We start from the raw sequence: 144,179 nt of genomic DNA, 5'->3' as shown, positions 1-144,179 counted from the left end.
AAAGAAACAATCCTTTTGTGTGAATGAGTGTAAATGGGGGAGGGAGGTTTTTTTGGGTTGGTGCACTAATTGTAAGTGTATCTTGTGTTTTTTATGTTGATTTAATAAAAAAATTAAAAATAAATAAATACAATTAAAAAAAAACATACCGATAATAAAAAAAATGACACCGAAAATTTCCGATATCACATTCTAACGCATTTATCGGCCGATAATATCGGCAGGCCGATATTATCGGACATCCCTAATTGTGATACATTTTTTTTGCTTTATCGCCCAGCCCTACCTGATTTGGCAGTAAAATACTCCATTGTTGTAGTATCATTGTCAAATTTGACATGGGATTAAGTAAGGACTTAAACCAGGGGTCCCCAAACTTTTTGACTCGGGGGCCGCATTGGGTTAAAAAAAATTGGCCGGGGGCCAGGCTGTATATGTGTGTGTGTATATATATATATATATACATATATTTGTATATACATATATACATATATATTTGTATATATATATATATATATATATATATATATATATATATATATATATATATATATATATATATATATATATATATATATATATATATATATATATTTGTATATACATATATACACATATATACATTTGTATATACATATATACACATTTGTATATACATATTGTATATACATATATACACACATATATATATATATATATATATATATATATATATATATATATATATATATATATATATACATATACATATACATGTACATATACATATATACATTGTCTTTATAATCCGTTTTGTCATTTAACATCAATTAACATTGATGTTCATCAACATTTAACATTGTCACGTTATCGATGGGAAAATTCATTTTTAGACAATATGATTTGCCTGAGCGGCTAGGAGACACCAAGAGTAACAAGCGGTAGAAAATGGATTAGAAAGGAAGGATTAAAGAAATAAACTTTTTTTTTTTTTTTTAAAACAAACTTTTTTTTTAACTTGGGACTTCCTGTGGGCCGGATTTTGGATGCTGGGGGGCCGGATTCGGCCCGCTGGCCATAGTTTGGGGACCCCTGACTTAAACTATGGCTCCATTATGTTTTACAGTTCACACCTCCGATCCACACCATCCATCCATCCATTTCTACCGCTTGTCCCGTTCGGGGTCGCTGGATTATAAAGGCAAATTAAAACATTTTAAAAAATCTACAAGAAAATAAATTTGTGTATTCTAACTGCTATTTGTCATTGTCAGTAGCAACAATACATATTCTGACTGTTGGAGAAACATTCATCTTGTTTCAAAAGAGTCCAGGCCTCTACTCCAAATGGTTCGAAAACAACTTCACATTTACTTTGAGTTTATTTTAAACATGCATACATACATCCAGATACAGCACACTTTCCAGTTCCTCTGTTCAACATGTTAGAAAAGGAGTAGGAAGAAACAGAGCTTATTTAATCCTACCCCTTTTCCTTTACATAGAAGTTGCTAACACTTTTGTCCACTTCTTGTTCACAATATACTCCATAAGTATTAACATAAAAAATAAATAAATAAATAATAATTACTGCCATGAGGTGGCGACTTGTCCAGGGTGTACCCCGCCTTCCGCCCGATTGTAGCTGAGATAGGCTCCAGCGCACCCCGCGACCCTGAAGGGACTAAGCGGTAGAAAATGGATGGATGGAATAATAATTATTGAAGTAAGGTATATTTCATATGGTGAGATAAATAATATTATCTAGAAAATGAACGGATGGATGGAATAAATTCAGAATGTTTTATTCTGAATACTTTGGGTATGTCTTTTTTCAGATAGAACTGGAAGAGCACAAGTCCAACTGCAAAACCAGTGACAATACCTAAAGACACTATCTTTGTAAAAGAAGCTGATATATTATATTGCATATTATTCCACATTTTCGCCATCCAATCCATGGAAAAGACGAGGGAAGACGCTTATAAACAACTTCTTAAGTCCCCAAATGATGCTCAATATCCTCTTTGAGGAAGATCTTATATAACATCTGCCGTGTAGTCTGACAAGCTCAGTAGCACACAACAAACTGCAACATAAAGTTTGTGTGTCATAACTTTAACACGGTATCGAAGACACAAATGTTCTTTTTTAGGTCTTGCCAACGTTGTCCCAATTTCCCTCCATCCTCTTCCCTCTCTGCTTTTGATAAAGTATAGCGTGAGATAGAGGGGAAAAGTAGCAGTAGCTGCTCTAGCATCCCTCCTACCAATACAACACTTTCTTAAGACATGCACTGCAAATATACAAGTACTGCCATACCTCGCTTTTTGTACCAGTCTGTGCTCGACGAAAATCCCTGCCCCGGTTTTTAGTAGACCATCTTGGTTATTGTATGACCAAACATTACACGTTACAAACTATTCAGTTTGTCTGCGTATCATTTCGCCGAATCGAGTGCTCAAACACAGAATCCCACGCGTAGGTGACTCAAAGTCTTTGCTTTTTTTTTTTAAATTGAGTACAACTACAAAATTATGGGACCTTTGGGGTCGGATTTAGGGCTGCAACAATAATCAATTAAATTGATAAGAACATTTTAAGTTATTTTGCTTTTATTAGATGTTTAATTAGCGTAACTAATAAAAATGTAAAAAATTTGGATCGCATTGACTGTCCAGAACTTTAAATACACGGACATACCAGTAGTTTACGTTTTCAGCAAATTTTGGGATAAATTAACATATTTTTTACAATACAGTATATTACCAGATTATATGACACATTTACTTTTAAACCCGCCAACATTTAGGCAAAAAAAAAAAGTTGAAACCATTACTTACAAACCTGTTTCCATATGAGTTGGGAAATTGTGTTAGATGTAAATATAAACGGAATACAATGATTTGCAAATCCTTTTCAACCCATATTCAGTTAAATATGCTACAAAGACAACATATTTGATGTTCAAACTGATAAACTTTTTTTTTTTTGCAAATAATTATTAACTTTAGAATTTAATGCAGCAACACGTGACAAAGAAGTTGGGAAAGGTGGCAATAAATACTGATAAAGTTGAGGAATGCTCATCAAACACTTATTTGGAACATCCCACAGGTGTGCAGGCTAATTGGGAACAGGTGGGTGCCATGATTGGGTATAAAAACAGCTTCCAAAAAAATGCTCAGTCTCTCACAAGAAAGAATGGGGCGAGCTACACCCCTTTGTCCACAACTGTGTGAGCAAATAGTCAAACAGTTTAAGAACAACGTTTCTCAAAGTGCAATTGCAAGAAATTTAGGGATTTCAACATCTACGCTCCATATAATCAGCAAAAGGTTCAGAGAATCTGGAGAAATCACTCCACGTAAGCGGCATGGTCCGAAACCAACATTGAATGACCGTGACCTTCGATCCCTCAGACGGCACTGTATCAAAAACCGACATCAATCTCTAAAGGATATCACCACATGGGCTCAGGAACACTTCAGAAAACCACTGTCACTAAATACAGTTGGTCGCTACATCTGTAAGTGCAAGTTAAAGCTCTACTATGCAAAGCGAAAGCCATTTATCAACATCAAGAAACGCCGCTGGCTTCTCTGGGCCCGAGATCATCTAAGATGGACTGATGCAAAGTGGAAAAGTGTTCTGTGGTCTGACGAGTACACATTTCAAATTGTTTTTGGAAATATTCGACATTGTGTCATCCGGACCAAAGGGGAAGCGAACCATCCAGACTGTTATCGACGCAAAGTTCAAAAATCAGCATCTGTGATGGTATGGGGGTGCATTAGTGCCCAAGGCATGGGTAACTTACACATCTGTGAAGGCACCATTAATGCTGAAAGGTACATACAGGTTTTGGAACAACATATGCTGCCATCTAAGCGCCGTCTTTTTCATGGACGCCCCTGCTTATTTCAGCAAGACAATGCCAAGCCACATTCAGCACGTGTTACAACAGCGTGGCTTCGTAAAAAAAAGAGTGCGGGTACTTTCCTGGCCCGCCTGCAGTCCAGACCTGTCTCCCATCGAAAATGTGTGGCGCATTATGAAGCGTAAAATACGACAGCGGAGACCCCGGACTGTTGAACGACTGAAGCTCTACATAAAACAAGAATGGGAAAGAATTCCACTTTCAAAGCTTCAACAATTAGTTTCCTCAGTTCCCAATTGTTTATTGAGTGTTGTTAAAAGAAAAGGTGATGTAACACAGTGGTGAACATGCCTTTTCCCAACTACTTTGGCACGTGTTGCAGCCATGAAATTCTAAGTTAATTATTATTTGCAAAAAAAAATACAGTTTATGAGTTTGAACATCAAATACAGTATATTGTCTTTGTAGTGCATTCAATTGAATATGGGTTGAAAAGGATTTGCAAATCATTGTATTCCGTTTATATTTACATCTAACACAATTTCCCAACTCATATGGAAACAGGGTTTGTACATTGATAGGGGAGAAAAAAAGGTTGTAGTCTAAAAATGTACCCATTTTGTGTTTGAATTCATGTTACCCAATATGACATACTGCATCATTACATATGTTGCTGCTCGATGTTTGCCTTTACAAAATGATTCCAATGTGAAGCTTCACATAAAGTATGTTACAAAAACACAATTAAATAAAGGTTATGATTCTTAAATAAACCAACATTAACATATTGCAAATGAGCCCTAAAGGGGACTATTGATGGAAATACAAAAGTGGCTGCCAATGTTTAATTTTAATGCAATAGGTCAAAATGACCTCGTTACCCAGAATACATTTCTGCGAAAGCATTACCTTTTTTTTATTTTTTATTTCAGACTAAACAAATGTGTTTTTTTTACTTGTGGGACGGCGTGGCGAAGTTGGTAGAGTGGCCGTGCCAGCAATCGGAGGGTTGCTGGTCACTGGGGTTCAATCCCCACCATCCTAGTCACGTCCGTTGTGTCCTTGGGCAAGACACTTCACCCCTTGCTCCTGATGGCTGCTGGTTAGCGCCTTGCATGGCAGCTCCCGCCATCAGTGTGTGAATGTGTGTGTGAATAGGTGAATGTGGAAATAGTGTCAAAGCGCTTTGAGTACCTTGAAGGTAGAAAAGCGCTATACAAGTATAACCCATTTATCATTTATTTATTTACTTCAACAAATATTTTTTTACAATAGTGTTGAACATTTACTTGCATTCAAGGGTATTTTCAGGGAGAGAAAAAAGGCAACCGTACGTGAAAATGGTGGGATAAGTACCAATTGTATTGTCCAATATTTTGGAATATCATGAATACTGTAAAAACTTAGAATTTTTTGGGTTAAAAAAATACTGCAAATACTGCACTGTAATACATATAAGACATATTTAAGTCTAAATTTAGGGCTGCTGCAATCGATTATTTTAGTATTTGAGTGGTCTATCAATTAGTTTGTTCAATTAGTCCAAGAGTGTCTAAACTTTTTGACTTGGGGGCCGCATTGGTATAAAAAAATGTGGCCGGGGGCCGAAAGCTGACTGCATGTAAAGTAGCATGTACATATTATATTAATATCATGGACATATAGTTAATATAACTGGATATTAACACTATGTGAAAGTTTGATTCCTACCTTGTTTACTTCCGTGATGAACTCCTCAAAAGTTGTGTAATCAATCCGAAATATTAAGCAGCTAAAATGCGGCAAACATGGATAAGTGTGAAGAGTCTTCTAATGGATTTAAATGGGTGTAATTTAGATTTTTTTTTATGTTGCTTGGACGTTTTTAATGATATCCACAAAGTTCAGTGAGCAGGTAACCACCTTTATGTGTTGGTTGCATTTTATTCATTTTTTTTGCGGAATGACTAGGAAAAGTTGTTTGGATTACGTCATTAAAGTTAATGCTGTGCTGCATTCATTTAAAAAGGACCATACATGGGCATTGACCTGAATTACTCAAATTAGTCCACAAGATGGCAAAAAGTTGCAGAGATTAGATTGCCAGACATATCAACTTAATTTGAAAACACCCTGCAGGCCAGATTCTTTATAAAGCTCTTGATGTCTCGCGGGCCGTATTAAAAACGCCGGCAAGCCACATTTGGCCCGTGGGCCATTGTTTGAACACCCCTGGATCAGTCAATTAATAATTAAATAAAGACACTTCATAGCCTCAATGCGTATTTTAGGGAAAATCGTTGAAATAAAAATAAAAAATAAAAAAGGGATTAAAAAATAAAAAATATTTATACACAGACCGCAGCACCCACACGCCACCGCTCTATTGCAGCTTCTGTGCGGACATGTCAGCATATTTAAAGTTTAAGGGCACTCAATGTGGTCTGGATCTAACAATTGTTATTAGCTACACTCATTGAACGATTAACCGGAGAAACAAAATAGAAATTGAATCTTTTTTTCTAATCAAACTAATCAATTTAATCGATCAGTCTTTGCAGCCCGACTTAATTTACGTAACATTTAATGTAGGGCAAAAATATGTAAAATATTCTTAAACATCCATCCATCCATTTTCTACCGCTTGTCCCTAAACATAAAAACGTTGCACTGTGGTGAAATGGCAATATTTTAAGTGTGATGTGGTGAGGGACAACTATGTAGGTGAAAAAGGGTATTAATATTAGTATCAAAATGTCTGCTTTTTCTCATTACATTTAGAGCCTGATTTACTAACATCCAAATAGCACGCACTAAACAGCGTGTGCAAAAAAATAAATAAAAGTGTGTACTATAAGTGGGCGAGTTGCGTGTGATCTACTAAGACTGCATGTGCAATTGAAAAGTGGTAGAGACCGCCCTATTTAAATGAGGATTCTGCGTGCATATAGGGAATTTACCACCGAGACAATTATTTTCTGCACATTCATGTTATCTTGCTCCTACCTGTGTGCGATGTGTTGAACCAGCCGCACACATCTATAATCTGTAACACCTTTTCTGAATCGCAATCTAGACAATCGCAATCTATGCACAATAAGGCTGGGCGATATGGACCAAAAATTATATCCCGGTATTTTTAGGTTGTATCGCGGTAAACATAACGATATTTTAAACAAAGTGTTTAGTTTAAACTCAACACTACATTACTGTTACTACCAGTGTTCTCAAATTACTTTTAAAAAGTAATTTATAGTTACGTGTTACTTACCCAAAAAAGTAATTTAATTACTAATATAATTACTTTTTAAAACATGTAATGAATTGCAAGGCAAAGTAATTAATGCATTATTTTAGAAACACTTTAATAATGTCATATGCAGTTTCTATGAGAGCATAGTGTGTGTGCATGTGTGTACCTTTAAAAGGCAACGTCTGTTTCCAAGCAAAGTGTGACGTTAGCGAGGATTCCACAGAATTTGTTTGCTTTAGCAATTAGCACTGCAGCGGCAATTTGGCTCTGGTGGCTGTTTTGTTGAAACTTTTCACCGACTTGTGTTACCTCTAGTTAATAAAGAGGAGCTGTTGCCCCCCTCTGCCAGCCCCTGAAGCTACGGTGCGGGCACATCAGCTGTGCGCGAACACGAATGTGGCGGGGGGTTGGTGTTGGCAGTGCACAGTAGACCCTTCCCGCAGCACCGGCCGCTAACGACCGTAACAAAGCACATCAAAAGATAACGGTATGGCACTATTTCCTCAAATATATACACCGCTTTCTAAAATATACAGGTATTAACTATAACAGCGGTATACCGCTCAGCCCTAATGCACGCTAGTTATGTGCACATGGACACATTTAATCGGATTAAAAGCCTAACCGTAATAAAAATGCTTCATGTAAACACGCCATTTGGAATATTCTGACCCGATCATACACGTTCGGATCAAAATTGAATTCCGATCGAAACGGGTGGTTTGTGCCGAAAGGCATTCGGATTGTAGCGCATGAAAACACATCTTCCGAAATCCAGGTAAGAATTATCCTTATTGCGCATGTATTTAATGTCAGCTATACTTTGGTGGTAGAGGTGGGACTAAAATAAATAGTCTCGAAATTAAGCAATTGTCTTGCTGCTGTCTCCCCCCATTCAACATGTACAGAGGTAGTGTTATATGCTGTTGAGTTGGTTGCTTTAAAACAAAACAGTAAAAACAAAAGTATGGTGTGGAGTGTCATGTGTCGATGTAACAACTAAAGAAGAGATCCAGTTGTCGTCGTAACGAGCTGTTTCATTTACGCCATTACAGCTACTCCAGTGCTAACTGCTATCCTCAGGCACATACACAGAATGTCGTAACATAAAGACGCACCGCAACCCGTACATAACCACAACATAAAAAGCACAGAACAGCTCCATTTCAAAAAGAGAGGTAAAACAAAAGTAGTGAATAGAAAGAAAAAATAATACCGTGACAAGCAGAAATGCACAAAGTAGGGATGTCCCGATCCAGGTTTTTGCACTTCCGATCCGATACCGATATTGTTTTTGCATTTCCGATCCGATACCGATACTGACCGATACCGATACTGACCGATACTGGCCTATCCGAGCATGTAATAAAGTTTAAAGTTATTTAGCCTACTTAGTTGTCAGAATCATGTTGAAAAGGGTTCTAGTACTCTTGATAACAACTAGCCAGCTGAATTAGGGGAGTTTGAATAATACACAATGGTTGGTAACAAGAAACGGACCTGTTTATTCAAGGATAAACACAAAATAGACAAAATTATACATGACAAACAGAAATGGCATCATTGAACTAGGGCTGGGCGATATGGCCTTTTTTTAATATTGCGATATTTTAAGGCCATATTGCGATACACAATATATATCTCGATATTTTGCCTTAGCCTTGAATGAACACTTGATGCATATAATCACAGCAGTATGATGATTCTATGTGTTTTGATTGATTGATTGAGACTTTTATTAGTAGATTGCACAGTGAAGTATATATTCCGTACAATTGACCACTAAATGGTAACACCCGAATAAGTTTTTCAACTTGTTTAAGTCGGGGTCCACTTAAATTGATTCATGATACAGATATATACTATCAGATATATACTATCATCATAATACAGTCATCACACAAGATAATCACATTGAATTATTTACATTATTTATAATCCAGGGTGTGGAGGGGGGCGCCGGATGTAAGTGTCAAAAAGACAGCCAAAAGAGTTTGATATGAGAATAAATCTAAAGTTAAAATATAGGGTAGAAATGCACCCATTTGCAGGAAATGTAGTCTTGATTTTCAAAATGTTCTTTCAAGGCTTGCATGTCTACATTAAAACATTCTTCTTCATACTGCATTAATATATGCTACTTTTAAACTTTCATGCAGAGAAGGAAATCACAACTAAAAAAATCACTAATTTTTTCATACGGTGTTGATGTGGAAATTTTTGCCTCGGCATTTTGATGGTGTGGACGTGTGGCACCGAATGGAGATAAGCGTCTCGACAGACGTCACAATATTTGAACAATGATGACGAAAACTGTTTTCTCTGTCGTGTCCGTGTGTCGAAAATTGTTATGCGCTTATTTTTTTATTTGATTTTGTGCGTGGCATAGATTTGCTAGGCGCAGAGGACACTTAAACAGTGCGCAATTGCACAGGCGAGCACCTTAGAGTGGGCGTTGCTCGCACGGCTGCGCTCTCATCACAGCTAACGTTAGCCATGCTGCTACCTCTCTGCTCGGGGAGGACGTATACGTATGTGGTGTATGACGTGACAGTATGTGACGTGTGTAAGAAGGTGCACTTGCTGTCTGTGAGAGGGAGACACAAGAAAGAGTGAGAGGAGCCTGTCGTGTAATGCCAGCAGCTAAAAGCAACTGCGTGAGAATCCACAGACCTGTGGCTGTGTTGAAGGTGTGCTGGAAAATGCGGAACTGAAATTACGGAGCAGCAGAAAAGTGGAATGTATTATTTAAATCTGTGCGTTGGAAAACACGGACCGGAGTTTTTTTTAAACTGGATCTGGATCGGCATTTTCCCATGCCTTGCCGATACGCAATTTTTGGCAAATATCGGCAGCCGATCCGATCCAAATATCTGATCGGGACATCCCTAGCACAAAGCCATGTTTGGTAACAGTGGAAGTCTAATGCTTCTTCAGCACCTGCAGTGAGTGAACTAGTACAAAGCACAAATAATAACACATCTTTCTGTTGATATTAGGTTCCGCGCATATCAAAGTAAAGTATTCCGATTTAAGGTGTGATGCATGAAAATGTTATAATCAGATCATTTTTTTCAGGGTTCATGTCCACAGTAACATTGTAATCCGAATGATGATCAGATTAAATACATGTTGTCTATGTACACGTGGCTACTGACACTAAATTCTGTGCGCGAGGTTGGGGATGGCATCACCAGCGTATTCGTGCGTCTGGAATGACTCAAAAGCAAGAAAATACATAAAGACGTCTTTTCATATGGGCGATATAATATAGTAAAAAAAATCCTCAATAAAAAAACTAACAACATTAAAAAACGGCAACATGCAGACATGAATTCATTTTAATCAGCCCGTTAAAGGGAAGTGCACTTTTTTAAAATGATGCCTATAGTTTGATTATTATAAGAGACATGAAGACAGATGTGATTTTTATGTTTTAAATGCATTCTAAATATTAAATATATCGATTAAAAGTCATCTTACAATGGAACCTAGAGGAGCCACGCAATTTTGCCTATAAAGCCCTTAAAAAAATATCCAAACACCTCCATTAAGGTTTTAAATTCATGGACCTGATGTACAAACCCTGTTTCCATATGAGTTGGGAAATTGTGTTAGATGTAAATATAAACGGAATACAATGATTTGCAAATCATTTTCAACCCATATTCAGTTGAATATGCTACAAAGACAACATATTTGATGTTCAAACTTATAAACATTTTTTTTTTTTGCAAATAATCATTAACTTTAGAATTTGATGCCAGCAACACGTGACAAAGAAGTTGGGAAAGGTGGCAATAAATAATGATAAAGTTGAGGAATGCTCATCAAACACTTATTTGGAACATCCCACAGGTGTGCAGGCTAATTGGGAACAGGTGGGTGCCATGATTGGGTATAAAAGTAGATTCCATGAAATGCTCAGTCATTCACAAACAAGGATGGGGCGAGGAATTTAGGGATTTCACCATCTACGCTCCGTAATATCATCAAAGGGTTCAGAGAATCTGGAGAAATCACTGCACGTAAGCAGCTAAGCCCGTGACCTTTGATCCCTCAGGCTGTACTGCATCAACAAGCAACATCAGTGTGTAAAGGATATCACCACATGGGCTCAAGAACACTTCAGAAACCCACTGTCAGTAACTACAGTTGGTCGCTACATATGTAAGTGCAAGTTAAAACTCTCCTATGCAAGGTGAAAACCGTTTATCAACAACACCCAGAAACGCCGTCGTCTTTGCTGGGCCTGAGCTTATTTAAGATGGACTGATACAAAGTGGAAAAGTGTTCTGTGGTCTGACGAGTCCACATTTCAAATTGTTTTTGGAAACTGTGGACGTCGTGTCCTCCGGACCAAAGAGGAAAAGAACCATCCGGATTGTTATAGGCGCAAAGTTGAAAAGCCAGCATGTGTGATGGTATGGGGGTGTATTAGTGCCCAAGACATGGGTAACTTACACATCTGTGAAGGCACCATTAATGCTGAAAGGTACATACAGGTTTTGGAGCAACATATGTTGCCATCCAAGCAACGTTACCATGGACGCCCCTGCTTATTTCAGCAAGACAATGCCAAGCCACGTGTTACATCAACGTGGCTTCATAGTAAAAGAGTGCGGGTACTAGACTGGCCTGCCTGTAGTCCAGACCTGTCTCCCATTGAAAATGTGTAGCGCATTATGAAGCCTAAAATACTACAATGGAGACTGCTGCTGTTTATGTTTCATTTTAAGAGTCATTAAAGCTGTTTAGACACACGCTAAGCTAGTTTTGTGCAGTACACTTTGTTCCCTTTCTGAACCCAAAATGAACCAAACCTGACCTTATTAACCTTGGTATCATTTTACACATGTAGTTGCCCTGAGGAGGTACATGACAAACGCTTGAAATGATATACACAGAAAAACTTGTGATGACTTCATGAAAAAACATACACTAGCATTGCTATATCTGGTGGACAAAGCTGGTAAGAATTGATTATCATTATTTTGCACACACCAGTAGTACAGCTGGTAGAATATGATCATATTTCCTTAGTGTTTTTTTTTTTTTTTCATTTTGTGTTTTTTGCAGAATCCTTGAGTGAAGGTAGTAGTGTGCTGTACCTACACACAGGTGATGACACATAATGAACAACTTGGTGTTCTACGACATGGCCTTTTAAACAACCATAAAATGACAGTTAAAATAAGAAGATAGTTTAAAAAAAAAAATAAATAAAAAATAAGCCATGCAAAGGTTAAAGTTGAAAGCTGCTGTGCTTGGACTCACCTTGAGCGGCCGTTCCTCGGCTGCAGAAAACACTTGCTATCAAAGTAGCCACATACCAAATCATAGTACTATTCCCCACCGGAAGTTAACCTCATCCTAGCTCAAAGTGCCCCTTTTCGGTGAAGTGCTCATTGTCGAGAGTCCCAGCGCGGGTGGAAGGTGACCGGTATCCTTTTTTTTATTATTTCAAACCAAGCCCTGGACACTTCTCCATCAGAACGCTCCCTCAACCTTCTCCTCCGCGCTTCACTCGCATCCCGACACCGATCACCTGCGCCAATGGGACCACAGAAACCAGCTCTTAGAGACATACAGACAAGCGTGTGTCTCCGAGAGCCCGCCTTTACTCTTCTCTCATTGGTTCATTTGAGGGTATTCCTTCCGCTGGTTGGTCACCTGGGTTGGCAAAGTCGTGCCGGTATGATGCATTCTAACACTTCACAATACCTCGGAATTTCTGGTTTCCGACCTGAGGAAATTACGTCAACGATGAGAAAGAAGCAAAACGAAGTGTTGCCTTTTTACGTTGAAGGCGTTTTTAGTGTCCATTGACGCACATTAACGCTGGCATTATGTTGTAAATCATTATGTACAGCTTAAATTATTGAATTGTTTTTTTTTTGTGTGAAGCACCGAATATTAACTCAGTGGGGCAATCAGCTCGCTAGAAAGAGAGGATTTCAGATTTCCTGGAGAGTGTTAACGCAGCACGACAGGAAGCAATTTCAAGGTGGGTTGGCTTTAGAGGCCCAAGAGGAGCTGCAGTATCATCCTGCGCAATAATACTACTACTAATAATATAAATAATACTGTATAAATATTGCAGCAGTGCATTATAAACCTTTATGATAATAATATAACATGATAATAGAAATATTTCCCGCCTTGTGTTATTTTTGTTTATTTTCTCAAATATTCAATGTGTGTAAATTAAATGTTTGGTTTTGTACTGAACACTGACCCTGACTTTGCAGTACTCACAGCAACTAACAATTATCCTGCGATTCATGCAGACTAATGCAGTGATTTTCAACCTCTGTGCCGCGGCACACTAGTGTGCCCTGAGATATTGTCTGGTGTGCCGTTGGAAATTATGCCACTTTGCCGTGGGAAATTATGCCACTTCACCTAATTGGTCCAAAAAATATTTTTTGCAAATCAATAATCATAATAATGTGCCGTTGTCTAGTGCCTGCGCTGTGTAGAGCTTGGCAATCTCAATATGCAGAGCACAGCGGGAGACAGCGTGCAGGTAAAAAGGTTTGTAACGCTTAAACCAAAAATGTATACAAAAGGCAAGTCCCGCTAGGAAAAGGCACTGAAGCATAGGGATGGCTATGTAAAACAAAATTAAAACTGAACTGGCTACAAAGTCAACAAAAACAGAATGCTAGACGACAGCAAAAACTTACAGCGTGTGGAGCAAAGACGGCGTCCACAAAGCACATCCGTACATGACATGACAATCAACAATGTCCCCACAAAGAAGGATAGCGTATGCACAACTTAAATAGTCTTGATTGCGAAAACAAAGCAAGTGCGGGCAAAAGCACTCAAAGGAAGGCGTGAAGCTGCTACAGGAGAACAACAACAAAACAGGACGGGTCACCAAAATAACAGCGCAAGACAGGAACTAAAGCACTACACACAGGAAACAACAACATAATCAAAATAAGGCACGACAACCTGGCGGAGTTTCATTTTTTAACCTTTTCTGCTGGTGGTGTGCCTCCGTAATTTTTTTATGAAAAAAAATGTGCCTTGGCTCAAAAAAGGTTGAAAAACACTGGATTAATGTATTTTAAACCAGTGGTCCCAACCACCGGACCGATTGGTACCGAGCCGCACAAGAAATATATATATATATATATATATATATATATATATTTTTTTTAATGAAATCAACATAAAAAACACAATATATACATTATATATCAATATAGATAAATACAGTCTGCATGGATACAGTCCGTAAGCACACATGATTGTATTTCTTTATGAAAAAAAAAAAAAAAAAAAAAAAAAAAAAAAAATGTGTCCCACAGACGACCCCCACCCCCACCCCCCCGGTCCGTGGGACACATTTTCAAGCGTTGACCGGTCCACAGCTACAAAAAGGTTGGGGACCACTGCTTTAAACGATGAGTCAGCTATAAATTGCTCATGCGTCTAAATACGGACACTTTGAAATTTAACGGACTCAAGCGTCAAGTTTTTTTTTTTTCTAACTGTTAAACCTTTCATCTGGTGGCGAGCAATATAAAAGTACAATAAAAATATGTATAATGATATAATGTATTAATTGTTAAAATTATTTTTTTGTTGACATGGTCTAATCCAGGTTATTACCGCCATAAACACACCTCAATCACCAGCCATGATCCATTCTGACTCACAATTCGCTCATTGTTGTTGAATTTAGTTACATTTTTAAGTAATTGTGTGGTAATTAACTACCTCCCAATAAACCAAAGATGTGACGCCCGTCAACGTTACCTTTACAGGGCGTCCATCCAACACACATATCCTGACCCGATGAGCCAATAACTTATGTGCTGAGAACAAATAAATATATATATATTTTTCCCCTACATCCTTGTGGCGCCCCCTAGCAAAAGATGCCCAGGTGGCCCATAGTTAAAACCGCCACTGCCTCTGTACAAAAAGTTTTTGGACACCCCTTGAAAAAATATTTACACTGATTTTGCTCGTGCGTGTAATTTAGTAAACCTTACATCCCCTGCACTGACTCACAGCCAGCATGAAACCGACCGTGTGGGCTTCAACTATGAATAATCATGACTAATCTCACTGACCTTTTAGGTCCTACCTACTTCATGCAGGGTGAGCTGGTCGTGTTGTCTCAGCCCTCTGACGTCATTTGTCCTGCAGCCCACCTGCATGGTCAGATGCTTCTGTGTGATAAACACACACACACACACACACACACACACACACACACACACACACACACACACACACACACACACACACAAATAAATGCTTTCTCAATCACTTGTGACTTTGTGTAACTGGACTATGAAGCAACCCAGTAAGCCAAAAACTTATTCATGAGTAGGTGGATATTCGATTCAGATTCTTTAAAGAGGCAAGGTCAAACATTTACTATGAATTTCTTTATTCTTTCAACAAGTATATAAATATCAATAATTTGAACTTGAATATAAATATAGGATATGATAGGCAGTGTTGGGTTAGTTACTGAAAACCAGTAACTAGTTACAGTTACTAGTTACTTTATTTCAAAAGTAATTCAGTTACTAACTCAGTTACTTACACCAAAAAGTAATGTGTTACTGTGAAAAGTAATTCAGCAGATTTGAATTGCTAGGATAGGATCTTTGATCCAAGACATAACTTACATTTAACTAAAATGTTATTTTCTTTGTGGTCGACAAAAGAAAAGTAGCGAGAATATCTCTATGTTAAGAAACTCGGCTTCGGGCTTCGCCCTGTCTTGTTAGTAAAAACAGACACGCCCCCTCCCACACACACACATACACACAGACAGCGGGCGGCGCACCTCTTCCTTGTCGCCTCTTCCGCAGCGCTCCAATAAAACACACTCAGATCTTCTCAGTTTCTAGCCGATACTACATAAAAAATAACGTAAAATAACTCAGTAACGCATCATGGAGTAACGGTAGCTGAGTTACTGAATATAAAAAATAACGCGTTAGATTACTAGTTACCGCCGAAAGTAACGGCGTTACAGTAACGCGTTACAAAGTAACACGTTAGGCCCAACACTGCTGATGGGATAGGACAGCGCTTTATTGTCATTGCACTTACAGAGTACAACGAAATTACATTTTCAAGAGCAGACATGCATTGTACAGGCCGCGCATAAAAGGTGGGAAAAAGTGGACCAGGGGATGAGTAAAATAAAAAGTTGATCACAGACTAGACTTCTACGTGGACGGGAGGGCCTCAGTCTGGGGCCAGGAAAAAAAAACTTGATGGCTACGATATAAGCACATATACAAATAGACCCCACAAGACTTTCAACAGAAGGGAGTTGGGGGTGTATCCGGTGTTGAATATCACGGAAATCATGTTGAAAATATTATTTAACAACATTAGTATTGAATAAAAACAATTATACTAAAAATTTAGTATTTTAAACTATGTAGCCAGACTTTGTGGACACCCTGTAGTTTATTTGCCGCAATGAAAGATTATCGATTTAGGGGAGCGGCTCCACAGGGTGAACCAACCCGCAGAGGTGGAAAGTTTGGCTTCACTTTCATTGCGGTTATTCCACATAATATTGGTTATGTTATTTGTTTTAGAATGAGTTTTTGATGTTTGATGTAATAATGTTCCGCAATCAGTCAGTAGACAGCACAGAGCTGCAGATCAGCCCAGTAAGCCATAGTACAAAATCAGTAATTATACCTTAACTTCCACAGAGTTTGAGAAATATGTTACTGTAGGTAGTTATGCACATGCTGTTTTAAGTCCATTTTCTTCCCTGAAAATCTCATAAATCAAACATTTCTAACAATTTAAAAGGTCTGTGATCGCAAAGCCATTTTTCGTTCGCCTGTCAATGGGATTTTCCATTGCATGCTAGCATCAAGCTAGTGGCATAAGTGCCAACTTATTTACTGTATGGTTTCATTGATTTCATTCCTTGTTTCAGTTCATACCAGGCTGCGTTGTTGATTGAACACGCTTCTTACATGATTTTGCACTTCATGTGTATATTAATTTACCTTTTTTGAATGCTTAATTCTATAGTAAGTTCAATTGGAGGCAATCAATAAATGATCAACTTGGAATTTTATAGTCTCTACATTAAAGTACTGTTTACCTAACTGCCAAACTAATGGTGCGTTCCATTAACCTCGGAAGTTGGAAATCGTAGCTGTGAATGATGTCATAGTGAACTTAAGAGTATTCAGGTTACGAGGTCGGAAATCAAATTGTTCACATCCATAACAGCTATTCTTGCGCTTGCCTTATCTGAATAAAAACTTATGGAAAAATATGCACTCCTTCTGCAACCTTCAAACATGGTGGATTAAAGAGAAAACATATGCTATTGCTAGAAAAGTAGAACATATAAAACACAAGAAAAAATTTGATTTGCACTGCAGTATCATTACCATATTCAAACGATGCAGACGGAAACTCCGGAGGCAAGGTGCAGGTGCAGGTGAGACAATGATTTATTCTCCGAAATCATACAGGATACAAAACAAACAAAACGAGTGTGCCTATAGCACGGGAAGCTAATGGAATAACTAACAAGAAAAGCTTAGCAAAGGCAAAGCTTAGCTCAGGAATCAAGAAGTAACACGCGTAACTGTTGCATAGAGCAAATAAGACAGCCAGACTGAGTGTGGTGAAAAACGGGAATAAATAGCTCTCTGATTAGTGACCAGGAGCAGGTGAGCGTCCCGAACACTAATCAGAGGCAGGTGAAACTAATCAGCACCCATGGTAACCAAAAACACACAAACCCAAGGGTGCTGAAAACAGAACAGAGGGAGTCAAAAACTAAACAAAACATGATCCGGGCAACAGACATATACATCTGTAATCTATTAGACATTTTCTGAATAGCAAGTGTGCCGTCAGATAAAGTCTGGTGTGCCGTGGGAGATTATCTAATTTCACCTATTTGGGGTAAAAAATATTTTTTGCAAACCAGTAATTATAGTCTGCAAATTATGTGTTGCTGTTGTTGAGTGTCGGTGCTGTCTAGAGCTCGGCAGAGTAACCGTGTAATACTCTTCCATATCAGTAGGTGTCGGAAACAGCGGGAGGCAGCGTGAAGGTAAAAAGGTGTCTAATGCTTAAACGAAAAGTAAACAAAATGTGAGCGCCCCTAAGAAAAGGCATTGAAGCTTAGGGAAGGCTATGCAGAACGAAACTAAAACTGAACTGGCTACAAAGTAAACAGAATGCTGGACGACAGCAAAGACTTACTGTGGAGCAAAGATGGCGTCCACAATGTACATCCGAACATGACATGACAATCGACAATGTCCCCACGAAGAAGGATAAAAACAAAGTAGTTGCGGGAAATATTGCTCAAAGGAAGACATGAAACTGCTACAGGAAATTACCAAAAAAATAGAAAAAGCCACCAAAATAGGAGCGCAAAACAAGAACTAAAACACTACACACAGGAAAACAGCAAAAGACTCGAAATGAGTCAGGGCGTGATGTGACAGGTCGTGACAGCGTTGAAAAAAATCCAAAGGCACCAGCAGAAATCATTAAAAAAAGAAACTCAGTTGATGGTAAAAAGTCGTTGGATATGAATTCAAACCATAACCAAGCATGCATCACTATAGCTCTTGTCTCAAAGTAGGTGAAAAAATGTGCCTTGGCTCAAAAAAGGTTGAAAAAATATTCCGATATTGTCAATTACCGATTCCGATATCAACCGATAATGATATATACAGTCGTGGAATTAACACATTATTATGCCTAATTTTGTTGTGATGCCCCGCTGGATGCATTAAACAATGTAACAAGGTTTTCCAAAATAAATCAAGTCAAGTTATGTTAAAAAATGCCAAAATGGCACTGCCATATTTATTATTGAAGTCACAAAGTGCATTACTTTTTTTAACATGCCTCAAAACAGCAGCTTGGCATTTGGGACATTTAGGAGGTTGAGGTGGGCGGGGTTGAGGTAGGGTGGTAGGGGGGTAGGGGGTTAGGGGGGCAGCGGGTGGTGTATATTGTAGCGTCCCGGAAGAGTTAGTGCTGCAAGGGGTGCTGGGTATTTGTTCTTTTATGTTTATGTTGTGTTATGGTGCGGATGTTCTCCCGAAATGTGTTTGTCATTCTTGTTTGGTGTGGGTTCACAGTGTGGCGCATATTTGTAACAATGTTGAAGTTGTTAATACAGCCACCCTCAGTGTGACCTGTATGGCTGTTGACCAAGTATGACTTGCATTCAATTGTGTGTGTGAAAAGCCGTATATATTATGTGACTGGACAGGCACGCAAAGGCAGTGCCTTTAAGGTTTATTGGCGCTCTGTACTTCTCCCTACGTCCATGTACCACTACGTACAGTGGCGTTTGAAAAAGTCATTAATGTAACTTTTTGAAACCGATGCCGATAATTTCCGAACCGATAACGATCATTTCCAATATTACATTTTAAAGCATTTCTCGGCCGATAATATCGGCAGCCCGATATTATCGGACATCTCTAGTCTATTTTCATAAAAAAGGCGCACCGGATAATAGGGCGCATTAAAGGAGTCATATTTTTTTTTTTTTTCTAAATGTAAAACACTTCCTTGTGGTCTACATAACATGTAATGGTGGTTCTTTGGTCCAAATGTTGCATTGATGATGTTTTACAGATCATCTTCAAGCCGCTTTCTGACAGTCGCTTCAGGGTGCGCCGTTTTGTGGGTGGTCTTATTTATGTGGCTTACCTTCGGCAGCGTCTTTTCTCCGTCATCTTTGTTGTAGCGGTGTAGCGTGCAAGGACGGGAGTGGAAGAAGTATCAAAAGATGGCGCTAACTGTTTTAATGACATTCAGACTTTTCTTAAAACAATAACGGAGCAGCTTCTTCTCATCCGTGGCTCACTAGTGCAACAACAAGTTGGAAATGTGTCCCGTGAAAAAACGTCCAACCAGAACTCTCTAATAACTAAACTTCCTTGGGTGAATAATATAAACTCACTACACGGGTATGTTTTCGCGCTTTCATGGCGTAGTTTACTGACAGATATAGGTAAGAACTTTACACTACTTTATATTAGAAATGGCAACAGCGGAGGATGAATGTCCCATAACAAGAAGATAGAGAAAAAGAAGAAGCTTACCGACTACGGTGTCGTCACGGACTACATAGGCGGATGCGTGCAAATTTTCAGGACTTATGCATATCCCAAATACAGATCAGCAGGTACCAGAAGATAAGGAAAGTCGCTTTTGCATACTGTTGCGAAACAAAACGCCAGATAATATGCCTTACCTTATGCACACACCATAATAATACTCGTATGTTGAAGCACAGTACAATCCATCAAGCGGTGCAGCTTCAAAGCTTACCAAAGTCGTACTAAAACATTTTGATGGATTTTTGAGCGTCGTGTGTAATGTTCTATATTTTCAATGGAGTATATCAAATTTTGGTGTTGTTTACTTGAGTCATAATGCAGTCTAGATATATCTCTTATGTGTGACTGCCATCAGATTGCAGTCTCCATGTATCTCTTACGTGTGACTGCCATCTACCGGTCACACTTATCATTTCTCCATGTACCAAATAAAAAAAGGTCAGTAAGCACAACCAGAATTATTTCGTACATTAGGCGCACCGGGTTATAAGGCGCATTGTCGAGTTTTGAGAAAATGAAAGGATTTTAAGTGCGGTACACTGTTATAATTCAGACATTCAGGACTTAAGTACAATTATACAGTATTCTGATTGAAGTGTACAGGTGCATTCCTGACTGTGTTCCAGATCGTGCACTTCTTTGCTTACAGTGCACCAAGCATTCTAATTGCAAAAGTGCATTTCTGTTGAGAGGTAGTGTTAGGATAGTAGCGGTATATGCCTGTTATACACTCACCCGTCACGTAACCTGCGTAAGCGACGCCATCTTGCTCCTCCCCCTGCGTAGTTTCCCACAGACCTATCCTAGCTTTCACGTCAGCGGCGACACGGGCCGCGAAGCTGTGATTGGTCAGCTTTTGCCAAGGAGGGTCCCTGAGCACAGGAAAGCAGACTTGTGCTTGAAATGCACAAATTATTTGTTGAGATAAAGAAAGAGTAATTCAACATTTGCATGCAAACGTGTACTTAATATCTCGGTGAGCTCTAAAATCCTTACTTAATTGATCATTTTTCTGTTTATTGTGTTGTTGTTGCGTCCAGAAGAAGTCACACAAAGTACGCCGCTCTTTTGAACTTTTATTGCCAAATCCTGTGCTAACAACAAGTTCAATTCCGACCCATATTCTTTCTCGTGCACACACCTTTTTTTCTTTCACACACAACACTTTCTCATTCTCTGTCTATCACCTTTCAGGCACGTTATGTTCACCAACATAGGGAACGCTGAACATCAATAACACATAAATCTAAACATTAGAGTCGTTACAATAGTTATTAAACAGTTTTGTTTATTTTAAATTACATAGCTCTTGGGTGGGCCATGTCCCGAACGGTCGAATAGCGTTGCAAATTTTCCCGTCCTCTGCTGTGACTCGTTGTTACATTCTACATAGTGGTGGTTTGTTTGTGTTACTTCCCCTATTGTTTCTACAGGTCACACTCATTCACTGCCTTTGCTGCTCCAGCGATCCAGCTTTCTGGCAGAAAGAGCAAAGTGGAGTCTCGGCTCAGCCCCAGCGGAAGAGATTGGACGGGCTTGGGAGTACATCATACACCGACTGTATAAGGAACTTGATCCGGTGTGGCTCAGATCTCCATAGCTCTGTCCACAAGATCTACCGGTAGGCTGCCTCTTCCCATCGGATCCATGCGCCCTGCTGCCGCATCCCTACTGTCCTGTTGCAGCGGGCTTCCTCCACCTCTGCTCGGACCTCCTCCTGGATCAGCTGTCGCCTTTCCTTTCCCTCGGACTTGCTGTAATGAGGTCTTGGATTACTCCCGAGACCTGCCCGTCCGGATGCCACTGTTCCCCCCAGCTCAATGTGTCGTAACCGTGCCTCAGCCTGGTTGACTGCCTTGTGAGCCTTCCGCTTCCTGCGGGTTCTCACTACTGTGCCTGCCGAGGGGACCTTGTTGTCGCTGGAGTGACTATACAGCAGCACCTCTCTAGCTCGGGTAACCATAAAGTCCTCCGTCAGACTACTGAAGGGCAGTTTTAGCTTGTTGTTCTTCCCGTACAAGGCAGTGTTGTTGAGGCTTTGCGGTAGGCCCAACCACTTCCGGATGAAACAGCTGACCTTCCTCTCGAAGCACTCGACGGTGGTCATTGGCACTTCATAGACTATCAGTGGCCAGAGGAGTCGTGGCAAGATGCCGTGTTGGTAGATCCAGGTTTTAAATTTGCCTGGAAGCCCCGACTTATCCACCGCTGTCAGCCAGGTTCCCAACTCCTCCGTTGTTGATCGGAGTGCTGCGGTGTCCTTCAAGGTGCAGTCGTAAATCTTGCCCAGGCTTTTTATTGGATTTTCTCCCACAGATGGGATCCTTACATCTCCTACTGAGAAGTGGAACTGGTCCGTAACCTTCCCCCTCCTCACCACCAGGGACCTGGACTTGGCTGGCTTGATATCTATTCCTTCCCCAGCTGATATGACCATACTTGCCAACCTTGAGATCTCCAAATTCGGGAGATGGGGGGATTTGGTGGTAGCGGGGGTGTATATTATAGCCCGGAAGAGTTAGGGATGCAAAGGATTCTGGGTATTTGTTCTGTTGTGTTTATGTTGTGTTACGGTGCGGATGTTCTCCCGAAATGTGTTTGTCATTCTGTTTGGTGTGAGTTCACAGTGTGGCGCATATTTGTAACAGTGTTAAAGTTGTTTATACGGCCACCCTCAGTGTGACCTGTATGGCTGTTGATCAAGTATGTCTTGTAGTCACTTGTGTCTGTAGTAGCCACATACAACATGTGGCTGGGCCGGCACGCTGTTTGTTTGGAGAAAAAGCGGACGCGACGATAGGTTGTAGAGGACGCTAAAGGCAGTGCCATCACGGCACGCCCTCAATATTGTTGTCCGGGTGAAAATCAGGAGAAATTCGGGAGATTGGTTGCCCCGGGAGATTTTCGGGAGGGGCACTGAAATTCGGGAGTCTACCGGAAAAATCGGGAGGGTTGGCAAGTATGGATATGACGCTCAAGGCCTTGCAGGATCCATGTACAGCCCAGGACTGATGTTGTAGTCACATTCAGATCATCCATAAATACTCTGATGGGGGGCTGCCGCATACCTGAGTTGGTGAGCGGGCCTCTTCACTCCACTTCTGCTGACTTTACCACCATATTTATGGCCAAGGCAAACAATATCACTGAAATAGTGCATCCGGTGATAATGCCCTTCTCAAGCCAATGAAATGTTCCGGAGGTGACTCTCAAACTGAAGAAGCTGATCTTGCCTGGAATGTGCTGTCAACATAACATTAACATTAACAGTAAATCATACTGACATCACTATTGTTGGTTTCACCTGAACAAAATAGATGTGAAACGCTGTCATTTTAATAACGTTGTCGTGTCAGTCAGGTGCCGCCCCGCCCTAAAATGCAGAACGTGGGGCGATAAATTATAAATTACATTAAAATGTAATTTATTGAATGACAAGGTGCTTTATATAACATTTTACCCCAACCATACTTGCCAACCCTCCCGGATTTTCCGGGAGACTCCCGAAATTCAGCGCCTCTCCCGAAAACCTCCCGGGACAAATTTTCTTCCGAAAATCTCCCGAAATTCAGGCGGACCTGAGTGACGTGTCGACAGCCTGTTTTCACGACCGCTTTCCCACAATATAAACAGCGTGCCTGCCCAATCACGTTATAACTGTAGAATGATCGAGGTTGAGTTCTTGGTTTCTTATGTGGGTTTATTGTTAGGCAGTTTCATTAACATCCTCCCAGCGCGGTAACAACACACAACAACGGCAGTCACGTTTTCGTCTACCGTAAAGCATATATATGTATATATATATATATATATATATATATATATATATATATATATATATATATATATATATATATATATATAAAATAAAATAAAAACATATAAAAAAAATATATATATATATATATATATATATATATATATATACTGTATATATAGCTAGAATTCACTGAAAGTCAAGTATTTCTTATATATATATATATATATATATATATATATATATATATATATATATATATATATATATATATATATATATATATATATATATACATACATATATATATATATATATATATATATATATATGAAATACTTGACTTGGTGAATTCTAGCTGTAAATATACTCCTCCCCTCTTAACCACGCCCCCAACCATGCCCCCCCAACAACGCCCCCCCCACCTCCCGAAATCGGAGGTCTCAAGGTTGGCAAGTATGGCCCCAAACTTATTCATGGCCACATCACGCTCTGTCACTGATTGGAATATGACCTAACGTTTTCTGCAAGTATTTCCGGTGGCTTAGTGGCAGGTATCATTAGTACTTGCTTTTCTAGGCAGGAGGTCTTGGGTTCGAATCCCGGTCGCGGTGAAAATGTTGGTACAGTTTTTTTTTTTTCTGTACAGTACAGTTTATTTTAATTATGTTAAAATTGTGTAATATATTTGATATATTATTATGTATTAATAATACAAGAGTTTGTTGAGGTAGAACTATCACATTATATTGTCTAACATATTTGACAGTGTGATTTTGTAACAGTCCACTTTTTTTATTTTTTTATTAATAATATGGTGCTGGGATACTCATGATTTCAGCTTTTCAAAGTTTCTCTTAGACCACCATTTTTTGACCTCGGTATTTGTCAAATCCTAGTTACGGTCCTGCAACCTGCAACGATATTCCTTCAAATTCTGCATGAAAATATGGTGATTCAGGTGACGTCAGCAGGCTGATGAAGGCCCGCATTTTTTTTGGAGCTAAAAGTGTTTGTTCCAAAATGTACTGTAACTCAATAAATAACAGGCCTAAAATCACTATGGTGTCTATTTTGGAGGGAATTTAACCATAGACATATTTTTTAGGTCCTAAACTATGAAATAAGTGGCAATATTGTCAGCATTAAAGAGGCCCTTGAAGGAATTTGGGGCAAAAGTAGTCCACCCAAGACGCTTTTCCATCGAGGAGTTTTTTTTGACAACCTCAGCAACCTCAGTCCTGCTGCGTTTGTGTTCTCAAGATTCTGCTTCCTCCACAAAAGCACTCCTTCCACCGACTGATTAATTGCTGAGTTGAGGTCAGCGAGCATCCATCTCCACTGCAAAAAGAGTAAAAGGGGCACTGCTTCCCCTATCTGAGGTGTCGGATGTATTGACAGAACCTCTTGACTTATTTGTTGTTGTTTTAAATAATACATTTTTTAAATTACATTTATTTTTATTTAAGTAAAACAAATTATCTTTCCATATTACATAACAGTGAATGACACTTTCTACACATATTTCTATTTGTATTTGTTTTTTATCTTTTAAGATACAGATTTATTTTAAACAACAATGGAACAATGTATGTACTATTTTCTTATATGCATTATATATATATTATTACAAACTTTTTATACCCATTTTTTAAAAGATGACAAAAAAAACAGTTATTTACAACAGTATAGGAGTAATACAATACTTGCAATACTTCAATAATGCTTAAATAATACGTGAAGATTGTTATTTTTGGATACAAGTAAATGATGTTGTCACACTTTTATACTGTATTTAAAATACGGGGTATTTCATATTGCAGCAATACTATGTTGTAATGTAGAGATTTGTCACCAGAGGGCGCTGTTGTTCAGCGTTTGTTGATCGATGCTTCATATTTGCCACAAACATCTTCTCGGCAAAGAATTATTCCTGGTTTTAAGACACGAAATCAGAAATATTTGAATTTATTTTTGTCGTTTTTAAACTGTCTATGTTAAATCTACTGTACATTTACATAAAATACATATATTGAGGTTGACTGAAGCTCGTGAGACATGTACAGTACAGTAGAAAAAGTAGCTAAAGCACAGAATGGTCATTTATGTGAGATTTATACTTAATAAAAAAATATAATTTGTAGTCGACATAAAAATAATAGTTTCTTTTTTGTATAGGTTTTAAATTAGAACTCAGTTATCCGCAAACCTCGTGCCTATCATGTGTGGGTCACGTGTTCTCCGTTACTAATCCAGGGTTATAGGCACACCGATCCAAATGTCGATAACACCATCGCCATGGGACAATGTCAGTATCCAACCGATACAATGAAATCGATATTTTTTGTATACTTTTTGTTACATTTCTGATGATGTTGACGTGAATATTATTGTGTTGTCTATAAACTCGTGCAATGAAGACTTGGACACAGGAAGGTTTGAGGTCAAATTGGCAACACGTTTTGTTTTTTTAATTGACGTATAAAAAGTCGTCACGTCCACATTTAGTGTGAAATAATGTTCTATCACATAATTGCAACTTACGTAAAATAATATAATGTTCTCAAACATAACATATTCTGTAAGTGTAACACAATATTGATAACATTGATATTCAGTAACATTACATCTTAGAACATTTTATAACATGAACATCAAATTCTATGATATTTTAAAACAGAACTAGTAAAATGTAACATGCATTCACATTTGCTATCATATAATTTTATAACATACCATTATATAACATTTTATAACTATTGTAACATTTTATACCATACATCCATCCATTTTTTACCGCTTGTCCTTCAACAGAGGGACAGACAAACAACATAACATTCTATACAATCGATATCCTTGTCCTTATCCTGTCAGATACAACAATTAAAAATAAATTACTTACATAAATTTACATAAAAACGTTGCACAACATACTACCATATAATATTATATATATCTCTTGTATACATACATCGTATATAAAAACACATTTGTATATTTAATAAAACTTATATAGCACACAGAGCTCAGAAGTAGTAAAACTGCAGATGACTATCATTGTAGTAAAGTTAGCAGAAAGTAAAGATAACAGGAAGTAAAGTTAAAAGGAAGTAAAGATAACAGGAAGTAAAGTTAACAGAAAGTAAAGATAACAGGTGGTAAATTTAAAAGGAAGTAAATATAACAGGAAGTAAAGTTAAAATGAAGTAAATATAACAGGAAGTAAAGTTAACAGAAAGTAAAGATAACAGGAAGTAGAGTTAGAATGAAGTAAAGATAACAGGAAGTAAAGTTAACAGAAAGTAAAGATAACAGGAAGTAATGTTAAAAGGAAGTAAAGATAACAGGAAGTAAAGTTAACAGAAAGTAAAGATAACAGGTGGTAAATTTAAAAGGAAGTAAAGATAACAGGAAGTAAAGTTAAAATGAAGTAAAGATAACAGGAAGTACAGATAACAGGAAGTAAAGTTAAAAGGAAGTGAAGATAACAGGAAGTAAAGTTAACAAAAAGTAAACATAACAGGAAGTAAAGTTAAAAGGGAGTGAAGATAACAGGAAGTAAAGTTAACAGAAAGTAAAGATAACAGGAAGTAAATTTAAAAGGAAGTATATATAACAGGAAGTAAAGTCAAAAGGAAGTAAAGATAACAGGAAGTAAAGTTAACAGAAAGTAAAGATAACAGGAAGTAAAGTTAAAAAAAGTAAAGATAACAGGAAGTTAGCAGAAAGTAAAGATAACAGGAAGTAAAGTTAACAGAAAGTAAAGATAACAGCAAGTAACGTTAAACGGAAGTAAAGATAATAGGAAGTAAAGATAACAGAAAGTTAACAGAAAGTAAAGATAACAGGAAGTAAAGTTAACAGAAAGTAAAGATAACAGGAAGTAAAGATAAAAGGAAGTAAAGATAACAGGAAGTAAAATTAAAAGGAAGTGAAGATAGCAGGAAGTAAAGTTAACAAAAAGTAAAGATAACAGGAAGTAAAGTTAAAAGGAAGTAAAGATAACAGGAAGTAAAGGTAACAGAAAGTAAAGATATCAGGAAGTAAAGTTGAAAGGAAGTAAAGATAACAGGAAGTTAACAGAAAGTACAGATAACGGGAAGTAAAGTTAACAGAAAGTAAAGATAATAGGAAGTAAAATTAAAAGGAAGTAAAGATAATAGGAAGTAAAGTTAACAGAAAGTAAAGATAACAGGAAGTAAAATTAAAAGGAAGTAAAGATAACAGAAAGTTAACAGAAAGTAAAGATAACAGGAAGTAAAGTTAACAGAAAGTAAAGATAACAGGAAGTTTGCAGAAAGTAAAGATAACAGTTAACAGAAGTAAAGGAAGTAAAGTTAACAGAAAGTAAAGTTAACAGGAAGTAAAGATAAAAGGAATTAAAGATAACAGGAAGTAAAGTTAAAAGAAAGTAAAGTCAAAAGGAAGTAAAGTTAAAAGGAAGTACAGATAACAGGAAGTAAAGTTAACAGAAAGTAAAGATAACAGGAAGTAAAGATAAAAGGAAGTAAAGATAACAGGAAGTAAAGTTAAAAGGAAGTATAGTTAAAAGGAAGTAAAGTTAAAAGGAAGTAAAGATAACAGGAAGTAAAGTTAAAAGGAAGTACAGATAACAGGAAGGAGATTCCTAGTCCAGTGATGTGTTGCATCATCATCATCATCATCATCATCATCATCATCATCATCATCATCATCATCATCTGATCATTCAGCAAAAGCAAAAGCTTGTATTTTCTCTGAGAGTTATGACAATAATACATGTTTTTCCCCCTCTGTGGCATTCAGGCAATGAGCGGCTGCAGGACACAGTGGATTAAAGGGAAGGTCACAACCTCGGCGGCGGGATTGTTCCGAAAATGTATTTGTGACTTGCAGTGTATTTCAAAGTACATAAATACCCTGCGCTTTGTACCAATATACTGTACTTCTTCATCATGCTCTCACTATTTCGTCAGAAATATTCATCTTTAAATATTTCACCTATTGTGTTGCCATAGTGTTCAGTAAATGGTAATATAATGTAATATAGTACAATATAATGTATTATAATATAATATAATGTAATACAATACAATACAGTATAATATAATATCTGAATGTATTGACCCCTCAAAGAAGACTGACATTATCTGGACAGTTATCAATATTATGATGAACAGAACTTTAAACAATAATTGCTTGATTGTTTTTTTTTTTTTGTTACGCTGAACAAAGTTACATTAAAACTTCACATCTATTACTGATAGTTTCGTTACTTCCTGTGTTTAAATCTTTAATAGAAAAAAATAAAAAAATACACTCAAGATCGAGGAATAAATAAATACATTGAGAAGTAAATAACTGACAAAAAATAGTGTAGAAATAATGCACTATGTAATACCTTAATAATAAATAAAGAAATTGTGTTTCTCAAATTTATTCATCCATTAATCTTATTGAAAACAATTTTTCAACGATTAGTAGTGAATTATTTGCTTAATCCGTTCCACAATTTCACTTCACATATTAACACTACAGGTTTTTAGTGCTGCAGAATTTTTTTGTTAATATAACAGATTAATGTATTCATTACTTCTAATATTTATTTGGATGTATTATCATTTTATGATGGGATTTTATGAACTGACTGGCCTCTCCAGCTTCTCGACTTTGGTCATGGGGATCTCGTAGACCAGGGCTATTCAATTACATAATAAAGAGGGCCACAGATTGAAGAGCCCAAGGGGCTCAGGGGCCGGACATTGAAATGTGGATGTTTCGTCAAAAAATACCTCCGCAAGTTATATTCCTTTGAGACTGCGTTTACGTAAAGGAAACACATCGGATTTCACACTGCACTGTCAATAAAATCATCATTCTGCCCTCACTACTCATTTCCAGCGTGTGCAGCTAGTTAACAGCATGAAGAAAAAAAGTTCCAGTTGTTATTGAGGATTGATATTGCTTCTTTTGAATTATTTTCCTTCCTTACACGTCTTCGTTCAGGATGCGTCGTTTTGACTGCGTCTTCTCCCCATCAGCCATGTTGTAGTTTTAAGTGCTTCCATAGTGAGTCTACTGACAGATATAAGTTCCAACTAAGCACTAATTCGTATTATAAAAGGCTGCAGCATAGGATGCATGTGCATGTACGAGCCATTCCGCCCACAAGAGAATAGAGACAAATAAGTAACTTATTGACTACAGCGTCGGACTATAATGACGGACTCAGGCAAAGCTCTTGGGTTAAAAGTTTATCACATATAAAGATATCCGCTGATGTCATAACTGGGGAAAATGTCAGAAACAGAGCCAACTCCGAACGGCGAGTTTGGAGGAATTATGAAGGAAGTCAAGATTGTTTTATTAATATCTCCTACATGCCTCCATGGTTTGATTTCACATTTCCGGGAGTTATGCAGATCCAAAATACACAAAAACATGTGCCGATAGGTAAGAAAAGTTGGTTTTGCATGACACGTCCCCTTTAAATTACCCTATATTTTATTTATTGATTTACTTAAAGAATTTAGAAATAAGAATAAATTACGAGTAGTGTAATTATTTTATAAAATACTGTAATTACAAAAATGGATTAAATCAAAAAGTATATTTTTAATATATGTAATTTAATCAGTATTGTAAAAAAAGAAACATTTTAAATTATTAGAATGATTACATTATTTTTTATCTAAAAAAAAATCTTAGATTAAATTGAAAAGACTAGGTTTTTATATCATACACTCTGCATTAAGGGGGGCATGGCGTAGTGGGTAGAGCAACCGTGCCAGAAACCTGAGGGTTGCAGGTTCGCTCCCCGCCTCTTACCATCCAAAAATCGCTGCCGTTGTGTCCTTGGGCGGGACACTTCACCCTTTGCCCCCGGTGCCACTCACACCGGTGAATTGAATGATGAATGATAGGTGGTGGTCGGAGGGGCCGTTGGCGCAAATTGCAGCCACGCTTCCGTCAGTCTACCCCAGGGCAGCTGTGGCTATGAAAGTAGCTTACCACCACCAGGTGTGAATGTTTGATGGGTTCTACATGTAAAGCGACTTTGGGTACTTAGAAAAGCGCTATATAAATCCCAGTTATTATTATTATTATTATTAAATTACACAGTATTTTTACTTAAATGTATGATTTAGAAATAAAAAAAGTTATTATATATATATATATATATATATGAATATATATATCATTATTATACATTAAATTACACAATATTTTATTTTGTATTATTGTATTAATAATCACTATTTTAATCAGATTATTTCAATAAAATACTGTAATTAAAAAATAATGGATTTAATTAAAGATTATATATTAATTATGTTTATTTAAACTATTAGTTAAAATATTAACATATTCAAAAAAATATTTAAACGATTCGTTAAGTAAATATATATATAACAAAAAGTAGATTAAAAAGAGAATTCACAGTATATTAAATAATAGGTTGATTGGCAACACTAAATTGGCCCTAGTGTGTGAATGTGAGTGTGAATGTTGTCTATCTGTGTTGGCCCTGCGATGAGGTGGCGACTTGTCCAGGGTGTACCCCGCCTTCCGCCCGAATGCAGCTGAGATAGGCTCCAGCACCCCCCGCAACCCCAAAAGGGACAAGCTGTAGAAAATGCATGGATGGATGTTTCAATTGTAATGCTGTATAAAGTGTGTGTGGAGTTTTGTGTCCAGACAGTGTGCAAAAAAACACAAATCTCTCCAGTGATATTGGAAGTGAGTTTTATTCATCACAAATAAAGTGGTTCTAGAATGGACAATGATCCAAGACATTTTACTTCATGAGTTCAGACCTCAAAAATCAGACAGAGTGAATAATAAAAGACATAAAGTACAAAGCCAGCTTGGTTGAGATTGCCCTTAAACATGTTGATAGCATCTGTTCAAAGATTGTGAATACGTCACACAACTTTCCACATAACAAACAGTCCACCCTGCTTTGGATATTCTTTTGCTGGATACTGTGATGTGTCCTTACCAAAAATATTTCCCCTCCACTATATTTATTTAGGCACTAATATATTCCTTGGTCTACTTCAGCATGTCGAGTCTAATCTATGAAAAAAACCAACATATATTTACAAATTTGCGCATGAAATTTGCAGTGACATCATTCCTCTCAAACGCCAAGTAAGTGGATGCAAAATATGAACGCTCACGCAGAGAAGTGGGCGATCTATTTTAAAAAGGCAGAAGGCACTTGGGAGGAATGAAATTTGTATAAATGAAGAGAGCGTGTGTGTGTGTTTGTGTGCGTGACTCCAATACCTCAATCCTCATCCATCAGTCAACTGAAATGAATTTGTGGTAAACTCATTTTAGATGTTTCTTGTTGTTGGTAGTTTAATATTTAAAACATGGGTGTCCAAACTTGAAGCACAGACGGGCCACTGAGTAGAGAAATAAATAGGACGCGTAAGCCACTTGGCTACATTTTGTACATTTAAGTTGCTAAAACTAATCCAACGTTGGTCACAACATAATGAGATATCTGAACAAAACATGTTGTGTTACAGCTGACAAAACAAGCATATATATGACCAATGTGTAAGATATGTTTTTATTAAGAAAAGTATCCTGCAAATTGATCTGATTTTGTATTCAATAAACGCAATTTAAAATCATAATTTAAACTACCTTGAACATTGGGAAATTAGTAAATGGTGCCTTAATCTGATATTGATATCGGTCCGATATTAACAGAAAAAAACAGGTATCGTATAATATCGGGTTGCATCTAAAATATCCAACACAAGCATATGACATCTAAATGTCCTCCAATAAGCACACAAGGTTGGTCTTTTCTTGTATTTGAGTCATTTACAAAAGGTAAACATAGTAGACTATAGGCTACGAGGAGCTAGCAGCTACACAACAGCTGAGCACACAATAGCAGACAAGCCAGACAGTAAGTGTCCTTAATTGAACAACATTGCAGTCTAAAACAGCACATTTGTCAATATAAACATGTATCAAATAATTATGATTACATATTACTTACACATACAAAGTCTCCAAGGCAGAAGTATTAGAACGTATCCAGTAACAAATGTGTCCGCATCATTCAACGTACTGCGTCACCAACTTCAGGAATTATTGTGGCCACTAGGTGTCGCCAAAAAAACCTAAATACCACTCCACTTCAACTTAAAGATAGCATAAGTCAATTCCAGTTGGTTGATAATAAACAGGTTAGTATTGTTCATACCTACCAGTGCTTTCTGTTTGACTAATTCCACTTGATTAAACCCTAAAAATAGCACTTGTTGCCTACTGCCGCTGACCAAAATGCACTGCACTTTTTTGGGGGAATTTTGCCTATCTTTAACAATCATTATGAGAAACAAGAACACACGTCTTTTCTTTTCTTTTTTTTAAAGATTTTAAAGATGATAAAAATAATACTAATACATGCGGCTAATGGGAGTCACCATTGTAGCCTTCAAAGCCCTCTAAAACAACTTCAAAACCCTCCAGCTATGTTTTATATACACACTGCAAGTCTATATAGTAACAGACATGTTCATAACAATATGTCATATGTTCAATATTTACTCTATTTTGGTCATTTTAATCATTGCCGGAACACTTCCGACTTCTGGCAACGCAAGCGTGTGTTCTAATGATGGCAGCAGACTTCGTAATAAACAACGAAGACGACTATTTCTGGACAAATGAGGATACACAACCTTACCTGAGGATGAATTACTGCGTCTCAAAGCCAGCACGAAGGAAGGGTGAATAGTTGGATCGGACAGAAGCTGAGAGAGTGAGGTGAAAGTGACTCTGGCACTGAACATGTGGAACTTGACAAGTGCCCGAAACAACCCGATACCAAGTAGTATCGAAACTGCGTCTGTCAAACGATACCTGCGATCGGTTCTTTTTGTACCCAGATCAAAGAAAACATTACTGTTTCTATGGTTTTGCTCGCAGCCAATCACTACAAGCATTCTTCGATTCAATGCGGCATGTGATTGGTCCACCACCGCAACAACAACAGTTTGTATGGCGGTAAAGCGGGTTGAAGCAGTGCAAAATTGGGTGGTCATCATTCCGAGATGCCGGCAGCAAAACGGTCAACGGTAAGGTTGTACAACACGCCTGTGGCGCCGGGTGTAAAAAAATGCATACAATGCGGCAAGATTATTTCGGGGAAAACGGGGAATACTAGTAATATGATTACACACCGCATCAAGCACGAAGCAAACTTATGGGTGGAGAACTGTACTGTGTTTAAAAAGCCGGCTTCTACAACACCAGCATCGTCATCTCAACAGGACACTGCTCAACCGTCGATAACTTCAGGTAATATATAAACGGTTACTATGTTAACAGCGCTCATCCTTGGTGTGTTAAAACACCTATTGTCAAGTAAATCGTTTTGGGCATGTCGTAGGCATGTGAGCTAACGCTGGCTTAGCTAATTACACAGCGGAAATAATACTTTGTTGTACATGTTTGTACAGTTATTTAATAAATATTTGAGCACTTTCAAAATGTATTCGTGTAAACATCTTGAATTTTTTCCTTGCCCTTATGTGGGCTTTGTACCGAGGATGTCGTTGTGGCTTGTGCAGCCCTTTGAGACACTTGTGATTTAGGGCTATATAAATACACATTGATTGATTGATTGATTGAATGGGGAGGAGTTGTGACAATTACGCAACCCATTGCATTCTTTTCACATGATTAATATCGAATGAAGTACCGTATTTTTCGGACTATAAGTCGCAGTTCTTTTCATAGTTTGGCCGGGCTCCAGTGCGACTTATATATGTTTTTTTCCTTTTTTATTATGCATTTTCGGCAGGTGCGACTTATACTCCGGTGCGCCTTATACTCCGAAAAATACGGTACTCAGTTGGTGTCGGTATCGTTTTAAGGGTACTGGTATTGGGACTGGTATTGAACATTTTCAAACGATACCCAGCCCTAAACAAAAATGTAGTGGTTACCCAAATAAACCGGAAAAAATGTCCCTGGCCAGCTGGACCCAACGCACAACTATGCATCGAGTGAGTCAAACTTTATTATTGTACTTGACACATGCATCACGTCATGTGTGTTATTACAACTACAGTACATATGTTGTATGGCTAGCTGTGTACAAACAAAACAAGAAATGTGGGCTAAAATTTTACAGATACTGTAATATGATAGTTCATGTTTTTCAGTCAGTACATATTAGTGTCCTATCGCAATATGTTGTGCATTACAAACTCAAATGCGTTTTGTGTTGACGTAAAAGCATGCTTATCTCTTTCCGTAGTTAGCTTTTCCGGCTAATACCGTAGCATGGCGATGTGTTACTATGCCAGAAAAAATGAGTTTTTCAGTTGTTTGTCGCTGCAGCTTGGTTATTATACAGGTTACGGAACGTAAATTAAGTATTGTTGACAGTTTTTGAATGCATTTTAGAAGTGATTTAGAGGTAGAATTGATTGCTTCCATTAGCTGCGTTGCTAGCCACCAAGAACGAGACGATTTTTACATGTTAAACCGTAAAAAAAAAATTCTCATAATGATCGTGAATGCTAGGCTAAATTCCAAAAAAAGAGAAGTTCCTCTTTAAGCTTGTTTTCTTAAAACAATGTAGTTAAAATTCACACTTTAGTTGTGTCTCTAGGTTTTCACTTAGTCCTGTCCCTGTAAAACGTGGAACATTCCACAAGTCACATGATCTAGACAGGAAGTTGCATCATTCACGTCCTCTGCAGGCCATGGGAAGAACAAAAGTAATTTCACTTATTCATTTTTCAGTTGTGGGAAATGTCACCACAGTCCTGTTACCTAATCATTTATTTTAGAATACAAATGTTTTGTTGAATCTCTGTAATGTTTATTAGCGTAAATGCAATATGGCTAGAATTTGCTAATTCTATGCTAAAAACTCACTCCTGTCACTGAAATGCTTAGAAACCTTTAGCAAACATAAATAGTTCAGTATGTGTATTTTAGAATTAGAGCTGAAAAAGACAGACATGTAGGTTTATTCTAGGATTTACAACAAGCAGATAGCACTGATTTGGTGGAATAGCTTGAATTATTTTTTTGACAATACACTGAGGGTCAATAAAAAGTCAGAATGGCGCCCGGGCCGCACTTTGGACACCCCTGATTTGAACAAAAACACCATTTTGTCCTCCTAACCATGACTGATGATCAGAATCCCAAATAATACTCACAGAGAATATTCATCACTATGTATGCATAAAATTTACAGAAATAGTCTTGTTTGTGTTTACTGCGCTTGGAAGCATGACAAGAAAAAAACCAGGCAGTGGTCAGCTGTTCAGGAACACACGAGTCAGCGTGCATCAATGTTGTTTCATGTTACCTTTCTATCAGCCTTGTGTGTTTGATATCACCTCTGAATAGGATATTGTTACACTGCATCCACTTCATTCTGCTACGGGGCGGAGCAAGGAGGCACACCGCCAGCCACTGGACAATTAGTCATGTTTTGAAGCACAGCGGCTGCAGCAGGAAAATGCCGGATTGTACTTCACTACAGACTAAATAAAACAACAGAAAATATGAGTGACTTTGTTAACCCTCCAGACCCTTGAGAGGAACTAATCAAACTTTGATCTCCTCCCCTTAAGTCACAACTATAAATACTCTCTTGTGTTGTACTGATACATTTCCATTGTTGCAGATGTCAACTAATTATAGGCTATGTTGATAACAGGTTACTAGATAAGATGTCTAGGTCATATATGGTGCTTCTATTTTAAACATGTTTGTTAGTTAGCAGGATTACGCACTAACGTCTTTCTGTTATGCCTTTTATTTTATTCTTTTTTTGTTTGTTTCCTGTCTACAGATCAACGGAACAACCGGGCACAACAGCAACCGCTTTTAAATTAGTTCATGCCCACATAAACATGGATAGTTTAAAAAAAAGTTTCCTCACTATGGTGTTTTAGAACAAATTCTGTCAAAAAAAAAGCATTTTGGCCAATTACAAGCCTGAAAAAGTGGACCTGCTTGTGCATAATAATGCCCAAGATGAATGGGCGGCATGGCTCAGATGGCAGAGCAGCCAGCCAGAAACTTGAGGGTTCCTGGTTCGTATCCAGCTTCCACCATAATAGTCACTGTCGTTGTGTCCTTGGGCAAGACACTTCACCCACCCTGCTCCCAGCTGCACCCACACTGCCTAAATGTAGATAATGGGTTTATCAATGTAAAGCGCTTTGAGCCATTAAGAAAAAAGCACTATATATATATATATAATTCACTTCACATTTCCGGCCTGTCAATCAATCAGACTATTTCAACCAATCAGATTGCGTAGAATTCTAAAGCGTCCTCCCAAGCCACGGTATTGTCCCATCCAGCTTTAAGACTGACACTGAACGCCGCTAGAAATGTCTCAGTTGGCGTAGCAAATGTCACAGTGAACTCTGAAAGACCCGACCGAAACAACATGTCCTACTCGCTAGCATTAGAGTACAGCTAGAGATGGACGTAACTTAGTTTTTCCAAGAATGGATAGGAAGGACAGTGCTGAGAAGGAGAAGTGGATGATATTCATGGAGTGAAAGAAAGGAATCATCCAAAAACTTGGCAAAGCAGTATGAGCGTAGAAGCACTGCTCGTCTGCACCACGCTCAAGCAGAATGAGTCGATGGACGTCAAAATAATATCTCAACGGTGGGAATTTATCCATGAAAACAGGGAGAACCTGCTGATGGTGTGTTTGACTGAGAAGCAGCTTGAAGGACAAACCATAGAGGTCCGCTCTCCTGAGTATAAACGACCAGCGTTTAGAGCGACACTTCTCGTGTGTCTACTATTGCTGCTTGTCTTGTTGCCTGGCCTCTGACATAAATGTTACTTTTTGTTCTACCTTATCTATTTGTTATGCTCTAGGAATGTTGTACTTTTTCCCTTTTACCTGAGCAATGTAATAAAGGCCACACTGTACATTTTTTGTAGATTATGCGGTAAAAAAAACTTGCAGCTGAGTTGCCCGATTTTTACCGTAAAATGTACCACTGTTCTTTTTACAGTAAAATTCTGGCGACTGAGCTGAAGTTTTTTTTTACTGTAAAATTTACGCTCGTTGTTGTTACAGTGCATTACAGTAAATGGAAAAATGATACCTCTTATTTTTATGGTAAAACATTTCGACTGAGCTACCAGTTGTTGTTTTTTTAACCATAAAATCTACGTTTTTTTGCTTTTACAGTGCGTTACTATAATTGGAAACCAATTTTTTCAGGTAAAATTCCAGCAACGGAGATGCCAGGTTTTTTTTTTGTGGTTTTTTTTTACTATAAAATCTTTAGCCTTTATTACAGTGCTTACCGTAAACTTTTTTTACCGTAAAATTCTAGCAACGAAGCTGCCATTTTTTAAATTATTTTTTTATCATAAAATGTATGGTTGTTTGTTTTTAAAGTGCATTACTGTAAATGGAAAAAGAGTACCACATTTTTTAAGGTAAAATCCCAGGGACAAAGCTGCCATTTTATTTTTTACATTAAAATATACGATCGTTGTTTTTACAGTACCAAGTTTATTTTTACGATATCATTTTGGCAATCTTTGCCATCAAGCCCCACCCAGAATGCTGATGATATATTCTAATTCACGCTTCTGTCCCACACATGATTTCAACCGCTACCTTCTGTAACGTAGCAGCTGTTCTCGGAAAATATACTGTATCTGTGCTCCCTTATTTTTTAGTGTAAACAGTACCTTCATGTTAGTTTTTGGGTCTGGAAGGTTAACTTATACAGCCTGTCATATACTGACGGTTAAATACTGAACGTACGGCGTGACAGCAACACTCTTTACAGTAAATCCGATATATACAAGATGAACAGCAAGCAGAGAAGGACACTTAAAATCAAGAAAACGCAGCACTGATCATGTACAGTGTTTCACAGCATTTGACTGGCACTCTTCAAAGCCTCTCGCTAAGACTATCTACAAACAAAACTGGAGGTCTCGGACAACGGAACCCGGGCGATCCCAGCGGAGAGTTAAATAAAACCGCCGATCATGAACCACATGTTGATATGCTGACGCGAGTCTACTTCCGTTTGTCCTTCTTTTTGTCCAATGGCAAAGGTATAAATGCATACAAGCTAATGCAAAGTAGTTAAAGTAACATGTTTAAACCCACAAGCAAATAATAATTAGAATAAAAAACACAGTTAGTATTTTACAAATATTTAAAAAAGTAAACCTTTATCTATAGGCATTTAAAATATATTCCATCAAAAATAGAGTGACAAATTTCAACAGTAGAAAAAAAAAGTTTGAAGCATTGTGTGGTGATGTGTCTGGATTTTTTTGATAATGGTGGATTTTGAGTTTTGCCATCAAAAAATTTGAAAGTCAGCCGAGAAAAAGATTAAAATTGCCGGCAAAAATAAAACCTATCTGTGAAATGTTTTGCAAACTGTCGTCCTGTCGAATCTTGTCACCTTTGGCAAACTGTTGGATTTGGAAAGTTGGATATCAGTCATGCCAAGCGCTCGCAGCCTGAACTGTGGCGGCTCTCTGATGAGACGTGGACTGCCGGTTCCGCACGTCACGTTTCACTTGGCACCTTAATGTCATCTCGCCTTGTTCAGATCACAAATGAAGACTTATGCCGAAAGTCACCCTGCAAAGAGAGCAAAAGACAATCATTCAAAAACGAGTCATACCCCTCAAGTAAAGTCATGTAGTAAAGTCTGTTAATTTTCTCTAAGAGGCCCCCGGGGGTCTTTTCCATACCAAAGACCTTCAAACTGAGGGATGGAGCGGGCCCCTCTACTTATATATCCGTTACAAAATTGTGTTTTAAATTAAAGTGGTCCTCAGGGTATATCGTTAAGTGTAGGCTGCTATGTCTTCTGCTTTTTTTTTGTTGTGTTACAAATTAATACATTTTTCCAATTCATACACTTACACATAAACTAACTGCTGTATGAGAATGGGCTCTCGGCCAATCATAGGGGAACCTGACAGAGACTTGTGATTTGCACAGCAGCGATAGGGGCTGGTCTCTATCACTATCCCCCTCAAGTTAAACAAACAAATAAAAATTGTAGATTTTTAAAAGTAAAAAAAATCCCTCGTTTCCTTTTTTTTTCATTTACTTCATTAAAAAAAAATAAAAAAAATATTGGCCTTTTTTTGGATATTCTAAATTGTTTTCTACATAAATTACAAATAAAACAAAAATAACTTTTTTTTAAATTGTAGATTTTTAAACCCTTTTTTTAAGATTGTAGATTTTTTAATGTAAAAAATGTTATCTATTGTCTACTACCACATTTGGCATCACCCCAAATATATTGGCCTCTATTTGAATGTGTAAAAATAATTTGAATAAAGTTGAGAATTGTCAATTCGTGTCTCCGTTTTGATATTGAAAAATAATTTCCATAACAATACCTACAACACCGTTTTATTCAACTGTAGACTCCAAAACAGACAAACAAAGTTATCCATCGTGTACTAATAAATTATTTGACTGTGTCCAAAAAAAAGAGTACCTACCTCAACTTGTATATCCAACAATAAGTTAAATACAATTGAAACTTTACAACATAAAATACTTTTAATTTGTAGATTAAGAAAGGTAAAACAAGTCAGCCATTGTCTACTATTACATTTGTCAAAAAAAGACACTTAAAATTGAGGGTGTCCCGATCTGATACTGATATTTTGGGTAGTTTATAAAAGGTAAACATGGTATTAGGAGCTAGCAGCTCCACAACAGTTAAGCACACAATAGCACACAAGCTAGACATAAGTGTGTTTAATTGAACAGTTGTAATTTTAAACAGCACGTTTGTCAACAAAAAAAGTACCAAATAATTAAATGTTCTTTACATATACAAAGTCTCCAAAACAGAAGTGTATTAGAAAGTATCCTGTATCAAACGTGTTTGCATCATTCAACTTACGGCGTCATAAGCTTCACGTCCTGAATTATTGTGGCCATTGGGTGTCGCAAAAAAAGCCTAAACCCAATTACCACTCCACTTCAACATAATTAAAGAAAGCATAAGTCAATTCTAGGCAGTTAATAACAAATGGGGTAGTGTTTTTCATAAAAAAATAAAATGATCATTGTTCTCTGAGTAATTTCAACCCTTTGCTAACACTGTACACTACAAAATAATGTAAGTATGTTTGATTTGTGCTGATATCGTATTGAATCAGTATCAGTATCGTCCAATACTTAAGCCTCCAATATCGGGACATCCTATACTGACAACATGTATGTAGTAATTAACTTTAAACACTAATGTGAAACGTTTATTTTAAAGAGGATAATTATATTGTACAGTGGGGGAAATATTTATTTTAAGTACCAGTAGAAAAACAAGCTTCCTCTATATTGAAGCTATTATCATATATATCTGATTTATGACACCAAAAGACTACCAAAGTTTGTTATTAAATAGTTATAATCAAACCGATATCAAGCTCACGGAGATTCCCCAAGTATTATTGAGTGACAATGAGGAAACCTGTCATGTGTGACGTAGCAGAAGTAACCAAAGATCCTTTCCCCATCAACAACAATGCTTATCAAGCAGACTTTGTGAGAGCCAACAACAATTACTTTGGGAAAAAATATGATCCAGAACCTTATAGATTTGAGGCTGAACACAAGCAATAAGTTGTAGAAAGTCAACTGCTACTTGGATGCAGCTTTATTGTGAAACTAGCATCCACAGCATTGCTAGGTATAACAAACCAAAATAAAACAAACACTAACAGTAATATTTCCACTCTCGCTGGGATGCCGACCGATGGTACGCTCACATAATTCCGTTTAAAAGAACATTTGACCTGTTTTTGACTTGCGAAGTAGCCTCTTCTGTATGCACAGCAGATCCCTGCTGATATTTATATGAGCACCACGACCACCACCAACACTCCGAGTATAATCCCCACAATATCAATATCATCTGTGAAGAACAGGTGAAACACAAAATCTAACTATAATGTTCTGTTAAGCACATCATGCACTAGCGTTTTGCAGTTGTCTTATCGAAATCATGACAGTGTCTCAAAGGGGATAATTCCATCTACATTTTAATAATTACACTTTGTACTGTCCCAAATCTATTATGGTCTTTGCGCACACACTGGAAATGACGACCGCAACATTTACCCGGTAACTAACCATAACAAAACAAAATAAAACAAACACTTAAAGTAATATTTCCACTAACGCTGGGGTGCCGACCGACGGTCCACTCACATAATTCTGTTTAGATGAAGTTTCAATCACAATCCTAACGGAGGGTTTAAAAAAATGTTGCTGCAACAAGCGTCTTTTAGTGCCTTTTTTGCCACTTCTGGGATGTGAAAGTCAATCAGCCTGTCGGTCCATGGCCATATTTGTCTACTACCAGGTGAGAGATGCATGAATTATTAATCTAGAATTTACTTTTAGCAAGTTTGAGATGAAGCAAAAGCAGCTGCCGAGTTATAGTGTGTCAACAACAGCAACGTATGCTAGCATTAGCTCATTGCTATCAATGCTCTGCTAAAATAGTCTGTTTTCATTGGTGCTTACAATAACATTATCACTCATATTTGGTTAATTATCAGGTCACGACATGTAAATGGAGTATTGTTGGTGGTATCTGGATGTTTTAGAGAGGGTATATTGAGCGCAACAGAGGACCCTTGATCTGTTGACTCAATTGTTAGCTATTTATTTACAATTTTGAATGCATAAAAAAGCCAAGCATATGTATTATTGTCTTACATAAGGATTGTGAATGATAGACACCACCACTCTTTGAAATGTTTGCGTGCGTATTTCCAGTATGACTGATCTAATAACATGGGTCAGTGTGAAGAAGCGTTACTCCAGTGACGTAGAATCTATGGAAATTACCGAAGGTGTTTAAAGTGGAATATTCAAAATGACTGACTGAATTTGTGACATTTTAGACGGTATTTTCACATACTTTGCGAATTGCAAATACAATTGGATATGGTTTATTGAATACAATGAAACACAATTAAGCATATAAAGTGAACTTGTTTTCCACTCTACTGGTACTTTAAATCCATTCGGATTTTGTAATTTTTTAAGTACCGTATTTTTCGGACTATAAATCGCAGTTTTTTTCATAGTTTGGCCGGGGGTGCGGCTTATACTCAGGAGCGACTTATGTGGGAAATTATTAACACATTACCGTAAAATATCAAATAATATTATTGAGCTCATTCACGTAAGAGACTAGATGTATAAGATTTCATGGGATTTAGCGATTAGGAGTGACAGATTGTTTGGTAAACGTATAGCATGTTCTATATTTTATAGTTATTTGAATGACTCTTACCATAATATGTTACGTTAAAATACCAGGCACGTTCTCAGTTGGGTATTTATGCGTCATATAACGTACACTTATTCAGCCTGTTGTTCACTATTCTTTATTCATTTTAAATTGCCTTTCAAATGTCTATTCTTGGTGTTGGCTTTTATCAAATAAATTTCCCCAAAAAATGCGACTCCCTTCTTTATTATGCATTTTCGGCCGGTGCGACTTATACTCCGGAGCGATTTATACTCCGAAAAATACGGTAATTATTTTTCCCACTGTACATAGATTGAACCTATGATTCCTCCCATTCTGCGGTAAACATTGATATCTAAGATTATGGTTTTACAGCAGAGTCATAACTGCCCAAGAGTGCATGTGTACATCACAAACGAAACTGTGGAGTAGTGATTGCAACAAAGTCAACTAAGCTGTGCTTTTGTATTCATGTGTTATTTTTAGTCTTCATAATTATCTTCATTACATGATCGATCATTTCAAATTTCAGTGGACTAATTGTCTGATCTCTTGCAAATGGACTATTTACAAACCTCATCCTCCGTCCTGACGTAGTCCACGCCATCGCCTTTTGCTGGAACTTTGTAACTATAACACAGAATACACATGCAGTTCAATATTATCCATTCAGTGGAATAAATCATCTGTGTGGGAAGATGTGCTTGCGTCTTACTTGTTCCCCGCCTGTTTTTGACTTGCGAAGTAGCCTCTTCTGTACGCACAGCAGATCCCTGCTGATATACATATGAGCACCACGACCACCACCACCACTCCAAGTATAATCCCCACAATATCAATATCATCTGTGAAGAACAGGTGAAACACAGAATCTAACTATGATATTTTGTTAAAGCACATCATGTTTTATCCAAACCATGACAGTGTCTCAAAGGGGATACTTCCATCATACACATTAATAATTACACTTTGTACTGTTCCAAATCTATTATGGTTTTTGCGCACATACCGCAACATTTACCCGGTAACTAACCATTACAAACCAAAATAAAACAAACACTTAAAGTAATATTTCCACTCTCACTGGGATGCCGACCGACGGTACACTCACATAATTCTGTTTGGTGGAAGTTTCAATCACAATCCTAACGGAGGGCTAAAAAAAAGTTGCTGCAACAAGCGTCTTTTAGTGCCTTTTAGTACAAATTGTCTTTCGTTAGACAAATAAAGCGCTTCCAGATAAACACAATTTGGCGCTTCACAGTCAAATGACACAGCAGTTTTATCGGTCACATGTTTTTTTCTTAAAGTGACAAACATCGAGGGACACCGTATCACTTCTTTTGTTTGATAATGCGTCGAAGCTGCAGTATTGTATGACCCTCACTGTGGTGACAAATTTGAAAGGCACAGCCGAAGACAAGCCGCAGCCCAGGAAAAGTTAGTTAAGAGTTAATTTTCATTTACCGTTTGATTGATTGATTTTTCAGCCTAGTCCGACAATTGTATACATTTTTTAATGTCTCTCGACATCGTATTTAATGCTTTTTAATGTCATTTTAATTTATACAAAATCAATTTAGTGATTTTTACTGCTTTTTAATAGAGATGTCCGATAATACCGGCCTGCCGATATTATCGGCCGATAAATGCTTTAAAATGTAATATCGGAAATTATCGGTATCAGTTTTTCTATTATCGGTATCGTTTTTTTTCTGTTTTTTTTATTAAATCAACATAAACAACACAAGATACACTTACAATTAGTGCACCAACCCAAATAACCTCCTTCCCCCATTTACACTCATTCACACGAAAGGGTTGTTTCTTTCTGTGATTAATATTCTGGTTCCTACATTAAATATCAGTATATATCAATACAGTCTGCAAGGGATACAGTCCGTAAGCACACATGGTTGTGTGTGCTGCTGGTCCACTAATAGTACTAACCTTTAACAGTTAATTTTACTCATTTTCATTAATTACTAGTTTCTATGTAACTGTTTTTATATTGTTTTATTTTATTTTTTATTCAAGAAAATGTTTTTAATTTATTTATCTTATTTTATTTTATTAATATTTAAAAAAAGGACCTTATCTTCACCATACCTGGTTGTCCAAATTAGGCATAATAAAGTGTTAATTCCAAGACTGTATACATCAGTATCGGTTGATATCGGTATCGGTTGATATCGGTATCGGTAATTAAAGAGTTGGATAATATCGGAATATCGGATATCGGCAAAAAGCCATTATCGGACATCCCTATTTTTTAATGCAGCCCTTTGAGACACTTGTGATTTAGGGCTATATAAATAAACATTGAATGCTCTGTGGAAATTCTGATTTGAGAAATAAGACTAATTCAGTGCATAGAAAACGTGGTCACTGTGAACTTATGCACTCAAAAGACAGTGTAAGTAACAGTACAGTACACTCACATAATTCTGTTTGGATTAAGTTTCAATCACAATCCTAACGGAGGGCTAAATAAAGTTGCTGCAACAAGCGTCATTTAGTGCCTTTTAGTACAAATTGTCTTTCGTGAGACAAATAAAGCGCTTCCAGATAAACACAATTTGGCGCTTCACAGTCAAACGACACAGCAGTTTTATCGGTCACATGTTTTTTTCTTAAAGTGACAAACATCGAGGGACACCGTATTACTTCTTTTGTTTGATAATGTGTCGAAGCTGCAGTATTGTATGACCCTCACTGTGGTGACAAATTTGAAAGGCACAGCCGCAGACAAGCCGCAGCCCAGGAAAAGTTAGTTAAGAGTTCATTTTCATTTACCGTTTGACTGATTGATTTTTCAGCCTAGTCCGACAATTGTATACATTTTTTAATGTCTCTCGACATCGTATTTAATGCTTTTTAATGTCATTTTAATTTATACAAAATCAATTTAGTGATTTTTACTGCTTTTTAATAGAGATGTCCGATAATACCGGCCTGCCGATATTATCGGCCGATAAATGCTTTAAAATTTAATATCGGAAATTATCGGTATCAGTCTTTCTATTATCGGTATCGTTTTTTTTTTGTTTTTTTTTATTGTTTTTAATTAAATCAACATAAAAAACACAAGATACACTTACACTTAGTGCACCAACCCAAAAAACCTCCTCCCCCCATTTACACTCATTCACACAAAAGGGTTGTTTCTTTCTGTTATTAATATTCTGGTTCCTACATTAAATATCAATATATATCAATACAGTCTGCAAGGGATACAGTCCCTAAGCACACATGGTTGTGCGTGCTGCTGGTCCACTAATAGTACTAACCTTTAACAGTTAATTTTACTAATTTTCATTAATTACAAGTTTCTATGTAACTGTTTTTATATTGTTTTACTTTCTTTTTTATTCAAGAAAATGTTTTTAATTTATTTATCTTATTTTATTTTATTAATATTTAAAAAAAGGACCTTATCTTCACCATACCTGGTTGTCCAAATTAGGCATAATAATGTGTTAATTCCACGACTGTATATATCAGTATCGGTTGATATCGGTATCGGTAATTAAAGAGTTGGATAATATCGGAATATCGGATATCGGCAAAAAGCCATTATCGGACATCCCTATTTTTTAATGCAGCCCTTTGAGACACTTGTGATTTAGGGCTATATAAATAAACATTGAATGCTCTGTGGAAATTCTGATTTGAGAAATAAGACTAATTCAGTGCATAGAAAACGTAGTCACTGTGAACTTATGCACTCAAAAGACAGTGTAAGTAAAGTGCACTGATTAAGACACAGCCTGTGCATTGTCGAAACACTTACAGACTTCCATCTTCTGCGGCGGACACTCAGCATATCCTGCATCGTTTCTTGCTCGGCAGAAGTACTCGCCCGCGTCTTCTTTTCTGACAGAGATGAACTTCTATGAGAAGAGAAGTTGGTCAGTGTTCAAGGGGCACACAACCAAAATGTAAGTATAAGTGTAGACCTCTTTTTAACAATGTAATGACAATATCTTACTTGGAAAAGTTTTAGACTTACTGCTACATAGACAGCCTGTGATAGTGTACACAATAATCTACCTTTAACCAACAGTGTCGCTTACATTGGGTATCAAAATATAATTTATACCAACTTTCATTAAGTAATAGCATGTGTCTGGGTTTGAACCTCAGCCCTCTCATCTTCTGCCTGTGTTTGTCTGAGTTCTTTCCTAAGGATAACCTCTAGTGTTTAAAGGAATTTGCTGCAAAAAAGTTAAGTCTTTTTCAAGCTTTTTTAGCAAAACTCACAGGCCAGTCTGGTGTCATTCATGGGCCGGATTTAGCCCCCCGGGCCGTCAGTAGCATAGCCCTGTTCTATACTTCAGTTTCCTCCCACAGTGAGCCAAAATCTCAACACAGTCCTGTTACTTAAATTATTTTACCCGATACTATTTATATTTTATTATTGTTAAATCACTGTAACATGTTATTTGACTAAATGCAAAATGGCTGTATTTAATGGAGTTGATAATTATATGCTAACAACTCACTGATGTTACTTTCAGTTCTCTTAATCAAGTGAGTAATTTTGGGTTCAGGAAGCTTGTAAAAAATGTATTTATTAAAAAAGCGGATATTCTTAGTTAAGCCATCGCTTGCTATCAGTGTTGTGACAGAAAGGAGTTGACGCTTTTAGGCGATGTGCTGGATGCGAATGTTACTAGGCAGCAGTGGGAACAGCGATGACGTTGCAGCTTTGTAGTCCAGCTCAGCGAGAGACCCCCCGAGACACCCACATTAAGTCAAGCCACGAGTGGAGGAGCAAGCTTCAGCAGCAGGATGTCGGCAGGAAGGCTGTGGAAGATGCACCACTGCTGAAGGTTTGGTTTTAAATGATTGGGAAACAAAGGTATTTCGATCTTTAGCTATAAGGTAATGCTAGCAAGTTAGACTGGATGTTTTGGGGATCTTACGTCATTCACTGTGGCATTAGATATGCCATCTAGCAGCTCGGAGGCTCGTAACTTAAATTATACTTTCAATTTAAAGCATAAAAAAAAGAGAGACACATCACAGAATACTCGTAAGTTAAGGTACTTGTAAGTTCAGTTATTAGGTTATTACATTTCTGTTAATAACTTTCTAAAAGGGTGTACTTGTAAAACCAGCAGGGTATCAAATCATTATTTCCCCACTCTAACTAATTCTATAGACTTATATCAGTTGATCTGCATTACTATCCCACGAGTGGAGCGCAGTCTAAAAATAACCCTGACATGGTGATAGAGTGGGTGCAGAATGAATCACATTCAAAGCTCATTACTTTACAACAACTGCTTCAAAAATGCCGTCGGAAGTTTACGCTTACACTAAAGTAAAACGCTGCAGTGCGGTGTGATATTTTACATCCAAGAGGCTAGCATGGAGGCTGGCAGGGGAGCCTTGGGAGGTGTGGACGGAGCAGCGTCCTCCAAAGCAACTCCATGGAGGAATGTGCCAGCGAGGACAGCAGATTCCCCCTGTGACCCTCTTGCACCATCAACTGTTTCCCCAAAATATCTGCCCCCACCCGTGGGCGTCAGGCCACCATCCCCTGCCCCACCCTTCACGCTTATGCGTGCCCTTGTCCAAACACATGCACACACATACTAACCAGAATTCCTGTTTCCGAGTCGAGTGTGTATGAGGAGTTGAAGAATGTGTGGCTACTCTTTGGGTCGTCAGGAATCTCCTCCTTGTTCTTGAACCACTGGTACTGAGACTTCGGGAAGCCCTCCTCCTCTATACAACTCAGCTCTGCTGACTTCCCGAAAGGTACCGATTTGGGGACGCTGCATTTTGGAATAACCGGCTTAACTGCAAAACAGAAAACAAAAGATCATTGTGGCGATAGTACAACATCTAAACCGACGTTGGATGACGCACTTGGGCTGCTAAACAGGCAGGTGTAGATGTAACATGGTGCTGACCAGCCTGCGTTGGTGACAAAGATGCTTTAAAAACAATACCAGGGATGGTTCATGATTTGGACTGGAACAAGATTTTTGAGCGGTGCCAAAAAATGCCACCAAAACATGTGGCGCTTGCTTTCTTTAGCACTGCAATTCAGAGCAGATGCAGTTTCAGAGGTTTCCGCTTATAGCCCAGAACATGCCTTTGCAGCTGGGTAGGTCCAGCCTGGTCACAACACATCCTCACATGTATGCCAATGGGTTGGTGCGACCTACAACACGGTGTCATCTTACCGCAAGTGTGAATCACCGGGCAAGGTTTCTCTTTTAAGGGCAAAATAATTGAGCGTTATTATTAGTCTGAATTCTGAATAATCTCAGCCTGTCTTATGTATATCCTTAAAAGCCTAGAACAGATAAATCAATGGTCATTGGTCAATGAGATTACCTCGAACAACAAGGTCAATCACAATCTCGTCAAAAGACTTCTGGTCGTCAGCAGCTGTGACCTCACAGCGGTATTTTGCCGTGTCCAATCGTGTGGCGTTGGTTATCACCAACGTGGCTGGCTCTCTGATGACCGCTCTGTTCTCCAAGTCACCTGGACAAAGAATTTGTCAGTGAATAAATGCTTGACACACAGTGAACTTCATTGTCTGCTCTTTAGTTACCTATAACCTTCCTGTTAAAGTACACGTAGCTCGGTCCCTCAGCTTTGATCTTTTTCCACTCGATTCTGGGACTGTTAGTGGAAATCGAGTCGATCAAACACGATAATTCAATTCCTGCAGGGTAGAGAAAAAACAGAAGCGCCGTCACCACAAACATCGGATAAAACATGATGTTTTTGTGTCTGCGCTTACTGTCAAACTCATCTGTCCATGGTGAGTTGTTGTCTGTCCTCAGTACGACCGCTAACACGCTGAAGTAGCCTACAAAACAAAGAGACGAGGCCATGCGAAATAAGACTTTCCGCTGCATGGATTTTCACGATAGCGATGATCACACGCTATTTGCACAATACCAGCTGACATGCGCCGATGTGCTGTGCTCATTTAAAGACTTTCCTTGGGGACACTCCAACATATGCTCATCTGAAATTTCATAAACTCAGTTGGAGGAGATAAATGTCAAAGCCCACATTACTGAGATGATCTTAACGTTCCGGCGCTCTTTGGCCTAGTTTTGTAACTGTTCATTTTCCATTTTTAGTTGTGTTCGTCAAACCATTGTGTGTGTGCGTGTGTGTGTGAGGAGGGTAGGGGAGTTGTTTCCATGCAGTGGATAATTGTGCACAGAGGCATGTGCTCTTTCAGGGCAAGCTCACCATGCCAGTAGTTCAACTGCCTGCCGAGCCCTTTTTCTCTCTTCCTTGCTCTGTGGGCCTGATGCTGTTGCCCATGCGGGCCTGATGGTTCAAAAACACTGGCCGCGTAGAGGGCACAGCTGAATCATCATGACAGCTATTAGTCCACAAATAAATCCATGCAAAATCTATGTCTGTTGCGGAATAATGCAAAGTAAGAAACACTCCTCGGAGCTCAGCTCACGCTCGTGAACACTTTCATGTAATAACGATCTGACACGCTCTCAGATGCAAGGTCAGATGTGCAGATATACAGACACTTGGAATATATGAGTCTCATTTGTTCTGCCAACTGGCGATAGGATTTAAAAACAGTGTTCCGTTAATGACATTATGACTTGTGTACCACCGTCATATCGTATAAATATCAGCTGTTGATCTACTGAGCATATTCAATGTTCTGATGAGCAAAATAAATAATGCTGTCATGGCTCATATTGGATGTAGGTAGTGTTTCCTCCCTTATACAATGGGGTTTTCATTAATATTATGTTCCAAAAGGCCAGACAAAAATCAAATTCAAAGATAACCAAAGCAATTTTTCCAGTGTTTCATATACATACATTGAAGTAAAAATTTGGAGAACCTTTAAAAAAAAAAAATATATATATATATATATATATATACCGTATATATATATAAATATATATATATATATATATATATATATATATAGGTAACACTTCATCTTCAAGGTGATGTATACATATGTGCTATCATTAACATTAACATGACTACGTTATGTGTTTTAAATTAGAGTTTAAGATACAACAGGCTTCCGTAGCTATTCAGCACACACAAACGCACGCACGCGCACACACACACACACACACACACACACACACACACACACACACACACACACACACACACACACACACACACACACACACACACACACACACACACACACACACACACACACACACACACAGGGCACTGAGTTCAGAGCACTGTAGTACAAAGTTAGAGGTCACTACTAATTTTCAGAGTTTGGTTACTGTATGTCTGTTAAGTAGAAATGCATTTGCTGCCTCTTGTAAATTTTGATCTATTTAAACCTCATTGGGTAAACGTTTGTACAAGTTAAAAAAAAATTGTGGTGCTAATTTTCGTTAGCCTGTCAATGAGGTTGTCTATTATATGTTAGCGGGAACCGAGCGGCGTAAGAGCATAACCTTTGTCCTGTTTGGTTGTATTGTTTTTTTTCACTTTATACCAAGCTGTATTGTCAATTTAACATGATTCCTACATGCATGTACATTTACAGTAACTTCATTGTGTAGCCTACCAATAAAGTACTGCAAGTTAGAGTTTTTTTCATCTCTAATTTAAAGGAATGTGTACCTATTTGCCAAACTAAATTCCTACATTCATGGAGGGCAGAATAATATATGTAAATAAACCAAGTGTGTACAAAGTGCTGCCTTTGTTACATTGTTGTAATAAAATAAGCAGCAACAATTGAAAAAAAGAGCACAATTATTTAATGTAAGAAAACAGTATGCTGATAACAATAACCACTAACACAGCTTTGTCTTTAAATACTCTGTATGTATAAAAATGTTTTAACCTCCAAAAAAAAAAATACATGCATCATAGCCAATTATGCAAATGATACAATGATGTTATAATAACACCGCCCTGACCACGCGGTTACCATATACTGTATGTGGACACAGAGCCGTGTATATAGAGAGCATGGCCAACTCGGTCTCAAAGTTGGCCTCAAAATGGCGCCATGTAGTTACGTGGGGGGATTTAGACCAATCATTTAGGAGATCCTCTGGCCATACTCTCTGACTGGTCAAAAGCTCCTCGCTTTTTAAACTAATATTCCTAAAATACGCATTGACACTATATAACAAACTAATCGATAGAGTCCTCGACCGCTATAATAACCAATCACTGCAGCCCTAGAAAAAAATATCCCAGTATGCAACTTATTGAAGAATAAATGAATTTGATATGTTCATCTGTGTTTTTCTTGTTCATCTGTCGCTTTCAAACAGTCTGCAAGAGGGTTCTGTTACGATTTCGCATGTTTGCATTTAGCTTGACCCTCGGATGCAAAGACAGCAGGCGATGTGCAGGTGAGATGGTTTCTATATTAGGAACAGCAGGCAAATTAGCATGCAGACAATCAAAGTACAAAGAGCGCTAAGGTGTGCATAGTGAGCAGCGTAGAGAAAACACACACCGAAAAAACAGTGTGCTGGCAAATAAACCCTCCTAATTAAAACAGGAGACAGGTGTAAAGAATCAGCGCTCCCACAGGAAGTAATAAACAAAGGAGGAAGGAGCGCTGAAAAAACAAGAATACAACACTAAACCAAAACAGTCATTAAGGATCATGACAGGCTCACTCTTTGCATCACTCTCAACACCTGAGCGTGTTTGTTCTATAACAGTGTGAAATAAACAAAGTAAACCATCTTGTCAGTCATCCACTCTATTTGTCTCTGTGAGTGGAGGCGCTAGCAAACAATATATACACAGAGAAGTTCAGCCATGTAACGTAAACATTAGGTAAGGTAAAACTAATAAAGTTCTATCTAACGTTAAAAACTAGGATAATTTGACCTATGCCAATGGTCACATGGATATGCCCAATTGTCTCAGGTCCTTTGCTAAAGCAGACAATCTAAGCTGATTAGCCCACAGTCTGTTAGGAGATCATGACAAGATGACAACCTGTGTCATGCAGACTGTACTAACAAGGTCCACCCCTCAATTTGAACATATAGAGAATCTTAAAACACTTGTCCTTAATAATATGTATACAGTAGTCTTGTTCATAAGCAGTAGCCGGTCTTGCCTAAATTATTTGTTTTTATGTTATTCAAACAGCATTTATTTTGGACATGTTTTATGCACAATACAAAACCAAATTTAACTCTAGTCAGAATAAGGACTTCATAAGGACAAACTAATTCCAGTGACTTTATTCAGACTATCATCAAACTTTTGCCACCCCTCAAGATCATTTTTACAAATAGTATATGTAATATCTACTCGAAGGGTCTGATCTCCTAAGATCCAAATAACATGCGCTATTATTATTATTATTAGCCTTTATTTAACCAGGTAAAATCCCATTGAGATCTTCTTTTCCAAGGGAGACCTGGCCAAGAGGGCAGCAGCAAGGTTACATTAAAAACAGTAAACAAATACATAAAACATCACATTTACAACATTAAAACTTGCTCACATGACACATGTGCATACAGACAAGGTAGACTGCAGTCCTTTCACAGAAGCTTTAAACCCATTCAACGTAACTAGGGTTTGAAGTTTAATATTCGATTGTAGGTTATTCCAAGCCTTCGGTGCTGAAAACCTAAATGCTTTCTTGCCCAGTTCAGTTCTTACTTTGGGGACGACAAATTGTAGAACATGCATTGAACGAAGATTGTGACTTCCTTGTTTCTTTGTTAACAGACAAGACAGATAAGATGGAGTGATACCCAGAATGGTTTTGAAGATGAAAACATACCAATGATTGAGGCGTCAAGCACATAAAGATGTCCAGTTAACCATTGAGTATAACACACAATGGTGAGTAAGGGGAGCGCAGTTGGTGATGAATCTCAGTGCCCCGTGGTACACACTATCCAGCTTGTAGAGACAACCAGCAGTAGCATTCATGAACAACACATCTCCATAGTCAATAACAGGTAAAAAGGTTGTTTCCACCAATTTCTGTTTCACAGTAAAAGAAAAGCAAGACTTGTTTCTATAATAAAATCCCAGTAAAAGTTTCAGTTTTTTTACAACATACTGAATGTGCTCCTTAAAACTCACGTGGTCATCAATTATAAATCCTAAATATTTAAAAGCAGATACTAACATAATTTGTTGCCCATTTCTTGTTAAAATGTTCTCACACAGTGCTGATCTTACAGTTTTTTATGTGGTAAAGGGCATACACTTTGTTTTCTCTGCATTTAAAACCAGTTGAAGATAGCAAAGTTGTTCTTGTACTCTGTCAAATGCATGTTGTAGATATTTAAAAGCCTCAGCAAGAGTGGGTGCTGTGCAGTATATGACAGTATCATCAGCATAGAAATGGAAAGTTGAGTTCGGAATATTCTGTCCAAGATTATTTATGTAAATAGTGAATAATAAGGGGCCCAACACAGAACCTTGAGGGACACCCTTTTTCACTTGCAGTACGTCCGAGGAGGAACCTTCTATCTGAACAGCCTGAGTTCTACTTGTGAGGTAATTTGCAAACCATCCAACTGCTTGCTGAGAAAAACAGTGTGTGCAAACTATTGACAATAGTCGAGTGTGTGGATGGTAGAGCGGTTCAAATCGGATGAGAAATGTGGGATATGTACAGGTTTGTATATTGTCCATTCATTTTCAACGGAGAATGTTCCTGGTAATTCCGGGAAAACCGAGAATTGTTCTATTATTTTTTATTTGATAGCTTGAATGTCAAAAACAAATGTTTTGATGGTGGAACAGTTGAAATCGGATGAAAAAACGTGGCAGTAGTCAAAATAATAAAGGTTGGACATACTGCAATTGCAAAAGTGGGAATTCCTGGTAATCAGGGGATTTTCAGAACCAGAAAACATTTGCTATTTCCTAAATGAAAAAACCAACGGCACTAAAAAAAAAACCCAGCAGCAGCCACCAGAATGCATCAATTTAATTTGTTTTAATCAGCTCTTTAAATCATCCAGGAGCTAAAAAAAAATAAAAAAAAATAAAATTGCTCAACAGACGATATGTTTAATATCTAATATTTTTTATTCATGACAGTCAAAATATTTTTGACACACATATGTAGGACCGAGTATTCTCCATCGTCAGTCTTTGCAGCACAAACACCTCCTTTCTCACAGCCGTGTGCGCATCTGTGTCAGTTTGCACTTACTTTTCGGATGTACTAAAACAAAGACATAAAATAGTGCCCGGAAAACAGTGATCAGCCTTGATTGATCACACTGCGCATGCTGAATGATCTCATTAGCATTTTCTCCTCCTAGTATTGTGGGTGTTCTGATGATCAGCATATAATCTGCATATTCATGAAGATAGACGCTAAATGGATTGCGATCCTTATTCTGCTCACATTAGAGACGCAATTATCTGCGCGCAGGTTTAGTAGATCAGCTTTGTGTGTGCTATCATGTAGGGCTGGGCGATATGGCCTTTTATTAATATCTCGATATTTTTAAGCCATGTCACGATACACGATATATATCTCGATATTTTGCCTTAGCCTTGAATTAACACCTGATGCATATAATCACAGCAGTATGATGATTCTATGTGTCTACATTAAAACATTCTTGTTCATACTGCATTAATATATGCTCATTTTAAACTTTCATGCAGAGAGGGAAATCACAATTAAGTCAATTTACCAATACTGTACTTATTAAACAGTTATTAAGCAGTGGCACAAACATTCATGTCATTTCAAAACAGAAAGTGCAAGATTGTCAGAGACATTTTTAAACAAGCTATTAGTGCACTTTTGTGCATCATGTCACCAAGATGACCCGAAGTGCCCTTATAGTTTAGGTTTCACTGTGTCAAAATGATTTGCTGTACAAAATGTCTTTAAAACAATTCCGCTTTTGCATAATCGTGTATGGGTAGGGTTAGTTTGTATAATCACAGCAGAGAAGAACAGATACAGGACAAACATGCACCGTTAAAAAAATATGTTTCTTTCCACTTAAAGTATGGCTGAAATGTCCTAGTGCTGCAGTTAAATTACAAAGTACAACCAGGTTATTCCTTTTCAAAAATGTAGTGTACTCCTGACTAAAATCTTGAAACCGGAGGAAAATGACAAGTATTTGCATGTTGTGGCGGAGGATTGTGACCCGATTGTAGGTAGAGCATTAAAATGAAATAACAGAACCAAAACAAAAAAAATATAAAGGGATGGATTGATTGATTGAGACTTTTATTAGTAGATTGCACAGTACAGTACATATTCCGTACAATTGACCACTAAATGGTAACACCCGAATAAGTTTTTCAACTTGTTTAAGTCGGGGTCCACGTTAATCAATTCATGTTATACATATATACTATCAGCATAATACAGTCATCACACAAGTTAATCATCAGAGTATATACATTGAATTATTTACATTATTTTGTTTGCAATTACATCTGCTAGGATGCATATGTAATCGTCAGGGTTTGTGTGTCTGTTAGTAAGCAACATATATAAAAAAGTTATTGGCGACTTTTGATAAATCTTTAAAGAAATGTCAGAAATGGGGTAAGGAACAGATTTTGAGCCTGATCCGAATAATTACTACTACATTACCTTACAAGGCTGAACTTCACTGTGTGTATGCTAGTGTGCCTGCCTCCCTCTACAGAGACAAGGAGAGTGAATGACTACTAACAAGTAAGTTCACTCCGTTTATTTTACTATGAGATAGAACAAAGGCGCCAAAGTGCTGAGACCGATGCAATGAGTGAACCGCCGTGTCGCCTATTTAGAAACGGCAGACAAACATGTAATGACCATTTTATTTATCCTTTGATTTGCAGCGGTTTATTTGTCTGTTAGTTAGCAACAAAGAAGTTAGTTCTGAAACTTATGGGCGGGTTTTTGAATAAACATTCCGTACATTTCAGAAAGGGGGATATGGAACAAGTGCATTACATTTTGGGGGTGATCCGGATCACTGTTTGGATTCAAGATTTTTTTAAAGATTGTTTACCTTTTGGGAGATCGAATCTGGCGATGGTCTGCGCTCTCAGAGTGCTTTTCTAAATAAAAACTGTATTTGAACTCAAACAGGTTCGTTAATTTGAATAATAGGATATTGAGACTGATTTGGTGGACTTAAAGATTCCGTTTTTATTCATAAATGAAATTGTAAATGGGTATTTGGTGGGTAGATTTTGAAAGGTGTTGTATTGTAATGTATTTTGTATATTATATGATGATGTATATTTTAACTGTGGGTCCCAGTCCATAAGCTGTGTGCTTCTAGGGATGACCTTTTTGCAGAATGGACTGATATTAACAAAATAAACAATAATGAAATACAAAACTATGTCTGTCTGTAAATAAATAGATAAATGATTATTAAAAGTTTATCAAAAGTTGAAGAGCACAGATTTAAAAAGTCAAAATCTGTGCTAGAATTTTCTGTCAGACAACACACAGTAAGGCGGTGATTTAATATTTTTAAAAATATCCTTAGCGTTATGGGACTAAAAGTTAATGCTATTTGATAGACTTGTCCATGAAGACACATGCCAATCTTAGTGGCATGAGTTAGCGGTTGGCTATGTGGAGATGTCCTAAGGGACATCCCTCCTGACTATGCATTGATGGCTTGATGGCTTGATCTTTCAACAAAACAACATGTAGCTTTTAGTAAATTTCCGACTATTTTTTGCCTCCTGCTTCTGTTTCTTCTTTTTGCATGCTGATGTGCTATTTAAAATGTGCACCAACGCAAAATGCTAATACCAGTGTTTCCCACAGGATCAGAATGTACTGAATGTGGGGCATCTAATTTGGAGCTTTTTGGTTTTTGACATAAGAAATATTATACAACATTTTTTTTTTACTAAATCATCAACTGTATTGATTTACTGGTGTTGGTTTCATTTTGTGCGGTGGTAAGACACTGGTGCGAACGTCTGACACACAAGTGATTAAAAAACACTAATTCCAGGGATTCATGTATATGTGCGCTGATTTGTGCACTAGATATATTACACATTGTTGTACATTGGACATATCACTATATTGAAAAACTGGTGTGTTATAAAGCGCGACCTGTCTGTGTATAAGGTGTGTAAAATCAGCGTCGGAACGACAAGCTACTAAGTCAGTCTCATTATAATGTGTTTGGGTAAAAGCAAAAAATATGGCCATTAATCATTAAAAAATACTTGTATTACTAGTATTAGACTAGGGATGTAATGATATGAAAATGTCATATCACAGCATTATTGAATGTGCACAAAAATACACTTATAAATACGTTTTATTAAAAAAATTAAATACAATAAATAATAAGCCACACAATATACTTTCTTGGCAGAAGAAATATGTTATATAGTAATATTGTTCTGGCTACTTTAGAACCATAGTATTTTAATTTGAGTGTTTAAATATGTTTATCTTCTTCCATTTAAATGTTTTAAAACATTCAGTGTTTATTTAATGATAGAGAAAAAAACGGGCGTTTGGCGCGTCATTCCCGGATTATGTGACATGACGCAAATTAATTTCATGTTGTCATTTACCTTAAAGAATCGATTGATCTCTCTGTCTAAGAGAGCGCAGCCTGTCTGTTCGATGTGCACAATTAAATATATTAATTCAGACAGTAATGTGTTTATTATATAAGTTTAGATTGAGGAATGTCAGGTTTTTTTATTGGGGAAATAGGTTAATGTCTTTTGTATTCATGTTAGCACTTACACTAGAAAACGCTCGCTTGCTACTCTAGTAAATGAGCAGTGTCACCAGTCTGGGAGATGATCAAACTGTTATAAATCCCAAATTTACGATGATTTTAATTTAAAATGGTAATACTAACTGTGGGGAGTTTTACTGCAGTTTATCTATATACCATTTATTGTTACATCTCTATATTAGACTAGCAATTTTGTTTAGGAGTGTATTTAAGGAAATATGCAGATTATGCTAGACATCTATTTATTTGATTATTTGCAAGATATGCCAATTTAGCCTTTTGACAAAAGCCTGTGTAACGCATGTGACCTTGACATATTCTAAGATTGAGTTTCAAATGTACTGCGTGTGCACTGTAACTTTAAACCATATCTAACTAGGCCAGGCATGCCAAGTGTCCAAAATATCAGAATATGCTTGTTGTAATTAAATCCAAAGATGACAAAAAATAATTCCTCATGATTTATTTGGTGCTATAACTTTCTACTAAACAAAGAATGTAGTTTTCTCTTTGGACTGAAACAGCGTAGGGAGTTTTACCCACGTCCTCATTCCTAATTCGGCGGGTATTAGGACAGATTAGGTGCCTAAGTGAGCTTGACGGAGAGATAAAAAGCTTGAGAGGTCTGCTATGGAAACAGCTGTCTAGGAAAACACATAAAAGCCCATCACAAAAGAATACAGTCACTAAACCCATATTTAAAGCAAATAAAACAGGAAGACTACAACAGTAATGAGTGTGACTATAAGAAACTATCGTTATTCTTATGCAATTCATTCAAGTAAATAGCACAATTTCAAAACAAAAGTTTTGTTTAGAAAGCCTTATTTTATTATCTTATTTAAGCGGTGCATGCCATTTCTGTCTCTACATGGTCGCGTTTACAATTCTCCTTGGGTCTCTGCCTCACATTTATTATGCAACCTGTCTTTAACACATGCGCAAATGTATTCCAGAGGGAGCGGACATGCTGTGGGTTTTCACTCTGTGGATGATCTAGCGTCTGTCTATGAAAGGTGGCAGCTATTGAATACAGGTGTGCCTTGATGAATTTCAGTATTTTTTTAAAGTAGATCTGGCCCCTCCAGGATTTCACTGTCTTTTTCTGTGATTGCTGCGGCCTAAAATGCCTGAATTCACAGCAGCTTTTTCAGAAAGTTGCGTCGAAAGTTGCAATGTTTTGAGGCTTATTTTTTCAAACACCATTGAATCAATGTGTGATTTCATGAAATTGCTATAATTTGTCCTTGTAATCTTAACCTCAAAAAGCAAATGATTTGAACACAATTTGGTTTTACTCGTATTATACTACACAGACTTAAAAGTAAGAAACACCATCAACTTGTCACCCACAAGTTGTAGATATTTTCCATGTTTATTTTACGCTCCAAAGGTGTTTGTCCATCTTAAAACATTCATTTGTGTTCCAACACATTTGCCCCTGCACATTAAGAGCATTTGTGAACTGTTGAGAGAAATCTATAGCGATAATTTTTGTTAGTAGATGAAAGATAATGAAAGATTATCATCACACTTCAATATAGGGCTGGGCCGATAAAACGATATCAATATGACAAAAAAGCTCCTTGAATTTTTGAATATATCGCGATAGACATGTTATCGATATCAATAAAAAATACGTTCAATGAAACGTTCATGTATGTATAAATATAATATATATATATATAGATAGATAGATAGATATACAGTCATGCTCATACGTTTACATATCCTGGGAGAATTTATGATTTCTTGGCCATTCTTCAGAGAATATGAATGATAACACAAAAACCTTTCTTCCAGTCACGCTTTAATGGTTGTGTGAAGCTATTTATTGGCAAACAACTGTGTTTACTCTTTTTAAATCAAAATGACCAAAGAAAGTACCCAAATGACCCTGATCAAAAGTTTAAATACCCCAGTGACTTTGATCGGATAAAATGCACAAAAGTTGACACAAACAGGTTTGAATGGCTAATCAAGGTTCCAATCCTCACCTGTGACATTTTTATTTGTAATTAATGTGTGTGTATAAAAGGTCAGTGAGTTTCTGAGCTTCTGACAGACCATTGCATCTTTCATCCAGTGCTGCACAGATGTTTCTGGATTCTGAGTCATGGGGAAGGCAAAATAATTGTCAAAGGATCTGCGAGAAAAGGTAATTGAACTGCATAAAACAGGAAAGGGGTAATAAAAGATATCCAAGGAATTGGGAATGCCAATCAGCAGTGTTCAAACGCTAATTAAGAAGTGGAAAATGAGGGATTCAGGTAGACCAGCAAAGATTTCAGCCACAACTCCCAGGAAAATAAATAATAAGATGCAAAGAAAAACCCACAAATAACTTCAGCTGAAATACAGGACTATCTGAAAAATTGTGGTGTGGCTGTTTCAAGATGCACAATAAGGAGGCACTTGAAGAAAAATGGGCTGAATCGCCAGAAGAAAGCCATTTCTGCGCAATTGTCACAAAGTATCCCGCTTACATTACGCCAAACAGCACAGAGACAAGCTTCAAAACTTCTGGAACAAAGTAATTTGGAGTGATGGCTTTCTTCTGGCGACTCGACCATGCATCCCATTTTTCTTCAAGTGCCTCCTTATTGTGCATCTTGAAACAGCCACACCACAATTGTTCAGATAGTCCTGTACTTCAGCTGAAGTTATTTGTGGATTTTTCTTTGTATCTCGAACAATTTTCCTGGCAGTTGTGGCTGAAATCTTTGCTGGTCTACCTGAATCCCTCATTTTCCACTTCTTAATCAGCGTCTGAACACTGCTGATTGGCATTCCCAATTCCTTGGATATCTTTTTATATCCCTTTCCTGTTTTACGCAGTTCAATTACCTTTTCTCGTAGATTCTTTGACAATTATTTTGCCTTCCCCATGACTCAGAATCCAGAAACATCTGTGCAGCACTGGATGGAAGATGCTATGGTCTGTCAGAAGCTCAGAAACTCACTGACCTTTTATACACACACATTAATTTAAAAAACAAACAGGTCACAGGTGAGGATTGGAACCTTGATTAGCCATTCAAACCTGTTTGTGTCAACTTTTGTGCATGTTATTAGATCAGAGTCACTGGGGTATTTAAACTTTTGATCAGGGTAATTTTGGTACTTTCTTTTGTCATTTTGATTTAAAAAGAGTAAACACAGTTGTTTGCCAATAAATAGCTTCACACAACCATTAAGCATGAGTGGAAGAAAGGTTTTTGTGTTATCATTCATATTCTCTGAAGAATGGCCAAGAAATCATAAATTCTCCCAGGGTATGTAAACTTATGAGCACAACTGTATATACATACACATACACATATTAGGGCTGTCAAACGATTAAAATATTTATTGCAGATAGGTATAATTTTTCAACACTTGTACCCGAGACAGATAATTTTCGGGGGGGGGGGGGGGGGTTGTGGCGTCATATGGCTGCATGAAAATATATTAACCTTCTCTATTAATTAATCAAATGTAATATTTAGACTGCTAATCATTCTGTAAATGAGGACTCAACCAGAACATGTAAAAAAAAAATTACACAATTAATCAGAAAGCCAGAAAAGTTTAATTGCTTTGTAGATACACTAAGATAAAATCTAAATTCATTGTTTTCTTTGTGGTGTTTTTGCAACTGCATCCATTTTTTCCTCAGAATTTTCAACTAACTTGAAGTGTTTTGTCAAGAGTTTTATTTGTGATATGTATATTTTCAGAATGTGCATTTTCTATTTTGGGCCGAAATAAAAAGAGAAAACAATCTGAAGTTGTCGTAGTTGTATTTTTAAGTTATCATGCCATAATTTTACCCGTCCAACCCACGTGCGAATAGATTTTCCTCCATGCAGCCCCTGAGCTAAAATGAGTTTGACACCCCTGATTTAGATTCTGTCGCTCCACGTCCGTGACAAAAAGCGGGCTGCAGAGACCCTGACGTCACACTTGCTTCGTGTTGCTGGGAGCATTTATCTCATTAAATGCTGCCAGTGTCATCTTAAATTGTGAAGATCGCTGTCCGCGGGTATATCCCGAATATATTAAAGTACGTCCACAACGCGGACACGTTGCGTCCGCTCCAGACATACTGTGCGTATGGCTGGTGTTAACGTGTATGTTAGTGTGTCATGGTCGTCATTTTTCCCATGGTCTTTGAACACACCGTGTCGGCGAAGAATGAACACGTGTTGTGTTTCAAGGAGTGAAGCACAGAGGCAGACGTGTGTGCACGGTGAAAACACTTGTTGAAAATGGGTCGTTGTTATCATAAAATTGGCCATAAAAGATAAAAAGAGCGACAGACTTTGTTTTCTTCTGGACGCTACATTATATTACTTTATTTTGTTAGGTGTGGTGACTAATATGAAGCCCGTACATTAAGGAGAAACCCTAAACGTAGTTCAATCGAATGTATAGTGTAGCATTTTTAATTTGAAGCTGGAAAAGTGTGTGATTGGTTTGAGAAAGTGTCCTGACATGTTTTGATGTCGGATCGACTGTTTGCAACAAAAAGGTCTCCTTTCGACATCCTGCCGAATTGTTTTTCATTTCTGTTGAGCTTTTATGTCATCTTACTCACCTAGTAACAATCTAAATGTAATGTTATCACTGCACCTTAACCGTAATCTGAACACGGAATTGAAGCAACACCCACCTCTGAACGACACGCACAGCAGGCATTTGCTGCAGGGATGTCGCCTCTTCTCACGACGAAAAATAGTATTTTCTTGTCGGGAAAATAACTTGCCATGGCTTTGAACCTGATATTTCTATAAGGTTGACTTTCCGTTGTACATTTCTGCTTGCTTGTGGCTCATCAGTAGCAAGTGAACTGCAACTAACAACAAATCTACCATCTTCTTCTGGTGTTATTATAAAATGTACTTGTGTTTGGAGACTCCTTCGATGTCCCTGACAAAAGAAGCTACATCCAGTTTCCAGTGATCAAGGTCTTTTTTCGGCGGTCGAGTTTTCGGTACATAACTTATCAATAGTGCGCAAATATTAGGCTATATATAAATGAATTCATGCTGTAACGACCAGCTAATGTTAATGTTTTATGTCTGTGTGGTTTGGATTTGACGTCAGTTTTTCCCAAGTTTGCAAACACACTGTCCATGCCTGAAAGGTGATTGGCGGAAGTAATGTTGAGTGTCTGGGGAAGCGTGGACTCACGAGACAAAAGTGTTTGCACGGGAGGTAAAACCTGTTGTAATTGTGCCGTTTATTAACATAAGAGTGGTAATAAAACGTAAAAATAGCGTCAGATTTTGTGATTTCTTATGTGGTCTACAATATATTATACTACTTTAAATTGTCTTCAAGTAAAAGAAAAAAAATACTTTTCAAGGAGTGGCGGTAATCAAAAGACCGCGGTGGCACATTCAATTACATTAAGGGGAAACCCTGTATATATATATATATATATACATATATATATATATACATATACATATATATATATATATATATATATATATATATATATATATATATATATATATATATATATATATATACATATATATATATATATATATATACATACACATATATATATATATATATATATATATATATATATATATATATATATATATATATATATATATATATATATATATAAAAGCTACAACAGTTTGTTTGCCTGAACAAAGGCACTTGCGCTTTGTTTGCCTAACAAAACAGGAAGTAAAAGAAAAAAATATGCTGTGGCAGCGCACTACATTCAATTACATTAAGGGGAATCCATATGTATGTAAGTGTGTACATATATTTGCACTAAACTTGCAAGAAATAATCTAATGTGATTTTATAATTGTGTTTATATTGTTTTGAGGGGTTTCCATAATTTTGTGGACATTTACTTTTTTTTCTGCCTTGATAGCTGAGGGGATTATATTCAGAGGAAAGTTGTATTTTGAATAAAATTATTTACATTTCATATATTTTTCTTCTTATTTTCGATTGGTCATAAAAAATATTGACTGATATAAAATGCTTGAAACGTGATAGTTTTCAGCCATATCGCCCAGCCCTACTTCAACATCTCTAACATGTAAATGCTGCCTCTTTGTTAGGTCAGCATTGCAAATGAAAATGTAATCTTGCTTGCCTTACACTAAATAAATAAGGAAGCAAATGTGTATACACTGTACTAGTTTACCCAACAGGTAAACTGTAGACAGGAAGAAGAAGTAGGTCTGAGCTTGCGGGAGGATGACAATCGTGTCATTGGAGCAATAAAAAGTTGATATAGTGTAACACGTTGCTTTTCCTGCTTTGTTTACACAAGAAACAAACATATGTTTCGATTAGACAGTTGATGTGAGCGCCGCCCAGAGACCAATTAAATTGGCGAAATAGATACTAATTGGCCAAAACATGTGACTGCGTGAGTTCCCTCCGGGTACTCCGGCTTCCTCCCACCTCCAAAGACATGCACCTGGGAATAGGTTGATTGGCAACACTAAACTGGCCCTAGTGTGTGAATGTGAGTGTGAATGTTGTCTGTCTATCTGTGTTGGCCCTGTGATGAGGTGGCGACTTGTCCAGGGTGTACCCCGCCTTCCGCCCGAATGCAGCTGAGATAGGCTCCAGCACCCCCCCGCGACCCCGAACGGGACAAAATGGATGGATGGATGTAAGGAAAGTTATCAAAACCCCAAGTCAGTATCTCATAAAATGTGAAAAAATGTCTATAAGTTCAATATTTTAAATATGTAGTTAAAAATATGAACTTCCTGAGCCTTCAACTGGTCTCGTTGTCTTAATTCAACACCTGAAATTAAATACATTTGCAAAATATTTTAATTTATTGAGCTGTTCCTCCTGTGCAGTCGAGCCTATTCGCAGTTATGCTGGCGGTCTAAGAACGTTAGCCCTGCGAATACCTGGGATCTACTGTACTGTATGACTGACTAGGAGCTATCACATTACAGTCATGATTGTGCCCGCATTCGTCAGCCTTGCCTCCCTAAAGCTGAGAGGAAAAAATTATCTGGTCTGTCTTCAGACATGTCTGAAAAAATTACAACAAACTGTGCAGGTTGCTTTAATGAAGACGTAGTCCTCATTAAATTCAGTCTTGATTTACTGTAGTCTATAAACTCTTAACCTTAATGTTTGAACTGTTTGAAATGTCAAAGCTGAGGTTTCATACTGTCTATCTTCAGCTCAGCATTTGCTATTCTAGCCATGATTGGCTAGGCCTAGGAGATCATCATCGAGAAGTGCTCCTCCTTTTATTTGGCACACGAGGCATCTCCGAAGGCATTCCACTTACAAACCCCGTTTCCATATGAGTTGGGAAATTGTGTTAGATGCAAATATAAACGGAACACAATGATTTGCAAATCCTTTTCAATCCATATTCAATTGAATGCACTACAAAGACAACATATTTGATGTTCAAACTCAAACTTTTTTTTTTTTGCAAATAATAATTAACTTAGAATTTCATGGCTGCAACACGTGCCGAAGTAGTTGGGAAAGGGCATGTTCACCACTGTGTTACATGGCCTTTCCTTTTAACAACACTCAGTAAATGCTTGGGAACTGAGGAGACAAATTTTTTAAGCATCTCAGGTGGAATTCTTTCCCATTCTTGCTTAATGTACAGCTTAAGTTGTTCAACAGTCCGGGGGTCTCCGTTGTGGTATTTTAGGCTTCATAATGCGCCACACATTTTCAATGGGAGACAGGTCTGGACTACAGGCAGGCCAGTCTAGTACCCGCACTTTTACTATGAAGCCACGTTTATGTAACCCATGGCTTGGCATTGTCTTGCTGAAATAAGAAGGGGCGTCCATGGTAACGTTGCTTGGATGGCAACATATGTTGCTCCAAAACATTCAGCATTAATGGGGCCTTCACAGATGTGTAAGTTACCCTAATACACCCTAAGTAAGTTACCCTAATACACCCCCATACCATCACAGATGCTGGCTTTTCAACTTTGCGCCGATAACAATTCGGAGGGTTCTTTTCCTCTTTGGTCCGGAGGACACGACGTCCACAGTTTCCAAAAACCATTTGAAATGTGGACTTGTCAGACCACAGAACCCTTTTCCACTTTATATCAGTCCATCTTAGATGAGCTCAGGCCCAGCGAAGCCGACGGCGTTTTTGGGTGTTGTTGATAAACGGTTTTCGCCTTGCATAGGAGAGTTTTAACTTGCACTTACAGATGTAGCGACCAACTGTAGTTACTGACAGTGGGTTTCTGAAGTGTTCCTGAGCCCATGTGGTGATATCCTTTACACACTGATGCCGCTTGTTGATGCAGTACAGCCTGAAGGATCGAAAGTCACGGGCTTAGCTGCTTACCTGCAGTGATTTCTCCAGATTCTCTGAACCCTTTGATGATATTACGGACCGTAGATGTTGAAATCCCTAAATTCCTTGCAATAGCTGGTTGAGAAAGGTCTTTGTAGCATATTCAGCTGAATATGGGTTGAAAATTATCTGCAAATCATTGTATTCCGTTTATATTTACATCTAACACAATTCCCAACTCATATGGAAACGGGGTTTGTAAAAAGCAATGTGTTATCAATAATTAGGGAGCAGTCTGAAGTTTCTGTCGACAGACTTTACAATTCAGTTTTCTTAATACTAGGGGTAGCGCTAAAAGTCGTCAAAACTGCAATAAGTTGAGACACCTAAGAAAGACAATCGCTGACTCAGCTCAGTTTTGATGACTCCCAAAAAACTTGATAAAAAAGCTCAAAGTGCTGAGTGTTCGTGAGCTGGGTGTTTCCTATCTTTCCTCCAGACTGGGTGACACTTTCCTAATCATACCAGACTCTTTTTCCATACTAACTGTTACAAAATGGGTAACCAAACTCTTAACGGCACCAAAGTAAAACAGTACTAACCGGACCAAAAAACTGAGTCTGAATGTAGGTGCGAAATTAATGCAAACTCAGCCATCTGCAACAAGTGCATGAAGGGGATATTATGCAGGTAAGGTCTTATAAGTAAGTTAGCGTCTCGACAGGGGCACACAGAGTCTGATGCTCTTTTTAAACTTTACTGCAAACTTAACGCGCCATCAGCAGTGCTCAGTTCCAAACTCGAATACACGTTTTCTCGTGGCTGTCCGACAGTGTTGCCAGATGGGAAACAACTAACTATCAGACCATAAGCTTAAAAATGATCACACAATTATTAAACATATCTGATTAATGGTGATGTGGTCTTGGTGTGATGTGGATATTGGATATCGGTCTGATATCAGCAAAAATAAAAAGTATTTTCTGGTATTTTTGTCAAGTCATTTACAAAAGGTAAACATGGTAGGCTACAGGCTACTAAGAGCTAGCAGCTAAACAACAGCTAATTACACAATAAACATACGTAATAAGTAGGGATGTGCTGATCGATCGGCTACCGATCAGTATCGCCCGATTTTTGTGAAAAAGTACCGGTATGTGATCGTCCCCTGCCGAATTAGGCAATCACCTCTGACTGATAGTTACATTTATTTTTATGGTCACCACCAGTTAATATAATCACCTTAATTATGGCAACTTATCATTATTATGTGTCATTATCACTGGAGGACAAACTAAACATGCTTCACACAGTAAAAGCAAGCCAGGAGCAGGCATGCTAATTGCTATGTTAGCCTAAAATGACACAAGAAGTACCGTATTTTTCGGACTATAAGTCGCAGTTTTTTTTCATAGTTTGGCTGGGCTCCAGTGCAACTTATTTATGTTTTTTTCCTTTTGTATTATGCATTTTCGGCGGGTGCGACTTATACTCCGGTGCGACTTATACTCCAAAAAATACGGTAAGTGCTTCAAGAAGTCTAAATTTGTATTTTCATGTATACAAATTCAGGGAATTTGAGGGCAAAAACTAAAGGATTTAAATGCGATGGTAGTTTTTTAGGTATTGTGTTATATTGACTTTGTGATCAAACAATTGTGTTTATTAAAAGACAATATACTGTTATATACAATGTACAATATCCATCCGTACATCCATTTTCTACCGCTTGTCCCTCTCGGGATCACAGGGGGTGCTGGAGCCTATCCCAGCTGCACTCGGGCGGAAGGCGGGGTTTACCCTGGACAAGTCGTCACCTCATCGCAGGAGCCAAACAATGTGTTAATCGCACTTACCATAAATATATGGAACAGTTTACAATTAGTACATGTGATTGATATTGGTGTCAGCCGATTTCACCCATGGAAGATTGGTATCTGAATCAGTAGCATAAAACCCAGATTGGAACATCCCTAGTGATATGGGTCCTTCATTGAACTAAAACAGCACATTTGACAATATAAAAAAGTGTTATAATATTAAGTAACAGATAATAGTTGCATATTACTTACACATACAAAGTCTCTAAAGCAGGAGTGAATTTAAAAAGTATCCATTAACAAACGTGTCCGCATCGTTCAACTTCTTGCGATACAAGCAAAAATGGGAACTTTTTTTTTCAATTTGGAATCGTTCACAATCTATGTGAGAGACATGACGACGGATGTATTTTTTTGAATGCATTCTATCTTGTAAATAAATGTAAATGCAAGTCTGCTTACAATGGAGCCAATAGGAGGTCCTCAATTCCGCACATAAAACCCAGTAAATTACCATCCAAAAACTGCCAACAACATGATTTATGATCCGCAATAAACTTCCACAAACAAGGAAGCGAGAACAAAGCTTACCACTCAGTGATGTCAACATAGGCACACAAGCTTGTGATCACGACGCCGCTATAAATAGTTCATCTGCGTTAGGGCTTATAACAACAATATTACTAATACTTGACTAATTTTCAAGTCACAAAACACATTTGAGTTTGTAATGCACAACACATTGCGATCGGACACTAATATCTACTGACTGAAAAACATGAACAATCATATTACAGTATCTGTAGTGTATTAGCCCACATGTCATGTTTTGTTTGCACAGCATATGCTGTCTGTCATGATACACACGCATGACGTGCAGCGTGTATCAGGATCAATATAAAGTGTGGCTTACTCGATGGACTGTTTGGTCCAGATGGCCAGGGATGTTTTTTCCGGTTAATTATGGTTAAGCACGCTATTTATGTCAAAGTAGCTTTGCTTCAAGTTCCACATTTTGCAGCTTCAATTCACTTTCACCTCACTATCGGCTTCCGTCTGTTCCCACGTCTCGCTCTTCCTTCGTGCTGGCTTCTAGAAGCAGTAATTCATCCTCCATGAATTTAGATGAAAAAAGCTAAGGTTGTGAATCCTCATTTGTCTGAAAACAGTCATTCGCGTGTTTGTACCCGGAAGGGGTTGTTACCAGAAATCAGTAGTGCGCTGCTTTGGAAATGGAAATAAATGCGCCGAAGTATTAGTTCCAACAATGATTAAAATTACCAAAATACAGTAAAAATTTAATATATTACATATTGTTATAAACATGTCTGTTACTACATTATATATAGAACTGCAGTGTGTAAATAAAACATTGCTGGGGGTTTTTGAAGTTGTTTTAGCTGATGGTGACTCCCATTAGCTGCATCTTCCAAGTGTTTTTTTATCTTCTTTAAAATCTATCCATCCATCCATCCATTTCCTACCGCTTATTTCCTTCGGAGTCGCGGGGGGCGCTGGAGCCTATCTCAGCTACAATCGGGCGGAAGGCGGGGTACACCCTGGACAAGTCGCCACCTCATCACAGGGCCAACACAGATAGACAGACAACATTCACACTCACATTCACACACTAGGGCCAATTTAGTGTTGCCAATCAACCTATCCCCAGGTGCATGTCTTTGGAGGTGGGAGGAAGCCGGAGTACCCGGAGGGAACCCACGCATTCACGGGGAGAACATGCAAACTCCACACAGAAAGATCCCGAGGCCGGGATAGAACTCACGACTACTCAGGACCTTCGTATTGTGAGGCAGACGCACTAACCCCTCTTCCACCGTGCTGCCCTTCTTTAAAATCCTCCCCCAAAAAAGACATGTGTGTTCTTATCTCTCATAATGATTGTGAACGATAGGCAAAATTCCCAAAAAAGTGCAGTTCTCCTTTAAAACACTATGGGGAACCTCACCTTATTGGAGCGTTCTTTTTTTTAAATTCCATTATCGGAGCTATTTTTTCTGTCCGTGTGATGTCATAACTCCTTATTTCGACGCGATAATTATGAGTCCTATATTTATTGTGCACTCCAAGTAAATATTTTGGTTATAATCTTATTTATGCAGTGTTATTGAAGTATTTAAACTATTATTTTGTGAAAAAAAAGTATGCAAAAATAAAAGGGAAATGTTTTTGGACAAATTTTGTATGCTTTCTGGTTATTGTTGAGTTTTTAAAATCCTGATTTGGCACCGGTATACGGTTACGCAATATAGTCGATATACGATATACATTATATATATCTGGCCAACTATAGACATTTTAATGCTATGGTTAAATCGTGATAATGCATGTTGATGACATATTCTAACTGTGTCCCGCAAATTTGACAGCGACAAGCCTGCAGACGCAGTGTCCTCAACGCAATGTAGCGGCCTCGCTAGTGGCTAACATCCCTCCACAGTGCAAACCCACGTCTAAGTTGTCTGCATGGCGGCCAAAAAATTCAGTTTCTTACAAACTACGCAATTTAAAGCAATCAAAAATGACGTATGGCGGCGGGTCTTGGCGTCGCTCTTTCACGCACCTCAGCTGTATGTTGTTTCTAATTGGTTTAAATTGCGGAGTTGTCTTATGTGGTTGGTTAAATCAGATACACACACGCACGCACTTCTGAATGTGCGCCCACGTTGTATTACACGCTCACAAATCTGGATGCGCTCGCTCAAATCGTACATGGCGGAAGTGCCGCAAAAGTCACTTGTAAAAAAGACAGCCAATAGAGGGTTCCTGCTTCTCGGAGATTATGGTTACGCAGAGGCATATTGTATTACTACACGCATGCACTTCTGAATGCGCGTGCACACGTATTACACACTCACAAATCTGTCACATGTAAGTACTTTTGAGGGTTCTTTTTGATTAGGGACAGACAGACAAATAAAAACACATGTACGCGGATCTAAAACACACGTACGTGGATCTGATAAGACACATTGTACACACGCACATGAATTGGATTACACGTGCACAGATTGAGATACACGTTTGCAAATAATTTTGCGACAATAATACTTCCATGCTCTACCTATCCAGGTGAGAGGCATAATTTATGATCGAGAATAAAGTTTGACGAGCAAAGAAATGAGGAAGCAGCTGATCAGTCGATCATGTCAACATTGGCACAACACTCGTGATCACGGCACCGCTATAAATGGTTTGTCTGTGTTAGCATTTATAAAAACAATATCACTAATACTTGGTTGATATTCAAGTCACAAAATGTAAATGGAGTATTGTTGGTGTTTTTTGGATGTTTTTATTGGGTTTTATGGGCGTAATAGAGGATCTCACATTGGCTGTGCTGTAAGCTGACTTTTATTAACGTTTATTACGAGTTAGAGTGCACACAAAAAAAATGCAGCCTTTATATCTTTCATAATGATTGTGGATGATAGGCAAAAAGAAAAAAAGTGCAGTTCACCTTAAGGGCAAAAAACTAAACTCAAATCAGAGCCAATATTAGGAAATATATTTAATAATAATTGATATTGTTACCCCGTTACGTGTTTCTGTCTAATTGTGATTAAAAATGTAATCATTAAATGATCTTGAAAATTACAAGTATCAGTATCAGCATTGGTATGGCTGATACTGCCCCTGTAACTACTTGGTATTGGATTGATAACCAAATGTGTAGTACTTTCAAAAACTAATGTAAAGTAAACAAGCAACACTATTCGCTTATTACATTTAAACAGAAGTGTAGATATAAACATGTTACAGCAGAAAGTAACCAGATATTAACAAATGAGCAAGTAGCTAAACAATAGTTTTTAGAAAATAATACAACCATAAATGACCCAATATGTCAGCAGTTTAATTAGGAGCCTTTGTAACTTATTTTGGAATGGTTCTGTTACCATTTACATACAAAATAATATAGTGAGATAAATATTGCCATCGAAGGAGGATGCTAAATATAATGCGATATAGATTTTAGGCCAGATCTCCCAATACATAACCCATCTTTGCAATATACTATATTCCTGAGTAACAAATCGGACCATCCCTATCAGGAATGTGCGTGAAAAGTTTCGAGATGACATAGTTTATTATTAGCATGACCTATATTTGTGTTTATTTTCTGTTTTTGCTTTCCCTGTTCAGATGGACACAGCTGTGTGAGATTTGGCAGTCAACAAATCTGCATCAAAGTTATTTTTCTTAATCCTCCTTGCTGACCTCCTGATACAGCAGTTTCCACACTAATCTTAGTGTAATGCTCCTTATACCCCCGGCCCCTCCTTCTTCAGGTTTTACATCACTGAATAACACAATAGGCATAGATAAGTTGGACTGTTCCTGATGCTGGCGCTGTGTTACAAATCCCGTCTCGTTCTGTTGTTCCCCATGGGAACCTGTGCTGGTTTCCTGTGGTGCCGTGTTGTGAATCCAGAGAGGTGAGAACAGTGTCATAAATAGAAAGGTTCAATTAAGCAACCTAGTGATATCCCTTGTGAAGCATCAATTGCTTCGTGCATATGCAGACTATTCCCACGCCCTTTCAGTAGCGCCAACATGAAAATACACAAACCCAGTTTCACCAAAGTCAACCAGTTGCTGCTTGCAAACTCCTCGCACTGAGAGTGCCGCTTGGGTTGCACACAGCCTCTCCCTTCATCTGCAATGAAGTTGATTTGGTCTCGTGACTGAAAATGGAGCAGTTTTTATGTTTTTAATCCACTATATTACTCATCCAGCTGAGTACAGTCAGTTCAATAGATGTACACAGAAGATTAATTTCCTCCACTTGTCCCACAAAATTCAGTGCTCATTTCAAAGGAACACTGTTGGTGCTCCCTGACGACCCCGTTGAAAGAAGCACTCACATCTCCAAGGCCGTGTCCTCCGACACATATATATTTTTTAAATGACAACATGACATACTGCACTCGTTTAAAAATGTATGTCCTTGTTCGCGGCTATCAACGGCCAGCAGAGGTTTTACCACCTTTTTAAAGGAAAAGCATGTGCATCCATGCACAAGTTGCAATTCGGGTGCAGGTACAGCACACATATACCCCTAATTATTTACTTGGCACTACACTTCCAAGTTAAATCTTAACATGTCCTTAAATTGCACTTTCACATGTGTCCCTACTGACAAAAAATTCCAGCTCCCCAAAACCTGCTGTAAAAATTAGGGCTGTCAACGTTAACGCGTTAACGCATGTGATTATTAAAAAAAAAAATTAAAAAAAATATATATATATATAAATATATATATTGTGTTACCTAGGGCTGAGCCGATAAAACGATCCTTATATACAAAACCCAAAACCAGTGAAGTTTGCACGTTGTGTAATTGGTAAATAAATAAAAACAGAATACAATGATTTGTCTGGCTGAAATAAGCAGGGGCGTCAATAATAACGTTGCTTGGATGGCAACATATGTTGCTCCAAAACCTGTATGTTCCTTTCAGCATTAATGGTGCCTTCACTAATGTGTAAGTTACCCATGCCTTGAGCATCAGTACACCTCCATACCATCACAGATAACAATCCGGATGGTTCTTTTCCTCTTTGTTCCGGAGGACACGACGTCCCCCGTTTCCAAAAACAATTTGAAATGTGGACTCGTCAGACCACAGAACACTTTTACACTTTTCATCCGTCCATCTTAGATGAGCTCGGGCCCATCGAAGCCGGCGCCGTCTCTGGGTATTGTTGATAGATGGCTTTCGCTTTGCATAGTAGAGTTTTAACTTGCACTTACAGATGTAGCGACAAACTGTAGTTACTGACAGTGGTTTTCTGAAGTGTTACTGAGCCCATGTGGTGATATTCTTTACACACTGATGTCGCTTTTTAATGCACTACCGCCTGAGGGATCGAAGGTCCGTAATATCATCGCTTAGGTGCAGTGATTTCTCCAGATTCTCTGAACCTTTTGATGATATTACTGACCGTAGATGGTGAAATCCCTAAACTCCTTGCAATAGCTCATTGAGAAATGTTGTTCTTAAACTGTTCGACAATTTGCTCACGCATTTGTTCACAAAGTGGTGACCCTCGCCCCATCCTTGTTTGTGAATGACTGAGCATTTCATAGAAGCCACTTTTATACCCAATCATGGCACCCACCTGTTCCCAATTAGCCTGGTCACCTGTGGGATGTTCCAAATGAGTGTTTGATGAGCTTTCCTCAACTTCCTTCCATGTTGCAGGCATCAAATTCCAAATGAGCTATTATTTGCAAAAAATAAAGTTTTCCAGTTTGAACGTTAAGTATCTTGTCTTTACAGTCTATTCAATTGAATATAGGTTGAAAAGGATTTGCAAATCATTGTATTCTGTTTTTATTTACGATTTACAAAACATGTAAACTTCACAGGTTTTGGGTTTTGTGTATCACGATATCCATGTAATCATATCAATATAAAATACGTTTGATAAATATATAATTTTTTAGGCTCGGGAAAAAAACGGAAAGAATAAAGCTTGGTTGGTTGCATGAACAAAGGCACTCGCAGTCTGGTAAGCTAGCTATACAGGAAGTGGTCCATAGTGCACCATATTACTGTCGATTTTCTGTACAGAGCGAAATGAATCAAAATGAGTGCTGCCGAGAGCGAATAAATTGTGGATAAAACAGGAAAAGTCACCCCCACAGTATGGTAGCTTTTTGGATTTTTTCAAATGGACTGTCGTCCTTCACCGTGCTCATCATTTCTCATCAACACACGTCTGTTCCCTATTCGGATGTACGGAAACAGGTAGGAACTAAAGTGCAGGACTGTATAACTAAAATAAATAACAAAATATAACAAATGTGCTATTTAAAAAAAAAAAATTTGGTCTAATAACATATGAATAATAATTACTGCCAAACAGTACTTTGTGGCACTAAACCTGTCAGAGTTTGTAGGTGCCGAACCCCAAGATGCAGAGAAGGCGGAAGGCATTGTACGAGAAAACATGGTTTTAATGTTCAAAAATAAGAAAAGGAAAACACGAACCAGAAACCAGGAAGCAGGAACAGGAGTCAGGATCCAGGGAAAGCTTAACGCACACAGGTAGCAACGACAGCATACAACGACACGACAGGTAGGAACGACAATGATCCAGCAATGACTGGAGGAGAAGGCAGGTTTAAATAGTAGCTGGCTGATTGACACCAGGTGCCAATCAGCCACAGCTGAGGGGAAGCAGCACTCAGGGAGACACTCAGGAAATGAAGACAAAATAAAAGCACTGACAGGAAACTAAGACAAACACAGAGAAAAAACTAAAACACAGTCAAACTGTCAGGGACAAGCCTGACGAAACCTGCAAGTACCGTATTTTTCGGACTATAAGTCGCAGTTTTTTTTATAATTTGGCCGGGGGTGCGACTTATACTCAGGAGCGACTTATGTGTGAAATTATTAACACATTACCATAAAATATCAAATAATATTATTTAGCTCATTCACGTAAGAGACTAGTAGACGTATAAGATTTCATGGGATTTAGCGATTAGGAGTGACAGATTGTTTGGTAAACGTATAGCATGTTCTATATGTTATAGTTATTTGAATGACTCTTACCATAATATGTTACGTTAACATACTGTACCAGGCACGTTCTCAGTTGGTTATTTATGCATCATATAACGTACACTTATTCAGCCTGTTGTTCACTATTCTTTATTTATTTTAAATTGCCTTTCAAATGTCTATTCTTGGTGTTGGGTTTTATCAAATAAATTTCCCCCAAAAATGCGACTTATACTCCAGTGCGACTTATATATGTTTTTTTCCTTCTTTATTATGCATTTTCGGCAGGTGCGACTTATACTCCGGTGCGACTTATACTCCGAAAAATACGGTACTAGTTTTTCTCAGGTTTCTCTAAGTTTACATTTTCACACTTTGCACTATTTTGTTACATTTTATTAGGCATTTCTTACATATTCCTTTTGTTTCACCTTAAAGAGGTTATTGTCAAGTGTTTATTGTAATTTTTGAATTTTGTTTACATGGACTGATTAAATATTACAAGCATTTCTGCCTTGATAGCTGAAGGATTATAATCAGAGGAAGGTTACATTTTAATACACATTTTTAACATTTATATATTTTTCTCCTGGTCCATATTTTCATAGGTCATAAAAAATATAAATAATTATCAATATCGACCAATATAAAAAAACATATATCGTGATACAGTTTCAGCCATATCGCCCAGACCTAGTGTTACCATAAATTAATGAGGATTAATCAGTGTATGATTTGACCGTCGGAAGGTGGTGCACATTGCACAGGTAGTGATCACGTCACACGCCAGTGTGATGCTAGTTAGAGCCATGTGCTTTGCGCCCTTCAAAACAAACTCAGAGAGAACTTTAGATAAAATTGAGGTAATTAGTTAGTATTGCAGCGACAAACTTTCTTTTCATCGGCGCACATCAAGTTTAAAATAGCTTGTTTGGAGTTTCAACCTAATAAAAGCCAATAATCTATGATTACATAACTCATACTTTTTTATTTAAAACCCCAAAACAAATACATTTTTTAAATTAGAAACATTTCAAGGAATTTGAGTTCGAACTTTTTGTGATTACGTCCTGAGTTGATCATTGATTTTGCAGTAACACTGACTTTCATGCATTTTTTTGTTTCTAATATGGATGTTTTAAAATAAAAACACATACTTGAGGTCCTAAGGACAAAAATATCAGCATCCTAATAATTGCAGCAAATAAATACAGTGTTACCTTGGGATAAGAGTGCCCAAGCTTACAGGCTGTCTCTTGGTTTTGATTTGTTATGCTTTATATTCCGCTTACGAGCTTACCCACCGCTCGTTGGTGTAGCAAATGTCACAGTGAACCCCGTAAGATCAGACCAAAACATCTGGTGTTACTCAATAACAATACTGTAGCTTATAGCAAGAGATAGACCAAACATGGAAACAGAGAGTGCTGAGAAGAAGTGAATGAGATGCATTAAAGAAATAAATGATTTAATAATTCAATAATTTTATTGCATGATTTTTTTATCCCTTTAATTTAGGTAGCCAGGGACTGCAGATGGAAATTAGCTATTTAGCTATAATCTGGTACTGAACATATCTGTCTTTGAGCTTAATGTTTCTGTGCATTGTCCCTTCAAATAAAGTCTAAACTAGACTAAACTGATCATCAAAAAATCTGATCATGACCATCATACTAAAGCAGAGTAAGTCAATAACGCCAGCCAATGACGTTGAAATAATAAACGTCAGACATTTATTCATGAAAATATCAAGAAGCTGCTAATGATTTGTTTGACAGAGACGCAGTTCGAAGCATATACCGTAAAACAGGGGTCTAAAAGTTGCCATGTTATTGTGGAATATTACAATATTCAAATAATAGAGTAAAACACTGCTAATCGCATTAATCGCTAGCTGATAACTGTTGCGCAAATTGTTAGCTGACACTTAGTGTGCTAAGCATTGGCTGACAACTAGCACGCTAAAGGCTAGCTAAAAACTGCGCCGCTGATCATAGCTGGAAACTGGTGCGCTAATTGCTGGCAGGTAACTAGCGCGCTAATCACTAGCTATCTTAAATGTTAACATGAATACAATAATGCTATTATTTATTCATGATTTTACCTTAAACTTGCAAGGTAAAGTGGCGGGTGTCCATGCCACTGCTACTTATAAACTACAATACAGTATGTTAATAGGCTAGACTTTTTTTTTTTAGACTTTTATTTATTTTTTAGACTCTTCTTCTTTTTTTTTTGTCTTTTTAGACTTACTTATCCCACACACAATTCAAAATTAAGTCTAATCAACCAAAACATGTCATGACTCCTTTGCAGTACCTCTGTGGGACACCCTGTTCCAGGCCTCTGCCGTAGAAGTCCGCTAAAGGAGGTAAATGCTGTACAATATTACTACATTAGTATATAAAACAACGGTAGTTGTTTTGTACTACACTTTATTGTATTGTTTTTAATGCAATATTTATTATCTTAACAGTTTTTTTTTCTTTTTAAAAGGCATGTTACATGTTAAAATTGTGTTGTTTTGGTGGGCAATGCCCAAAATAAGTTAATTTTAATTAATTTCAATGGGCGACGCTGTTTGGCAGTACAGGTTTTTCAAGGAACTGACTACGTCACAGAACCAATTAAACTTGTAACCAATTCTGCTGTATGAATATTTTCATAAACGACACTTTCAAAAGTACTTATCAAATATTTGATATATTTTTGGTATTTTAACCCTCAAAGGGACACAATGTTCACATAGGTCCACTGTTATTTTTAACTGTGAAATTTTTTTTTTACTCTTTGATTAAATCGATATGCCTCTTTGCTGAATTGAAAGTACCGTACTGAAAAATCTGACTAAGAATAAACCATAAAAATTAACTTCAATTCAGAATTTGACCAGAGTATTAATCACTTTTGGCTTAAGTGTATTTGAATGCATTAAGCATCGTGACGAATGTAGTCAGCGTCACAAACAAATTTACAAACCCCGTTTCCAAATGAGTTGGGAAATTGTGTTAGATGTAAATATAAACGGAATACAATGATTTGCAAATCATTTTCAACCCATATTCAGTTGAATATGCTACAAAGACAACATATTTGATGTTCAAACTGATAAACATTTTTTTTTTTTTGCAAATAATCATTAACTCTAGAATTTGATGACAGCAACATGTGACAAGAAGTTGGGAAAGGTGGCAATAAATACTGATAAAGTTGAGGAATGCTCATCAAACACTTATTTGGAACATCCCACAGGTGAACAGGCAAATTGGGAACAGGTGGGTGCCATGATTGGGTATAAAAGTAGATTCATGAAATGCTCAGTCATTCACAAACAAGGATGGGGCGAGGGTCACCACTTTGTCAACAAATGCGTGAGCAAATTGTTGAATAGTTTAACAAAAACCTTTCTTTCTCAACCAGCTATTGCAAGGAATTTAGGGATTTCACCATCTATGGTCCGTAATATCATCAAAGGGTTCAGAAAATCTGGAGAAATCACTGCACGTAAGCAGCTAAGCCTGTGACCTTCGATCCCTCAGGCTGTACTGCATCAACAAGCGACATCAGTGTGTAAAGAATATCACCACATGGGCTCAGGAACACTTCAGAAACCCACTGTCAGTAACTACAGTTGGTCGCTACATCTGTAAGTGCAAGTTAAAACTCTCCTGTGCAAGGCGAAAACCGTTTATCAACAACACCCAGAAACGCCGTCGGCTTTGCTGGGCCTGAGCTCATCGAAGATGGACTGATACAAAGTGGAAAAGTGTTCTGTGGTCTGACGAGTCCACATTTCAAATTGTTTTTGGAAACTGTGGACGTCTTTTCTTACGGACCAAAAAGGAAAAGAACCATCCAGATTGTTATAGGCGCGAAGTGTAAAAGCCAGCATCTGTGATGGTATGGCGGTGTATTAGTGCCTAAGACATGGGTAACTTACACATCTGTGAAGGCGCAATTAATGCTGAAAGGTACATACAGGTTTTGGAGCAACATATGTTGCCATCCAAGCAACGTTACCATGGACGCCCCTGCTTATTTCAGAAAGACAATGCCAAGCCACGTGTTACATCAACGTGGCTTCATAGTAAAAGAGTGCGGGTACGAGACTGGCCTGCCTGTAGTCCAGACCTGTCTCCCATTGAAAATGTGTGGCGCATTATGAAGCCTAAAATACCACAACGGAGACCCCCGGACTGTTGAACAACTTAAGCTGTACATCAAGCAAAAATGGGAAATAATTCCAATTCAAAAATGTGTCTCCTCAGTTCCCAAACGTTTACTGAGTGTTGTTAAAAGGAAAGGTGATGTAACACAGTGGTGAACATGCCCTTTCCCAACTACTTTGGCACGTGTTGCAGCCATGAAATTGTAAGTTAATTATTATTTGCAAAAAAAAAAACAGTTTATGAGTTTGAACATCAAATATGTTGTCTTTGTAGTGCATTCAATTGAATATGGGTTGAAAATGATTTGCAAATCATTGTATTCCGTTTATATTTACATCTAACACAATTTCCCAACTCATATGGAAACGGGGTTTGTACAATTCCATTTAAAATTGAGCTTTTATTAGATTCAGATTAGGTAGCTCAAAATATGAACTTGAGATGTCAAAATATAGTGGTGATATATGGTCAGTCACATCTGAATGTTTCGTCTTGTGGGGTTCATTCCATCGGCCGATTCTATTTAAGGAATGTGTATGCTCAGAGTACAAGATACACCTTGCAAGCGAATACTCTCATAAAACTATTTTACACTTTTTGGCACTGCATACATGACTGCTCTGTTCATGGAGCACAAAAGGTGAATGCAGGCCTCGAGCAACTGTATGACCAAAGTAGGGAAGTGGGTAGGACAAAACTGTGGGGAGGGAGCGTAAAAATAAAACAGTCATAGCGCTGTCAGCACAACAGTTAGCACAGAGTATAATGTCATGGCCTTGATGCTGGTAAAGAAAAGGCAACTCACTTCCAAAACAAGTGCTTTACCAAGCATTTCTTTCTTTCAATAATATTATGGTAATTTGTAAACACATACTGGAATGGTCATTCAAATATGGATGCATTAATTAGTAAAGCCGTGAAACAATAACTTAAAGAAAGCAAAACGTTTATGTCATGCTATTTTCCCTATACAATGAAACCAACTTAAGTTCGTCCCACTTATTTTGACAACCTGTTTATGTCGATCAAGTAACTTAGTAAGTCCTGATCCATTGTGTTGTACTTAATGCTAAAAAGTGCCTGCTTACTGTATGTTGTCATCCACATACATGGTCAACTGCTTTTATAAACAAAACATTTGAAATGTTTTCTGAAAAATAGTTCCGTTTATGTTGCTGTGTTGTGAACCTCCTCATCAGCCCTAATCTGCATGGATAAAATGACAACGGTCTAGTTACACATCGTTACAACGTGCACACAGGGACTTCCTGTTCAGTGTAGAGCGTAGACGATATACGATGTAAATGATATACATTTGCCCAACGATAGAGCTTTTAATATGATCATTACATTGTGATAATGCATTTTGATAACACATTTGATCTGTGTCCCACAATTTTGACAATATCAAAAAAAAAAGGTGTCAACTCATATTGTTATCACTGGAGGACTAGAGGACCAAAATAGCTAAACATGCTACAGTACACTACACACTGTAGGAATACAAATATCGACAGTAACTGTACCGAGTATTGAATCAGTATATGGTCAATACTACAGTGATTATATCGATATTGTTTATTATCACAACATCAAATCAAATGTTGTTATTGTTTACAAACTCAGGAAATAAGAGCCAACAGTAGTTTATGCTTTTGTTTAGTTATTTTGCAATATTGACTTTATTTTAAATCATTTACTGTATGTAATACAAGGGAATAAGGAAATAATTCTATGGGGAACATATGAACCATTAATTAGTTGCTTATTAACATGCAAATTAGTAACATAATGGCTGTCAATTAGTTATTATTAAGTACTTATTAATGCCTTATTCTGCATGGCCTTATTATACAACCAGTAAGCCATTAACTGAGAGTCTTCCCCAACCCCAACCCTACCCCTACCCCCTAACCCTGACCCTGACCCTAAGTTAATAAGCAATTAATTAATGGTTCATATGTTCCCCATACTAAAGTGTTACCATTAATTTATATTGTTACACATTCTGTTTTTATGGTCAGAATAGCTTTTTCAAAAATGTAATCATTTAATGATCTTGAAAATGGTAAGTAAGAACCATGGTATTGGATATACTTGGTATTGGATCGATACCAACAATTGCAGTATCTCGCAAAACTAATATAAAGTATCGGAACATTATAAGAAAAAGTGCGTATTATATTTTAAAGCAATATAGTATGTGGCTAGACCAATGTTACGACGGAAAGTAACCAGATATTGACAATAAATTAGCAAATATATTAATAATATTTTTGAGAAAATAATACAACCGGAAATGGCGAATATGTTACTGTATATGTCAGCAGCTAAATTAGAAGTAGGGATAATGTTGATAATGATACACTCCCCACAGTTAATATTACAGTTGAAACTTTTGATGATCGTAAAACCGTGATTGTTAACTCGTTGATAAACTCACGGACCGGTAATGCTGCTCATTTACTGGAGAAGCAACGAGTGCTAGCTGGCTAAAATGCTAGCATAACTCCAAGAGACATTAACCTATTTCCCCATTAAAAATTTACATTACCCAATCTAAATGTGTACTGTATAAACACATTACTGTCTGAGCAATTAAAATATTTAACTGTGCACATTAGACCTACAGACTGTGCTGTCTTAAAATAGATTGATCTGTACTTGAAAGAATTTGACAACAGGAAGTTAATTTTTCTGATGTTACATAGACCAGATGTGATGTTTCTTTCCTTTATCATTAAAAAAAGACAAAACTTTTACTAATTAAAATGATAAAAAAACATATTTAAAAACTGAAATAAAAATAATATGGCTCCCAAATAACCAAAACAATATAATTCTGTAACATATTTATTCTGCCAAGAAAGTTATATTGTGTAGCTATTTACTTGGAATTTTACTGCGGTTTATCATTAATACTGGAAATCGTCACATCCCTAATCTGCGCATTAACAAAAGCTTTTATATTATTGTAGTCAAAACATACACTTGAATTACTGCAGCAGCTTAGTTAAATAAGAGCATAAAATATACGAAAACAGAAGAAAAAAAAAATTCTGTATGCGTAAACAAAGGAAAACAATGCTAAAAGTCCTGTAAAAATCCCATTTACCTTATATCTATGGACAAATGTATCCGCAATGCCTAACTTCGGTTTCAATTATGTCGACAAACGCTTTCATAGCCGTTAGTCAAGGGGTGTGGTCAAAAACAGAATTGACAGTATTAAAAGCCAATGATGAAAGCTGGAATTTGTGGCCTGACAAGTCAATCCATCAGCTTCACACATGCTTACTGCCACTGGATCCATTTAAAGGCAAAATGCAGCAAAACCGTTAAAAAAGCATCTTTTGACATTCTGGTTGCCATAACAATAGCAGTGATATTTCCTTCGTGACTGCTCTTCTTTTTCTGCCTACTTCCCCCAATGGTGATATCACTTAGACAAGATCCCACCTGTTCAAGTAGCTGTGGCAGAAAGTGAGTGAGCCATCAATCTTCTTCCATGTAAATAGTAACCTTGTGACATGACAACAGCTAGCGGAAGTTTTAAGGACTGAGTTGGCAAAGAATGACCCCGGTGAGTATTTACCGCATGTTGTTTTGTCACAGCTGTGGTCTTCAACTTTTGTTTACCTACTCAAATGTAGCTCTTCCTTTCAATTTGTGATAGATCACACTAGTAGGAGCTCATCAGGAACCAATCCTGATTATGATGGTACGGAATTAGACTCCCGACTATAATGACTGCATGGTTGCAAGTACACTTAAATAAACAATAGGAAATTATACATATAAGGCAGGCTGTCAAACACTAAACGGTGAACATTGCAGAAGATGGGCAGTCATTTTTATTTGATGAAGAACATCAACCTCCTGTGTACTGATCTGATGTTTTGTACCAAATACTATATCTAATTTCTCAACAACATGGACGAACCAACACTTATAGATTGTGGTTCTCAATACAGCTCATGCACACCAGATCTACCGAGAAGAGCATATAGCAGGAGCAGTGTTGCCGGCTGAACAACTTTGTTGCTATATGTATGTATGTATGTATATATATATATATATATATATATATATATATATATATATATATATATATATCTGTTTATATAATGTATTAGGACTGCATAAAAAAAGATAATTGATGTCGACCTTAACCGCATCCAGGACTTATATCGTCAGAAAACAGGCAGGTAGCGTCAATGCAGATCCCTCACACACTGGTTACAAACTGTTCAAACTCCTCCCTTGCGGCAGGCATTACAAATCACTGTACGCCAAAACAACTCGTCATAAGAACAGTTTCTTCCCGCAGGCCGTCACTCTGAACTCTAAACAGTCACAGAGTGTCAGACCTGTTGCTGTGAAGTAACCCTGGAACTAATCTGTCATTGTGAATGTTCTAACTCATGTTTACTTTATTATCTGTTTGCTTTTATTCACCACTGCACTATTATCTTATTAGTCTTGCACATGTTAGTGACTTAAGTACTTGTTTATATTTTTAGTTAATGGTAATATTTATTATTTACATTGATCAGAGAGAGCACAGTCTACCAAGTCAAATTCCTTGTGTTTTAAACATAACTGACCAATAAAGCATATTTTGATTTTAAGTTTGGTATTTAGCAAGACCACTGTAGATACTAAGTAGGGCTGGGCGACATATCGATATACTCCATATATCGCGGGTTTGTCTCCGTGCGATATAGAAAATGACTATATCCTGATATTCGAGTATACGTTCTCACGCAGTTGCTTTTAGCTGCGGGCATTACACTACATGCGTTTCTCACTTTTTCTTGTCTCTCCTTCTCACAGAGACATAAAACAAGCGCACCTTCTTACATACGTCACATACGTATACGCCCTCGCGGAGCAGAGAGGTAGCGGCATGGGTAACGTTAGCTGTGGTGTGAGTGGTAATACGAGAGAAAGAAGGTGCGAATCTGGTAACAAATAAAGGAATAATGAATTCCCAAGAAAAACAGCAGGGGGTTCCATCGTCTGCCGGTGATTTGGCTTCAAGCGGGAATATATCGAACAGACAACCGTAATATGTCAAGTGTGGGGCAAAAGCGTTGCTACAAAAAGTAGCATTACTGCTATTATGTAGCATCATTTGAAAAGTCACCCGCTAGAGAATGAAGAGTGTTTGAAACTCCGCGTGTCAACATCTCCGTTCGGTGCCACACCCACAAAATGCAGAGGCAACCATTTCCAGATCAACACCGTATGAAAAACATAGTCAACAACAAGAGATAACGTCCGCAGTAACCTACCACATAGCGAAGGACATACACTATCTGATTTCTTATTATGCAGCTCATTTTTATTTGAGTTATTGAAATATGTGCACTTTATTTGTTTTAAACTATTGTAGTGGCGTTCTGTACAAAAAGTGCACTTTAATTTAGTGTTGTTCTGATATGTCATCTTAGTGACATCATGCACAAAAGCGCACTCATAGCTTGTTTTAAAAAGTCTCTGACAATCTTGCACTTTCTGTTTTGAAATGACATGAATGTTTGTGCCACTGCTTAAAACTGTTTAATAAATACAGTTTTGGTAAATTGACTTAGTTGTGATTTCCCTCTCTGCATGAAAGTTTAAAATGAGCATATATTAATGCAGTATGAAGAATAATGTTTTAATGTAGACACATAGAATCATCATACTGCTGTGATTATATGCATCAAGTGTTCATTCAAGGCTAAGGCAAAATATCGAGATAAATATCGTGTATCGTGACATGGCCTAAAAATATCGAGATATTAAAAAAAGGCCATATCGCCCAGCCCTAATACGTTTGTACTAGGGGTGTAACAGTACACATATTCAGATGTTTTGGCATTGAAGCATACTGATATTCCCACGCGGTATGCATTGAAGTCAAAGACAGTAAGGGCCTGATTTACTAAGATCCAAATATCACACGACGAACAATAAAAAAACAATAAAATTGCGTGTACTAGTACAGGGTGTGTTGCGTGCGATCTCCTTAGACTGCAGGTACAATTGAAAAGTGGTGCATATTAATGAAGACAGAGACGCAAAATGGATCGCACTCTTTATTGTGCTCACTTAACAGACGCAATCTACTTTGCACACGTTTAAGTAGATCAGAGTTGCGTGTGCTATCAAGTTTGCACATGTTTTAGTACACGCAAACCTTTAGTAAATCAGGCCCTAAGTGTTTCTTGTGTCGTGCATTTTAGTATTTAGGCATATTATTTGTACTTGTAAAGTACTCGGCACAGGAGGGAGCAGAGATCCAGACAAGAGAATGGCGCCTCCACAAACCCAGGCAGTGTGCATTACCACCACGGTGAAATGCTAGGTTTTGGGGCGTGTAAATCACCTCCACTTGCATGCAGCATGGTGTTCTCGCGGGACGTGCTCCACGTCGGAATTCATGCATTCTGCGTATAAATCCAAATTGCACATTGAAGGACTCTTTCACGTGAAAACAATAACGCTTTTATTTTTATATTTCACTACATGCATGATTTATTTGGTTATGTTTTTGGGGGGATGGGAAACAGAATGTGCTCTCAGCATTCCTTGCGGCACTTGATTTTCGAAATCTTCGTATGAATCTATAACCTTATACAATTGTACATTAAATTATTTGTAATGAGAAGATATGTATATTAAATTACAAAAATATAAAAATATTTAGTGCAACTGTTTTACTCACTTGAAAGATTCTTTCAATTTGCAATTAAATACCTTTCTGCATCCCCTGGATTTATACGCATGCGCAGATGCAGGGTGTGCATTACTTCCAATGGGGAACACAGTTCGCAAAAACATTGGCCTTTGCCTCTAACGCAGCGTTTCTCAAAGTGTGGGGCGCGCCCCACTGGTGGGGAATAGAGACATGACAGGTGGGGCACGAGGAACGGGAGGGAATTTCACTTTATTTTTTTTATTTTTTTATTTTTTTTAGATTTTTTTTTTTTTACTATGCTTTCATTTTCTATACACACTGTAAATCACTTTGTGATTCTGTCTGTGAAATCCGCTATATAAATAAATGTAAATTACTTATTTTTCCTGTAGGCTTTAAACTTCTAGGTAGGAGCAAAAGTTTGACAGACATAGCAACAGTAACTAATGGGGTCGGGGCTAAGCGGAACAAACTTGACGAGACAATCGCAGCAAAATGAAAAGCTGTCCCACTGTCAAACGACACAGTTGCGAGACGTATATGCGACATTGCAAGTGATCTTGAGGAACAACTCGGAGACAAATGAAAAGAAAGTCGTTTTGCTTTACAAGTGGACGAAGCTACTGACAGCAATAAAGACTTCCTGTTCATCGCATACGTCCGCTTTGTGAATGGCGAGTCACTGTGCGAGGATTTGCTGTTTTGCAAATACATCAAAAATAGAGCCTCTGCTGATGAGCTGTTCAAGATAATGGACAGTTTCCTCAAAGAACACGACCTTAAATGGGAAAACTGTGTGGGCTTTTGCTCTGATGGCGCAATGACCATGGCAGGGTCAAGAAACAAGCTGCAGGCTCTAATAAAGAGGGTTGCGCCAAATGCGCATTGGACACACTGTGTCATTCACCGGGAAGCACTCGCGTCAAGGCAGCTCAGCCCCGAACTCAATGAGGTTTTAACAGATGTGAGCGCGGTAAATTTGATCAAAACACGACCACTGAAAGCGCGACTGTTCTCTGCACTGTGTGAGGAAATGGGAGCTGATCATACAGCCGTGCTGTTTCACCATACTTGCCAACCTTGAGACCTCCGATTTCAGGAGGTGGGGGTGGGGGGCGTGGTTGGGGGTGGGGCGTGGTTAAGAGGGGAGGAGTATATTTACAGCTAGAATTCACCAAGTCAAGTATTTCACACATATATATATATATATATAAGAAATACTTGACTTTCAGTGAATTCTATATATATATATATATATATATATATATATATATATATATATATATATATATATATATATATATATATATATAAATAAGAGAAATGCTTGAATTTCAGTGTTCATTTATTTACACATATACACACACATAACACTCATCTACTCATTGTTGAGTTAAGGGTTGAATTTTCCATCCTTGTTCTATTCTCTGTCATTATTTTTCTAACCATGCTGAACACCCTCTCTGATGATGCATTCTGCTTCGTCTCCTTGTTGTGTGCGCAGTTGTGCACTGCACTCTCTAAAAGCTCTAGATGTTAATGTCACATATGCATGTACATTAGATGGCAGTATTGCCCTGTTTAACAGTGTCACAACATTGCTGTTTACGGCAGACAAACTGCTTTACGGTAGACGAAAACGTGACTGCTGTTGTTGTGTGTTGTTGCCGTGCTGGGAGGACGTTAATGAAACTGCCTAACAATAAACCCACATAAGAAACCAAGAACTCGCCCTCGATCATTCTACAGTTATAACGTGATTGGGCAGGCAAGCTGTTTATATTGTGGGAAAGCGGACGTGAAAACATGCTGTCGACACGTCACTCAGGTACGCCTGAATTTCGGGAGATTTTCGGGACAAAATTTGTCCCGAGAGGTTTTCGGGAGAAGCGCTGAATTTCGGGAGTCTCCCGGAAAATCCGGGAGGGTTGGCAAGTATGTGTTTCACAGTGAAGCAAGGTGGCTCTCCCGGGGCAAAGTGCTGTCACTTGCCCTGTCTTGCCAAATGCATAGCTCCTCCTTTTTTTTGCAAAGATTGCAAAGTGGCACTTTTATTTTATTTATTTTGAACTTGATGCAAGTTATTTGATTTATTATTGAACTCGATGCAAGTTATAACACTTTTATTTGATTTATTATTGAACTTGATGCAAGTTATAACACTTTTATTTGATTTAATATTGAACTTGATGCAAGTTATAACACTTTTTTTGATTTATTATTGAACTTGATGCAAGTTATAACACTCTTGTTTTATTTATTATTGAACTTGATGCAAGTTATTTTATTTATTATTGAACTTGATGCAAGTTATACCAGGCAGCACGGTGGAAGAGGGGTTAGTGCATCTGCCTCACAATATGAAGGTCCTGAGTAGTCTTGGGTTCAAACCGGGCTCGGGATCTTTCTGTGTGGAGTTTGCATGTTCTCCCCGTGACTGCGTGGGTTTCCTCCGGGTACTCCGGCTTCCTCCCACCTCCAAAGACATGCACCTGGGGATAGGTTGATTGGCAACACTAAATGGTCCTTAGTGTGTGAATGTGAGTGTGAATGTCGTCTGTCTATCTGTGTTGGCCCTGTGATGAGGTGGCGACTTGTCCAGGGTGTACACCGCCTTCCGCCCGATTGTAGCTGGGATAGGCTCCAGTGCCCCCCGCGACCCCAAAGGGAATAAGCGGTAGAAAATGGATGGATGGATGGGCAAGTTATACCACAGCTGCACAGTTATTTTATTTATTATTGAACTTGATGTTATTTTATGTTCAATAAATTTGAAAATGTTAAGCTTGGCATTAGCATTCTGTTGGGGCGATGGGGGCAGGTGGGGCTTGAAAACTCCCCCTTGTCCAAAGTGGGGGATGACAAAAAAAGTTTGAGAACCACTGGCCTAACGGCAGCCATGATTAGCGATTGTGCTAACAATGCAGAGCTTGGAGAGACTTTTTGGTTGTTTTGTAACACTTTCCCTTCCCGGTGAAATGACTAAACCATGAACAAAGTTTTTTTTGTTTGTTTGTTTTTTTTATAAAAATGATAATATTTATTTTACATTTGTTTATTTTAATAATAAAATCAACAAGTCCCCCCTGCAACCTACATGTTGCAGTCCTATGAGAAACACTGCCATATATAGTAAGACTTTTTAACTCAGCCAATTTATTTATAAACCACCCTTGTTTTGGAAGAACATTTTAAGAATTTGCGCACATTTAAGTCCTCCAGCATGCCAGATGTACTGTATGTCATTGCTTCTTAACCATAGAGCCGTGGCCAATTGTTGGGCCAAGAGGGCCCCAGAGTTTTTTCTTAATGTAACTGACTGCGGCGCACCGCCACTGCAATATCATATCCACAACACCTTGAAAATAAGATTTTTTTACGTGAAAACAAATTAAAGTAATATAATGTATTGTGCCCTCCAGAAGAAGTCACACAAAATCAGATGCTATTTTAAACTTTTATTGCCAATTTTGTGCTAACAAAAGGTACAGTTTCAACAGGTTTTAAATCCCGTGCAACACTTTCGTTTTTGTGCTTCACTTTCGTTTTTGTGCTTCCCCAGACACACAACACTTGTTCATTCTCCGCCTATTTGCGGTGCTTTCAGGCACGGAAGGTGTGTTTGAGATAATGGGAAAAATTTACGCAAAATTAAAACCACACAGACATAAAACATCACCACGAGCAGATCGTTACAAATATGAATGGATATATATAACCTATTATGTGTGCACAATTGTGCACTGAAAACTCGGCCACCAAAAAAAGACTTTGATCACCGATTGTCTAAAACATAGTCCACATGTCTGCGATGTGGACGTAACTTTAATATATCCCAGATATACCCGCGGACAGCAATCTACAAAATGTGCAAATATTAAGAAGACAGTGGTGCCTTTTAAGGAGAGAAAGTCCAACTGAAGCAGCAGCGCGAAGTAAATGTGACGTCATGCTCGCTGCAGCTCACTTTTTGTCTGGGAATCGAGGGACTGAAGTAGAGTCTCTAAACACGACTACATTCAATAATACCACCAGAAAACAATTTGAGATGTGCCGCTATTCATTTTTTATTTAAAAAAAAAGCCAACAAAATACATTGCACACTAAGCAGCAACATTTGCAAATATGGCAAAACGATATAAAAACATATGTTAATAATATATGTTAATACTAAATAATAATAACAGATTTGTTTTTAAATGTATGTATACATCTTTCAAGCCTTTTTAAAGAAAATCATATTGTCAGAGCAAATTTTGAGAAAAAACCTAATTGCGATTTTTCTCTCCAAAATTTTGATTTGATTTGTGATTTTCTTCATTTTATACATAAAAATGCATAAAACTGCAAAAATAACGAGTGAAGGAAGACCTGTTACTTTTAGACTGTCAATCAACATATTCTTGTCTCAAGGTGCCACACATTAAAACAAAATGCAATAATTTAATTCAAAAATATTTGGCTTTATGCAGGCATGCAGAGGGCTGCACAATTAAAAACATTTTAATCGTGATCACGATTTTGGCAGCTACGATCAAATGAGGGTAATTGTCAGTGATATTTACATTTAAAAAACAGGCTCTGCTGCATTTCAAACCAAGCACATTCACAACCAACAGTCAGTCAACCACTGGAGAGCAACCGATTGACAGTTCAGTTCAGTTTCAGTTTCAGTTTATTTCGAGCATGCATACGATACAATGTAATGCATCACATATTTCCAGTTATTTCATTACAGCACGTCCGAAAAGGAGTAGGAAGAAGCAGAGCTTATTTAACCCTATCCCTTTTCATATGATTGCAATTTTAGCCCATTTCCATGTTATTTGGTTGTAACAGAACAGTGAATGAGTAAATAATAAATAAATATTAAACCATAGAAAGGTAACAAATATTAAATACATAAATAATTATCTAAAAACAAAAAAGGTTCAAGATGTTCATCAAAATTGTTCTTTTTAGTACTTTGTGAACACTTGTAGTTTGAACAGTCTCTTAAACTGAATCATATTGGTGCTTTGTTTAATTGCTTTGGTTCCATAGAATTCATTCCATAATTTAATTCCACATTCGGATATGCTAAAGGTTTTAAGTGTTGTACGCGCATACGCATTTTTAAAATTAGATTTTCCTCTAATGTTATATTTCTCCTTTTTTGTTGAGAAGAATTGTTGAACATTCTTGGATAGCAGGTTTTAGTTTGCTTTGTACATAATTTTAGCTGTCTGCAAATGCACCAAGTCGTTGAATTTCAATATCTGTGATATAATAAATAAAGTGCTTGTATGTTCTCTATATCCAGCAATGTGTATTATTCTAACTGATCTTTTTTGTATGTATGATGTAATAATGTTTTATTTGGCCAAAGACACACACATATACTGTGAGAAGTACAATTAATATGTTCCTTTGTATGTGCCTTTAATGCATAACCATATTTTTTCACTTTTGTTTGCACTTTATTCCACTCTGCAATGGCATATTTATTTTAGTTAGCCCTTTGTCTTTTGTACATTTTATTTAATTAATAAAAAATATTGTTATAGTTTTATTTTGAAATGAAAGACAAGTTTGCATACTGTTGTTTTAATAAACAGTAAATAATCGTGATTTCTATATTTATTAAAATAATCGTGATTATTATTTTGGCCATAATTGTGCAGCCTTACTCAGCTTTTGTCTACATTATGCTCTTAAACTGAAGAAATAATAAATACAAACTATACAGTGATTGTGTAATGTAATCTTATTATATAATAATAGTGAAAGTAACTATTTAAAGACATACACTTGTATTTCTCATTACTGTAGAATTCGAGGATAAATAACTTTGTTATTCTAAATAAGTAAACAAACAAAAAAAATAAAATTGACTTATTTCTGTAAGCAAAACTTTAATTTATATAAATATTGAACATCTTAGAGTGTTTTGTTTTTTTTTCCCCAGTTGAAAAAACGAGGTCGGACGTCGTCTTTTGGGGTAGCGTGGCTTGGTTGGTAGAGCGGCCGTGCCAGCAACTAGAGGGTTCTAGGTTTGAGTCTCGCTTCCATCATCTTATGTGCCACCCACACTGGTTTAAATGTAGCAAAGGATGTATATAATAGGTCCCACTATGAAAAGCGCTTTGCGTCTCTAGAGAAAAGCGCTATATAAATAACTTCACTTTTTGTTTATTGCCATTACGTGATAACGGCATTCTTGCTCGTTCATCTGTGTTGATGGCCGTATATTGCCCATCCATTTTGAAGCAGAACTATTACCACAACGGGACATTTGGCTTTGTAATCATATTTTTTTACTCCTAATTTTTGTTACTTTGCAAAACTTCTGACTGGCGAGTCGCGAGGCTGTCTGTGCTTTTTGTGTGTGTAAAGCTGGCGCCTTGCTCTCCGAGACAAATATTGTAAATGACTGAATAAAGGGCTTACTGCATTCAGTTAATTCTACTGTTAAACACGCTTATGTACTGAGAGCGATGCACAGAGTGAGACCTCTTTCTTCCTATTTGAAGCAAGAGACAAACCTAACGCAAGGCTCAACAACTCTGATTGGTCTGCCACTCAAATGTCGGTGACGGCAGGATAAAATAAACTCAGCCCTCCATCCATCCATTTTCTACCGCTTATTCCCTTCGGGTCGCGGTGGGCGCTGGCGCCTATCTCAGCTACAATCGGGCGGAAGGCGTGGTACACCCTGGACAAGTCGCCACCTCATCACAGGGCTAAACTCAGCCTCTTGCGGTTATTTATCGCACTAATCAAAACCTCGATGTCGATTCTATGTCAATTTATCGTGCAGCTCTATAACAAATTATGCAAATTAAACGATGATGTAATGGTGACCACACCCCAAACTACGTCCCCTGCCACAGGTATCTTTGCAATCTAGGGGAAACCTGTCTCCCCCCTAGAGGGTCGTCAAAAAAATATCTGTTTCTCAGCTGTTGTCTGTATGGGCCACTTATTTGAAATACACCTTGCCACCACTTGTGGGAGTAATGACTTTCGCAAACAAACATGAGAAGTTTGGAGCTAAAGTAACAGTTTAGAAGTTTCTTCAGCACAATTATTATGACTTAAATGGTGAAGCTATATTTTCATTTGCACTTAGGGTTTATTGACCGTTTCTTTAACAAACATAGAGAGGGACAAGCGGTAGAAGATGGATATACAATTATTATTACTATTAATTAATTTAGAATTTTTTCATTTTAGCGCAGTGTAATTGTATGTACATTTATTTTTCATCAGTTTTTATGATTTCCTTCTTTTGCATTATATTTGATTAGTATGTATGTATGTTTGTAGTCAGAAAGACCATAGGAAATATAGGAAAACACAAAACATGCAAAATAGTGTTTTTTTCTAACAGAGTGTCTATTTATTTTAATTATTTAAAATAAAATAATAACTTGGTCAAAATATTTCAGCGTACTTCGGGGGCACCCATCCATCCATCCTATTTCTACCGCTTGACCCGTTCGGGGTCGCGGGGGTGCTGGAGCCTATCTCAGCTGTCAGCTGGCGGAAGGCGGGGTACACCCTGGACAAGTCACTACCTCATCACAGGGCTAACACAGATAGACAGACAACATTCACACTCACATTCACACACTTCGGGAGCACATAATGTGATTGTAATAATAACCAATTTTGGTCAAGATAACGGTGATATGATTTTTTCACGTTGTTACATACCTATCCCAGACCCAACAATGCAGATGACCTGTATGTCACTATCAAAACAACCTGGTCTTCCATTACACCTGAGCAGTGCCACAAACCGTATTGATACAGTAATTCACGCATAGGGAGGCTCAACCAAATATTTAGAGCATCCATCCATCCATCCATTTTTCTACCGCTTGTCCCTTTCAGGGTCGCGGGGGGCGCTGGAGCCTCTCTCAGCTGCATTCGGGCGGAAGGCGGGGTACACCCTGGACCAGTCGCCACCTCATCGCAGCCCAACACAGATAGAAAGACAACATTCACACTCACACACTAGGGCCAATTTAGTGTTGCCAATCAACCTATCCCCAGGTGCATGTCTTTGGAGGTGGCAGGAAGCCGGAGTACTGGAGGGAACCCACGCAGTCATGGGGAGAACATGCAAACTCCACACAGAAAGATCCCGAGCCCGGCCGGGATTGAACTCAGGACCTTCGTATTGTGAGGCACATGCACTAACCCCTGTTTCACCGTGCTGCCGTACATATTATAAATCAATATTATTTTCAGAATCGTGACATTTCTGTTAAAAATATATATTTTTTTGACTTTATATAATATAGATACATTTGGGGTTTTCATTTTCATCAAAATTGCAAGAACTAAAGGCTTAAAATATTCTACTCTGTGTCATAAATCTATAGAAAGTATGGGTTTCACTTTCTAAATCAGTGGACTTTTCCTGATATTCAAATGTTTTTAGATGCACCTGCGTTATGTAGTTGTTGACTAACAAAGCGCTGCTTTTGCCTACCAGGCCTTCTTGTGTATTAATTTATACTGCATTTACATACGTTACTGCAGGCTCTTATGTGGGAGCTGATTTAGGCCCTGCCAGCCCCCTTGCCTTACTGCTGGTGAGCCCTCTGATCACGACAGGGTCAAATACTCGGCCAAAGCCAATGAGGTAAGTAGGGGTGGAGGCAATGGTGTCACTGAATGCCTGGGAACCTGTCACTTTGTGTCAGCGTTTGTGTCTGTATGTGGCCCACTCCCATTTTGACTTTCAGCAATTACAAGCTCACAAGAGTTGAGAAGGGAACCTTTACTTTTTCCAAAATGCCTTTAGACCAGGCTAATTAACTCACTTGGTGTTATTTAAGAAATACACTGTACTATAGAGCGCACCGGGATATAATCTGCACCCACTATTTTTTAGCCAAAAAAATATTATTTTTCCATTTGTTAGCCTGGGCAGCACGGTTGAAGAGGGGTTAGTGCATCTGCCTCACAATACGAAGGTCCTGAGTAGTCTTGGGTTCAATCCCGGGCTCGGGATCTTTCTGTGTGGAGTTTGCATGTCCTCCCCGTGACTGCGTGGGTTCCCTCCGGGTACTCCGGCTTCCTCCCACCTCCAAAGACATGCACCTGGGGATAGGTTGATTGGCAACACTAAATTGGCCCTAGTGTGTGAATGTGAGTGTGAATGTTGTCTGTCTATCTGTGTTGGCCCTGCGATGAGGTGGCGACTTGTCGAGGGTGTACCCCGCCTTCCGCCCGATTGTAGCTGAGATAGGCTCCAGCGCCCCCCGCGACCCCAAAATGGAATAAGCGGTAGAAAATGGATGGATGGATGGCATTTGTTAGCCTCACCAGACTATGAGTGAGCTGCAGATATATACGTTGCGGCATGAGTTATTTACACAGTAAGATTCTGTAAATGTTTATTTACATACCCTAACTGTTTCCAAACGGTGCCTGTAACACGGCAGTAAAATGCCTGATCGAACAAAACAGAAGTCATTGTCATCGATCCACTAGCTACGGAAGCTTGATCTCCAATCAGTTAATCAGACTCAATGACTTCACAGTGACGTCTTGGGGAATTTACTGAGTAATTTGTGAAACTAAAACAATACAAAAAGAATGCCGTTATAAGTTAATAATACTAACAGACGCTCATAAATGTGTTAGCATATTAGCTAATGCTAATAATGCTTGCATGTTTGCATTACGATAGCACATACAAATATGCATGATAAAACTCCTACAGACATGGGACGGTTTATTAAGTATAAACAGGTTTAGTTATATTCTAAAACTTACAAACGTTGCTGGGAGTGAAGAATGAAGAATCCATACGAGATGAAAACGCTATTGTTGGCTAGAAGATGGAATGACACTTCTACTTCCGGTTGAAAGCACTAAATGTTAGGACGCTGCAGCACCTTCAGTGAGCCAACTCGTCCAAAAGATGGCGCCATAGTACAAACAATCACACATTTTTGTATTGTAATATATTGTATTTTTTTTTAACTATTTACATTACGGTTGTCAGCGAAGAAAAATTCATAAACTAGCTGCACCGTTTTATAATAATATATATTCTTTACAATTAGCCATACATCCCTTTGTATTACCGCTTATCTGTGGAACTGGAGCCGAAGAAAAATTCATAAACTAGCTGCACCGTTTTATAATAATATATATTCTTTACAATTAGCCATACATCCCTTTGTATTACCGCTTATCTGTGGAACTGGAGCCGATAGAAGAAGACTTTGAGGCAAACACCCTGTACCGGGCAGCCAGTCTGTCCAATTACTGCAACTTTCCAGCACATATTTGCCAATCAAATTAGTCCCTGAGCAGCGCTCAAACGCACACGGCACTTTCTAACTTTGTAGCGCGCAACTAGGCAAGCTGGCATTCGTTACATTATTAACCCTAGGAAACTGCAACCGTTACAGTCTACTTGGGAAACATCGGCGTCACACATCCAGTAGCTCGTAATGTCAGGCCTTCCAAATAAAGCCTGTTAGTAACATAACACAAATGCACCACATCCACATGTGTACAGATGGCAGCAAATGGAACACGTCACAGGCCCGTAGAAGGATGAAATACGGTCCTGTAAAGGACACAGAAATTCTAAGGTGGACAAAAGATACTGTTTTCTACTCTCCCTTCCTTCCATCTGATTAAAGCCAAAACTAGAATGCCCACATTACCAACTGATTAGGTATGTACGATAAACGCTATTAATGATATCTGTGGTAAATCTCCCGAAGTTTAGTGTTACCGTTTTAAATTAAAATAATCTCAAAACCGTGATTGATAACTGCACTTTTGATCGACTCTTCCGCCAGCTTGCTAGCTTATAAATAAATAATAAATGGGTTATACTTGTATAGCACTTTTCTACCTTCAAGGTACTCAAAGCGCTTTGACAGTATTACCACATTCACCCATTCACACACACATTCACACACTGATGGCGGGAGCTGCCATGCAAGGCGCTAACCAGCAGCCATCAGGAGCAGGGGGTGAAGTGTCTTGCCCAAGGACACAACGGACGTGACTAGGATGGTAGAAGGTGGGGATTGAACCCCAGTAACCAGCAACACTCCGATTGCTGGCACGGCCACTCTACCAACTTCGCCACGCCGTCCCGCTTAAATGCTAACATGAAGACAAGAAACAATGTATTTCCCCCTTTAAGAAATCACATACCCCCAATCTAAACTTATATAAACACATGACATCACAAATATGCAACCATATACCAAAGGGTTGAGGAGACAGGCGGCAGCTCAAACCACAAGAGACCAACAACAAACATGAAGATAAACCTTTGTTATTTTTAGCTCATTTTATTGGTTGATTTTTCATTGCCAGAATTATCGATGTTATGTGATAATTGCTATTATCAGTCGATATTTATCAACCGCCGATGATATCATGCATCCCTAAAACGTTTGCTCAAATTTTTTAAAAAGCTGCCACGACAGCAGGCCCGGCCCTAACCAATCTGGCGCCCTAGGCAAGATTTTAGGTGGCGCCCCCCCACATCGGCAGTGAAGTGTATATACTCACAAGAAACCGAATAGCTTCGTCTTTGACCTTTTTTTTTTACTTACAACTATACCTAATATATAAAGGGGTGGAAAGGTGGCTATTACCTGCAGGGCAAACATTAGCTAACCAGAAGGCAATACCAATGTAAACAAAAAACACCTGCTTAAAAGATCTAATACAAATGTCCCTGAGGAATGTAAGGTGGGAGTACTGTAATTACCTAACGTTACATTATTATTTTCCATAACAATTTAGCCCCCTCCACAATATTAACCCGACGTTAAAACAGAACTAGCTATTTATTGATTAGCAATTGCAGAATCATGTAACATTAGCTTAATGCTAAAAAGCCAGGTTACTATCACATTCTGTAACAGACAAATAATGTCATGTAGGCTAACGTTACCTACCTGCTACCTCTGTCTTTTCTCGTTTCTCCTCCTCTTCTTTTCTCTTTTTTCTTCCCTGGGCACCTGACAGTTTTGGCCGTTTTGACATCTTGTGTTGATTTTTTTGATGTGGTGACGTCCAAAAAGAGTCATGATACGGGAAGGGAGGGGGCGCACCGTGCGGGGGGGAGGGGGGGGGGGGGGGGGGGGCGTAATGTTGTAACAAATAATATTTCTATTAAATAGGCTTTACTTTGCATTTTAATTAACGTGGGATTATTTTTTGTATTTAGAAATAATAGTACCAACTTTTTTTTTCTTTTTTTTTTTCTCCAACATTTGTGGCACTGGCGTGGCGCCCCCTGATGGACGGCGCCCTTAGCATTTGCCTATACGGCCTATGCCACGGGCCGGCCCTGCGCGACAGGCTGCAACAAACACACACAAAAAAAAATCCTGCAAAATCTTGGAGGCACTCATTTAAGGCCTTGTGGTTTAAATTGTCTTCTGTTTTTTTGGAGTTGGCTAATTTGAACATTTAGCTGACGTTCTTTCGGTTATGTGGATGTATAGCAAGTGTACCGTATTTTTCGGACTATAAGTCGCAGTTTTTTTCATAGTTTATGAAAGTTGCCTAATGTTTTTTTCCTTCTTTATTATGCATTTTTCGGAGGGTGCGACTTATACTCCGGTGCGACTTATACTCCGAAAAATACGGTATATTGAAACAAGCTTCACCATAGCGACACAAATGCAACCATGTTGCCCAAAGTACTATAGTCCAGCACATTTAAAAGGTCAGATAACATTGTGTTTGTGTACTTTTAAACATAAGGCCTTCACTGTCTAAGTGACACGCTTATGCCAAACAGCCAAAGCTAATTTGTTTTTAATATTTTGAAAAAACTGATTTTCACAGAATGATCTTCAAAGACAAAGTTACTCATTCAACAAGTCATGTGAAGCATTTTGGTACAGAGCTTATCAGATCCTGGATGTTGCATAAAAATAGCTTCACATGCTTGCTTCACATGGTCCTAGCAGCCCAGAGCACCAATGGAGACATTTGTTGTGTGACACAGTTTCAGACTGTTGAAGTGAATGAATACTTAATTAAACAGAACAATGTCTAAACGGGTATTGTGATTGATCTAACAATAGCCATTGACAAAATGCGTTTGAAGCAAAACCTGTTCATTCTTTGGCCAAGTAATTCTGGCCTTGAGCTCCAGAGTTATATATAATGTTGTGCAGCTCTGATATTGCACTCATGTAACACACTGCTCCCACTAACCTTGCGGCCTTATTGATAATGTCAACATTTTTTGAAAATGTTAAAGTTAAAATAAACCCGCAAGTTTTATTTGTTGGTCTTCAAGTTCAGTTTCAACCCTAATGAGGACAACTATAGAACTCTTGACAGGAGCAGATGATAACAATGTCTCAACTACACTATATATAAAAATATCAGTATCAGAGAAGAGCCCCCAACGCCTGTTAATTGGGAGCCATCGGTTCATTAGGTAAAAGCCTTTCACCGCATTTCTGATAAATTTAACAAATAAAATAACAGGCTGCTCATTTTTAATGCCCAAGACTGCTACACGAATGAATTGGGGAGCGGCGGTTTAAAGAACAACAAACAGTAGCTGTTGGGAGGGAGAGCAACAGCTTTTCAGCTGTATTCAAAGTAAAATTCCACGCTTTATTCAGGGGCTGGGACCACAACAATCTGTGCTACATCACACTGCACTAAAGGCCAGAATTAGCTGTACACCACGCTGCACAGATGGCATCACCCGCGCTCATTACAAATGCTTGACATTCTCGTCCTAGCAGCCCGACCCCTTTCTTAATCCTAATTAGGAATGCAATGTCCACGCAGGCCTTTTTTTCCCCCAACGTGATGAAAATGTTTGTACATTATGACATTGCATCACTCTAGAATTTCACAAATTGGTATGACATATGGAACACATCCTAAGAACAGTGTTGGTTTATTGGTAAAACAACATGACAACTACACATCTATAATTAACTGGGTACAGAATAATAAATGGTAATGGTTGTACGATAGAGACAATATACAATATAAATTATATATATTATATATATATCGTATACAGAAGTTCTTGATTCTATTGTTATACTGTGATAATGCATGGTGATGACAGATTCTAGCTATGTCTGCTAATTTAACAGCCACAAGCGAACGAACACAATGTAGTATGGCTGCACAACTAATCAAATTTTAGTCACAATCACGATTTTTGCAGCTACAATTAAATGACGGTGATGGTCAGTGATATTTACAATTAAAAAAACAGGCTCTGTTGCAAATCCTGTCAAACACTTTCACAACCAGCAGTCAGCCAACCACCTGGGGGCGACCGAAAGACAGTAAACTCATGTGAGATTGAGTGAAAACAAAAGGAGCCTATCCCAGCTGCACTCAGGCACAAGGCAGAGTACACCCTGGACAAGTAGCCACCTCATCGCAGGGCCAACACAGATAGACAGACAACCATTCACACTCACATTCACACAGTAGGGCCAATTTAAGTACGCAGGAGTACGCAGAGAGAACCCACACAGTCATGTATCAAAATGATTTGCTGGTGGTATGGTATAATATGGTTATAATAACAAATGTATTGATTTGCAGCGCTCAAATTTAACCGCGGCACCACGGCATTTGCCGCAACCGCCCTGGTAATTTGCCGTAATGCCCCAAAAATTTACCAACATTTGCGGCAAGAACATGCCGTGACCGCCCTTGACTTTTTACTTGTTAATGGACGAGGGATGTAACAGTAAACGGTATAATGATTATTTGCGATAGTTAGTAATACCGTAAAATGTTTTAATTACCGAAAAACTGTCATTTATTAATGCATTTTCGGCAACATGAAGTCAAGGCGCATGCACACTACCGGTGTTTGGCTGGATAATCATGGCGGACCAACAACAGCGACTTTGCTGCAGAGATTTCCCCTCGGAGTAAACAGAACGCTTGGTTGAACGTAATTTTCCCTCGCTTCCCGCCGTGCGTTTAAGAGCGCACTGCTGTGTTTAGATGGAGACAGGTGTGGACAATATTGGAGACAATTGTGCCCACACTAAAAGTATACAGCGAAGGAGAAAACTATTTGATGTTTTGCAGCAGGCGATGTGTTGTGAATGTTGTCACAACTTGTTCATAAAGTCTTTACTTTGTTTACTGGGATATCCACTCCTCCTTTATTTAACTGCAAACTGTATCAGTGTTCAAATAAGATCAATACTAGCTAAAATGTTTAGTCATCTCATCGAATTGAACGCAGGCGGTGAAGATTGTTTATTCAATGTGGGAGGCATCACTCCGGCTTTATTTTTGTTGGCCAAACTGTTGTACTGAACCACTAGAGAACAAAGCTTGGTTGTTAGACTTCATCTTCATTTGCCAAACTGCTTTGTGTTTTATTTTGATATCAAAAAGTAAACACCAGGTATTTTTTTACATTAATTGTGTTTTTTTCATGTCACTAAAGTGTTACTTCAAAAAACATTCATGTGACACATCATTTAGTTAATGTTTAATTGTGTATAGTTAATTCCTATATGACATATTTCTGCTCAAACTCTTAATGGGTCTGTCCCGATACAGCATCTACATGTACATATAAATGTACATAACTTAAAAAAATGAAAACAATGGAGATAAAGGCATCATGTAATGACAAAAAGCTGACAAGTTAATGTTAATAAATAATTATTTATTTTATATTTGTCTATAAATGTATGGATAACGTTTATCTATAGTCTTTTTATTAGACATTACAAATGACATGATGGTATTACGTTCACACCCCAACACTACTTTACCTAACAATCAGTAATCATGATTTCAATATTGATAACACTAATCTTAATTATTACTTTGGCCATAATTGGCAGCCCTATATATCATACATGAACACTATGTTGTATCTATTATATATACATATATATATATATATATATATATATATTAGTGGATGTGAGTGTGAATGTTGTCTGTCTATCTGTGTTGGCCCTGCGATGAGGTGGCGACTTGTCCAGGGTGTACCCCGCCTTCCGCCCGATTGTAGCTGAGATAGGCTCCAGCGTCCCCGCGACCCCAAAGGGAATAAGCGGTAGAAAATGGATGGATGGATGGATATATATGTGTGTGTGTGTGTGTGTGTGTGTGTGCGTGCGTGCATATTTATATGTGTGTATATATATACATATATATATATATATATATATATATATATGTATGTGTGTGTGTGTATATACATATATATGTATATCAATATAATATATATGTATATATATATATATATATATATATATATATATATATATATATATATATATATATGTATATATGTATACACTGTATGTATATATATATATATACACACACACACATACATGTCCTGCCTCAAAAGAAAATAATGCTTGCCTTGGTGCCCTAAAATATGAGCCCTCCTTTAAGGCAACACTTGCCTTGACCTTGAAAAGTTAAAATTCGAGGCCTGGATTTGTGTTGAAAATGTATCTGAACTTAAAACTGTCACAGGGGCATGTGCCACGACATAAGCAATTTTAATAAAAAAGCATTTTGTAACAACATAAATAGCACCTAAATAATTAGTAGAATCCAAATACAAATGAGTACGAAAAATGTCAATAGAAGCGCAGATTTTAACACAAACAAAACATTACGCAATTGAAGTGCCTGGTATGTTAAGAATAGTGTACATGAAATTGTAATCTCAAAGGAGAAACATTGTATGTGATTATGACCCACAGCAAGAGAAAAGTGTCACAGCGCACGCTCGAACCCGTTTTTCTCCGCTGGCAACACGCTCAGACACGCCCCTGCTCGCGCTGAGCGCAGCACGCCCACGCAGCGACAAGCCTGCAGACAATCACGAATCCACGCACCTGGACCTGATGAGAGGGAGCGGCACCGAGGAACCTTTGCTAGAACGTCGCTCATCTTCACGTCTGGCATTCCCTCCCTTGTGCTTTGCTCGCCCTCTCTTTGTTCTCTCTCTATGTTTCCCTTGTTCATGTTCATCCCTTGTGTCTTCCGCAAAGTCTTCCCCGTCATCCGTGATCGTGTTTTGCCTCTAGACATCTATCCATATCTCTGACTGCCTTCCTCGATCCTCGACCCCTGCTCGGACACGGACTACGCTGCCTCGCTCCTACCCTCGACCCCTTGCCGGTTTACGGACTGCCTTTTGATTTGATGAAGGATACATCCAACACTCACAGACAACAATCCCTGGTAACACTTACACAATTAATTCTACACATCGCCTACATCCATTCACTTAAGAGTAGCATAAACACGCCACGTACTCATCAAAGGTTTAAATAAACCTTGTAAACCACAGTTCTGCCTTGGTTGTCGCCTCCTTCCCTTCTCAGTACACAACAAAAAGTTAACTTTTTTGAGAGGAAGACGTAGACCTAAGTTTGTACAGGGGATGTTGAGGTACTATCGCAAGTCTTTTTCTTCAGTGGCATTTTTGCATTCTCTTTTCCTTGCTTATTATCTCGTCAGAAGCAGCATGTATGCGCAGACGGCACCTTAGGCCGCCATTCAAATATTGTACCACTCCAAAGAATGATGGCACCCACAAATTCCCAGTATGTTTTTATTTCACATATTTTAACAAGTTCCTTTGTGGATCAATAAAGTTTGTCTAAGTCTAAAAATGCAGTGTTCCAACTCCATGGCTCTTATTTTCCCGGCAACTCTCAAACAACATTTAACGCCCAAAAGACACGTCACTTCCCTTCTATGTCTCTAAAGTCCCCCCAAATGCCAGAGTGTGATGTGCAATGGATGATGAATGAGTTTCATTTTTAAATGACAGCTTGTAATTTACTGTTTGTTTAAAATAGAAAGTGCAATACATGTACATAACAGTGAATAATTGGAATTAATAATTGTGATTTCAATATTGATAAAAAATATTCACGATTATTATTATGGCCATAATCCTGCAGCCCTACAATGTAGCATTCTAGCTAGCTGCAAATGTCCCTCTGTGTTGCAAAGCCCCTTCTAAGTTAACAATCCTCGCTTCCATCGTGGCAAATACATTATGTTTCTTGCAAGTATCATCCCCGGAGGATGAGAAATAGCTAAACATGCTATACTACACACCATAGGAGGTTATGCTAAAGGCTAACCGCAAGCTACAGCAAGAGCTCTTGAATGTAAACAGCGGGAACAGTAACGATACCAAGCATAATATCAGTACTGCATATGGTCAATACTACAGTGGTTAGATTGATATTGTTTATTATCAAAAAATATTTTGTCGTTTTTGTTTCGTAATTCAGTGGTCACAGGATGGCCTTAAGGCAAAAACCTAAGGATTTACATCAAAACTAATAGTTTGAAATAATTTAAATATTGAATTGATATTTTTACACCACCACCCTCTGTTTTGTCGGATGATAATAGTGATGAAAAAATTAAGTATCAGTATCAGCATTGGTATGTCCTATACTGACCCTGTAACTACTTGGTTATTAGATCTACACCCAAATGTGTGGTATCACCCAAAACTAATGTATCCAAACAAAAGAATAACTTGTATCATATTTTAACAGAAGTGTAGATAGACACATGTTACAACTGAAAGTAACCAGATATTGACAGTGAATTAGCAAATAGATTGCAATTGTATTGAGAAAATAATACAACTGGAAATGACGCAATGTTATCGCATAAATCAACAGCCATATTAGGAGCCTTTATAACTTGTTTTGAAATGGTTCATTTACATATCAAATAATATATTGTGATATATATCGTTATTGCAGGAGGCTGCAGTATATACTGTGATATAGATTTTAGGCCATATCCCTTATGGGGATAAATCGTTGGATAATATTCGGCTTCAACCTCAGACAGCAAAATCTGCCATCCAAACTAATGTACCTACTAACACAAACACAATCTTTCATTGAAATGTTCACCCTCTCCGAAAGCTTACTATCAGTACGTCACAGAACGGATTAAACAATAATTCCCATCCGGCATCATAAAGATCTGGCACAATTCACATCTGCAGAAAACAGGCTATTCAGGATATTAATGATGGGGTTTTCGTTTAGCCCAGCTATTTTTTTTCCACCTAATAATTCCCTATTTAGTCCGCAAACTGACAGAGGGTTGGGGGTTGCTGAGCCACTCTGCAGAGATCAGCGTTTGTTGTCAAATACATTGACAGTGAGCGTACATGCCGACTGACAACCGAACAATAACACAACGGCACACAACAGACGTGTTGACTTAGCAGGTCCAAAAGGTTTAATCTGCCTCACTTCCTGCGTGCTTGAAGGACACACTGAGGGCTGAACTGAAAGGGTTCTTTTTGTCATGTCGCCATTGGGGACACAACAACATTTGACACAAGTCTGCCGACTATTAATCATGTATGCATTTTTTGTGCGTTTGTCCAATAAATGACTACATTAGTTAAAGCAGTTCAGTGATTTCATCTGGCTTCAGCTCGCAGTACCAGCAATTGCATTAATTGACCCTTGCTAACAGTTTGGGTCTATGTGTATTCTGTGGTGAAATTAGCCAGCGAGCACAACCGTCTAATTGTCCTCACTCATCTTTGCACTGACATATACATTGATCTGATCACTGACCGTATAACAACCTGCTCTGCTTTTCAGGTAACAGGAGCATGTGCAATCAAAATAAATTGTGCGATTAATCTGCCTGTATACATGATTAATGCAGAATTTCCAGAATTGTGCAGCCCTAGTCATACGACACTACAATGTAGCTGGGTTTCAAATTTTGACTGCCACAAATAGATTTGGCGCTAGTTGTTATTAAAATGGGACTGTGAATTAGGGCTGGGCGATATATCGATATGCGCGATATATCGCGGGTTTGTCTCTGTGCGATATAGAAAATGACTATATCGTGATATTGAGTATGCGTTCTCACGCAGTTGCTTTTAGCTGCGGGCATTAAACTACTCTACTCGCTCTTTCCTGTGTCTCCTTCTCACAGACAGCAAGCGCAGCTTCTACACACGTCACATACTGTCACGTCATACTTCACATACGTATACGCCCTCGCGGAGCAGAGAGGTAGCAGCATGGCTAACGTTAGCTGTGATGCTAGCGGTAATACGAGAGAGAGAAGGTGCGAATCTGGTAACAAATGAAGGAATAATTAATTCCCCCAAAAAACAGCAGGGGGCCCATCGTCTGGCGGTGGTTTGGCTTCAAGTGGGAATATGTCGAACAGACAACCGTAATTTGTCAAGTGTGGGGCAAAAGCGTTGCTATAAAAAGTAGCAGTAGCCTACTGCTAATATGTAGCATCATTTGAAAAGTCACCTTTTAAAGTTAAAGTACCAATGATTGTCACACACACACACACACACACACACTAGCTAGAGAATGAACAGTGCTAGTGAATGAAGAGTGCTCACACCAATCCAATCCACTTTATTTACATAGCACATTTAAACAACAAAAATGTTTCCAAAGTGTTAAAAACAATATTTACGTATTCCGCAGTCAACATCTCCATTCGGTGCCACACGTCCACACCATCAAAATGCTGAGGCAAACATTTCCAGATCAACACCATATGAACATTTTTTTGATTTTTTTTTAGTTGTGATTTCCTTCTCTGCATGAAAGTTTAAAAGTAGCATATATTAATGCAGTATGAAGAATAATGTTTTAATGTAGACACATAGAATCATCATACTACTGTGATTATATGTATCAAGTGTTCATTCAAGGCTAAGGCAAAATATCGAGATATCGCGATATGGCCTTAAAATATCGCGATATTAAAAAAAGGCCATATAGCCCAGCCCTACTGTGAATGTAGCCTGTCTTTACAGCTCTGTACAGTACATACATACAGTAACAGTGCATTGTCACCCTGCTTCTTAACACAACTCCTATGCACTTGATGTCATGATCTGGCAGCTCCGCTGCCCCCTATCTCTTTTTTGTTGCATTACCAGGCGTAGCCACCCGCGCGCACACATGATGCTCATCATATGATAGTATATATCTGTATCATGAATCCATTTAAGTTAAACAAGTTGAAAAACGTATTCGGGTGTTACCATTTAGTGGTCAATTGTACGGAATATGTACTTCACTGTGCAATCTACTAATAAAAGTCTCAATCAATCAATCAATCAATCTCCACACTACTTAGGCCCAATTCCAATACACCCTCTCACTCCCTACACCTAGCCCTCACTCATTACCACTAGCTCCCACCAACTACCACTACACCCTCCAAATGAAGTAAAAAGGGGTAGAGCTTTGTAATCTTCCCTAGGAATTGGGACACCACTTGCTACGTCACTGCATAGTTTACGTTCGGGCACGTAAGCGACTACATAGTTACGTTTGCACATACGTCTCACCTAGAGTTGTACCGACACCAACATTTTGGTACCAACATGTATATCGTTATGTATTTCAATACTTTTTGATACTTTTCAAAATAAAGAGGACCACAAAAAATGTCGATAGTTGCTTCATTTTAACAGAACATTTACGATAAAACTTATGAGTAAACATGTGTTTCTTATTGCACCCAAAGAACAATTTTAAAAGATTGGAATTAAAATTAAAAGGCACATCAAACACTTGGGCTTTTCCTATTCCACTCAAACAATAGCAATCATCTTACATATGAGACATAGCCTGCCATAATCTAGAATTAGGTTAGAAAAGAATAGAAAGCTTTATTGACATTGTATTGAATGCTTCATGATTTATGGATGCCAATATTGAGCTGTGCTTTAAGACAAATACAATAATTAGTAAACACTGAAAACATTGTATGCTAAAAGTACACAGACAAGACAAATATCAGGTAAAATACACATTGTTAAAGAGTTGAGTTGAGTTGAGTTTATTTCAAACATGCAAGCATACAACATGACACATCACAATTTCCAGTTTCTCTTTTCAACATGTTCGAAAAGGAGTAGGAAGAAGCAGAGCTTATTTAATCCTACCCCTTTTCTTTTACATAACAGTTGCTAAAACTTTTGTTCACTTCCTGTTCTCAATTTATTCACAATACACTCCATAAGTAATCCCAATAAAAATAAATAATAATTGGTGAAGTAAGTTATATTTCATATGATGAGATAAGTAAGATTATTTTGAGAATGATAAAACACAAATGAAAAAGTGGGAATTTGTTATGAAATTCAGTCAATTTACTTGCATTATTTTACGCTACGTGGGCAGTTCGGGCTGCTCTAATAGTTTTCAACAAGCCAACCAGCTGTATGTGTGTCTCGTATCTACTATATATGTGCATGGGGGAAGCTGTTGACTATATTACCTGCTGCGCTTTAAATTCCTTGTGCAGTTCTGACTGTTTTTAATGTAAATATTTACCTAATTTGGAAGCAACAGTGGTAATGCTAATGACACATTTGGTGAGGAATGTTTTAGAGCAGAGCGGCACTTCTGTGTTTAAAGCGTCACCTTTATTAATAGTTATGAAGCCCAAATACCTTCATATTGCTTTTCACGCACCCTTTTTATTAACCAGTAGACTTGCTGTTATTTTGTCATTATTCTTTTGGACGCTTATTATGATTGTATGCGTTCAGTGTGTGTGTTTTGACACACGAATGCGCCGCGCTTAGGCTCAGCAACGTCACTGCCGCACGGCAGCACATGTGGATGAAAAATAACTACGGGTGTTTTCCAAAGGCAGAAGTACCTTTCTTAATTCATTAGTACTGGGGTTGTTTATTAGTAGCGGTGTACTGTACAACCGTATAGTCCCACCATTACACAACAAACCCGACAGCAATGGAGTTAACAGCTGAAATCTTTATTTACATTCATCATGCTTCGGTTGATGAATAAACAAAGAACTACACGTAGAAGAAGTCGCCATCTACGACTGTTGTCTCTTGTGATTTTTTTGAAGATATGTAACATTAACGTTTTTATGTTTGCAAGCTTTAAAGTTTTAGTATTTTAGTATTATTATTTAGTATTTTAGCCTAACGTTAGCTAGCGTGGCGAACATTACAAACTAACGTTCCAAACTAACATGTAATATATTGGCTCACCGCCAGTAGATTTACTGATGGTTCCCCTTTCCAATCGTGCACATCTCCTCTGATCTGGCTCCACACGCTCCTCTCTCCCTGTGGCCCAGTCCCTGTGATGCCCTGTTGTGTTTATTGCTATTGTTATTTGATTTTGCTACTCACACTTTAGTATTTTTAGTTGTTTTTTTCTGCTCTGCATTTGGGGTCCAACTCCGGCTTAGTTGATCGTGACACTTGGTCGGCAAGGGAATAAGAAAACTAAACTCTTCTACATTCTCTTTTTCAAAATAGCCTCCAGAGATAGAATCTCGCAACTTTTTCTGGTTGTATTGGATAATTTTAGAGACTCTAACATGTATTCACATATCACTTTAAGGAGCGTAAGTCAGACAATCCAACCCACCGCTAGTGACACAATTGAACAGCAGTTCTATAGGAAACACTGTGCATTGTATTGTACACGTTTGTACTTTAAAAAAATAACTGTACAAAACAAACAAAGCACTAACTGGAATGAGAAGCTACACAATTAAAATCTCTCAATAAGCAGTACTCATTGCTCAGTGACTAAACACAGGCCCATTTATGGCTTAGCCTCTTGAACAAGAATGTTGTCGAGTAAACAACAAAGGATGCCAATTAAAAAGTGGTAACCAATCAAAGATTGAAACCTTTTAACCTATTTGCCGTCATTCAAACCTTTTAAAGTTTGTACTTTTAGCCACTGTACACAAAAGTTAACTAGGGCTTCAGAACACATAGATGTAAGAAAATACTAAGTTCATGTTTATAGTGCCTTTTTAATGACAAAAAGCAAAGTAATCACTGACATATTTGTAAAAACATTTCGACATACAAGATGCTTTATTAGATAAAGGTAGGTAGATAAATAGATTTTTCAATACATCCCCTTGGGAAAAATGCAGGTATGTCAGGTAAATTCCGGTATTTGTCATTGCACAACATTTTTTTATTATGAACATCCTAACTTGAGATGTGGATATGATTACACACCGATCACATATAATCTACTAATTGTCACACATGTGTAAATGTAATGATACAAGTATCTAATGAATCTTAATTTGTATTTGTAATGGCTATTCTAAAGTTCAGATTGTGAGTTTGTGAGAAAACTAATCGAGCTGATCAGCATAAATGACAAAAGAGTTGAATGGGTCAGACAAAGAATTGTGAGGCAAACTATGGCCTGGTTGTTGTGTAATATTGTAGGAAGCAGTTGTGAGTGTTTCATTGTTCCTTATCAAGCACTCGGGAGACCTTGTATCACTACATTTACACATGTGTGACAATTAGTAGATTATATGTGATCGGTGTGTAATCATATCCACATCTCAAGTGGAGAATGAGGATGTCACCAAAAATTAGAAACTGTGTGGGATGTCTGGCCACAGGTGACGTGAGCTTTGACAAGCAGGCGTGGTTTAGGAGGTCAAGGGTCATTTAAAGCTCCCACTTTGTCAACTCATGACTGGGAATGGAGAAAGCGTGCAAGGGAGTAAAAACTAAGAAAGTGACTTTTTATCAGCATAACATACAGAGTCAAACAAACCACTTACGGAAGCAATAACATCAATCCCAAATTACTCGCTGGCACAGACATGGGACTAAACTTCCTCATCTCATTAGACCAGGGGTGTCTAAACTTTCTCCACTGAGGGGCACACACTGAAAAATCAAAGCAAGCGGGGGCAATTTTGATATTTTTTATTTCAAAAACCAATACAATATATGTATAAAAAATATACATTTAGGCCTCCACTCAGGCTTGATCCCCGGGACCCCAAAGGGTTTTGGTAAAAAAAATATTAAAAATGTTTTCATTATTTAGTGTTATTATTATTATTATTATTATTATTATTATTATTCAAGGTTGACATCTCTAGATCAATATTAGGTCTATATGTCAATATAAAGTTGGTAAATATTTAAGTTGTATGCCTTTTTGTCAAAGAAAACCCAGTCTTTTTATGGAAAAAACACAAAATATGCAATGTTTTCACCCAATAACATTTTTAAGGGGAATATTTGAGATTATATAATAATTGGAGGCTTAAAAAGGTCAATAACTCATAACAACATTGATTTTAATTATTTTTTTGAGCAATGACACTTAAAAAAAACAGTATGAATAAATAATGAGCACATTCCCAATACAATTATTAGGGATGTGTTAAAAAATAAATTGAACATTTTTTTTACTGTTTACTTTTAACACAATAGTCTCAACTTCAGATCTATCTGTCAATTATAACTTTTATTGTTGTTTATGTTTTTTGTTCGTTCATTTTAGGCCCATTCATTTAAAGTTTTTTAAAGGCCAAAAGACAAAATATGCAACATTTTCCCCAAAAAATATCTCAAAGTGGATTATTTAATGTGACATAATTTGAGCCTTGAATAGGTCAATAATTCATTTGTATTATTAGAGTCAACATTGCAATATTTTCTTGTTACATTTCACCTGTTTGCCCTTTTATACAACTTTTTATGTTTTTTATTTTATTTATTTAATGTGCTCTGGGGCCGTTAAAAAATTACCTGCGGGCCGCAAATGGCCCCCGGGCTGCACTTTGGACACCCCTGCATTAGACAGTTGCTTGAACATCCAAATTTGATTGAGACATCAAAGTGTGCAGTTACCAAGCGGGACTTTTCAAACAAGCAGGCGCCTCAGACAACAAATGTGCATACGAAGGCAGACGTAGGACTTTCAAATAATAGTTTATGTAGGCTTGCTGCGTTGTGGGATAAGGGAATGTTACTTCAGCAACAGCTGGGGAGACAAACCATCTGAGGCCTCTATTTGTTGCACACTAACCCACCAACCCCCTCATGGAAGCATGCTTCTATCACCTGCTCAGGGTGGAATCCTTCCGTGGGAAATACCAGACTCAAGCATCAGACGACCAAAGTGCCATTTCATGCCACGCGGTTGGTTTCCCTGTCTGTGACGTGAACTACGCCGCCATGTGTGCAGGTTTTACAGGAAGCAAAGAAGCACTGTTCACAACAAACTGGCGCTGTGGAAACAACGGACATGTTGCAAGGCGCTCCACAGCTAAAATAGAGGACAGCTGGGGAGCGTAGTCACCTGCTGTCTTTGCTTGTGTCAAACATAACTGTTCTCTAAAATGTGATGACAAACGAGTGCTACTCTGATGATTTTGGGTAGAGAAGCTACACCAAAAACTTGCACTGATGAAGACAAACACCTAAAAAAGATTTGCTCATATAATTGCAAAACCCCGTTATTTTTATCTCAAGGGGGATACTGTGGTGAATTTGTGAGACCCGTATTTATCAAGAGGATGGAGCAAATGACTGATGTTGACATAAATAGTGTTACTTGTGATTTATACTAGAGACAAGAAGAATGGGTGATGATAAAGGATTAAAGGCAGTTTGCTGACATGGTTTCTCCTAATTTGTGATCTTTATTTTTATTCTTCTGGTACAATCATATTTTATACTCTTATCTAGGGTTATAACAATTAACGTGGACTAACGATAAACCTCAAAAAATCTCCAGATATTCAGTATTATTTCAAAATAAAATTATTGTAAAACTGTGATTGATAATTGCACTTCGTTAAACTCACGCATCAGCGACACTGTTCATTCACTGGCAAATCGCACATGGTGCAATCGTATGTGTGCATTATGTTTAATTTATAGGGATGTTATGGTATTGTAGTTACCGCGGTATTGCGTTTTCAAATTCCTCACAATAATGTTGTGACGTGTGACCATATCAAACGAAAACTTGGTGTCGTTTTTTTAGTTTTTTCTGGCACTTTAGCATTGGCTGGAAAATAAACTGCATCTTCAAAGCCCACTGCACAGTGCTGGACCAGCAAGGTGGGGGCGTGGTAAGCCGTAAGATGGAGAAAAAGAGGAAGCATGCGGGAGAAGTGTGTTCGTAGTAAATAGGGGAAATGTTACACAACACACACACACATATATATATACATACATACATACATACATACATATATATATATATATATATATATATACACATATATATATATATATATATATATATATATATATATATATATATATATATATATATATATATATATATGTGTGTGTGTTTGTTGTGTATATATGTGTGTTTTTGTATGTATTTATATTTATATGTATATATATATATACTGTATATATATATATATATATATATATATATATATATATATATATATATATATATATATATAAGGCGGGGTACACCCTGGACAAGTCGCCACGTCATCACAGGGCCAACACAGATAGACAGACAACATTCTGGGACGGCGTGGCGCGGTGGAAGAATGGCCGTGCGCGACCCGAGGGTCCCTGGTTCAATCCCCACCTAGTACCAACCTCGTCATGTCCGTTGTGTCCTGAGCAAGACACTTCACCCTTGCTCCTGATGGGTGCTGGTTAGCGCCTTGCATGGCAGCTCCCTCCATCAGTGTGTGAATGTGTGTGTGAATGGGTAAATGTGGAAGTAGTATCAAAGCGCTTTGAGTACCTTGAAGGTAGAAAAGCGCTATACAAGTACAACCCATTTATCATTTATTATATATATATATATATATATATATATATATATATATATATATATATATATATATATATATATATATATATATATATATATGTCCATCCATCCATTTTCTACCGCTTATTCCCTTTTGGGGTCGCGGGGGGCGCTGGAGCCTATCTCAGCTACAATCGGGCGGAAGGCGGGGTACACCCTGGACAAGTCGCCACCTCATCGCAGGGCCAACACAAATAGACAGACAACATTCACACTCACATTCACACACTAGGGCCAATTTTAGTGTTGCCAATCAACTTATCCCCAGGTGCATGTCTTTGGAGGTGGGAGGAAGCCGGAGTACCCGGAGGGAACCCACGCAGTCACGGGGAGAACATGCAAACTCCACACAGAAAGATCCCGAGCCCGGGATTGAACCCAAGACTACTCAGGACCTTCGTATTGTGAGGCAGATGCACTAACCCCTCCTCCACCGTGCTGCCATATATATATATATATATATATATATATATATATATATATATATATATATATATATATCGCGGTTATTGTTTGTAATGATTCTTAATCGATTAAAAAAAAATAGAAATCAATTTAAAAACTTTTTTTTTTAATCTTTATTGTCCAGTCAATCAGGTAAATCATATTGTTAATGTAGATGCGTAAATTTGCGTGAGCTCTACGTATCGTCGAAAACGTGCGTAGGAATTCGCAACCTATTCCACATAGAATTTTTCAATAAATAACATTTGGTGAAGGTTACATACAAGCATTTGCTGGCATAACTTTTTAGTGCGTCACAATGTTCATAAATGAAGCCCCTGGTGACTAACCATGTGCAGAAACCAGGTCAATAATCAGGTTGTAATGTATGAAAACAGACACCACTGAGGAAATTGTATTTAGTTTATTTTATAATTGATATTAATATATTCCAATATATATTATATATTAATATACTGTAAAATATAAATTAATATGGTTTAGCTACAGATTAACATAATTAAAGCGTTAGTCACACTGGACATAATATTGTATGAATTAGTCAGTCAGCTAATCAGCCTGATAGCCCTGCTAAAGAGTATTCAGACTGCACAGAATTCTTTGGGAGTGTGCTCAACAGACCCAGCCCTGATTAGCTATGACTAGCACTGAATAGCAAAAAGCCAAGCTCAATCTTCCGGGAAGCATCAGTGACTTCAGCTGTGACTCAGACCTTCAGTTTTGGATCCCAGCAGATCATGGCTGCCCCTCCCTCTCAGCCCATCTGAGCAGCTGATTGAACACTATTGCCACAATAAGCTTCACCCAAAAGACGTTGCACACAGATGCAAAAAAACATAATCTCTGTGTTGAGGTTATAAGATTAAATTGGACAGTCCCTCTGTTCCGCAAAAGTGAGCTTTGGAAATCAGGGATTCATGACACTAGCTGGGCCGACTTTTAGAGACACTAGTCAGCAGTACAGAGATACAGGTTCTCTATTAAAGTCAGGTGGAAATTCATCCATTTCCGCTCAAGGGCAGGACCCTTAAGAACTACAGTAAACAATTATTGCTTCAGTCTAGCTAAACCCACTATATGAGAAAGGAATAACTGAGGGAATTCAGGGTTCAACTTTTAGGTGTCAGGCTTGTCCCTGACAGTTTGGTTATGTTTTAGTTTTTCCTCTGTGTTTGTCTTTATTTCCTGTCAGCGCTTTTATTTTGGTTGTTTCCTGCTTGTCTCCCTGAGCGCTGTTTCCCCCTCAGCTGCGGCTGATTGGCACCTGGCCACACCTGGTGTCAATCAGCCAGCTGCTATTTAAGCCTGCCTTGCCATCCAGTCTGTGCTGGAGTATTGTCGCTAATACTTGTCGATGTCATTGCCTACTACATTGTCGTTGTTTGCGGTAAGCTGTTCCTGTTTGATAGTTCCTAATAGTCTCCTAGCTCTTTTGTTTCGTGTTTTCCTGTTAGCTAGATCTTGTTAGCCGTTAGCTGTATCCAGTTTTTTCTGTTTGCCGGTTCCTGTTTTCAGTTTGGCTATTCCTAGTTCCTGGTTTGTGTTTTACATTTATTTTGAACATTAAATTATGTTTTCCTGCACCAGTCCTACCTTCTCTGCATCTTGGGGTTCGTCACCAACACTTTGTGACATTAGGTGGGCAATATGGCCTAAAATCTATATTGCAGCCTATTCAGGGTTTCCCCTACATGTAAATTAATGCCGCCACATCTTCAAAAAAGTTGTTTCTTTTTTTTTTCATGAAAATACTCTAACATGAAAACAAATGTAGGTGATATATTGAATGAATGGATGCACCGTATATAGTCTATTGTTTACGTACTATTGGCTATAATAAGCTCAAATATCATAAAAACGTTTGTCATTGCTTTACTTTGAGAAAAAAAAATCTAAATCGCCTGCCAGAAGGGCATCAGCTGGTCGCACACCTAAACGTGTTGACAACCAGCAAAAGTAAGGAGAGAAAGTTGAAGAGAAAGGTATTTTACGCTAATTAATGCATTTCTTGCCAGCGTAAACCACCCTAAATCTTTTAACATTTCAACTGAAAATAATGTCGAACTTTAACTCTAACTCAAATTGTCCATAGATATGAATGTGAGTGTGAATGACTGTTTATCTGTGCCCTGCAATTGGCCATGCTAATTTGAGTTATCTTCTCTCTGACACAGCTAGAATGTGTCAGCAACATGCATTATCACGACAGTATTAACAGCTCTATCATCGGCCAACTTTAGACCATCTATATAGTGCAACCCTAGTTGAGACGAAAAAGTGCAGTTTTGTTTTCTTTCTAATTCACATCTCACAACGAACACACACATGATCATGCGCCAAATGCCGGCTGCAGTATTTTACCTTTTACGTAATGCCTAAGAGACTATTTTTGATTGTAGGTGGTTATATACAGGGTTATTCAAAAAAGAATGAACCGATTTCATCACATAATATTTTGATAAGGAAAAGCAATAGAAGAATACAGCCAAGTCAATGTTCAATGTGGCCATCACATGCAGCACATGCAACATCAATGAGACAAGGGAATTATTTCAACTATTTTTTTTTAATAACCCTTTATTGGCCTTCAGATTTACAATTTATTTATGTGAGCACTTTTTTTAAGGTCATATTTTTACGCTGGGCTAACCACAGGTTATTATGTTAATGTGTCTGGTAATGTCTTGTGAGGGTAAACAACAAAGATCATAATGAGGTGATTTGAGAATTACTCAACAGGACATGCGGTTTAATGTTTTGGAACTGGTTGAAAAACGATTAAGCACAAGTATGATCTTTAAAGCAAAAAAAAAATCAGGAAATCCCTTTCCGCAAATGGGCTATAGCATGTTCACTGTTTCATGGTCGGTTTCTTTTTCCTGATTTTCCACTTTGAGTACATGTCAGCTTGAGTTATCTACGACAGTGATGACAAATGATAAACTGATAAACACAGGCTGGGACAATCCACCCAAATAGCTGTTCCCTTCACTTGTAGTTTCTATGACATAGAAAGCAAGCAGACCCACATGCAAAGCCCCACATTCTATTGGAGCTCAGACAGAGGCCAGCCACCATGCTCGAAACACGTCGCCTATGTCTGGCATCTTGACAACTATTTGAGGCACTTACTTACCCCAAAGTATGCCCTCACACACACATATGGCAACAGCCCTGTGTGTCCTGCATCTGAGTTTATTCCCCCTGTGCATGATCCCCAGCAAAGTTTTAAAAACCATGAGGACACAGGTGATGTTTTCTGACAGAATTAGGGAAGTGCATTAATGCAGCTAGATAACAAGAATCGCATCCCTTTTAAGTATTCCTCTTCTTTTTTAACAAGTCTCTGATGAGCAGTCATTAGAAGGGCTGGCTGCATGGTAATATGTTCTTCAATAAAAAAAGTCAGTGGTATATTATGCGGCATTCAGTGCCATTTACATCATCTGTTAGCAACTGATAGTATAACAAACAATAAAGAAGTACTGCAATGATAAACATTTGCCATCAAATAGTCGTGCAAAACTGGATTAGTCAGCATAATGTAATCTGCCACCAAAGTTGATTGTAAAGTAGTACAGTTGTACCTGGGGTTTTTTTTAAATACATTTTCATATGATTTGGTTTTTGACAAAAATCTCCACCCAGATTTTGCTCTGTTTTTATATGCTGTCTCATATATCGTACTGCTAAACGTTGTACATAACATACTAGTCGGTTTGTCTGCGTATTATTCTGCGAAATCGAGTGAACAAACAAAGAATAACATAAAACATAACATTAAAAAATGTAAACAATTGTCACACGATTCAACTTTTGTCTGACCTTTTGGAAATTAGGGATGTAGGGGTATCAAAATTTTATATCAGAGTTATTGTCACCAAAATTATTACGATTATGATTGTTATCCCGGTATTGTTGAATGTGCTCAAAAAGTACTCATACATACTCATAACCAAGTTTTAATGAAAAAAAATAAGACAATAAATACAAAAACATACAATACACTTTCTTGGCAGAATAAATATCTTATATAACAATATTGTTCTGGCTACTTAAAAGCCATATTATTTTCATTTAAGTGTTTTTAAATATGTTCATCTTCCGTTTTCATTTGTAAAAATGATTGTGTTTTTTAATTATACAGAAAAAAACAGTTGAAAGTGTCACGTCCAGTTTATGTGACACCACGCAAATCACTTTATGTTGTCATATTTCTTCTCTGTTCTAAGCGAACACAGCTTGTAGGTGCAATGTGAACAATTAAATGTCTTAGTTGCTCAGACAGCAAAGTGTTTATATAAACTTAGATTGGGGTATGTTGTTTCTAAATGTGGAAAGAGGTTAATGTACGTCGTATTCATGTTAGCATGTAAGCTAGCTTGTGCTAGCTTGCTTCTCTATTAAAAGAGCAGTGTCACCAATCCGGGACTTTATCGAAGTGTTATCAATCAATCAATGTTTATTTATATAGCCCTAAATCACAAGTGTCTCAAAGGGCTGCACAAGCCACAACGACATCCTCGGTACAAAGCCCAATCCCGGTTTTACGATAATTAATACTAACCACGGGGAGTTTTATACCGCAGTTTATCATTATACCGTTTATTGTTACATCCCCATTTGAAAGGATGACTAACAAAAATAAAGGTACCAATGTGCAATTCTAAAAAAAAAAAAATTGGGGTGGGCGGAATGAACCTCCTGATTTCACACAAAACTGAAAAGCATGCATTGCATACCACAGACCTTATCAAACAAAGGATGGACAAAGCATGAAAATAATAACTTATATGAATTTTTTTAACTTTTGGACAAAACTTTAGAAAGGGATGTTTAGTATGGAGTTTTATTGTTCGAACAAATCAGCGTCCTATCATCAGCACCTTAGAGGTTCCCACTGTATCAAAATGTAAACACTCCAGCGTCTTCCCACAGTCACTGAGGGTGGGACTGAGGGCGGGTGGTGTTCGTCTGATTAGCCCGACAAAACCAACACAAACACCCACATAAAATTGATATCAAATAGATTTACCTTCGCCTTCCTGGGGTTGGGTGATATAATGATAGGGGAAACACAGTCCACCATATCTTGCATCATGTGTTCCACAGTGCATCGTTGTCCCACAAATAGACACTGACGTCTGATTTCCATTACGTTGGAAATACTGTTAAATAAGTTTCAAACTTCATCAAGCAGACATATCCGAACCAAAATTTAATTATTGATTATCTCTCTACTCAGCAGTGCGATCAAGCTGAACTTGAGCTCTGGGTAAAATGAGTGAATTAGATGCAGTGTTACCCTCGTTATACCTCAATGTTGGAACAGTACAGTAGGAACAAAATATGCATTTTAATGAATCACACACAGTTAATCATCACTAACAACTCATATGAGAATATGATACGGTGGAACCGTTTAAGTTGGCTCAATCGTGTCAACATAACCGAAACAAAAAAGAACGGCACTAGCCATTGCTTGCACATTTACTTGTGACTTTTGCCAGGGCGATAAAGAGAACGGTTGCTAATAAATGTCTGAACCTATGGCCGTTTTTTCTCCATTTGTGCATATTTTTATTTTGGGTACTGTGTTTTTATATGATATTAAATACTCTTATCAAATAGAACTCTTAAGTACATTTCATTGGATGTCTTGAAAACAATGATAGTAAAGCTTGCAATATGATGACCGCTTGCATTGCACTGAACAGATAGTCATTGTTTTAATGCTGTGTAACTTGACAGTATTTATTTCAATCCTGCTGTCGTTTCACACTGTTTACCAATAATGGTGAAGTTAACAATAATGCAACACGTCAACATATACAGACCGTTTTTCTAAATGTACAAATTTACAAAACAGTTGACCATGTATGACCACAACAACTTAGGCTCCCCTTTTTAGTTCAAGGGTACCTTGGTTTCTGTACACGCTTTTTGATTCACATTTTATATATTATACTGTCTCAGTTAACGTATCACCAAACATTGCTTGTTATAGTCTGTTTACAAAATAACTTGTAACAAGGCAACTCTTTATTTATTTATTATCCCTCACTGCTCCTTCGTCATAGTTCCAAACAATCTTTAATCTTTTGTTAATTTTTGTACAATCCAGGTTAATATCATCATGCTCTTATTTTGAAGTGAACAGCAGACTTGTGCAAAATTACTGGAATTTCAAATACATTTTAATTTAATGTATTTTAATTAGAATGTGGCTAAAGTAAGTGGAATTTAATTAATTTGATTCTTTATAGCCCGGTAACAGGAAGATTGGCTAACAAAGTACTAAAACGCTTTACAAACACTAAACACATATTCCTTACACTTTGAATACTTGGATAAAGTAAAGCATTCTGTGAAAGAGTATTTCTTCACCATTGTACAGCATTTCAAGTTATTATACATCAAATCTGTTTTATAGAAAATTTATTTTATTATCAATTGTCAAAAAACATGTACTTTAATTAAAATTGTACGCCAATATGAGGTTTATAGTAATAATGTTTCTATGAAATATGTAAAACATTCATCCATCCATCCATTTTCTACCGCTTATTCCCTTCGGGGTCGCGGAGGGCGCTGGTTCATGTACGGAATATATTGTAAGACTGTAATACACCAAATTATTAATTGGAATTTAATGGATTTTAAATTCTGCTTCCTTCAATTTGAGTTGGAAAAGCAATTGTATTTCCTGTTTGCAACCTTAGACTTTTATTGGCGAAGCAGAACACAATAGATCGGGACTTGATGAGTATATATGCGGATTGTCAACATACACGGATTAAACTGTAATAAAAACATCCAGGTGGACTCAGTGGTTTGGAATTAATTTGTGACTCACACCTGAGCTTATCATAGGTCTGCCTTGTGGTCTATTTTTAGACACTAATTGCCCCTTTCATACAGCCTGGTAAACAAAAGATGAATCCAGAGCAATGATCTGGTTATGACTGTCAGTGGGAGCTCAGCTTCAAGCAAGAGGGCAAGAGTCGCTGAGCTTTGTGATGTTCATTGTGTCAGCCTTGTCGTGGCTGAAACAGCTAATTATTTCACTAACCAATAGAATCCCAATGTTTGATCAATGGTGGCCTCTTTTGACCTATTGATGTGATCCGTTAGTATCCAGTAGACACACAAGCAGGATGACTGCCCTTCCACCCTCCAGGGAGCTTGTGAACAGATAAACATCATCCAACAGGAAGCCATTTGTGCTGCAATGAGCTTGGGCAGCTCATGCAGTGGAATCTTGGATAATATCTTGTTGATCTAGGGGCCTAAGAATTGAACAATAATATTGTGTTAAAACAAACAAGCTCAAGTGTGCTATTCGAGTCATTATTCCAAATCATTCTTAACCAGTGATATTTACTGATGGGTTTTAAAAGACAACGTGAATCGTGGATAGTTTCAAAAATACATAACATAAAAACATCTGGCCCATTTTGTCGAATCAGAATCATGACAAAAGAAACCACAGCTGACTGAGTAGCATACTTTAACGCCCCAGTTCATCAATCCACACCCAGAACGTGTACAAGATTTAGCTACATGCAATAACGTCATAATGCTCATTTGCTATGACAACATCAATAAGCCCATACATAATTGCTGAAGCCGAAGTTTGAAAACCATTTAAGCACATATGAAAAATAGGTGTCTCTTGTAGTTGTTTATGGTTCTTTGATGGGGGTGATCTTGAAATTTGAAACAGGTAAAGGCTCATGCAATTGTTGGAACATGAACACATTTAGGCCAAGCAGATTGCGTGGCTATTTACTGTGATTGGCTCTGTAACGGACCAAAATAACTACAATAGAAACCGTATGGAATGAGACTAATAGCACAGATGGAGAAGAAATTGTTGAAGGGGGAAAAGACAGGTCAGATGGCAGGAGAGCAAATTGTCTTCCAAAAGACTAAATAAAAAAAATTAAAATGTGTTCATGTTTTTGCTTTTCAACTTCAACGCCTGTTGTACTTCACAGTGATTAAAATCCTGAAAACTGCCTTAGCATTACACAGCAAACATGTCCTCCAAATACCAACAGTTCTGAGCTTTCTTCGCAGCTTCCACGGCTTTCTGCTATGACCTCAGATAGCTAAACATGGGTGCCTTTTATCTCTCAAGCAAACAGGTGGTTATGATTTTAGCACAGATAGTGGAGGAGTCTTTGGCCCTTCATGTGTTTTCTGTTTGGAATGTTGCCTTCGCTAACATGGACTCTCAGGTTTGGGAGGGACACTGTGGGTATTTCTGGTTGTGCCTGCCTGCATCACTGCCTGAAACACCTCCACCCACTCCTGCTCAGCTGTTTCAGGCAATTTCAGAGTAAGCAGCAATGTGCCGTTTTGACTTCACCCTGGAGCCCAAATATTAAATTACTAACTTTGCGGATTTATAGGATCAGTCACCAATGGTTCAGTTTTGTAAAAAAAATATTGACTTGAGTGAAGACTACTCTTTAAGCATAAGCCAAAAGAAATTCATAAATTCCTCCCTCGCTGTGACATCTGAGCCAAGAGCAAAATGTCAATATGCCAGAGCCGATTGGCACTCAAGTGTTTCTGATATGAATATCTCCTGACTTGTAACAAACAAATGCAAAACACCAAGGGACTTCTTTCTGTTTGTCTACTTTCCTAATCTCACGTGGCCATTTACTGTCTTTGCAGTAAAATGTCAAGACTGTATGTGACTTGCCCTTGGGGGCCGTTACGTACCATTCAGTGTTCCAAACATTTGCTCCCAAGCTTTGGGTGGGTCAGGAAACATCTTACAACATGCAGCTCCTAAGGGAGCGACTATCAGCAGTCATCTCTAGGTCTATCAACTTCTGTCTCGCCAAACGATTATACCACACATGCCAAACAATGATAAAACCTCTTACCCTTGGCTCCAAATTGGACAAATGTTTCAAGAGTGTGATGTAATGGATAACCATTAACCTCCAACGAACACCACGATTATGTGTAGGGTTTGGGAAGCTTATAAAGCTATCATAAGCAAAGAGGTGGCTCCAACTGGATACAATTAACAATAATGAGTGAAAACAAAGATAAAGGGAAGCAATGTGTCAATTTGACCGAAAAATTGTTTATGATCCTTCGCTGTAGCTGTAGCAGTGAAGTCTGCACCAAACGCAAAACGGAGCTGATGTTTCCCACAAGAGTCAATGTTGTATTAGTCCAAGTTTATATTTGCTCAATAACTGTAGGTGTGGCATAACTCCGCTTCACAACACACCTAAGACGCACCTGGTTTGCCAGAAAATAAGACCTAGCAGAAAAGATCTGTGATGTACTTTAGTCAGTTTGTCGCTATATTTAGCATGTAGAGGTACATATTAAAAGAGAAAGAGGTGTATCTTGCGTCATTTGCGAGAACAGAGATCCGCCACCACAAGCCCAAGGTGCAACACCAACTTTTATCGCTAAGTGCTAAGAAAACACAGCTTAGGCTATGTTCACACTGCAGGGTAGCATGTCCAATTGGGAGTTTTTTTGTCAAATCCAATCTTTTTATGAAGTCGTTCACAAATGGAATGTCTAATGTGAACGCAATCTGACCCACATGCAGACATGTGGGTCTGCATGTTGCAGTGTTTACAGAAGTAAACATACAGTAGCTCCAATTCTAGTAGGTCTCAGGCCTGGCGCATTTGTGGCAATGTGTACAATCAATCTCAATGGGACTTTCCTGGGTAAATAAAGGTTAAAAATAAAAATGTAAAAATCTGCATTTTCTCAACCGCATTATTGCACATAGAAGCTTTTTGGCTCTCGCAGATTGTGAGACACTTGCTTTGACGTCTGCCCTGAAGAGCGCCGGGGCGAGTATTCAGAGACAGGAGTGGTGGAACTATGACATGAGCTCATAAAACCTATTATTTTGGCCTGTTTTTGGCTCATTTGTCAACTATTTATTTTGCAACCCTTTATTTTGGCGAATAATTATGATGCTTATCGCTTTTTGAATACATATAGTACTGGTCGGATGAACGCGGCCTGATCATTCAGACTGCAGTCACATCGGAGACACATCTGATTTATATCCACATACAAAAAAGGCTTAGGTTGGATTTGAAAATATCGGAATTGCACTGTTTACATTGACATGAAAAAATCCAATACAGGTCACATATGAGAAAAACTATTGGAATTGACCTGCATCGTGAACAAGGCCTCAGGGACAGACACTCTTCTGTTGTTTGGCAACAGTTTGAACACCACTGCTTCTCTTATTTTGTCAGAAAGGTAAAGTGTGGCCTCCCCCATGGCACATTCTAGAAATATAATATATATATTTTTTAAAACAGCAACATTTTGAAAAAAGGCATAACTTAAGGAGAAATGGCTTAAATGTTGATTCCTATAACGAATAAAAACGCAGACTTGTCTTTAAATATATTATATTAGTATATTTAATTACAAATTACATAATGTGGTCACACTATATTGAGAGAATGTCACAAACAATATTGAAGGTATTGAAGGTTCCGCGCTATGTTCTTTTTAGAATGTGAACTAGTTGGTTATTGTTGTTATTTATGATAATATTCATAAGCACAGTTTTGTTGTTTTGAGATACTGGGAGGCCAATGCTGTTCTTTTTTTAATGTTGTAGAATGTAGTTACCTCTTAGCAGCTACAAAAGTATTGTAATTTAAAATATGTACAACAGTTTTCATTAAAGTTGTGAATTTCAAAATACATGGTTTTAGTTGTATTTATTTTTTTATTGTGGTATCAAACAAGTATCAAGAATCATGGAAATTTATAGGTATCTATATCGACAACGGAAATTCTGGTATCAAGGCAACCCTACTAAATACTAATTTACTTTGAGCATCTTCCAAACTCTCACATATTTCCCCAACAGTCTTGGCAATCAGGGTTAAAAAGGAAGTCCTCTTAAGGTATACACCAGTTTTCTTTGGAGTAATTTAAGTGAAACTGCTCAGACGTAAGCCAACAATGCAAAATGCCAATGCATTCCATTAGGTCAGATTGGAAAGTCTGCTGTAACGTGCACTTAAAATAACAATGGCCTGTGTCTTTTGCTCTGTTGACAGATGCCTGTGATGATATTTTGCAGCTATGTGCAGTCACACTGACTTTAGCCTTCACTTTGAAAATGCAGCTATTAAATTGATAGAAATCTATAGATTGAATTGCAAATATCAAACACGTCTGACAAACACAGAAACAAGACAAATATGTTATGTTTGCTGTGTAAAAGCAACATTTGGAGCAGTGTGATCCCAAAAATATGTGTTGTTTATTAATTAGAAGGATCATGGCTTATTGGAGGCTATTAGTATTTTCTGACACAGACTTTGTCAAGCTTCAATCTGGCCAGATTCAAACTGTTTCTAAAGACTCAGGCAGTACTGGCTTAGAGCCAGTGCACCACATGGCTAAGCCCCCCACCCTTCTTTCAGGCAAGACAAAAGACATTCTTAATTCTTCAGCAGCTATCTGACCCCCTCCAAAAATGTCCGTCACAGGTTTACGTGGGGGAAAACATTTAAAGTATTGAATGAAAAAGAGAAAGGAAAATAGGAGAAAATTTTTTTTAATAAGAATAATAAAGAAAAAGCTTTTCATACACAGGAATGATCACAGGAGCTTAGTTAGTGCATGTCTATACTAGGGCTGAGCGATAAAACAATATTAATATATATCACGATAGACACATAATAGATATCAAAAATGCGTTTGATAAAACGTTCGATATATATTTTTTTTAATATGTCGGAATAAACCGGAAGTTGCGAAGCAAGGTTGGTTGCATGAACAAAATAACTCACTCTGTGGTAACTGAGGAACGCAGCCAGTGATCACTGATCAGTGTCAGTGACATGCTAACAGCCAATCAGGTAACAGTATCAACTATCAAGTTTGGTTGCACCATATTGTTGTCTCATGGTTGATTCTTTACATTAAGTGAGAAGTGAAACTAAAAGTGAGTTCTGCAGAGAGCAAAGAAATTGTTGATAAAACAGGACAACTTACCTCGAGAGTATGGTATTTTTATTTTTATTTTTTGGATACGGACCGTAGTCAAACCAATGTGGACCAACATAGCCATGCTCACCTGAGCATAGCCATAACTTTCTGGCACAAAACTTTCCAAAAATAGTTCTCGGGTTTCTCTATGCTTATATTTTCACACTTTACACTATTGTGTTACACTTTATTAAGCATTTTTTCCATATACCTTATTTTGCACCTTCATTTTAAGAGGTTATTGTTAAGTGTTGATTGTTGATTGAGTGCTTTTCATGGTTGTGTTGACATTTCCTTTATTTTCTTCCTTAATACTGTAGCTGTGGTGATTATAATCAGAGGATGGTTACATCCATCCATCCATCCATTTTCTACCGCTTATCCCTTTCGGGGTCACGGGGGGTGCTGGAGCCTATCTCAGCTACAATCGGGCGGAAGGCGGGGTACACCCTGGACAAGTCGCCACCTCATTGCAGGGCCAACACAGATAGACAGACAACATTCACACTCACATTCACACACTAGGGCCAATTTAGTGTTGCCAATCAACCTATCCCCAGGTGCATGTCTTTGGAGGTGGGAGGAAGCCGGAGTACCCGGAGGGAACCACTCAGTCACGGGGAGAACATGCAAACTCCGCACAGAAAGATCCCGAGCGCAGGATCGAACCCAGGACCTTCATATTGTGAGGCAGACGCACTAACCCCTCTACCATCGTGCTGCCAGCATGGTTACATTTTGAATAAAAATGTTTATATCTAATATGTTTGTCCTGGTTCTTATTTTCGATAGGTCATAAAAAAATATCAATATTTAAAACCCTACAGTTTTTAGCAATATTGACCAGCCCCCGTCTATATATACTTTGATCGCTATTTTGATCCACACATGCCTCAAGATGTGTGTGATACATATAAACCAGAGTGTAAAATATGCCAAACCATAAATATGAAGTTATTACTGCAGACAAGTCGATTTTAACTATATATCATCCTTTAGATATTGACAAAGTCAAGAAATACACTACTCATACTCTATTAAAGAAAACCAACTCAACACTTACACTTTTGTGTAAAGCAATGGAACAAAACGCAAGACATAAAACTACTTAGCTGTGTGCAAACAACTTAAATGAAGCTATCCAAACGTGTTATAGGTGATAAAGCAAATTAGCTTACTATCCATCCATCCGTTTTCTACCGCATGTCCCTTTTAGGGACACAGAGTTGGGGCCGGAGCCTATCCCAATTTTAGTGCTGCCAATTCACCTGTCCCCAGAAGCATGTCTTTGGAGGTGGGAGGAAGCCAGACTACTCGGAGGGAACCCACGCAGTCACGGGGAGAACATGCAAACTCCACATAGAAAGACCCCGAGCCGGGTCATAAATTCAAATTATCGAAAAACTGTGATTGATAACTCCACTTTGATAGCCTCACAGACTGTCGCCAGCGAGCTATCTTAAATGCTAACATACAAACAAGATACATGAACGTCTTAAGAAACCATATACCCCAATCTAAACTTATAGAAACACATTGCTGTGTGATTATCTAAGCTAGTCAATTGTGCACATTGAACCGACAAACTATGTTCTCTTAGAACAGAGGAATTGTGCTCAGGGGAATACGAGACAAAGTTGTTTTTACGGTGCGTTCAAGGACCGCTGAACAGAGTAGGATGTCACAACTAAAAAATAATAACAATAGATTTTATTGGTTGCGCACTTTTCATTTAAATACATTTTAAAATGCCACAGTACAAACCCATATTTAAAGCAATAAAAGTTTAGCAGTTAAAACAGATACAATACTAAGACTAAAACAATATCAGTAAAGCCTAAGAAACACAAAACAGACAAATACGTTTTCTAACAGTGTTTCTTTTTATTTTAGTTATTAAAAAAAAAAAAAAATAACTTGGTCAAAAGATTTTAGTGTGTGTATAAGTACGTACTTGTTGAGCACATTCAGCAATACTGTGACAATAATGATAACCGTGATCATTTTGGTCACGATAACAGTGACATTAATTTTCATATTGTTACATTCCTAATCCACACACAGCGTCATCATTTGGGAGTCAGGATGATGTGATAGAAGAAAGATACAAATATAATACATTTACTTGTGGCAGCATCAGACAAAGTTACATTTCAGTTACAGTTTGGCATCTCACGCCACATTAATGTGGTACATTCAAGGACCATTGATTAAAGTTCAAAACAGAGGCAACACTATTTTTTAAAGACAGAGGAGGCTTAACCCACAGCAGTCGCACTAATAATACTAATTGTTATTATAATAATATTTTGTCATCCACTAATGATAATCCAACATGAATTAGCTAATCGCTATTTTACTCTATGAAGTAAAGGGAAACTTGCAAAAGTATGTGTGTTTTAAAAAATTACCAAATTAAGTCAATCATTTGTTTTTTAGTACATGTTAACATACTGAGCTTGTGTATAAAGCCCTTCAGGAATCTACTAATCAGTGGCGGGCCGTGCGTTTCCCACCTAGGCCTTTAGTGATGTCCAACTTCAATGATTACCTCTCAAAATACCATAATTTATGTCACCACATGACCATTGCTGGATAAATACTATACATAAACACATTTACGCACTACTGGGCATTGAATCACCACCAACAGTGTACATAACGGGTTATTTTCTGGCGCATTTAAAAATCAATAAATCCGCATCAACAATTAAAACATATCTTTTGTGGTACTGTCAAAATTAAAATTGCAAAAAACATATTAAAGTAAAAAAAATAAAATATCTGAACTCACAATCTGTAGAACCCATTCGAGCTTCCGAGGTTGACCGACATCGTCTCACAAGATGTAGTTAGTCTTTAATTATCCTTCTTGAAAATGGCCTTGCAAATATATGTGTTGTGTTGTCTAATCATAAAAGATGCAGACGAGGCATGTTGGCTGAGTTCTTAAAGTTTACTCCACAAGGTGCTCATCAAAAACATCCCGCTGCCGGCATGGCTAAACGCTGCTACTGCGCATGCTCTTCACTACGGTGGCATGCTGGGTAATGGTGTTCTTATGTTACCTAAGTCATAACATCACAATATATATCTGCCTTAGGCCATTTAGAAGGCCTTACTGACAACAACTCGTGATCTGATTGGCTATTGCAACTGTCTATCACTGTATGTCTCCGTTCACTTACAGTGCACCGACGCCAGCATTGTTGATTCTGAAGGCTTCGGGCAAATTTGGTACAGCATGGCAACATAAACTAGCTGAATTTTGATTGGATAAAAACTCTATAACCTAAAAATAACAGCGCTGGAAGGAGCATTTTAGATATTTAGGGAAAGTAAATAAAAAAATACTTTTATCTTTAACTATGATCATGATTTTTGGTGATGTTAGGCCAGCCGAGAAGGTCTTGCTGGCCCTGATGGCACACCACTGCAACTAATAATAATAATAATAAATAAGTGATATTAAACACTAACATGGGCCACAAACAAAATCTTGTTTAAGGCCACACAAAACCTACTTGTTGCAGAATCTACAGTACAAGTGTAGTTGTACTGTAGATAGGCGCCGAATGCCAATGTCGAGCACCCACGTGGGATTGATGGCGACTTTCGATCTTTTAATATGATTTTTGAAAAATCAATCTTGTTGTTGGTAATTTTGTGGCGAGTTTGGTCCGTTTTACATAATAAATAAGTCCCAAATCATATACTCTATAATTAACAAAGCCTAATCCCAGATTTAATTGTGCCCGATAATTAATTTATGATACACTCATCTTGACTTTAAACACGATGATCCTGTAACTACTTGGTATCGGATTGATACCCAAATTTGTGGTATCATCCAAAACTAATGTAAAGTATCAAACAACAGAAGAATAAGTGATTATTACATTTTAACAGAAGTGTAGATAGAACTAACATGACTCTCGCCAGAGCCTTGTAGTTCGCTGAGCTCCACACAAGGATCTGGGAGTTCTCAATGTGAGATGTATTTCAGAAGGCGGGGCCTTGTAAAAAATTAATTGTATGTGATTGGATAAACCACTTGTCCGCTATCTTGAATGACGTGCTACTTCAACCACTCACAACCAAATCAACCCGTGACGCTGGGAAATCCAAACCCGGTCGGAAGAAGAGCCAAAACATCCTTGCCACCAATAAATGCCTTCAAAAACCGTTCCCTGCTCATCTTTAAAATAATTAATATTGGATAGATTTGACAAAACAGTTGCAAAAGCAGAATCAATGACAGCACACGACGCAGCAATGGTTGAGTGCCGCCATTGTTGTTTGAATCAAACAGTCGCTTCGGCGCTATAACACATCTATGAAATCCCGCCCGGCGATCCTGATTGGTTCATTATTTTTTGCTATCTTGAAGGAGTTTGCAATTCCTTCGAGCCCACACCTTTGTGTGGAGCTCAGCAAACTACAAGGGTCTGGCGAGAGTCAGGTTAAGATAGAACATGTTGAAACAGAAAATAACCAGATATTAACAGTAAATGAACAAGTAGATTAATAATTCATTTTCTACCACGTGTCCTTAATAATCTTGACAAACTAATAGAATGGAAAATGACACAATATGTTACTGCATACGTCATCAGACAAAATTAGGAGCTTTTGTTTGTTTACTACTAAAAGACAAGTTGTCTAGTATGTTCACTACTTTATTTAAAGACAAAATTGCAATAAGAAACATATGTTTAATGTACCCTAAGATCCATCCATCCATTTTCTACCGCTTGTCCCTTTCAGGGTCGCGGGGGGGCGCTGCATTCGGGCGGAAGACGGGGTACACCCTGGACAAGTCGCCACCTCATCGCAGGGCCAACACAGATAGACAGACAACATTCACACTCACATTCACACACTAGGGCCAATTTAGTGTTGCCAATCAACCTATCCCCAGGTGCATGTCTTTGGAGGTGGGAGGAAGCCGGAGTACCCGGAGGGAACCCACGCAGTCACGGGGAGAACATGCAAACTCCACACAGAAAAATCCCGAGCCCTGGATTGAACTCAGGACCTTCGTAGTGTGAGGCACATGCACCAACCCCTGTTACACCGTGCTGCCGTACCCTAAGATTTTTTTTGTTAAAATAAAGCCAATAATGACATTTTTTGTGGTCCCCTTTATTTAGAAAAGTACCGAAAAGTACTTTTGGTACCGGTATCCTGACAACACTAATACACACACACACACACCGAGCACCCACTGGCAGAAATGTAGATCGGCGCCTATGGTTGTAATGACCTATTTAATAACAACCTTCAAAGACTGCATGACGCAGCAACAAGTGGATTCTGGAAGGAGTGTAATTCGGTACTATCACTCTGCATTTCTAAGGTCGTATTTGGAAATGGTGACTTGCGTGAATGTAAAAAATGTAACAGCTCGACTCCACAGGTGTGTGCGCATCAATGCCGCTGATAAAACGGCTATAACGGGCCTGATCGTGTCCGATGTAGTTTGAAAAGCTCCACAAAGAGGCGAGAAGACAGGGGAGAGGAGAGGGGGGCCGGACAAGCTCCTCCCGCGGTCAGCTTGCGTTTATTCCGCCTTAGGACAAACCGTTATCTCGCATCACTACGTCCAACACGATGAATAGTTAACGGCACGTCCCGAAACCATCTTTAATTCACACGTCGTCCTCTCAACTTCACAAACTTTTCCCACGGGTCACTGAAAACGACAGCTTTGATAAACTGGACCAAAGCCGCTTTAAAAAGCCGCTCTTGCAGCAAAAAAGTTAAAATGGCGACTGTATTTACATCTTTTTTGAACACTAATTCACACTTTGCCAGTTCGCTGTCCGTCCGGTGTGAGTTTTTGAAGCCTTTAAAAAAAATGGCACACCGTTACGGCGACCAAGTAGAAGCAGGAGAAGTCAATTGTACGTAACGTCAATGTTGTTGCGGGGAGACAAGGGGCACAATGTGAGCATTCCGGTGGGTTTGAAGGGTTTTTGGTACTTACAGTGAGTTGAGAGGAGAGTCAGGAGACAAACCAGGCGTGCTTTCGCCATCTTGGAGTCGACGCTATGCTGGCTGTGAGCAAAGTAGCCTAAAGAGATTTGATGAGGGCTTGAGAGGGAGGGAGAGAGAGTGAGAGATTGAGAGAGAGAGAGAGAGAGAGAGAGAGAGAGAGAGAGAGAGAGAGAGAGAGAGAGAGAGAGAGAGAGAGAGAGAGAGAGAGAGAGAGAGGGTGGGAGGGAATTACGTATATTAGGTTACCATAGCGACTCAAAGCATCACTCACGTTGACAATTTATTGTTGACACAATGTGGGAGGATTTTTTTTTTTACTACCTTGTGCTGCCTTGCATTTAGAGCAGTGGTGTTCAAAGTACAACACGAAGGCCATTTTTGCATCTTATTTTCTAATTATTGGGATTTTTGCAATATTGTAAAAAAAACAAAAATATAATTCATCATTAATGAGAGGGAAACTGCAACCCCCATAAAGCGTTTTTTCACATATTAAAATTTTTTGTGAAACAATTTGTATACATTGCACATTATACTAAAACAAAGTAATTAAAAAATAAAAATGTATTTTTGTAAAGCACAAAACAAAACATTTTACTAAATTAAAACACAAAGTTGCATGTAGTGGCTCCTGTTGGCAGGAGCTCTGTGCTCTTGTGTCATCCTTTTGTGTTTCCCTCTTGTTTTCATGTGTTATTATATATATATATACCGGTATATATATATACATATATATATATATGTATTTTTCTTTTTTTTCTTTGCCTTTTGGTTCAGGACCCTTTGGGACTGTGTGACAAAGGGTGGCACTTTCGTGACTTCTGCGGTGCTTTTTTGTGGACTTCTGGATCTGCCTCCCGGGAGCCTTTTGGCCATGGAGACCAGCTGCTGGGTCTCTGCCACGCCAGAGTCCGTTTGCAGAGACTGGAGGAGATGCGGATGAAGAGACAGGGTTGCGGAGCTAGCACTGAGCGCCGGGACGGACAGTGTCTTGGCTGAATGAGCAGGTATCGGACACCTCGGTCTCTTTAGACGCATCCTCGCTCATCCATGCGGACTGGACACTGGCCGAGTTAGTGGGTGGCCGAGAGTGGAGTCGGCTCTTTTGGTTGCTTTGTTGGGTCTGCTCCTGTCTCTGGCCATGCTCCCTCCACCCCAGCAGACGATGGCGTGGAACACCGCAGAGGCCACCACAGTGTATATGTTTCTTTTACTTTTTTTTCATAGCTGTATGTAGAAGTAGCTGGTTGCATCAGCTCTGCTCTTTTAATGTCTTTAATGTCCTTTGTGTTCTTTGATGTTTGATGTTTCCCTCTTACACACATGTTTATGTGTGTATTGGCTATGAGTTGTTTTTTCCCTTGGCCTTAGTCTGGACCCCCTCTTCAGGGGCCCAGGCTTAGACCGAATTTATTTATTTATTTATTTTTCTATATATATTTTTATTTCTCATATCTTTACCTTTTCTGTGGCTATGGAAGGTCAAATGGGACAACATTTAATAAATAAATACATCATTAAATATTTACTTAAACATTGCATTAATCAATTATAATTGGAATTAAATACATTAATGTGTCGTTAAATCTGTCATTATTTAATGTAAAATTACATTTACTAATTTAATAAATGTTTTCAATATTTAGTTATGCATTTCATTAAACATCCATCCATCCATTTTCTACCACTTGTCTCTCTTGGGGTCGGGGGTGGCTGGAGCCTATCCCAGCTGCATTCAGGCGGGAGAAGTGGTGAACCAGTCTCCACCTCATCACAACACAGATAGACAGACAACATTCACATGCACATTTACACAGTAGGGCCAATTTAGTGTTGCCGATCAACCTATCCCCAGGTGCATGTCTTTGGAGGTGGAAGGAAGCCCACGCAATCACAAAGCAAACGAGCCCGGGAATCAAACCCAGAACCTTCCTATTGTGAGGCACCAGCACGAACCCCTGTACCCATCATGAAACAACTCTACTTTAACTGCTACATGCTCTGTGTCAGCAGGTCTTGTCTCCAAATACTCCAAAAGGTCTAAAATATCTACCACCAAATCCCCAAAAAGTATATCCGCCATGTTTTGAAACACTTTCAAATTCCCAGGCTTCAGACCAAAGCAGTCATTGGACTAAATGTGTCTTTTCGTGACTTTGACGGGTGAGTTTGACCAATAAAATACATTCATGAAGTGCTGACACATTCATTTTATTCAGGCAAAACAAACAAACAAATGGCGCACTCAAACGGAATGGGAAACAAACAAAAGACACTTAAAAGGAAAGGAAATACTGGCATGGAGCCAAGTAAAGCTAGTGTGCGTGGAGCCAGCGGGAGAGATGATCACAAGGGAGCCAAGCGAAAAGAATCTTCCTTGGGGCTGAGTGATCCATTATTTTATTTTTATTTTTTTTCCAAGATAGCACCGCTGTAGTGGCTGCTGTTGGCAGGAGCTCTGTGCTCTTGTGTCATCCTTTTGTGTTCCTAAAGTTTCCCTCTTGTTTTCATGCAGTTTTTTTGCCTTTTGGTTCGGGACCCTTTAGGACTGTGTGACAAGGCCATAGAGACCAGCTGATGGGTCTCTGCCACACCAGAGTCCATTTGAAGAGAGTGGAGGAGATGCGGATGAAGAGACAGGGCTGTGAAGCTGGCGCTGAGCACCGGGACGGACAAGCTTCACAGTGTCCTGGCTGAATGAGCAGGTATCGGACACCTCGGTCTCCTTGGACGTATCCTCGCTCATCCATGCGGACTGGACACTGGCCGAGAGTTGGTGGGCGGCCGAGGGTGGAGTCGGCTCTCTTGGTTGCTTTGTTGGATCTGCTTCTGTCTCTGGCCATGCTCCCCCCACCCAAGCAAATAATGTCGTGGAACACCACAGAGGCCATCACAGTGTATATGTTTTTTTTGTTTTGTTGTTGTTTTACTTTTGTGGCTGTGTGTAGAAGTGGCTGGTTGCATCAACTCTGCTCTTTTAATGTTTTTAATGTCCTTTGTGTTCTTTGATGCTTCACTCTTACACACATGTTTTTGTGTGCTATGGCTATGCGGTCCCCACCTCCGAGCGTTTACCTGTTTGTCACCTTTTTTGTAAGGGGTGCCGGAAGTTGGCAGACCCGTCAGCGATCCTGTTCTGTCTCCCTGTAATATTTGTCTGCTCTTTAATGGGATTATGCTGAAAATCTAAATTTCCCCTTGGAGATTATTAAAGTATTTCTGATTCTGATTCTGATTGGCAATAACTGGCAACGCTGTGACAGTCAACAAGGCTTAAAAATGACTAATTGCTGACTGCCTGCAAGTGTAGGAACGACCCTCTGCCCAGGACTGCCAAAGGTACTGCAAAAGAAGGCAGACAGGGGGTAGCAACACAGGGGAGAGAAACACCACAGAGTGAAATGCATGGATGAACGAGAGGTTGAGAATACAGTAACTGGAGACCCATGAGTACTCATCCAGCGTGTGACCAAGGATGTGGAGGAATGGGAAGTGGATGCAGCAGACCTGCTGGTGGGTGGTGCAAAGCCTTATTTCTGGCACACATGGAGAAGGTGGAGAAAATCTCCTTGACGTTGGTGCTCATAGAAAGCCACCAGAACATCTGAGCAATGAAGAACAGTGTGTGCCTCACCCTGGGATGGCAGGACACTTTGGAGGCGCCTCCCCACAGAAGGACCTTGGACCTCAGCTCAGCCGGAACAAACAGTTTATCTGCTGGGTAGTTTTTTGGCACCAAAGAGTTCTTGGCTGTGTCAGACAACCTTCTCCCACTACCTGGGTCACAGGAATGACGGTCTCCAGCGTGCCTTCCTCTGTGGTGGGACTGTGGATTTTGGAAAGAACATCCGGTTTGACGTTGCAGGAGCTGGCCGGGTCTGTAGGTGATGGGGAACTTAAGCTTTGTGAGGAACAAGAAGCAACGGGCCTTGCAGGAATTAAAGTCTCTGAGCAGTTCTGATGTAGGCCAGGTTCTTGTGATCAGTGAAAGCCAGGAGTAGGCGTCTCCAACCAGTGCCTTCACTCCTGTGGCGCAAGAACAACGGCCAGCAGCTCTTTTATTCCCCACATAATAAATCCTCTCAGCAGTGATTAGGTCACGTTTCTGGTCGACTGGGGAGCGTCGGGACAGAACAAGAGATTCAGAGAAACATGTTTAAAAAAGGTCTCAGTGTTAGGAGCATTGACATTTACAAGGCTTCCTAGGGTCAGTCAATAAGATAAGACAAAAATACTTAGTAGTCATTTTGACAGAACACAGCAACAATACCATCAGAGTAAAGTAAAAAGTAAGGCAAAGTATCTTACGTTTCTGGGACCGGACATCTTCCAGACTGTAGAAGTCTTGCTCTACCGGGTTCTCTGGAACACCCAAGATAGACTTGATAGCAGTGTCCATCTTTGCATACAATGATTTATTTTTCAATAATTGGGGCTTTACAGTCATGTGTCAGTTTCTCCACAATCAACAACCTTTCTCCTTCCCGACCGCTGCTTTTTACAGAGCGGCAGGTCATCAGACAACCACTCACAGCCGTGTCATCTACCCACCTGCTGCTAATCTCGAAGCCGGTCCCGACACGCCCCGCTTCTCCACAGGCCCGCAGGCCACGCCGCACCACATACCTCCACCGCCAAACTCAGGCCGGGACGCCGTCCGGCCGCGCCTACTCCCCCCCACTCCCCCGTGAAGGAGAGGGAAAGGAAGTCGGTCACGGCTATCTGTGCATCCGGGCTGTGGATCACTCTAAAATTGTAGGGTTGTAACGCTAGATACCAACGGGTGATCCGCGCGTTGGCATCTTTCATGCGGTGGAGCCACTGGAGGTGTTTGTGGTCCGAGCAGAGGCTGAATGAGCGCCCCAGGAGGTAGTATCGGAGGGCCCCGACCACCCACCTGATGGCGAGGCACTCCCTCTCTACTGTGCTATACCTGGCCTCCCTTTCGGATAGTTTCCGGCTGATGTACAGGATGGGTCGGTCGACACCCTCCACCTGCTGGGACAAAACCGCTCCCAGTTCTCTGCCCAACGCGTCAGCCTGCAGACAAAACGGGAGAGAAAAATCAGGCATGTGCAAGACTGGCTCCTCGCAGAGGGCCTTCTTCACCCTCTCAAACGCCTGCTGACACTGCTCCGTCCACTGGACCAGATTTGGAGCACCCTTTCGGGTGAGGTCAGTTATTGGGCTGGTCAGGTCGAGGGATAAACCTCCGGTAGTAACCTGCCAGACCCAAAACCTGCCTCACCTCCTGTCTTGTTGTACGCGCGCTGCTGACGTTCCTGGGCACGGAGCAAATTCTCGCGTGACAAGTGCCCCACCGTGTGGAGTTTTGCTCGCATGTCTATGACGTATTGAATTTCGTTTTTGCTGGAGCTTGAACCCTCATCCCAGCTTTCCTTAATTACGTTGAACACTCCGTGTGGCTTCCTGCCGTATAATAACTCAAAAGGCGCAAAGCCTGTGGAGGCCTGAGGTACCTCCCGCATTGCAAACTGTAGGGGATCCAGCCATTTATCCCAATTTGGTTTGTCCTCGTGCGTAAACTTACGGATCATGGTTTTCAGCGTCTTATTTAGCCGCTCCACCAGCCCGTCTGTTTGTGGGTGGTATACGCTGGTGCGGATCGCTTTAATTCCCAATAATCCGTACAGTTCCTTTATCGTGCGTGACATAAAGGACGTGCCCTGATCAGTCAGAATCTCTTTCGGGATTCCAACTCGGGAGATGACCTGAAACAGGGCCTGCTCTACACTCTTTGCAGAGATGGAGTGCAGAGGCACTGCTTTGAGATAGTGCGTTGCGTAATCCACCAGGACTAACACAAAGCGATATCCCCGTGTGCTCGGGTAGAATGGTCCGATGAGGTCCATACCCATTCTTTCGTGGGGGACCTCCATGAGCGGCAATGGGCGCAAGGGCGCCTTCGGGGTGGCCGCCGGGTTCACCAGCTGACAGTCCGGGCAGGCAGCGCACCAGCGGCGCACGTCTGCCCGGCCAATAGAATCGGACCATGACCCGATTGAGTGTTTTATTATACCCCATGTGGCCAGCCATGGGACTGTAGTGCGACGCCTGGAAAACCATTTCCCGGCGGCGTTTCGGCACCAACAACTGGGTGATTTTCTCTCCTGTTTGAGTGTCACGGCTCACTCTGTATAATCTATCTCTAATAACTGAGAAGTGAGGAAATACCCGCGCTGTTCCCGGGCGCACCAGCTGACCGTCGATGTAATCCACCTGGTCCCAGGCTGTGCGCAAAGTTTCACCACGGGACTACTCGAAGGGAAAATCCTCCGTAGGGTGCCAGTGGAGGAGCCGGGGGGGCCTAACGGTTCCCGCTAGGCAGTGTCGGATGGACTCGCGTCGCCACTGAGAACTGTGCGGATATTCCCCATTCCTACGGTTCGTGAACGCACCCCCACGCATTGTGTCAGTAAACGGTTAAACCCTGGCCAATTTATGCCCAAAATTACGGGGTGCGAGAGGTGCATACTTACAGCTACCTCGACCCTATACTTTTGTCCCTCATACCAAATTTCTACTGGCACCATAGGGTACTCGTGCACATTCCCATGAACACACCTGATTTTTAGCCGTGTTGCCTGCCTCAAAGCCCCGGGTTGAACCAGGTTCTGGTGGATCATGGTCTGCCCGCAGCTCGAATCCACCATCGCCTGGTATGTACTCCCTTGTATCATTACCTTGATACCATATGTCTCACCCGGGCCAGATCGTCGCACGCTGCGCCTCCCCCGTCAGGAGCGGCAAGAGCCGCACCCCCCACTCTTCCTCCGGCCATGCACATGCTCTTGCCGTGGCTGCAAAAATGTCCAAAAAGGCATGGGGGTCCTCTTCCTCCCCCATGCGGTGTATGGTGACGGCCGTCGGTGTTGGCCGTGCCTCGCCCAATTGGTCCGCCAACGCCCGCAGGACCTGGCACTGTTGGCGGCTGCTCGCTGTCACCTCTGCGAGCACGCCTGCGATAGCCGTCAGGGGGTCAACTTCCCCCGCCTCCGATGGTCCAGCCAGATTTGGCGCCAAATTGTAGAAGTCTTGCTCTTCCGGGTTCTCTGGACCACCCAAGATAGACTTGACAGCAGTGTCCATCTTTGGGTACAATGATTTATTTTTCAATAATTGGTGCTTTACAGCCATGTGTCAGTTTCTCCACCATCAACAACCTTTCTCCTTCCCGACCGCTGCCTTTTACAGAGTGGCAGGTCATCAGACAACCACTCACAGCCGTGTCATCTACGCACCTGCCGCTAATCTCGAAGCCAGTCCCGACACGCCCCGCTTCTCCGCAGGCCCGCAGGCCACGCCCCACCACACAGACATAGCGGTGGCCAGCTCGCATGGCATGTTTACATAATGCCTCCCAGATCAAATCTGGGGAAGCTCCCATTTGAATGTTTTTTCCACAAAGTTTGCTGCCTGTGTTGGATTTTCAAACTTGTGAGTCTGGCCGCTGGGTAGACTGATCCGTAGCGTCACTGAGTAGAGAAAACCAAACTTCAGGTTGGGGCAGGAATGAAGCCTCTTCTTCACTGCAGCCCGTTTACGAGCCATGGTCAGATTAAAGTCGGAAAAATTGAGGTCCTCTTGCCCATGTAGGAGAGCGGGTAAGCTTCGCCATCCCGGCGTAGAATCTGGTTACAAGTTTGAAATAAATTTCACTGGGACAACAGGGGGTTCACTTACAAATGGCACATCGAAGGCAATTCTGACAATCAACACACACAAAGCCCTCTTTCAATGTAATAGGCTTGTCTTCGGCATTGTGTCTGCCCCTGCAGTGTGGGAGCACGCAATTGATCAGGTGCTTCATGGCATTCCAGGCACCCAGTGGTATCTGGATGACGACTCTCATCTCGCCAACCTGGAAGCAGTTCTGACACAGCTTGCTGAATGTGTACTACGGGCTAACAAAAGAAAATGTGAGTTTTTCAAAGACTCACTTGAGTGCTGCGGACATGGGATAGACCGAGAGGGTCTTCACAAAGCCCAAGACAAGATTGATGCTATAGTTAGAGCTCCTAAACCTTGCAATATACCCCAGCTTTGTTCTTTTTTGAGGCTTGTTAACTACTATCACACATTTCTGCCAAACTTATCTACAGTTCTTCATCCTTTGAACAACCTCTTGCAAGGTAAAGTGACTTGGAAATCGACCAAGCACTGTGACGTGGCATTCAAAACAGCAAAAGAGCTGATAACATCAGAAAAGGTTATGACGCACTACAACCCGGACTTACCTCTTCGCTTAGCATGCGATGCCTCTCCATATGGCATTGGTGCTGTCTTATCACACAACATGCCCGACCGGTGTGAACGTCCTATAGCCTTCACCTCTAGGTCATTAAATGCTACAGAGAAGAACTATGCACACATTGACAAGAGCGGGACAGAGCCTTGTCTGGGGAGAGAAGAATTTTAACCAATATTTATATGGTAAGCGCTTCACATTGATCACTGACCAGCTATGACTGCAGCACGCCTACAGAGATGGGCACTGTTCCTTGGTGGACATGACAATGTGATTGAGTACAAAGGCACAACATAGCCATGTGAACAAGAAAGTAACTCCTCTGCAGACACAGCTGAGATGTTTCACGTTACACACACAGAGAACTTATCTGTCACCAGTGCTCAAATCAAGCTAGAAACCAGCATAGATCCAACCATGGCAAGGGTCGTTGAAGTAACGGTGGAGGGATTGCCAGCCAAAAACAAATTGGGCTTGCCAGAATACTTCAGTCGACGCAAGCAACTGTATGTAATCGGTGCATCATATGGGGCACCAGAGTTGTCGTGCCACCTAAGTTGCATGCTCGTGTTCTTGAAGCACGTCATGAAAGACATTGGTGTTATAACGACGAAGAGCCTTGCTAGAAGCTACATTTGGTGGCCGGGCATTGATTGCCGGATTGAAGATTTAGCCAAGACTTGCTCTGGATGCCAACGAACTCAAAAGCATCCTCCACTTGCCTATGCCCAAAGCTGGGAGTGGCCAACTGCTCCATGGCAAAGAATACACATAGATTATGCTGGACCATTCCTGGATAGGATGTTCCTTGTCATCGTGGATGCATAGTCAGAGTGGCCAGAAGTGTTCATGGTGAAAAATGCCACACCCACCAAAACCGTGGAAGTCTTGGGAACGCTCTTTTCGAGAACTGACATCATGTTGATCAGCTGCTAGATGCAACAGCTCGTACTGTGACCAATGAGGACACTGAAGACATTGTTCAGGATGCTCCTGATGAATTCCGAGTTCTTAACATCAGAGACACCTCCTAGCAGTGAGTATATGGATCCCCACACTCCCTCTAGTGTGGTTGCACCTGAGGTTGCTATCCAGGCTCCTGAGGGCCAAGAGAGGAGCTATCCATTGTTGTATACTTCTGGGGGGGATGAAGCCCCTCTCTCCTGCCTGTGCTGACGGGCTCCCTTCGCTGGCTGATGGACCTGGACTGGTCGATGTTGGTGAAACCAGAGGCCCGCATATGCCCAACTACGCGGACCCTGTGCCGTTTCCCAGCTCTCGGTGAGTTTCAGGAAACTTCCTGCATATGTGTCCACATCCCCAGCAGACCTGCATTGGGCCAGGGCGTAGGCCATGTGGACCTTGTAAAGTCACTGCCCTTGGTAGTTAAGTGATTTCTGTCACCCACGACGGAGCCTCTTCACCGGCAGGGCACGATAACTTGGACCTCACCGAATGGCGTTTCATTTCCAGTCCACAGCCTGTTGTGGCACTCCCCAGCATCTCTTTCTCTATGGAAGCTTCCAGCGCCTTTTGCAGGGACTTAAGTTGCTGAAGCTGCACTTGCACGCGAAGATCAGGGAGAGAGAGGGCCGTCACGAACAGGTCATTGGCTAACTCGTTCCGTCCATCAGCAAGCAATTGACCATACGCACCACTCACCTGGCCCTCAATGTCTTTAGCCACTCCTTGGAGTGGCTGACCAGTCATCCTCCACATTTTTTGATAGTGCTGGCTGAGACCACCTTCCAAACCTCCTCTTGAGGGCCCCCACCATTGCTGGTCAGGGTACAGTAGCAGGTGGCACGACAGAGCTTCTCCCTCCAGCCACAAAGCCAACTGCGAGGCTTTGCTCCTTACTTCCCACCTTCTAGTGTTAGCTAACAGCTCAAGTGGCGAAGGAAATGCCTCCCAGTCCTATTTGGGATTCTTATACCGAGCCGGCAGACAGTGGAGCGAACGCGTCGCCATGGCGACTGCACAACGATGCAGCGGGTGGCGGCGATGGTAGCATCTGGACGTCCTCACAGGTCACCAGGCTGCTCATGTGCGAGCATGGGGGCGGCTGCTGGACGGTCACCAGCTCCAAAACAGCATCCTCACCATCAACCTTAATCTTCACTCTGGTGGAGCTAAACATGCTAACCGGCTCACCTAGCTAACTCACAGAATGATGTTAACTACCTAACAAGTGATCCAAAGTGTGTCCTTAACGGGACAAAGTCTCTTTTTAAAATGTTTAACTTTTAAAACCAGTGTAACATTCCAAGGAATGGAGGCTCAGACAAATTCTCAGTTTGTCTTTTTATGCAATGCTCCACGACTACGAGCTCAAT

At 38.7% G+C, this 144,179-nt stretch overlaps 2 protein-coding genes across 8 annotated transcripts in view; both read right to left on the bottom strand.

Annotated features, from left to right (window-relative positions):
* Window positions 1-12,633, bottom strand: part of LOC133607332 (protein turtle homolog B-like) — a 250,778-nt gene extending 238,145 nt beyond the window's left edge. For all 6 annotated transcript variants that reach the window (XM_061961847.2, XM_072913838.1, XM_072913840.1 and 3 more), the window contains exon 1: window positions 12,369-12,633. In XM_061961847.2, the coding sequence (XP_061817831.2) occupies window positions 12,369-12,432 (64 nt within the window). In that variant the 5' untranslated portion in view covers window positions 12,433-12,633. The remainder of the gene's footprint in view (window positions 1-12,368) is intronic.
* A 19,047-nt stretch (window positions 12,634-31,680) lies between these two features.
* Window positions 31,681-133,677, bottom strand: jam3b (junctional adhesion molecule 3b). Of its 2 annotated transcripts, none has more exons than XM_061963227.2 (9): window positions 133,564-133,677; window positions 50,025-50,093; window positions 49,833-49,946; window positions 49,610-49,762; window positions 48,864-49,066; window positions 47,049-47,148; window positions 43,971-44,100; window positions 43,831-43,885; window positions 31,681-39,600 (listed from the first exon to the last, which is right to left on the bottom strand). In XM_061963227.2, exons 1-9 carry the CDS (start codon window positions 133,610-133,612, stop codon window positions 39,565-39,567), a joined length of 909 nt encoding a protein of 302 aa, XP_061819211.1. In that variant the 5' UTR covers window positions 133,613-133,677; the 3' UTR covers window positions 31,681-39,564. The 2 variants fall into 2 exon arrangements, with proteins under 2 accessions (XP_061819211.1, XP_061819210.1); XM_061963226.2 differs by lacking the exon at window positions 133,564-133,677 and adding an exon at window positions 76,069-79,643.
* Window positions 133,678-144,179: the final 10,502 nt, after the last annotated feature.

This window comes from Nerophis lumbriciformis, linkage group LG09 (genome assembly GCF_033978685.3).
Source record: "Nerophis lumbriciformis linkage group LG09, RoL_Nlum_v2.1, whole genome shotgun sequence".
NCBI classification, from domain to species: Eukaryota; Metazoa; Chordata; class Actinopteri; order Syngnathiformes; family Syngnathidae; genus Nerophis; species Nerophis lumbriciformis.
The sequence above is the reverse complement of the archived record's forward strand: the minus strand, read 5'-3'. Positions and strand labels throughout refer to the sequence as shown.

Coding starts and splice junctions, on each gene's coding strand:
- jam3b (XM_061963226.2), bottom strand. CDS start 76,141: ATGCTGTCGTTGCTACCTGTGTGCGTTAAGCTTTCCCTGGATCCTGAC. Junction 50,094..76,068: donor TTCCTGCTTCCTGGTTTCTG/GTTCGTGTTTTC, acceptor TTTGTTTTGTAG/GCTACTTCAGCGTGTTAGCG. Junction 49,947..50,024: donor ATGGACAGATGAGTTTGACA/GTAAGCGCAGAC, acceptor TCTACCCTGCAG/GAATTGAATTATCGTGTTTG.